We start from the raw sequence: 144,179 nt of genomic DNA on the forward strand, positions 1-144,179 counted from the left end.
GCTGGGAAAGTGAGTGAATGTGTCTAGCAGAAGCGAAGAAGACGATGTCGTCCGCATACACAAACTCTGACGTCACCCTGAATTGGTATATCTCGCACAACTGCAGCACACTCTCGCGGGGAGTACTGCACATTGTCTTCTTCATCTACTAATACTACAATTAGACTGATATTCGCGCTTTGAGCTGTGTGGTGGTAATGACAGAAAGATGTGTGCTGCATGCCTTGGCATAGACAAAGTTTTGGCGGAAACAGGGCACTAGCGCAGTACACGTTCGCGCTGGCAACACTGCTGCAGAATCGCGGCACTCGAGCATAGGCCACCCGCGTACAATTGGTAAAATCACTGTCGATGAAAAATTTAAGGATGCGTATACCTGGCCCCCTGGGTCACTGCACACCTCAATCATGCTTTCAGGTGCATGGCGGTGGGTTCCACCTGCAAAAGACTGCATTTATGCACTATATTCTGTACTTAGCAGTGACCAAAAGCCAGTACGGCTTTGTAGGGGGCCATTCAGTCCTGCATACTGAGAATGGGGAGCGCTGTATTCAAGACAAAATGTGGTGTTGTCTGTCCCTTTGTCTTGAATATAGCGCTCTCCAGTCTCAGGACGGCAAGGCAATTTTTACTCTGCCGCCACGGTGGCTCAGTTGTTATGGTGCTCGGCTCCTGACCCGAAAACGCCGGTTCGATCCGGGCCGCGGCGGTGCAATTTTGATGGAGGCCAAATTCTAGAGGTCCGTGTACTCTGCGAGGTTAGTGCATGTTAAAGAACCCCAAGTAGTTGAAATTCGGGAGCCCTTCACTACAGCGTTTCTTATAGTCCAATTTGCTCTGGGACATTGAACCGCCATAAACCCAAAAAAATGTTTACTCTTTTGCTGGCATCCTCAGTCTCGTAGTTTTTGGCGAAAGCTGATGTACGCAAAATTAATTATTGTCGACTGTGTGTCCCTTAACATGCGCGTATTGCATGCTCTTAAAGAGTGCAACATTCTTCACGCATGTCGATGCTTCAACTCAGTCTTAAAAGGAAACGCAAAAAATTGCTTTCTTGTATTGTTCAGCGGTAGCAGCGTGCCACTTGTATAAGTGCCTCGTGCGAGTTTTTTTGTTGTCAGCGTTGCTATCAAAGAAGGCATTTTCTCCAATGCTAAATCCTGTTTCTCTTATTTCACATTCATGTACGGCATCCTAAGATTCTTGGTTTTATTTTACAAGCAATCGACCTCTTATCTGAGCCGCACATTTAGTTTCAGTATCTTGTGTGTATATAATAAAAATTAAAATAGTTAATGTGCTACTATCATATAGTAGCACTAACGAATGTGAATGAGCGCGCAGGCGACTCGCAAGGATTAAAATAAATTTTGTAATTCAGCACAGAATATGACCTGTACAACTATCCTGCCCAGCAGATCAATGAAAGGCTGTGGGCGCTGAAAACCGTAAGCAGCTACTTACCATGACTACGCAAGGAACCCAAACATGATTCCGCGCTCTTTTCAGCTGTCGACGAGGACTGTCAATCATCTCGCTCGAGCACCTCGTGGTGCCTCTTAAAGCATCAGGAAGAGCTACAGGCAGATGCAACCGCGCGCCCAACTTCCTATGGCGTGCTAAAGACGTACATGAATGTTGCCAACTTATCCTCAAAGTTTTACTCGTCATGTCTTTGTCGAAAATGCACGGAAATTGTGAATAGGTGATCACATTTAGTTACAATAATGAAGTACTGTTATACAGTAAATTATCACTACAACTCTCTTGACAATATTAGGTTAGATTCAGTGTAGTCTTTAGTTTAAATATACACATCCAACTTCAACTGTCATGTACGACAATGTCACAGTGTACAGATATAGCAAGCTCTCTAGATACCCATTGAGCGCTGATGTTTTGTGCAGCTCTGGGAAAACAAAATGTCGCGGCATTTAATTTTTTTTCATTAGTCCACCTTTCCAATAAGCTCTAGCCTCTCTTCCTGAGACTGAACTTTAAATCAACGTTTTATAAAAGTGGGTTGCATTAGAAATGGATAAAAAGAAGGCAACAATGCCATATACCGACAATATTCAGTGTTTTTAGACCTGTATAGCAGTGCCAAATATACGCTTTAAGGATGCACACATTAAACGCAGGATTCTTCCGGGACGCGCTTGGGTCTACCAGCTGCTTGGCTGCGTCAATTTGTGCATCGCTGCGTTTCTCTTCGTCCTGGTGTGGCGAGACAAAAGAAGACGAAAAGTCTGGACTTTCCAGCTGCAACGGCCACCAGAACCGGTGAAGACCGGTGGCAGCTCAGATGTCTGAGATGTGGATCCCCTGCGTCAAGAATCAAACCCAGATCAGTACGGGCGGCCGGGTGTGAAGACAGAAATACTATGACCCCAGTGAAAGACTGAAGAAGAGCAGTGCAGTGCTGCAGAGGCGAACCCTAGGTCGATATTGAACATAAAAACTTCTTGTCTGTAATTCATTGCTCAAGTCATCGGCTCAAAACCGACAGCATAAATGGGCAACTCTGAACGCATCAATCCGTGAAATCGTTTTCATTTCGCGACAAAGAAAACGTAAGATACGAAAAATTCTATACAAACACAGCATAACTGAGCCCGCCTTTCCTAAGGCAACAGTGAAGAAGATATATTTTATAACAGTCATAGAGACAACAATATACACGCGCACCTGTATAATTGTAACAGGGGTACTTTGTTACAAACAGAAACAAAATGAGACACGAACAAACCGTTCATGCATTACAATTATGTATAGCGCAACGACTTGGACACATCGAACACCACATAATGTACCTAGGCGTTGCAAAAGGTTTGGAAAAATATTTATTTTTGAGAGGTATTATATATGCGGCCCAGAAAAAGAAATCATTAAGCATAATAGGCAATGTGTGTGAAAGGCTTGATTTTTGACCATATTCCCTGCTCGTATATGGAATCCTCCAGAGCACATGATGGTTATGAGAATGAAAGAGATGTTCTCTGCAAATCCGCGGTATTTATTACGGGATCTTGAGCGTTTCATTATTATACGCACACTTAAGAGTAGCCTTTGTGATTTGCTTGTTATAAAATGGTGGCTGTGTGCGTTCTGCAAAAAAAATGGCTATATATGCTTTCTTCACCAGAACCATGAGCTTAAAAAAGTTATGTTCAGCCGTGTTTTCTCAGACCAGTGTGCAGTATTTGAGGCATGAATCAAATAAGAAATTGTAAAGGAGCGCTTTTATATCGAAGGAAAAGAGATCGTAGAATTTAATATGCTAACGGCTTTTCGCGCTTCTGGACGAACTAATTTATCACGTTCTCTCCAGGACAGGTATGCCGAAAATATTGCCCCCACAGATTTAAATAATTTCTGTCTTGAAATTCGAAAGCGACTTACCGTAACGTTGTCTCCAATCATAAAAACTGTCGCACCAGTAATAAACTGCACATTTTCGTTTAGATTGGTTCAGTAGGAGGCAGTTCTGCAGGGACCATTCATGAATCGCACAGTATGCTGAGCATGCATCATGAAGTATGCGTGTCGTTCCCGCGCCAGAGTTGAATAGAGTACAGTTGTCTGCATAGACAACAAAATCACACGCGCATGTAGTCAGAGGAAAGATATAGGTCAAATATTACTGCAGTTTGGCACACCGGTTTTAATCTGGTGAGAAATTTATGCTTATTAATTTCTAGAACGAATTATTGTCCCCCTATTTAATTGATAGGGGGAAAAGAATTGATATCATAAGCAGATAAGAAGCACTTTAGAAACAGTATGTTTCTGATTTATTCAGTAGCAATTCCTTCGTTACGCAGTGAAATGCTTTGCTGAAATGTGAATAGATTCCCAGGGTCAATAGATTATTTTCCGAAATTTCTACTACCATTCCCTAGTCGGCGAGCACTCCGTATTTTGACGAGAGCTTTTTTTCTTAACGAACTAGCATTGCGTTAAACAGTTGTATTTACGGGAAAAGTTACCTAGCTCTTACGTCAAACATTCTTCAAGGCATTTAGGAGACAAAGGCAGGATTGATATTGGTCGGTAGTTATTTGGGTTCTTATTTCCAGCTCTATCATTCACTTTGACTATTTGCATGCTATGTGGAACGACAATTTTCGATAAGGGGATTTTAAAGATTTCCTACGCCTCCTCGCGGTGGGCGTCTTGGAGACATTATTGGCCCAAAGCACCGTTTCACAGGTGAACGAAAAAATTATTATTCTATGTGCAAGTTATGTTTCCCATAAAACCTGACCCCCTGCTACGACTGTATCAGCGCTAAAAAGTCCAATCTGTTCTATTAACACTCTCTGGCCACGCTTACGTCCCCCAGTAACTACTGCAGTGGTCTGCATTCTGTTGGCCTTTTAGCCCCTTGCAAACAAGCGAGTGCGACGTCATGATTTGGTTATGAACATTTATTCAAAACATTTTACCGCGACAGTGTTAAGGCTCCCGTTCTGCCGAATATCCGGCGTTGGCGTCGATGGTGCCTTTGGCGTAGTCGGTGTAGTCGGCGTTCACAGAGAAGCAACCTACGCTAGCTACCTAGACCACGTAAACCTCGAAGCCTCATCACGACCTGTCCACCGGATTGTGAGCAAACAGACAAGAGTGGCAGGCGGCAGTTAAATAATGATTAGTCGCTCGGCAAGAGCAGCCTTTGCCACACAGGCCCCACCGGTGGCAGCACATGCCATTGCAAGGGAATGCCAGATTGCCTGACGGCTGCACCACTGCGCCAGGAGTTGTAAGAATCACTCCCTGCGATCTAAGGACGTAAAGTCTTAAATGAACTATTCAAGGTATATTGGGAATAACCAACCCATTATTTAAACAAGGTGACTAACATATAGTTTTTGATTACAGTTGAATAGCTTTAACATGCACATGCTGTAATTTACTTGAGCATGTAATTGAAAAGCATATTGCCGTTTTTATAAAAAGTCACTCAGTTTTTTCAGCCGCGCAACACAGTTTCAGACATGGCTTCACCATGACTCAGTTCGTAGGAACAGTGCATGATTTTGTCTCAGCTGAAAAGAAACGCAAAAAAAGAAATTTTTTTGGACTTCGCGAAAACTATCGATAAGATTTCTCACTCCAAACATATGGTTAAATTTCGAATACTGGGAAAAACAAGCAACTCTCTAATTCGAAAGAATCATACGTAAGGGCCCGTGAGGAGTGTGTTGTTTGTAATGAAAAAGCCTTCGAATATATCACCTGTCTTTTTTTGTTCCACAAGGTTCTGTTTCGGGCCCCTTTTGTTCCTATTTTCATGAATGATATTGTACATAAACGTAATGAAAAAATTAGGCTTAGTGTGACGATTTCATATTGTACCATGTAGTGAATTCCAAAACTCGTCAGCTAAAACCAAATACAGAACTATATCGTCTGATTCAAAGGTGCAAAGCATTGCAGATGACTGTGAGCTACCTGAAACGTGGGCTCTCTGTAGCACACAAGAAGCAATGCCTCATGTTTGACTACACCATGAGTAGAACACTATTGACACGTCCTTCTGAATGTAAGCGTCTTAGTGTGCATATGAATGAAAACGTTCACGGGTACCGCAACGTTTTTACAAGATCCAACAACGTGGTTGTAAAATAATTGCACTACCTCAAGAGGACGCTTCAGAATGGCTCCAGTAGCACGAGCGTACTGGCATTTGAAGCATTTACACAGCCCATCCTTGATTACGCCAATGTCATCTGGGACGCATACAGTGTTAAGATTCAAAGTTGAAAGGGGTAGAGAAGAACGCCGTTTGCCTTATTTTAACAATTATGGGAAAGCATCTATTTCTGACATCATTTTAAAAGGAGGATAAAGTCGAATTTCTGAAAAAAAACTAGAACTTGTCGCGTAAGCTTTCTGTTTAAAATAATTAAAGGCTAAAATATTTTTGACAGTTCAGAGTGCATCACTTTTTCGTCCGGCTAAGCTACAAGAAGCCGGAACGCTTTCACTCTGCTCCCTTTTCATTCCAGAATAAATGCTTTTAAATGCTCTTTCTTTCCTCGCTCAGGAGTTCATTGGAACAGAAAAATTGGTCATACATATTCGAACAAAACGAACATGAAAAATTCTTATCTCTGGTTCCGGTGTAACCCTTTGGTTTTTCGATAGTCTTGGCTTGCATAGCTTCTGCATTACGTTTCTTATCGCTTGGTCTAGAAAATAGTGCATTGTGAATTTTTGCATTTTTCAAATTTTTGTACATTTGTCATTGTCATGGCATTTTACACCCTGCAACAGCCCTTCTGATGGGTTAGCAGTATTCCAAATCATTAGACAAATAAATGAATTAACGCAATCGCGTCATCGTTCTAAGGCGAAGCTTTTCAATTCAATTCAATTTAATTTCACTTATTTCCCAGAAAATTCGGGCTGGCGGCCTGGACTAAAAGCTGAACGTATACAGCTTGACGAGGCCCACGCAGCCGTTACAAAGAAGAGGGGCAGACTCAGTTCAACATTGTTGCATGCACGCAAAAATAGGAGCAGATTCAGTTGGAAATCTTTACATACACAAAATAAAAAAGCGAACACATATTCAGGTTACAGTTTTCACAAAAACAAGAGTCAAAAGCACAAAATCATCATTATTTAAAATACGGAAGTGCAAAAAAACAAATTTGCAAAAACAAACAAGGGAGCAGCGGTACTTCGGCGAGAAGGAGAAGTCAGGAATTATTTCTGAAGGAAGAAATCCCACAATGCTTTCTTAGTAGTGTTATTGATATCTTTATATATATTTAAAATTATTGGAAGATTGTGCTGCAATGCTTGGAACAGTAGTAAATGCGAAAATGGAGAATTATCCTAGTGTCTGTGTTGCGAGTATGAACTGTGTGGTCGTTCTGTTTCAATAACTCAGTGCCTTCTATCATTGACCTAAAGAGTAGCGACCGATGAAATGAAAGCAATACAAGGAATCCATACATACTTTGAATTCTTAACACACTGAACGTTTCAAAAGCCTGCCGTGTGTGGCTTAGGTTTTCAAGATTGGCAATGTGATGTATGGCTTTCATTTGAAGAAGGTAATTTTTTCTAGGTTGGTTTTAGTAGTTGTCAACCAGACTGATGAGCAATAACTTATATGTGATACAAATAGTGCATTATATATTTCAAGTTTTATTTTAGCTGGAAGGAATGCACGGCAACGAGCAATTGCACATGTCACCAACGAGATGTTTTTTGTAAACTTCTCTACATGCGAATTTCATGTAAGGTGTGAAGAAAATCTTACTCATAGTATGGTGTGTTCGCGTACAATTTCAATTTCTTCACCACCACAAGTGATGTTTTTTCTAGGCGAAATTTTTTGTTTCTTGCACAAAAGTAACATAACTTTCGTTTTAGCATCAGACCATTTAACATCAGACCATTCATGCATCAGAAATGAGATGATTCTTCTCAAAGATTCGATTAAAACGATAGTGCAATTAAATATTTGTTAATTGTCCTCTCCATTATTTTTTCAGCTTCACTAGAGCTTCAGCGGAACATCTTTAGTTTGGTGCCTGTCGAAGCACACTCTCGGGTGGAGGCCAGGCATCCTCTCATATGTCTAAAAAAATTGTGTCTCCCTTCTGCCGCCTTTTGCCGCTCTGTTATTGCAGCCAGCGCAATAATTTTCGAAGGAGGCATGTAGTTGTCTTCGTCACTAAACTCATCTTCGAGTTCTACTGACTTATTAGACAACTTTGCGGAGAATACGCCGTCCAGAATGAAAGTCATACCGCGGTTTTATTTAGCGCGAATTCATGCTCTCAAATAACATGATTAAAACATAAATATTCATCACCATGCTGCCGTTGTCCCTCGGGACGAAAGCCGAATAGACGACTTGGAGGCTAGAACTCCAACCAGATGGTGCCATTTTTTCTTCACAAATAGGAGGCAAAAACGTTGTATCGGGGTGCCAAGAACGGCAACTGATTGGACGGACATATTTCCGTTATCTGGTGATGCCCCAGAGAATATCGGAAAGGGCTGAATAATTCCGAACCACTATATGTTCCATTAGTCCTAAATCCGGCATCCGTCGTTGTCCATTACATGAAATTCGGATGATGTCAGAAAACCAGTGTACGAGTCCACAACAAATGTATGCCAATATATGTAGTCACGAATGAAGAAACGTACCATATGAAAGTCTTGAATCATGACTGATAGTTACTTTGCAAAGAAGGGGGACTCAGAACTTGATAACTAATGTACTGTGCGGTGTATAGATGTCATAACTGCGATGTACGAGGTCAAAACACATGTAAGCGGACAAGTGTAGTGAAAAATGATAAAAGCAATCTATGAAAGTCATGACTCACTATTAATAGTCATTATTTAATGTAGAATGACTCTTTTCCTAATGAGGAATTTAATTATGAGCCCTCCACTAACCCGTGCCTCATAGCGTTAATGCCATTTGGACAGCTTAACCATTTAATTTAGAGTATTTAGTTTGGATACATGCATACCTAGGATTCCATCCTTTCAAAGTTCACGACTTCATGAGGCCAATAAAAACTTGCACATTGGTTTATTCGCGACATTTTCTTTATAACTCGGTGTGCCAAATGTGACGATTCATTTGACCTCTATAATGATCTTTTTACACTTTCTGATATTATTACTCAAATCCATTATCCTTGCAGCATCAGATAGAGTTATATTATGAGACCAATGCAAGAAATTTAGGGCCTTGAAGCGAACAAAGTGAGCCAAACAAACAGCATGCTGAATTTTTACTTCCACAGTTCCTGGAGGTGACCTTGCTCCATACGCCATTCTCAGAAACGGTATTTGGGTTTCACGAAGTTGTATGCTTCCCCAATGTGACCTTAAACATCGGTGTCCCATTAGTTTCTCTAAGAGCGTCGGATGTGGCGACTAGTTATGGTGGCTGGATAAAACCGTGGTGATATTTACACATTAGATTTCTAATATAAAGTGTAGAACTTACTCTTTCAGTACAGCGCTTTGTGTCAGTCAAACGGTGCGATATTTAAACGATCCACTACATGAGCACAAATGTTCCCAAAAAAGCGCTGTCAGTAGCTGTCTATCCATGCAGGGCCGCGACCACACAGCTCAGTCATTTCTTCGCTCTTCAGTCATCGTACCCGCGAAATCATCGAAGCCAGCACCATAAACCCCCTACGGCATATTTTTTTTTCTAAGAAATCGCGCGAAAGTGGCCGTTTATTTCACATGTGCTGCATGTCGACAAATCAAAATCTTTTTGGACGAGCCCTACTCGACTTAAACAGGATACAGAGTGCCAGAAAACACGTCATAACATGCGCAGCGATGACAGTCTGCTTATAACGAGCTATGCTTGCACAAGTCTGTTGCGGGTTAACCAGAAAAGCAATGCCTGAGTGAGTGGCCCACTTACCGCCATTTGTGACAAAGAAATTCGACAAATCTGCGTATTCTTTACGCTTGTTTGCAAGTTTTCATTTACATTTGAACATTTCTGCTGTCGACATGTATTGTAGCCTTTCTTCATTTTATTCTATAGAAACATACTTTTTCTCGTGATCATCGCTGAGCAGGTTTCTGGAAAAACAGATAATGGTTTTTGGTCCTCAGAGTGATTTCGAAAAAGGCCTCTTCTTGCTCCTATTGCACAAAACAGGAACCGCCGCGGTGGCTTAGTGGTTATAGCACTCGGCTGCTGACCCGATAGACGAGGGTTCCATCCCGGCCGCGGCACTCGAATTTTAATGGAGGCGAAACCCTAGATGCCCGTGTACTGTGCGATGTTACTGAACTGTAAATAACCGCAAGTGGTCGAAATTTCCCCAGGCCTTCACTGCGGCGCCCTCATAGCATGAGACTCTTTGGGACGATAGACCACCCTAAACCATACCAAAACATTGCGCAAAACAAAGATAGTAATTGCTTATATTGGTCTGCTTATTTAAATGCACGTAAAAGAAGCTAAGCTGTGCATGAACAATGCCCTCTCAACAAGTCGCGCATTTATGTCTTCTAAAACGGCATATAACCAAAAACTGAGCTGCCTATCTGATTCTGGTTAGCAGAAGCGTCTGCTTGCGTCGCGAGCTGAGCCTTTCGTTATGAAAATGAAGTATCGTCACGAAAGAGATATAAAACACTGTAGAAATTGCTGAACAGCGAAGTAAAGACACTTTCCAACGGCAAGAAGAAAATTGCAGTTCGAGCAAACGTATACATAGCGCTCACACATGAGCTAGTTGGTACCGCATTTTCAAAAACAACAAAACGAACCGACAGAAGCCGAAGGAAGAAATTGCAACCACAATTTTTTCTGCATATTGTGTGCTAGCGCTGTACAGAAAAAGAAAGTCGTAAACTATATTTTAAATAGCTAATATCAATGTATAAAGCACTTTTCTATCCAGCCGCCTTGCCTAATCGCCACAACTTGCGCTCTAAAAGAAAATATTTTGGCAACGATTTTTAGGAGACATTGGGGAAGCATCCATTTGTTTGTAGCCCGAACAGGATTTTTAGACAAGCCGTATGGTGCAAGATCACCTCCAGGAAGTGTGAAGTTAAAATTCAGTATGCTGTATTTTTGGCTCGCTTTGCTCGCTTCAAGGTCCTGCGATTCTTGCATTCGTCTCATAATATAAGCGTATCGAATGCTCCAAGAATATAGAATTTTAATATTAGCGCGAGAAAATTTAGCAAGATTAATTATAGAGGTCAGATGAATTATCGCACTTGGCACACCGCATTATAAATGAAATGTCGCGAAAAAATTCATGTGCAACTTTTTATTGGTGTCATAAAGTCGTGAACATTGAACGGATGCGGTCCTAGATATGCATGTAACCAAATCAACTAATCTAAATTGCAGGACTAAGCTGTCAAAATGACATTCGCGGTTTGAGGGACGCGTTAGTGGAGGGCTCAGAATTAAATTGCTCATTAAGAGCTGAGTCATGCTATATTGAAGAATGACTATGAATACACAAGTCCACTTACATGTGTTTTGACCTCGTACACCACAGTTCGGACATCTATAGACCTTAAATTACGCTACATATCAAGTGATGAGTCAGGCTTCTTTCCAACATTACTATAACTCATGAGTCAAGACTTTCATACGATACGGTTCTTCATTCTTGACTACATATATTGCCAGACATGAGCTGTGAACTCGTCACCTGCGCTCTGACATCATCCTAATTTCATGCCATGGACGGCCACGGGTGCCGCATTTTTGGCTAATGGGATATATAGTGGTTTGGAATTAACCCTTTCCAATAATCTATGGGGCATACCCGATAGCGGAAATATGTGCGTCCGATCAGTTGCCACTCATGGCCAGTCACAACTTTTTTGCCTCGTATTTGTGAAGAAAAAATGGCGCACCATCTGGTTGGACTTGTAGCCTCCAAATCGGCTATTCTGCTCTTCTCCCGATGGATAACGGCAGTATGAAGACGCATATTTATGTTTTAATCATGCCAATTTGAGAGCATGAAGTGGCGCTAAACAAACCGCGGCATGACTTCCATTCTGGCCGGCGTATTCTCCGAAAAGTAGTCTAATCAGTCAGTAGAACTCGAAGATGAATTCAGTGACAAAGACAACTATATTCGTCCTTCGACAATTATTGCACTGTCTGCAGTGACAGAGCGAGAAAAGGTGGCCGAATGGAGACACAATTTTTTTACAAAACATGTGAGAGGAAGCCTGGCCTCCACCCAACAGAGTGCTTCGAGAGGTACCGCACTCAAAAGATTTGCCGCTGAAGCCCTAGCGAAGGTGCAAAAAAAATTAGAAGGGACAAGTAAACTCCGCCTTAAAAAGATGGCGTGATTGCGTTTCTTTATTATTATTTGGATACTGGTAACCACTCAGAAGGGCTGTTGCAGGTTGGAAAATGCAATGACAATAAGAAATATACACAAATCTTAAGAATACAAAAATTGACAATACACAAAATTCTAAGCCAAACGACGAGAAACGTAATGCAGAAGCTATGCAAGCCACGACTACAGAAAATTAGATGGGTTACGCCGGAACCAGAGATAAGGATTTTTTAGTTTCGTTTTTTTTTCGAATATGTATGGTCACCTTGCTTGCTCCAATCAGCTCCTGAGCGAGGAAAGAAAGAGCATTTAAAAGCATTGATTCTGGCATGAAATTGGAGCAGAGTGAGTGCGTGGCGTCTTGTTGTAGCATAGCGGAAAAAAAAGTGGTGCACTCTGAACTGCCAAAATGAATTAGCCTTTAATTACCTTAAACAGGAAGCTTAAGTGTCCAATTGTATCTGTTTCTGATATTCGACTTAATCCTGCTTTTAAAATGAAGTCAGAAGAACATGCTTTCTCACATTTGTTAAAAATAAGCCTAAAGACGTTCTTATGCACGCTGTCCACTTTGTGAACGTTAACACCTGTGCATGGCTCCCAGATGACATAGCGTAATCAAGGATGGGCTGAGTAAATGTTTGAAATGGCAGTATCTTCGTGCTGCTGGAGGCATTCCAATGCGTCCTCTTGAGGTAGTGTAGTTATTTTACAACCGCGTTGTTGGATCTTGGAAAAACGTGGTTGCCCAATGAAGATTTTCAAAGATATGCAGGCTAATGCACTTACATTCAGAAACACGTGTCAATTGTTTTCCCTTTGCGTTGTAGTCAAACATGATGCATATTTTTGTTGTTTGTTGGAGAGTACACTTCTTGGAATTTCGCAGACTTCTACCATATTTTGAACCGCTGCATATAGACTGCCTTGTTCAGTATTTAATTTCAATTATAGTTTCGGCAAGTACATTGAAAGTTCATGCATCCCTTAGCCCAAAGTCTTAGGCCGTATGGTTTGAGTTTGAGGCGTGCGTATAGTGCAGTACGTACTTACCTCCGACGATCACGTATTAAAAACTGAGGGATAGCTCTCCTTATCCTACGAAGATTTTGGACTTAGCAATTGCAACACGCCCTTCGCGGCATAGCTAAAAAAGCAAACGAGAGAGCCTGAAAACGTTTCAACCAAGCTGTACATGGCGCGCAAAAGCGCAGCTTCCCCACAAAGAGGAAAGGTGTATATTCTGAAGCATTTTATAACAAAAGGCTAGACACATAAACTAGAAGAATTGATACGTGCAAGGAAGAAACTAGGTCTCTCTAGCACGAGCCCCATGTTGACAGTCTTCTACACAACAAAAAAATGGAACAGAGTCCAGGGGAAATGACCCCAAGATTAAACGTAGTTCATATGGTGAATTGAGCACACTCGCTACAAAAGTACTATCACTGCTTTCGCCTGCTTCCTGCAAGAACGCGCTAAAGACTGAGTTGTAGCTCCCTGCCGACGTTCCCTGAAATGCCTTGAGAGCTCCCGCACTGCGACCACATGAGGAATGCCCGCTTTGACCAGAAGGCCACGCAAGGCGCACATGGTAGACAGGTCCTCTGCCTAATTCCACACAAAGCTAAAGCCATTGGCATGCAGGTAAGCACGAGGCTGTTCGATCGTGACCTGCGTCCCCATCGCCGACGTATTGTACCGCGAAAAAACGCCCCCGTACTGATTACTGAAAGGTGTAGAGCTGTGCGAGGCGTCTGCGACACCAAAAAATCAGTCGTCTTTTATACGGAAGTTTGTTATTGATTAAATAATCAGGCTGCCCCGTGAGAGAAAAGCCAGGCAAAGGAATTGTTTATATTGATATCAGCTCTTTTCGAATAAGGGTGTTTTATTTTGAAGCGAAAGCTGCACTGGCCACGAACTCGCAGTTTCGCGGTGCTCGCAGTACCACCGTGGTCGCACCGTACCACGTAACCAACCACCTGACGAACCACAGGACCAGACAGGGCACCAACTCCTCGCAATCAAAATTAACCAAGGCTAACCAAGCTATGCATTAGCTATCGCTACGTATATTCTGGCATAGCCGTGCTAAGCCGCTGCCAATTTTTTATGATGCGCTCGCCAGTACAAAGCTCAGCCTAAAGTCAAGAATATTGCTCAACGATGAGAACATCAGAATAGACAGAAAGAGCTTTGACGAATAAGAGAAATTTATTGTAGGCTTTAAGTATTGGTGTTTTGCACAGTGCGGTCAAGTTTTCGTGCATATTCAATTACCGAACATAGGGTAGCACTTTTGTGTAGGTCTATCGGAGTTTATCAGCAGTGTTTTCGTTTCATTCCCGCCACAGCCTAAAGGCGCCAAATTGGTCACAGAACATATAACCTGCCCAGTACCCCAGCGTCTCTGTGCCTCTGAAATCATGGAACTATTCGCAGAACCTTCATGCTTTATGACAGCAGATCTGTCTGCCAGATTCGGTAACGTTTCGCTAGACATTTAGACTCAGTGTGCAGCAGTGGTTGCTCAGTTCGCTACAGATCCTTGCTCAGAACTACAGCGTCGAAGGGTCGCTTCCAACCTCCGAAACCCTTCTCCAGTTCCGCGGCCACTGTGAGACATAGTCTGTCCATGTTAGGAGCGGCCATTACTTGCACTCCGAGAGGTCTTCCGTTGGGCGTCATCCCTATGGGAATGGCTGTGCTTGGACAACCGGCGATGTTGGCAAGAGCCGTGAGCGAACTCTGGCCTGGCCTCAGGACATGTTCGTTGTGAAATGGCGCCGGTCCTAAAGCCGCCGGGTAGATTAGCACTGCATCATCACGCAGAGTGGAGAGAAGGTGCTCTTTGAAATTCCGCACCATGGTCAGGTAGTAGCGTGTAGAATCGGAGTCAGTCTTGAACATGGAGTGGCGCTCCAATAACGTGACCAGGACAGCAGGAAAGGTGTGCGTGGAGCTAGAAAACGAATGAAATTTTGTTCAGAAAGCGCCGATACTGAGCAAAGCAATTTATTTTTTTCTTGCTTGAGTGATTTTCCCATTACATTGTAATAGAATGGCCGAGACCACGACTCTGCGGCACTTCTTTGGTCGCTATCTGAAATGGCTCTCACATTGATTATTATTCACCTTAGAGTATAGTGCTGTGAGTACGTTAAAAATTACGATTAACAAAATAAGATTCAGCGTGATATTTCTCATTGTTCCGGGTCTCCGTTGTGCCTCAAAAGTTTAGATATTTTTACGAGTTAAAACATCTGTGTCTACTGTATAAGTTGTGTTGAGATGTGTGTCCTCAAGATGGCACACCGGAAGTAGTTTTCAGTAGGTTCCCTCACGAAACTACCTACTTCTGTCGTCAATTAAGCCATGGGTTTACGGATTCCAGGCATGTTATCCGAAGAGTCATGTAGATGGTATTTCATGGCAACTTATTTTGCCACCTGCAAAGATCCCTTTGCTGCCAGACACTGCGGCTCATTTCGATGAATTATATCCGTAGTAGTTATACTTTCTTTTCACTTGCGCTTTTGATTCCATTGCGGAAAAGTCTCATAATTTAAAAAAAAATTGTCTTTACTGCCACAAACCAGTGCCGAATGGCCATTAATGAATCATTACACGATGATGCTCTTCTCTATTAGCATTGTATCTCTTGTTTTTCTGATGAAGAAAGTGGCCGTTTTTGTTGGTAGTGAATTTTATATGCCATTCCGCTTACTATTTAAAATTCTTGGTTAAGTGCATGCTGAAAGTCAACAAATTGAAGTGAAAATTAGCGCTACAGGTTTGGGCACAACTCTGGATAGTCCTATGCACTTCTTTGGGAAAATAAGTTTTTTGGGCCGAGAACAAATATCTTCCAACAAATAATTTAATTTCACTAAAGTAAGTAACTGGCTCACCTCATATTAAATACAATGGCTACTTAACTTTATTTCTCGAAAATTGCCGTTTTCTCTAGATTTTAGCTATTTACACGCGAGCGAGTGGCTTAATACACTAGGTAAACAACGCACAAGCTGTCCAACCAAACAGTTATACAATTCTAGCCATCTAAGTTTGTTAACCTAAAAACGAGCCAACGGTTACTGTGTTAAAATGCGTGCTGTCGATGCAGGAAAGTGCTTCCAGCCGCGTGATGTATTGAGAAAAGACGACATCGAAAATGAATTAGTGTGGGATACCTGCAAAGTTTTGTGATAGTGGCCGGGGCACGTGGACTGGATACGTAAGGTGGCGCTGAGATCAACTCGCGTGCTAAGTAGGATGACGGAAAACATGAATAAAGAAACATAGGTGAATAAGGACTTTTGTCTTGGGCTAATGGGTGCCTAGCATAGCACTCGTCCTTTATTCTGTATTCCCACTTTTACTCGTCCTTTTCGCAGTGTAGTTTCCGTCATTTAAACATGGGTGAAGTGTTCTTTCCCAGAAACCTGGGTTAGGCAAATTTAGGTCCCATTTGACTAATGTTGATCCTCGACTTGGACACATCAAACTGTATGGCGGTGTCAGAAGTGAAATGTCGATTTCCACATCCCAAGGCTGCACTTGGAGCAGTGACATGGAGAGCTTTAGTCTAATTTTACTACATGGGGTTCTTTAGGTTACACCTACCTCAGCACATTGGACAGCGTTTAATGCACGTACGTCACAAGGCGCCCGACATGCAAACTGGTCCTCAGCATTAAAAAAAGTCGCACCTGCTAAAGGGCTGCGATTGGATTTTGGTTGTCTGATTTCGTCCACGCGACGTGCTTACACCGCCAGCACGACAACGCTTCATATATGGCTCTGAACGGACAGTATTAGCTTTTCTTTCGCGTGACCGCTAGAGACGTAATATGTAAACCTGTATTAAAATTCGCTCAGGGGAGCCCGCATCTTCGTTAATTACCAAAATATGATGACAGGAACGGTTTAATAGGCACCTGAAGGCACGGTTGCCTTTCAACTTTCCACACTTTGTGAAAATTGGAGTAGAAACGGTTGCTCTATGATAGCCGGGTACACTCTCGCTGGGATTTCATCCAAAACTGTGCAGTGTGTCGAACTACAGGCGTGCATAATAAGTGAACCCTATCATTGAGATAAAGTACGAGAGCACTAGAAGTACGCCATGAACTTCTCAGAACAGTTTAATAATAAACAGTTCGAAAGATACACGGTTCAGCTGCAGTCGTCGCGTCAAAATTAGTCTTGCATACTGCGCATCATGACTATATACGGCACGCACGGACGCTTAATAGACATCACCATGACTTCTTTTACTTCAAAAGAAAAGATGATTACGGTTAGCAACGTCAAAAACATTTCGTCCTTATGCTCTTCTGTAGATCTGGTCGAACTGTTGATGTCTTCAGCATCCCTTCTGCATACAAACATAAACAGATGCGCTCAAAAACCTATTTAAAACGTGTTGTGCAAAACTGGCACTTACTTTCCGCAAAAAATCTTGATGAACTCTAGCCAAGGGTTGATAGGACGGCCGTCGTCGTCGGTGAAGAAGCGCGAGATGGGCTCGCACTTGCTCGCGGTGAACAGAGCGCCCCACATCTTGCTGGTCAATGAAGCCTCCTCGAGCCGGATGCGCTCCACGGGGCTGCCAAACTCTCTCCCCAGATAAGAGCATACCTGGGAGGATTGAGAAAAATTGTTGGCGGTTCCACCCACGGTCCTGCCAATTTCGAGCAACAGCTGGTCCATGCCGTTGTTATGCAATCGTTTCGTTTCCTTTCCATGCGGCTGCTATGCATGAGTATATGACGATTGTTTCTGTTTTCAGGGAGTTACAACGACTGCTTGATGTTTTGAGAAATGGGTTGGTATGGACATGACAATGTATTCCTACAGAGCATTGCAGGGCTGCGTATCGAGAGCATCAATTTTCGCTAGACACAACGCACGCTTGGGGTTCTGCTCTTGTGCACACGCGCAGCGTTCAGAGCAGGACGCCCCGACTCAGCTCCATCGCCAAATCGCTGCTGGAGGCTTCATAACATCTGCGACGCCTGCTTTCTGCTCCAATGCAAAGATATTTTCACAAGAGTCGTTTCAAAGCATTTCACGGCATCTCGCTTCCACCCCGCCCGCAGAAGCGGATAGAGCGAGGGGCGGGCAATGCGCAGGAGGAGGTCGAGTCTTCGAAGACACTGAGGCCTCACCGAGCCCCCTGAGCATGGAGGCGGGCTAACGTCACTTTACCAGCAAGAGCTGCAATGAAAGCCCAGCACTGCACCCGTGACCGATGTTCCGGAGGACATTCCACGCATAACTTCACCCCCGCGCTTTAACGCTTATCGGTGCGTAGGCATTTTATTGCGACAGTTGTTTCGTATACTGACAACCTCTTGGTCTAAGTCTTACTGCCGTTTTCGCGCTACGCCCTTTCTAAGCTCGCCGTTCGTATGATCGCATTTAGAATACGGCAGTACTGGAAACATTTTTCTCCTCGCGACAACGTTGGATTTCCTTGGTGTGTGAGTTGCATCGTCATTGCTGACTACGACATGCGTTCAGCGACGATGACGCGCAAGCAGCTCAAGGTTATCGCCGTAGCATTTCGGAGAACAACATAGTAGCTTGGAATTACAAATGTATCCTCGAATTTATTTACTTACAAATGTCATTAGGGCTCAAACATAATTGATGAAGAACTTCTTTAGAGTGCACAAATACTCGCCTGACCTTCAGACAATTGTACCCAAATGAAGTAAACAAGGTTGCCCTTATGTTATTGATTAAACACCTCGCGAAAGCGTACGTTTTAGGGTTGCTGCTGCAGAAAAACTCATATTGAGACTAGCTTCGTCTACTGCAGGAATTTTCCTCCAGCTCATCCGCCCACCAGACCCTCTTGCGCCCCTTGCTACACTTTCCTTCTCTCAGTATCTACTTCATCAGCACAGTGTGACGCGGCTTTCAGCAAAACACAATTTTTTCTTGATGTATTTACGTCAGGTGTTTTGAGAATATTGCAAATAACGTTATGACTGTAATCACGAAATATCAATGAAGTATGTGCAGACAAGTTTTTATTAGATGCATTTTTTTCCGAATGGCGTGAAAAAGCTGCAGAGGAAAGGGAATAGGGACAAAGGTTGGTTGTGAACTCATTGCTGTAAGAGTGGCGTGCTCCACGTGAAAACATTGTTAGATTCATCACAAATTTTTGATGTTTTGCAGTGCTGTGTCAGTTTAAAATATCAAGAGTGTGAAGAATGTCGTATAAAGCAAGAGAAAATTCATATATGTGAAAAAAAAATTTTACATGCATTATTGCCCTAACACTTCAACGAAACAAACAGGCATAAAATAGATAAAACAAATAGGCATAAAATAAATAAAACAAAAACAAACAGGCATAAAGTAGATAAAACAGTGCGGAAGAAATCTCTGTCACAAGGTTAGTATCTAAGCAAGAATCAGAAACGAAGCAAAACGCCCATTCTTCGAGAGTTTCCCGGAATGCACAGTTGTCGTGCTTCAGAAAACAATTCTGTATAGTGTTTCCCGGTTGATTTTAGCGGCGAAAAATCAGGACAGCACCAAACACGCGGGATACAAGCAGATATGACATATTGAAAATTCATTGTTTTCATGCTTCTCAATATCAGCTACAATAACATTTATTGACATCTTTCCCCGGCCCTCTATACTCTCTCCCTATGGACACGCTCCTCTCTGAGGTTTTGATCCTCGGCGCTTTGCCAGATAGTTTTATAACTGTAAAGGCAACGCGAGCGCTTTCACGCTTTTTGAGCGACACGGACCTTGTCTCGCGTTTGTGATGTCAGAATGTGTGCCTTGTTTCTTTAATTTTTTGTCTTTTTTAAAGTAGTTTTTCATCTGCCTCCTCCCATCATCATCGTCCCCCATCGTGACCTTCTTTTATCTCCTCTTCCCGTCCCCCAGAGCAGAATAGCAGGCCAGATATTTATTTTTCAGGCCAACCGCTCTGCCTCTCTCTCGCTCTCTCTCTCCCTGTCTTATAATGTAGTCTAATTTTCCTTTCCACTGCCTCCTGCTCTATTCGAAATTTAATTTCTTGCTTTTTCTTGAGCTTGCTAGTTTCAGCATCATATAACTCCAGATATAAGTATATTTTCTTATTGCTCAGCTACTCGTCCATCCCTGACAGTAGCTGCCAAATGTAGGTCACCTCGACTTTACACTCTTAGCTCTGTCGTTCTCGTGGACAGAATCTCCGGTTAACTGCTCTAAGGAGATCTATTCCTTTATAATTTTAAACTGTCGGTGCTTACCGCAATATGGTACTGCTTTCCGAGACTGTAGAGCACTACTTAAGTTTCCTTCATTGTCTATCTTAGACACGCCAGCGCCATTCTGCTTTCCTTTTTTAGCTTGCAAAATCATGTTCTGGAGTTAATCCACTCAGTTTCTTCGCGAAGCACTGATATCTGCAAATATATTATAACTGAGGTGTTTTGCACTAGATTTTATCCCGAACAATTCAGAGTCCAAATGTTTAACTGTCTCATGTAAATATAAGACCATAAGACCCAATCTTGTAAACAGAGTACGTGTTTCCCTGCATGACACAATTCCTTACTTAATTTTGTCACCTTCATTCTCGAGAATTATGGTCGATGTGCAGCTGCTATTGATGTATTCCATCATCATTACATACGCCTGTCTACATCCCAGCCACGAGGTGTCTACATGACTACTGATCATTGCGGTTAATCAAATGCTAACGGCACTTTATGAATTCTGTATAGAGAGGTTTGTTACAGTCTGCACATTTCGTTAGCACTTTTTTATGGTGCAGATATGGTCCTTTGCCGAGTACCCGTGGAGTCAGCCTGGTCCTTCATGACTAGAGCACCGAAATATGCAGGATCGCCCACTCATACTGAGAGCACGTGGCCGCATGGTTTAGAGGGCCACTGCGTGCGACACAGTCGCTCACCGCCGCAATGTGTCTTAGGAGAAGGACCTGGGCATTGAGATCAGCCATTTAACTCCCGTGTGTGGCCGTGTTGGACGCAGCGGCCCCCTAAAGAGCACGGCCCTGAGCTAGGAAGTTCGCATTAAGAGTGGACGGCCCTTTGCAATGCAAAGTTCCTCGGGCCAAAACCAGTCTTTCACGACATTCTTCCGGAGCGAGGGTCGCATGTGATAGACACGACCACAACATCACGCTTCGGCGTCACCGTGCAGTAGCTCCAGAATTTTTAATCGGCGTGTGCGACATCAGTGGTCCGGAGCACGTTTCTGCTTGTACATCGCGTCGTGTACATCATGCCGTACACAGAGTTGTGCAATACCGGTTTCATTTGGTTTTCAGTCGAAGCGGAATTTTCGGTGCAAGTTAGGTCCCCAAAAATATATAATTGGTTCCAGATAGTATTCGGTTTTCCGAGGTCGGCACCTTGGGTCTTCTGTATAAGGAACAGGACTCTGGTCTGTACCACGCCGAGTAGCGGATAAGGAACTACGCCGTCTTGTGAACAAATGCACGCCTAGGACTCACTAAAGAATCCATGTTTCCCTTAGCTCAGTATGAGGTGGTAGTCTGTACTACGTCATTGTAATTCTCCAGGAAAACTCGAGTCAATTTATTAAGCTGGTCATGTGCTTGCCGAGCTGTTACCGTCCCCAAGAAGCCTTCTAACCAAGCGTCATCGCGTTGTGTCCGAGTTGTCGTTCATGAAGACAAGCCGTGGGAAATATCATATGTATGGGACAGGGCAATGCCAAAAAGGTAAACTCAGAAAAATTATATTAATATCATTAGTCCAAGGTGACCAAATGATCAGTTAAGTTTTCACTAAATCGTGAAGGAACCGATTGGGCAATAAATATAATACGCCAAAAAGACCAATCACATAGCAATTAGCTACGAAAACCACAATGCTACGCAAAAGATAAATAAACAGTATTTCGGTACAGTTGTAAGCTTCTTACCAGTACTACTAGCTCGAAACTTCTGACAGCACTGAACTTATTTCGTGCCCTGGTGTTATTAAAAGTAGGGAAGTGTGATCAGCGGAGCACTCACCTTACGTACAGCTTCTCTGATGTCTGGGTGTATTCGGCTGAAGAATTTGCAGCCTTCGTCGTCCGCGTAGAAGATCCTCAACTTGCTCAGGTCGACCTGAGAATAGATGCATGCTTGGGATGAAAACGAATTTGGCTATCTTAGCTTTTTGGTCGGCAGTCTTAAGTTGCAAAGGGTGCAACTTCTGTTCTTCCACAAATATATTTCAATGCACGGGTATACATCAGACATCAACTTGTGAGCTTCACTTCGTGCTTCATGAAAAAAAAGCTAACAGTCACTGAAACCTGGCTCCGATTAAGTATACGTTTTAATCGGCAGACTAATTTTCTACTAAAGGTAACACTTCTTGTGTCTTTTCAAATGTGCCTTCAGGATGCCAACAACATAATGTGGTACACTACTCAACGGATGAGTTAAACATTTGGCCAGAGATGTCATTGAACCAAAATCTCAGGTGGAGGCGGCGGCGACTTAGCAGAGGTGCTTCCCACACTCGAACTACTACACGGCCTTCTTAACATGAACCTCGTCCGAGACTGTGGTTCAAGGTCCGCCTTATTTGGAGAAGCTGTGGTGCGTGCGTGCGTGCGCGTGCGTGTGTGTGTGTGTGTGTGTGTGTGTGTGTGTGTGTGTGTGTGTGTGTGTGTGTGTGTGTGTGTGTGTGTGTGTGTGTGTGTGTGCGTGCGTGCGTGCGTGCGTGCGTGCGTGCGTGTGTGTGTGTGTGTGTGTGTGTGTGTGTGTGTGTGTGTGTGTGTGTGTGTGTGTGTGTGTGTGTGTGTGTGTGTGTGTGTGTGTGTGTGTGTGTGTGTGTGTGTGTGTGTGTGTGTGTGTGTGTGTGTGTGTGTGTGTGTGTGTGTGTGTGTGTGTGTGTGTGTGTGTGTGTGTGTGTGTGTGTGTGTGTGTGTGTGTGTGTGTGTGTGTGTGTGTGTGTGTGTGTGTGTGTGTGTGTGTGTGTGTGTGTGTGTGTGTGTGTGTGTGTGTGTGTGTGTGTGTGTGTGTGTGTGTGTGTGTGTGTGTGTGTGTGTGTGTGTGTGTGTGTGTGTGTGTGTGTGTGTGTGTGTGTGTGTGTGTGTGTGTGTGTGTGTGTGTGTGTGTGTGTGTGTGTGTGTGTGTGTGTGTGTGTGTGTGTGTGTGTGTCCTCTCTAAATTTTCAGGAACCCTCCCGGCCGTGAATGTACTCTCTCCGGAACATTCTGGTTTATTGCACCTCCGAACACCAGGCAAATTCCATGGACTTGATCGCGATGACGAAAAAAGACGCACGTTTCGCCAGCTCAACTTGGCAAGCACTCGGCACGCGCAGAGTTTTCATGAGTGGAGGCCATGCATCCCACTCTATATTGCAAGGGCTTAAATTAAAAGTATATGCCATTCTCGACGAGAGCTTCTCTGGAAAAGGTGAGAAAACTACAGAGAAGGAGCATCCTAACTCTGCCAGTCGGCTAGTAGTTTGGCCGCAGAACAGCCGCCTAGGAAAAAGGTGCTGATGGGTTGCTTCGCTCAGCCGTTGGTATGCTGACGGCGTCTATGGAAGCTTCGTAAACCACACCTATTATCGTGATGAAAGAAATTAGACTAAAATAGATATTAGCAGCTGAGAGCGCGTAGGCGCCGCGGTGTTGAGATATCTTTTCAACACCCATGCACCTGGAAAAATTGTAATCAAACACGCATATCGGCTTGACACTTTAACGCTGAAAACGTGCAGTTACGGTAGAACGAAATTCCTCAAGTAACGAGCATTACGGATACGTCACGTTTTCAAAGAAAGAATATTGCAACAGTGGACTGTGTTCCGCTGCCTAGGAACAGAGAGCCTGTATCAGCTCTGCAGTTTTCGCTCCATTATTTTAAGAAACTCGCGCCGTATATCACACTGATGCGAAAGAGAAGCCCAGAATAGTGCAGTTACGAAGGTCACATTGATATCAGTCAGATTATTCAGAAGCTGCAATATGTTCGGAATGTGGATCAGTTGCTGAAGCCTATGTTATGAAATAGCAACCGAGAGCTCCACCACAGAAACTCAAGCACGTGATTTCCATATGCCGTTTGCAAACCCAGAGTCTGTTATGATATTGAGCGTTGTGCTAAAAGTGTTGTGCTATATACTCAGTTTAATTAAAAAAAGGCGAAGAGATATGAAGTGGTAATACTGTTTTTTCCAGCTGCAGGCGCAGCCGGGCCTCTGAGGAAAGCATGACCTTCAGCATGGCCATGAGGTCACCGGCGTAGCGCGTCATTGGACCGGCCGAATGCAGCTTCAGGAACTCATCGTTGTAGACTCCTCGATGGCCCCTGCAAGGCACGGCACCTGCGCACGTAACATTGTTACCGTCTTTAAGGATAGCACAGAGAGCGGATAACTTCCTCGTTGTAGTTTGTCGCCATGGACGGCTAACATAAACATCCAGAAACAATGTTCACGCTCGAAGCATGCATAAAAATTATTTTTTTAAATAATTTCAAATATTTAATTTTATTATATCCGTAACCCTATTAAATAATCGCTCTACGAAGACAAACACTAATTACGTAGCTGTAAAAGTACTTTTTTCACTGCATTTGTGTTCAGTTTCTACCTATACAAATAACCCTGGTCTCTCGGCCCCCTCCCCTTCAATCCGCTTTTTTTTCTCTCAAGTTCCGCTCTGTTCAGTAATGCGCCCCAAGTGGGTAACTGCCGTAACTAAATAAATAAAAAATCAAGAAATAAAAGGCAATAGTTACAGCTTACTGATGCACATTAGAATCATACTTTGTAACGCAGCAGCAAATGATTCACATTCAGCGTGGAATATTTTTGTCAAGTTAGGCTGGCGCGAAAACCAATGCTTTGGCAGCCCAATGAACAACTCTTCACTTCTTATTAAAGTAATTTCAACAGAATTAATTATTTGCGCTAGGTGATTGCAGCTGGAAAAAAAATCATTACATTGCTACATTTTTGAGAATAAACAAATTATTTTATTGCAATTTGACAGAAAAATAAATAGATTAGTGAAATTTGAATATACTGCCTTAATTATTTTCATATCTGGAACAGCTAACAGGACAGGAATGTGAGAAACGCGTTAGGTTAATCAGTAGTACCATCATGAATATGCAGTAGTTGCCTGAAAAAGCGTGCGTGGGCCACTAAGTTCTTCAAAAAATATTTAAATAAAAACGCATCGCTTAGCTCCATCGCAGCTCATTCGTCAGCGGCGCCTGCCATCCCATATGCAATCTATAGGCTTTGTTTCTGTTGGCGGCCGGCGCTGGCGATCACAGCCTTTTACGCTAGAGCTTAGCTAGAAGAACTGACTGACACGTACGCTCACAGCGCCATCTCAGTGCAGGCGGACCGCACTGCGCCGGAAAAAATATGGCCTTAGCAGGCCTTTCCGGTTTCCTACCTCACAAATCCCTTTAAGTTTTGCGCCCTTGTACATTGTGACTTTGTTACAAAGGCGCCAGATCTTACCGTAGAAAGTTAGACATCTGTGCTGTTTTCGTCAAAATAAGCTTGATGTGATATTAAGGTGCATATTTCTCTGCTAATATAATAGAAACTGAACGTATTTTATATATAAACGAGCTGGACCCAAGATTCGAAAGCACATCTGATCAGCCATGCACTTAGCATATCCGGCCACAGTAATGTTTACCAAGACTATCTTTAGAAAAATTACATTGCTGTACCAGAGCCATTCAAGACATTTGCGCGGCAAATTGGGTCGTTCAGATTTCAGCGCTTTATTGAGCCCTGCCGTAGCCGTGTGTTCCAAAGTACGAAAACAAAATTACATGATTGCACCTCGACTACGACACCTCTTTCTTGTTTTCTTCTTTCACTCCCTCCTTTATCCCTTCTCTAACGGCGCTGTTCTCGTGTCCGCCGAGATGTGAGACAGATAATGCGCCATTTCCTTTCCTCAACGATCAAAAAATTTCATTTCACTTTTCTGCTTATGTGCGGAAATGCGAATGCCTTGCACTGTCCTCTCTCTCCCTCCGTTTTTCTTTTTTTTCTGCCATTTTGTGTTTCTTCTTGCTTTTTACGCGACACTCTTTAGAGCATCTTCGGTCGAAAAGCCGTCGACGTCGTAGCAGTAGTAGTTGTACTTGTCGGCACCACGCGTCGAAAATATTCCTTTCCTTACGGCGCGGTTCGAGTGTCCACCGAGATATGTGAGACAAACGTCATTTCCTTTCCTTAAAACCAGTTTTCACTTAATTTTCCTTATCTTACGGCGTGGAACATCCTCAGGCACCTACACGATCCCGGAAAGTCGGAAACGCAAGGAAACGTAAATCAAAGCTAGACATGATTTCGAAGGGAGGGATAACCAGCTACTCGAAAAATCCAGACATACGTAGGCCATAGAGAAGCCGAAAGACCACCAAATTACACGAGAAAACCAAACATAGAGCTAGATGCCCCCACCACGGAAACCGAGGCTCGAACAGAGACAATCAGCCTAATACCGAAATCTGCTCCGGGACCCGAGGGGATCACAAACACGATAGTCAGAAACCTTGACGACGCATCAATCTCGGCGTTAACAGAATACATGAACAAGGTATGGGATAGTGGGAGCCTTCCGTAAGCATGGAAGAAGGCAAACGTAGAACTCATACCTAAACAGGCAAAGCACCCAGATTATAAAAACTAAGACCGAATTCGTTAACCTCGTGCATGGGCAAGCTTATGGAACACGTAGTACAGACGAGACTAACCAAGCACATGAATTGAGAGGACCTCTGGCCACACGAAATGGTAGGTTTCGGACCAGGCCTCTGCACATAAGATAATGTGCTCCGACTTAAACACGACATCCTCGATCAAAGCACCAAGGGCACAAATTCCATCCTGGGCCAAGGACATAACCAAAACCTTTGGTAACGTAAAATACGACGCAGTACTCGGTGGACTTCAAGAAATCGGAGTAGGTGAGAAAAAATACAACTACATCAAACAGTTTCCATCAAACAGAAATAATCATGAATTTCCAGCACATTGAATCTCCCACAACCAAACTAGGGAGCCATGGCGCCCCTCAGGGCTCCATCCTAACCTCGTTTCCGTTCATCATAGCAATGAGAGCACTCCCCTAATATTAAATCGAATTCAAGACCTAAAGTACAGCATGTATGCTGATGGCATAAATGTTTGGTGGATCAATAAGGGCAGCGACGCGGACACAGAACAGAAGTCTCAAACTGTCGCAGACGTGATGTTTAAATACGTGGCAGACAGAGGTCTATTCTGCTCCCCGTAAAAATCGGAATTTTTCATCCACCATGGAGAAAAAAGAAAGACGTAGACATAAGAATTGTAGTAGAAAAGACTCTCGCCCCGACAGTAGACGGAATAAGAATGCTCGGAATGTTCATTCAAGGCAATGAACAAAACACCATTAGAAAATTAGAAAACTACGCGGCACAACTCAGGGGCATATTCAGAACAGTCTCGCTCAGAGGCCATGATCTCTAAGAGCGCAGCCTTCTAAAGTTGACCCGGGCTTGCATCATTAGTCGCATTTGCTACGCCACGCTCTGTCTAAACATTAAAAAATGCTGCGCGACAGAATCTACGTCATAATTAGGAAATGCGTAAAGCGAGCACTAGGACTACCCATATACACTTCAACGGAAAATCTGTAATGAACTGGAATCTACAAGATATGCAAGAGCTAACTTAGGCGGTAAGTATCGCGCAACCAGAAAGGCTGAGCCAGACAAAAGTGGGGAGAACCATCCTCGTGGATAGGCCTCGAACCAGAAAGAGGTCGATACGAAAAAACAGACATTCCCCTAGAGACGAGGAAGAATTTATTGATCCCACCTCTACGAAAAACATGCACCCGATACACAACAAAAAACGCAGAGAACACAGAGGAAAAACCATCGCCAAAAATAATTAAAACAAGACAGCCGAGGAAGTAGCCTATGTCGACGCGTCAGGCGGAAAACATGGAGCGGCAGTATCGGCAGTGGCAGATGGAGACGGTACACACAAAACTACGGAATTATCACGCACGCGAGACTTAGTTACGGCTGAAGAAGTTGCAATAGCGCTCGCTTGCATCGGCACACGAGCATACGTAATGATTGGTGCCAATAAAACAGCCCCTTGGAATACTGCAAAAGGTAGAATTTCGGAAGAAGCCAGGCGCATACTCGCAACAAACGCAATTGACAAAGAATATCTATCATATAGGTACCTGCGCACAAATCTCTTCCTGGCAACGACGCTGCACATGCGTTCGCTCGCGATCTCTACTACAGAGCAGGCGTAGAACAGCCCAGATGCAAGGGAATGAAAGATTGCATCATTACATACCATGAATTTACCGAACACTACAATTTACATAGAAGGATATTTCCACCCCATGATCGGTCTCTCTCCAGTTATGAGGCGCGTATTTGGAGGTGGCTACAAGCAAAAAAATACATCAGCCCAGTCTGGGTCTACTAGACACAAACCGGTGAAGAAAAATAATATAAATATAAAAATTACGTTGTAAGGAGCACTCTTCATCACATAATTTAGGAATGTGGCATTTCCCGAGGCGCCTGCTTAAACATCGCCAGCAGAGAAGCCTGGAAAATTTCGCTGCGGAGCGAGGACCCCGCCATCCAGCAGCAAGCCACCCGCCTGGCGGCTGAGGCCGTGAAGAAGCAATGCTAGAGGGGCATCTGACGGGTTTGATAACGCATTCCCATAAAATATGGTCTTGGGTGGCGTGCGTCTAGTCGCCGCAGTGCGGGCATGCCGGGTCATATTCACCGTTTGTGGTTCGACTTAATAGGTGAGGGCTAAGAATGGGCTTTGTTTGTAGCCGGCTGAGTCTCGTGGCATGCGCCCTGTCCATATAGGTGACGGGCGGTATACGTGCAACTTAACTCGCGATAAAAGTTTGTAATCTCCGCGTACGAGCTAGGTGCCTCGGCGGGGGCGTCCGCTCCCGATAGGTCTCCCGGCTCCCGGTTGGTTAAACCTCGGGCTAGACGGTCGACCCCTCGTTTCCGGAGTTACCCGCGTGAGCCGGAACCCACACGAGATTGATGTGATTGATAATTTGGTTGCGCAGAATTCACAGTGCGAGCGCGCTTACCGAGTTAGAGTCGCTTAGACTCTTAGGGTCGCTTAGAAGAGTTATGGTGCAGGGATCCGCGATGGCCAGTGTGATAAGTGATTATCTGTCTTGCCTATAGAGCTAGCGTGAAAGGTTGTGGCGTTAACAAGTGCTGACTTTGGAGTGGCCATACATGCCACGTATGTTTGACCTTTTAAGTGTTTAGCTGCATCCACGTACACTGCTCGTGGTTCGTTCTGTTCGTGTTTCTCAGGGGCCTGCGCCCTTGCTTTCTTTACGAGTGTAAATTACTGTTAAAGGCGAAGCTTAACTGTCCTTCAATTTTTTACATGTTTAATTTTTAATTCTTTTATTTTTCAGTTTTCCTTTCTATCCTTCAGTTGGTGTTTGAAATTTGAAGTTTATTCATTGTTAAACAGGTAACAAATGCGTAATAAAGCAAGAGCCAAAGGCGTAGTTTGACAGGGGCTCCTGCCCTATCGAGCAGTAACGGCAGACAAGGCGCAGTTTCAAACAAAACTTGCAAGCATATACCATACATCTTGAACAGACAGCGAACGTTGAAACTGAACAGAACATAAAACTGTAAAAACTTTAAGAAGCATATAATATACATCAAACATACGTAGCGCACGTTTAAACAGAAATTTAAATTGTATTATTTTAACAAAGCAGCGTTAGGAGAAATTTTAAAGTTAATTATTTATTATTTCATTCTCCAGCAGGAATCTTCTGAGTGACTTCTTTGAAATGCGTAACCTGAAATCAATCCAGTTTCCTAGGTTATTTAAATATAGGGGGACTTGGTAGTTTAAATATTGCCTGCCTTAGTTTGTACGTATGCGTGGTGTTCTAAGCGTTTCTTTTAGTAAGCAATATCGACTTGGTGTCTTGGGCTCGACGTTACCATATAGCTTATTTTTTTATGTATTGTGCAAGCTTCTAATAGTATATCTGACTAGGTTTAAGGTTTTCATATTTTAAGGACAGGGGTTTAGGTGGTAAATCTTGAGGTCTGCCCCTGTAGCTTTCAAACATTCTTAAAATTTTTCTCTGTATTGTGGGTAACCGGGCATAATATTTTTACTCGTAGTGCCACATACTAGGCTACAATATGATAGTCGGGAATAAAATGAAGTGCAGTACAATGTTTTCTTCAACCAGAGAGGTATCAAGTAAGTTAACCTACAAAGGCACCCAACAAACATACTTAATTCTGCACTTAACTTCTCCACATGTGTGTTCCAAAATAGATCGGTCTCAAACCACACGCCCAAAAATTTCAGCGCCGCTATTTGTTCTGTTTTAATATTATTAAATAATATAGTAGTGGTTGTTTCAACAGCTTTGTTAACTGGAGCAAAAATTATTTACTTGGTTTTATTTATATTTAGTTTTACCCTATTTGTGTGCAACCATGCTGAAAGTTTCTTCAAATATTCATCAACTGTACATTTTAGATTTCGAAGCGAAGTAGACGCAAAGAATACATTAGCATCATCTGCGTACATATCAAGACGAGGGGAAGCAGGTATATCAGACAAGTCATTTATATAAAGATTAAATAAAATTGGACCTTGTATAGACCCTTGTGAGGCACATCTGATTACTTTTACTTTGGGCAATACATCATTGTTGCATTTTACATAATGATGCCTATTACTGAGATAATTCCGCATCAAATCTAGTGCACCATCACGTATTCCATAATTACTAAGTTTGGTTAATAATATTTCTTGGCTAACGGAATCAAAAGCTTTAGGTAGGTCAAGAAATAGTCCAAGTGTGGACAACTTATTTTCAGTATTGTGGAGTATTTCATGTTTGGCACTTAGTAAAGCTTCCTCGGTACATTTGTTTTTGCGGAAACCGTATTGATTATCATATATAATGTTATACTTCTCAATGAAACTAGCTAGAAGCTTGCTTATAACAATCTCAAACACTTTGGACAAAACTGGGAGAGCAGAAATTGGCCTGTAGTTATTTATAGCGGCCTCACCTGTTCCTTAGCTAACAGGGCACACATGGGCAATCTGAAGCTCCTCAGGAAAGATACGTTTCCAACATGCGGTTAATAATGTAGGTTAAAACGTCGGCTCAAAATGTCAGCTACATGATTAAATGGATGTGCCGTAATATCACCAAAGCCAGCCGCAGTTTGGTTTTTCAGATTTTTAATTATGTGTTCTATTTCTGTTTCTGTCACCAGAGCCATGACTATCGTGTTCGAAATGCTAGGTTTTTCCAGTCGTAGCACACTGTCTGGCACATGATACTGTGATGGGGTATATGTTCCAGAACTTATGAAATTCCTATTTAGTTCTGCTGCTGCAAAATATTGTTTCATACTTTTATTAGCTGAGGGAATAGTGGTATTACGATTACGAGTAGGTTTATGTCTAAGAGTGTTAACTTCTTGCCAAATTTTTCTAGGGTTAATGCGAATCCGGACAATTTTTCGTAGTTTTCAAACCTCTGCTACTTCAGTTCAAAATTAGGTTGATTTCGAAATTTCTTGAATTCGAAAATTTATTACATTATGTTGCTTAAGAACTATTGTGTAATGAACTTTTGCATTTTTGTTTTATTTACCATACAACTCATGACTGACAGTTCGCGCGGACAACTTCCATCTACAACTTCCGTCCAAGCCACTCATGAGCCAAGAAACGCTTTCCCCTTAAAACCCCATACCTGGCGTTGCCATGTGTCCAAATGTACCACAGTATGCAGATGGCAAACGAATGCTGCCGCCGATGTCGGTCCCGATTCCCAGTATCGCACCGCCTGCAGAGAGCAGGCTAGCCACGCCACCTGCAGAGAAGTGTAAAGCCAGTAAAGAATCGAGCATACGTATCCGGAGGCGACTTCGTGGCATTCATTGTTGCTTCCACTCGTACCGATTTTGCCCACAAATTCTAGTAAACCGCGACCGAGAGAATATTGTTTATTATGGGACAGCATAGACACCTCGTTCAAGCGCAAACGTGCCGCCTGTAGGTGCCGCGACACTTTTGGAAACTTATGAAAACGAAGAAATGCTATTGGAATTAGAATAGAACAAGAAAAAAATTTGAATCTAATTGCTGTTGGGATTCAGGTAGCGTGTCTGGGCCGGAGAAGAGACGAGGACGATCGCAGGAAGAAAACTTGGAAAACTTTATACAAAGACTGTTAACATACTGTACATGTAAGGGCAACTGAGAGTGCCTCTCAGTAAAGGAAGCTTCTTAGCGGTCGGGAGTCTCTCCCAGCAAAGGGTATCTCTCAAGGGGGGGGGGGGGGCTCTTCTCTGGTACCAAGCCAGCAGCTCGTTAAATACTCTTCGTATTCCCCAGATCCCTAGCTGGGGAATACAGTTCGAAGAATGATGTCCGATCAAACGATGGAACTGATGGTACCACCCACAGCAGGGCGGTCCTGATGTTCTCTCGCAGCTCGATCAATGGAAAGGGAACAGGAACAAGCCACGTTGTCGTCCAAACGACCTCCAGGCGGGGGCGCACCTGGGTCCGGACTGCGCCCATGTGGAAAAGGAAAGCGCCTGCGTGACACAGGAACGCGGGCTGTCTCCCAGCAGGGGTTGAAAGATCTTGTACTGATGACCGGAACACGCAACCCCTGTAGAAGGCGCAGCTCTCGGGCAATTGTTCAACCCCAGCGTGACTGAAGAGGACAACACATCTTGTACTTCTTCGTCTGATGACCGGAACGTAGAACCTCTGTCGAACCCGAGCAGCACAGGCAATTGGCCGTTTATTGGAAGAGGGTATTTTTACACTGGTCCTTTGTAGAACCATTAATTGCCAGTACATCTCTAATATTGGGCGGATTACTTGTGCTGCTTGGGAAGGCGAAGCTCTCGGGCAATTGTTCAACCCCAACATGACTGAAGAGGACCACACTGATCTTGTACTTCGTCGTCTGATGACCTGTTCGAACACGTGGGGACGCCCTTGTCGTCGCTGCTTCCGACATTCCTGCAGCCACGTTTCTTACAGAGGGCTCATTCACCTTCGCGTTGGTTTTCAAGGGATCATCCCCATGTCCAAATTCACCGAACTCAACAGCAGGAAGAGAACGCGAGCCCAACAGCACCCCCGCCGCCATATATCGCGCCCGGAAGATGAACTGCTAGCAATGTAGCTAGGCTGACTGGGCGTGCCAGGAGCCACATGCTCACTGGGAGTCTTCGAATGGCCTTCAGTGCCGAATCTCGGCATCGCTTCCCCTCGTCAGATGGCCGTTTTGGGAAATTTTCTGCAATGCTAGCCAAAAGCGATCACAGACGCCAAACCACACCTGACAAAAGCAAGCGCCTTCAGGACCCACTCATCCCGCCAGACCAAAACTGAGGGCCAACGCTGCAATTAGCAAAAACTTCAACTAAAACCTGAAAAGATCGAATGTTTTGCCTGATTGAACACATGGTGTCTCCCGACGAGGAGTTTAGACATGGCACCTGTCCAAGGCGTGTGCTCCCGCTCGAGGTGCACTTGGAAGGGAAAAAAAATTGCTAAATGAAATCAGGTTGGTGCTTAGAGGGCACGCGGTACAGGAATAGGTGACTTGTTTTGGCCGACGTGGCGTTCAATTTTGCCCGCCCCAATAGCTCAAAGTCAAGGTACGTTACACCACTCGCTCTTACTTATCCTTGGCCGAAATAAGGAAAACGTACTCCAAGGTATGTTACCTGATTATGAACAACATTACTGCAAAGAAAGTGGGAGATATACGCTCTCCAGTAGGAAGAGAATGTGAAATAAATCTCCAAAACTATAAACTTGGGGGATATCCCCTTTTGGTGAAATCTTTACCAGCTAAAATGCTCGGCTTAGCTCGTCGGCATTTGTGTGGAGCTTGCCTTTCTTGTAGCGAACCTTGAAGCTGTGGTGCTGGAGTGCGGGGCTCCACCTCAGTAGACGACCATTTTTGGGCGACATATTGTGCAACCAAGTCAAACGGCAATGGTCCGTTTCTAATGTGAAACGGGACCCGGAGACGTACCATGCCAGTTTGTCTATAGCCCAAATGAGGCATGCGCATTCTTTTTCAGACGTGTTATACGCCTCTTCCCGCGTGCTGAGCTTGCGGCTCAAGTAAAGGACCGGCCGTGTTTGCCTGCCATCGCTTTCCTGGCAAAAAATAGCGTCTCAACCGCGGTTAGGCATCACATTGTGTGATAAAGGGTTTCGAGAAAGCTGGCGCTGCCAGTATTGGGCGCTCGCTTAGGGCCGTTTTCAGACTCTGAATCGCCTTCTCTTTCTTTTGGTCCCAATAAACAGTGGTAGGCTCACTTTTTCTCAGCGCGTTGGTCAGGGGCTGGCTAAATCAGAGTAGTCTTTTACATAATGCTGATAATAGCCTGCTAGGTCAAGGAAAAGCCTGAGTTCCGATTTTGTGTTTGGGCGATGGTACTCGACCACGGCAGCCACTTTAATTTCTGCAGGTCTGCGTTGGCCTCGTCCAACCACGTGCCCAAGATAGTTCACTTAGGCGCACCCCAGGTGGCATTTTCCCGCCCTTACCGTTAAACCAGCCTAAAGCAGTCGGCTCAACACAATACGCAGGTGTTCAATGTGCTCCTCCCAGTTTTGTGAAAAAACGGCCCGTCGTCAATCTGCAAGTCCCCGCAGCACCTGGACAATTAACTTTGAAAAACAGTACGGGGCATTTTTCAAGCCGAAGCTCAACATTACAGGGCGAAACGTGCCCGCGGGGGACACGAATGCTACGTACCTGATGGCGAGCTCAGTGAGTGGCACCTGCCAGTAACCGCGAACTAAATCCAGTGTGGATAAATATTCTGATTTAGCGACTGTTTCAACCCTGTTCTCGATGTTCGGAATGGGGTGGGACTGGTCCACTGTAATTGAATTCAGCCTCCGGTAGTACACGCAAGGTCTGGGATCTTTGCCTGGAACCTCTACAATAATAATTGGTGACGTATAGTCACTTTCGCAGGGCACTATGACGCCAAGTTCGCACATACGGCGGATCCCCGTCTCAATTATTTTCTTTTGTCTTGGAGAGACACGGTACGGTTTGCTTCTGATCGGCTGTTCGCTGAACTGCTGAATGTCGTGTTTTATGAGGGTTGTTTTTCCTCGCTTGTTTGAAAACACCGCCTCAAAGGCACGGAAGACGTTTTTCATGCTTCCTCGTTGACTTTCCGTCAAACGTGGCTCTCTGTTGATTGAATTTAGCAGCTCATTCACTGCTTGCTCGTCCTCGTATGTGTGCAATCTCTTCCTCTGGCATGTTCAGCGCAATGTTCACCATGGCCTGACGCTGTACATAAGGCTTCGTCAAATTACTGTGGATTATCCGATTGTGTTTGTCCTTAACTTTTTCCTCATAGTTGGTGTCCAAAAGCATGGACATCGCCTTAGCTGGCCCTTCTTACTGCACCTCAAGCTTGTTCCTTTCTGACGGACGCAGCAACATCACCTGGACGAAAGATTGAAAGGTGCGCTTGCGCGCAGATTTATCGTAGTACACTTTACACAGCGACTGCGCTGCTCTGACATTTGCTTCCTTGAGGTCTCTGGTTTTCGCAAGCCTTTCCAGTAGCTTTAGAGCGTATTCCACTAACAGGGATCCTCTCAGTAACCCTCCCATGACTCCCTTAGCATGCGCAACGGGGTCCTCAAGTAACACCCGTAGGCTAGTTCAGCGGGGCTAAATCCTGTGCTTTCGTGGAGGACGGATCTCATTGGAAAGAGTGCTGCTGTAATGCAGCCTTCCCAATCGCCCTTATGCTCAAAACACAAAGGCCTAAGTATCCGCTTCAGCACTGACTGCATGCGCTCGACTGTATATGACTGAATGTGGTGAATGGAACTGCAGATTATTTTAATCGCACACCGTTCAAAGAACGTTGCTGTTAAGCAGCGTGTGAACACGCTCCCATTCTCGCTTTTTATCTCTGCAGAGAACCCCACGCGAGGGAAAATTGACCAAAGGGCGTCTACAACACATGCGCAACTTAGCTCCTTCAAGGGAATGGCCACGGGAAATTTGGTTGCCACGCACAGTGAGGTCAGAATGTAGCGACAACCAGAGTTGGACGCTGGCAGCAGGCCGACAGTGTCTATTACAAGACGCCGAAAGAGTTCTGTAATGAGGGGAACTAGTGTCCTGGGCGCTTTTTTTTATTCGTCGAATTGCCGACCCGCTGGCAGGTGTCGCAAGATCTAACCAGCTGTTCCACATCTTTCCAGCAGTCAGGCCAGTAATATTCGAGGACTAATCTAGCTTTTGTTTTCTGTATGCCCAGGTGGCGCGCCTATGCATTTCCGTGTGCGAGCTCTAGAAGCTGCCGCCGGTACTGCTCAGGCACCAGGAGTTGCTCATATGCGCGTCCCTTTGAGTCGCCGTATTTCCGGTACTGAAGTCCTGATTTCTCATGAAAGCTGATGTTCTTTCTGGCGACTCCCTCGCTCACCTTATTGCTTAGAGCTCTTAAAGATGGGTCGCTTTTCTGCTCTGCAATGAGTGCTTTCCTATCAACCTTAGTCAACTCCTTCCAACAAGTCGAAGCAGGCGTTAATGTCGTACCCTTCGCGTTGGTTCCTGTTGCCCCGTTCTCTACGGAATCGGCAGTTCCTTGAATTTCATGAGCTACCGCTGGTTCGCGAATACCTTCTTGGTCATGCTCATGCGGATTAGATGGATCAGTTTTCCTGCAAGGATCCCCCGGCTAGTCGGGAGGGTGGTTCGGTGCCTGCTCATTTATCGGAGCGCAGTCGAGTTTCTTTGCGAGCTTTCGCGCTCGAGAACGTGTTAGCGCCATGCAAGCGAAGCCCGAGGTGAGAGAGACCTTTCTATTTCAGCAGCTGCTCGGATTAGTTCGAAAACAGGTAGGGCAAGTGTGTCGGCAACTTTGCGCTAACTGCCGCTTCTGTGTCTAGCCTGCCAAAAGTCCCCTCTAGGGTCACCTTCGCTATAGGCAAGCATGCACTTTGTTCTTCGGCGACCTGCTTAATCCAGGAGCATTCGCCGGTGTAGTGCCTGGAGGAAACACAGGACGGGTGAGCAACATCCATGGTAGCCGCTGAATCCCGCAGTGCACTGAATTCCTTTCCATTTATCACCACGTCCCGCGTGTATGGCTCCAGCAATTTAAGGTTTTCCTCCGGCTCTCGCATGCACGCGAATGCCATCTTTTGCTGTTTGCAGTTCAATGACATGTGTCCCTTCTTGTTGCAGTTATAGCAGACAATGTGCTTTCGCGCTTCAAACGTGCGAGCTCCAGGTGCCTGCTGTTTCGGCGAATCGGCAGATTTGGGTGGCTCAATCTTTTTTCGCTACCTCTTCCTTTTGATCCCGCAACTTCTGCCCGGTGATCCCGGCATGCTGGCGGCACCCTTTGGTAGGGGATACTCTATAGAAAGGTTTCTCCCTTTCGTAACCTGTTACCGTACCCTGCCTTGCCTCGGAGGTTTCGGCGAACGTAATACTCGTATGCGAGCTGTGCCGCTTTGTCTAGGTCTATATCTATTACCCTACCTTGCAGCCATATCCTTAGATCTTCTGGAATCGCGCTATAGTACTGCTGTAGTGCGATGCACTCCAGTATCTTGTCATGACTTCCGTGCACATCAGCGGCCTTAAGCCACTCGTCTAACGTTACTTTAAGCCGGTACGCGAAGTCAGTATGCGGCTCTCCGCCTTTCTTTGCCTGCCTGAATCGCTGCTTAAAGGCTTTAGCAGAAAGCCGGCACTTTCTAAGCAGTGCGCTCTTTACCATCTCGTAGTCATCACACTCTACCCGTGAAAGGCGAGCCACCACTTCGGCCGCCTCACACGTAAGGAGAGGAAGTAACTTCTCTGACCAAGCGCTCTTGTCGATGTGCACCTTCCCGCATGCACGTTCGAAATTTACCAAAAACAGTACAATATCGCCTCCCACGCATTATGGTGAGACGAGCTCCTGCAATCTCTGCCTCCCTTGCTCCTCTACCGAAGCTACAGGGCTAAGACGCGCCATATTCCCTCCGTTCGACGCGATTTCGAGCTCCTTCATTTTTTGAGCATGTTTTCTCGCTTTTTCCTCTGCCTCACGGACCTCCCGTCTCTCTTGAGCCAACCGAAGCTGTTCCTTTTCTTTCTGCTCGAACAACTCCCATCTTTTCTGCTCTTCTTTGCGTCCAACAATCGTTTCCCAAGCCTCGTCGACCTCCTCAGTAGTCACCTCCTCCTGCCGCATAACCTCGAGAATTTATTTTTTCTTTTCACAGAACGGAGCAAAACCGGCAGCTCCTGGCAAATTTCGAGCAGCTCCTGCACTTTTAACTTCACCATCGTGAGTTCCACCATGCGTTAGCAAGACCAATAAAACAAAAGCCCTAGCTTCAAGTGCACAAAGCAGTTTCCCTAAATCAATTTCCCAGACAACAGGAATCCGCACCTACCATCTGCCTGTGCTAGTACGGTCTGGCGAAATGAACGGAAAACATTGGGCATTCACCCTGCCAAGGTATAGCTGACGCCCGTCAGTCCCGTAGCTGCCGAGGTCCGTTGGAGCCGGTAACTTCACGTGGACGTCCCACAGCTGCCATTCAGTTGTTTGGATTCAGGTAGCGTGACTGGGCCGGAGAAGAGACGAGGAGGATCGGAGGGAGAAAACTCGAAAAAATTATACAAAGACTATTTACATACTGTAAAAGTAAGGGCAACAGAGAGTGCCTCTCAGTAAAGGGAGCTTCTTAGCGGTCGGGAGTTTCTCCCAGCAAAGGGTATCTCTACAGATGGGGGCTCTCTTCTGGTACCAAACCAGCAGCTCGTTAAATACTCCTCGTATTCCCCAGATCCCTAGCTGGGGAGCACAGTTAGAAGAAACCCAAGCAGCACAGGTCATCGGCCCAATATTGCAACAGGATGGTCCCATCCTGGTCCTTTGTAGGGCCAACTTTGCCTATGCAGTTCCAATGTTGGCCCAAGTACTTGTGCTGCTTGGGAAGATGTCCAATCACACAATGGCACTGATGGTACCACCCACGGCAGGGCGGTCCTGATGTTTTCTCGCAGCTCGGTGGAGGGAAAGGAAACAGGATCCGCACCTGGGTCCGGACTGCGCCCAAGTGGAACAGGAAGGCGCCTGCGTGACACAGGAATGCGGGCTGTCTCCCAGCAGGGGTTGAAAGACCTTGTACTGATGACCGGAACGCGGAACCTCTGTCGAAGGCGCAGCTCTCGGGCAATTGTTCAACCCAGTGTAACTGAATAGGACAACACTTATCTTGTACTTCGTCGTCTTATGACCTGTTCGAACACGTAGGGACGCCATTGTCGTCGCTGCTTCAGACATTCCTGCAGCCACGTTTCTTCCAGAGGGCTCGTTCACCTTCGCGGTGGTTTTCAGGGAATCCTCCCCATGTCCAAATTCGCCGAGCTCAACAGCAGGAATGGAGCGCGAGCACAACATTGCAAAGCGGAGTTCCGCTGGTTTGATCAAGAAAAGATCCGATATCAGTTGGCTTCCTCTTTTATATATACCAGGTGTCCTAGCTAAAAGTAACCAAGCTGCTAAAAACACTCAGTGTCCTAGCCGTGTGAGACCAACTGACGGTTGTTTAGAGTCGCGTGATCTAGTCTGCTGTATTTTTTCGTTCTTCAAAGTTACTAACTACTTAAGTTTAATTACCTAACTTATTAGTTATTTAATTGAGGAAAAAAGTGCCAATGTAAAAGTTGTAGATCGTCACAAAAAGCACTAGAAGCGCTGTTTCCTTCAAGGTACGATTGACGTAGCCTTACTTATTGGCCTTAAAAGAAAGCAATCACGTGACTAGCTGCTAGGTCACATCTCTTCCTCAATGGGCACGCAAAGGCTCCTCGGGAAAAGCACTTCAGTAAAAATGTATTTCGTTCTATTAGACGCGTCTTGGCATGTTAATATGGCACCATCGTCACGTAGACGTTTTTGTTTATTGTGCGAGCTAGGGTTTAAGGCCGAAAAAAAACAACTTCACGTTAACGGTATCTTGGTGCAAACGTTGCAGTCAACGGTTTTTCAAAGTGATCTACAGTTTTTCCAGAGACACTTTGTTCCCCATGGTAATATTTGAAAAGTTTGCTAATTATGCTCAACTATTCAGTTAACTTTCAAGAACGAAAAAATACAGCAGGCTAGGCCATGCAACTTTAAATAACCCTAAGTTCGTCTCACGCGGCTAGGACACTCTGTTTTTTTAAAGCTTGATTACTTTTAGCTGGGACACCTATATACTGTAAAGCAGAACTGCACATTGTGACAAATAAGGAGTTGAAGGTGCGCTTCAGCAGCATTGTTATCACCGCGTATGTCTGTGCTCGACCTAACTGACATTAGACTGCCTTCGCTGCTGCTTCCCGTCGTCCCGGTTCCTTTAAATAAATCCCCGTAAAGCATTTGGTGGACGTGCCGGGTGACAGCTCTGGAACACCGCGGCCAAACTCTTCCGACACGTTCGATGCCTGAGGAATTTCAACATAGAGCCGTGCAAGTGGGTCTTGCTGTTTTCTGTGCCGGCTCCCTTCGCCGACGCAATGCGGTCATCTTCAGCGAGAACGTTGAGCATGCAGTGGTAGCTTGCCTCGCATCTTACTGACCAGTAAACCTTTATGACAAATAGCACGATGAAACCAAACTGATCAACGTTCTTTTTATCTTACCAGTGTTGCTAACCTGTCGTATCGAAACCACGAGGTGGACATCACCACTTGGTCTGACTTCAAGACGATCTTCTCAGAAGGGCTTGGTCGTCCGGCGGTCAGGAAGCTTCGCGCAGAACAACGCTTGCACAAACGATCGCTGCAGGTCGGCGAGAGCTGTACGAGCTACATCGAAGATGCCGACTCATGCAAACATGTAACTCAAGCAAACGTGTAACCATCCACATATCGTAAGCGAACTAAATAAGACGCATCTTGAAGGGTAGAGACGACGACGTCTTCCAGATGCTGTTAACGCGCGACTTGCGCACCATTGCTGAAGTTGTCACTCTCTGCCAGAGCTTCGAGGAGCAACGAAAGCTGAGGATACACATTGGTAAGCACCCCAGGCAGGTTCAGTTCCTTGCTGAAGTGACGCTTGCTGCTGACACCTCCTTAAGACTTTGTACGCGAAGGACTAGCGCCTCAGCTCTCACTTCTACCGAGCCCTCCAGGACCACAAGTATAGTAGGCTCCAGCTGTGCGACAATAATTTTAAGGGAATGTTGTTGAGGCTTTCCCGCTCATTCATCCGCCGCTACCTGTCGACGCTCCGCTGACATACGACGACGACCCCGCCAGACCTCGGCAGCCTAGCAATCCTTCACCTCCAGTTCCTGTACGAGCACCAGTACCTTATCTTCGACCGGCTCTACGAGTCAGCAATCTTTGGCTCACCACCGACAACCGACCTATTTACTAACACTCGCGGATTGCGTGGTCACGTGGCACGTCATTGCCGTCGTCGTCTCTAAGTTTCAGCACCACACCCTGAATCTCCTTATTACTGGCCTTCCACGAGTGACTCCGCACCTGCTGAACCGTCAACAAGTCGCCCTCTTTTCCCTGGCCGTCCGGCCCTATCTAGCCGCCGTTCACCTTCGCCGCGACGCTGATCCATTTCTCCTATGCGACGTCACCCCAATGCTACACAAAAGGAAAACTAGGCGCGCAGTTGTTTAGGCGAGACCCATGCCCCTCCTGAACTTTCAAAAGCCTCATCTATCACCTGCTAATCTGTTCTTCATTGCTGTATGGTACGCATGTGTAGTATTTTACCAACGTGAAAGGCCGATCACTACCCTGCCCGAGACCACACGTGCACATATAAAAGCACGGCCTCTTCGATATCAGGCCACTCTGACGAAGTCTAGACCGTGGTCGAAACGTTGGTATTAAAAATGTTCTTTTGTTGCACCGTGTGTCAGTGCACCTACTTTCATGTCTCATCGGATCCATACTAGTTCAAATTCGCGCATTTGTATTATATATATATATATATATATATATATATATATATATATATATATATATATATATATATATATATATATATATATATATATATATATATATATAGTGGGCTTGGCGACACCGGTTACAGAAGGATGCTGATCCCGATTCTTTTTGCCCAGATCGCCTGCAGGCGCACTTCGCCGTGGGATCAACGGACCCACCGTTCGAAAGGACTCCTGACGAACATGCGCCGACTGACCTGGTCATCATGCCATCGCCACGGCTCACCCAAGAAATAACGCCCTACGGCATCAAGCCTGTCAGCGTATCAGCTCGGTGACATCATCGAATAGCGACCACTTCAGGCATAAATACTGGACGCTCTTGCAAGATTCTTTCAGTGGGCTTGGTGACACCGGTTACAGAATGATGCTGATCTCGATTCTTTTTGCCCAGATCGCCTGCCGGGCGCACTTCGTCGTGGGATCAACGGACCCTCCGTTCGAAATGACTCCTGAAGAGCATGCGCCGACTGACCTGGTCTTCATGCCATCGCCACGGCTCACCCAAGAAATAACGCCCTACGTGCATCAAGCCTGTCAGCGTATCAGCTCGGTGACATCATCGGATAGCGACCACTTCAGGCATAAATACTGGGCGCTCTTGCAGCATTCCTTCAGTGGGCTTGGTGACACCGGTTACTGAAGGATGCTGATCCCGATTCTTTTTGCCCAGGTTGGTGACAAGTATCTAACTTCTTCTATTAGAGATGATACAGTCATATTTACGGTGTTGCCAAGCCCACAGTGTTCGTTAGGTCTATTATGTGACTGTTTACATGTGATCAGGTTATTGCTACTAACATCCGGAGACATAGAGCTAAATCCTGGTCCTACTTCTGATTCAGAGTCTGAGACACAGTTAAACAACCAATTACTTAAGAAAATTTTGAAAGAGCAAACAAAGACTAGTAAGACTCTGGCTTCGCTGACTAATAATCTGAAACAGGTAGAATCGACAGTCGAGAATATTCAAACCAGGATTACCAAAATTGAGAAAGAACTATGCCGAATTGAGAATTGTGAGCAAAGGTTGGAGAAAGTGGACGAAGCTTGCAATAACACGAACAAACTAGTTCTTGAGTTAACCAAAAAGGTAGATGATCTCCAAAACAGAAGTCGTCGCAACAATATCGTAATATATGGAGTAAAGGAAGATCCAGAGGAGGACTCAGAAGAACTAGAGCGGAAAGTTAACGAAGAAATTTTTAAAAAGATTCTAGGCGTTGAAGTAAACTCTATAGAGCGTATTCACCGAATTGGCCTAAAACATGCACAGCGAAATTGTCCGATCATTTTGCGATTTTTTAACTACGTAGACAAAACAAAGGTTATGTCATCCTGCTTCGCATTAAAGGACACAAAAATAGCTATATCGGAAGATTTTTCAAAAAATATTCGGGATATTCGTGCAAAATTATGGCGTTCAGCGGCTGAAGAAAAGAGCAATGATTCTAAGGTTTCCTTTCGTTTCGATAAGCTCAAAGTTGATGACAGGCTATACGTATGGGACGCAACGCGCAATCGCAGAATAGAGTTGTCCATATCATCTGCGCCTGCCCAACCCGAAACTTCCTCTCATCGACCCACACGTGCGAACACGCGTAAGCTAGATAAAAAATGACGGGAATCCGTCAAGACGCTACGGCTTGTTTCGTTGAACGCACGCAGTGTACTGAATAAGATCCAGAGCCTTGAAGATATAATTCTGATCTATCAACCACACGTCCTAGTGGTAACTGAAACCTGGCTGCATTCCGATGTGCAAAATTCAGAAATAATGCCTCCTTCGTACACGCTTATCCGTAAGGACAGAGGATCAAGGGGTGGCGGAGTTGCAATTGCAATAAAGAACATTAAATTCACACGCTTAAACGGCATCAATGATCATGAAAGCATATGGTGCAAAATGAAGTTTTTTGGAAAAACTATATTACTAGGAGGGGTCTATCGGCTTCCGAATGGTGCTCAGGAATACTTGGATTCCTTATATGATTATTTGCTGCAAAATACAAATTCGCGTTGCAACATCCTTATAACAGGAGATTTTAACCTTCTAGGAATTAACTGGTGCAGCCTTTCGCATGACGGCGAAGATTCCAAAAATGCTGAGTCATTACTACTAACTGCATTTACGTTTTCGTTAACCGAGTTGGTTTTGGATTCTACAAGAATTTCCAGCTCTGCTGTACTTGACCTTTCGTTTGGAAGTAGCTCGCTTCCAGACTGCTCAGTCAGTGCCAAGGACGGTATATCTGATCATCAGTTACTTGTTCTTGAGTGTCCTATTTCGGGCTTGCGATCGTATGTTAAACCTTCTGACACATTTGTAAGAGACTATACGCATGCTGATGATGACGGCATTATTAGTTGTGTTGAATCTTTATTCCCTTCCTTTAATGAGACAAGTGACGTTAGTGTGCTGTGGTCAAAGTTTAAAGACATAGTCATGCACTGTGAAAGCCCCTACGTGCCTTTGAAGAAAAAGCGCATCAACAGGGAGTACCCGTAGATGGATCATAATCTGATACATCGAAAACGCAAAATAAAACGCTCTCGAAAATGTGGTGACAGGAAACAACTTGCAAATCTAGTATGCACTTTCAAAAATAAAGTGCGCACTGCAAGAGATCGGTTCTTTTCTTCCACATTGACTTCTTTCATGTCGGAGCAACCAAGGAAATTTTGGCAATATTTATCTAAAGATAAAAGCGGCCTCACAGAGATCAGAACATTTGGCACAGGCATTGACGATCCTTTGACCATTGCTAATGAATTTAACGCCTTTTTTCAATCGGTGTTTACCATAAACGCATCGCACGCGTACTTGCAACCTTACACGTTTCGTAATCCGATGCCCGAAGTAGATTTAAGCAAAAACGACATCCTTAGTATTTTACGTAATCTAGACATAAAAAAGTCATCAGGTACGGACAAAATATCTAATGTTTTCCTCAACAGATACGTAATCTGGGTAGCAGAGTACTTATATGTAGGATATAAAACATGTTTAGAATCATGTGTGATACCAGATGACTGGCGCTTTGCAAGGATAGTTACGATTCACAAATCTGGATCCCCTCTAGAACTAAATAATTACAGACCAGTTTCCTTGACATCCACAACTTGTAAACTGCTAGAACATATTTTATTTAAAGCGAATGTAATACATTTATAGAATAACCATTTACTTCATGCAAATCAACATGGATTTAGGGTTGGTTTATCCACAATAACACAGTTAGCTGAGATAACGGATGATTTTATAAATGAGCTGAATATGAGGGGTCAAATCGATGCAGTGTTTTTGGACTTTTCCAAAGCGTTCGATGTAGTTCCGCATGCCGATTTAGTAACTAAACTGCTCTCAATGGGCATTTAACGCAATATCATCCGTGGGATAGAATCTTATTTGTCCTCAAGAAAACAATACGTTGCTGTTAAAGACTGCGTTTCTGGCACACTGGAAGTGAACTCAGGGGTGCCACAAGGGTCAGTTCTCAGTCCCTTGTTGTTCTTAGTTTATATCAATGACATCTATTTATCTCTTCAATCGCCTGTAAAGATCCGGTTGTTTGCGGACGATTGCGTTATTTATACTAGTGTAAATCATCACTGCGACCAAGTAAGACTTAATGACGCGTTGCACTCAATTAGCGTATGGTGTGAAACATGGGGACTGAAGCTAAACACTTTGAAGACGGCAGCTATTACATTTACCAACAAGAAAGAACCCTTAGATTTTGCTTATATTATTAATAATTCTTATATTCATAAAACCCAGCGAGTGAAGTATTTACGTGTTACATTCACAAGCAATTTAAGTTGGGAACCCCATATAGAAAACGTTTGCAGCAACGCGCTAAAAAAGCTGGCATTTTTGAAACGGAAATTGCGCCGTACTTCATCGACCGTTAAGTTAACAGCATACAAACCTCTTGTCAGACCAAAATTAGAATATGCGGATTAAATCTGGAGCCCTCATCAAAAATATTTAATCAAGAAAATAGAAAGAGTGCAAAATTTAGTTTTGCGGTTTATATACTCCACATACTCGCGTTTTTCAAGCGTGTCCGTTCTTCGTGACAGGGCGAAATTGAAAAAACTAGTTCATCGCAGAATTGTATCTCGCATCAAATTTTTATATCAGCTGTACCATGGTCACTACAAAGTAGCGCGTGAATGTTATTTACCCGAGCCCCCCATGCGCTCTGCTCGTACAAACCACAACAAAACAATTAAGCAACCATTTAGTAACCTTAACATCCATCAATATTCTCTTTTTCCACACGCAATTTCACTATGGAATAAATTACCTGAAGAAGTAGTTAACGCTAATATAACAGAATCGTTCGTTCAGCTTTCAAATAACCTTTTCTTTGACCTCTAAAATTGCCGCAATGAAAGCAGCTTCTTTTGCGTTACGATTTTTCATTGTTATTTTGTTTACGTATTGCACTGTTGTACGTTCATGTTTATTTCTGTTATAATGATGTAAGTACATGTTTTGTTGTGTTCTTAATTGCTAATTGGCAGTGGTAATTTATGTTGTTGTATGTACCCACTCCTGCTTGGGCCCGCACAGGGCCTGCAGTATTTGTAAATGAATAATATATATATATATATATATATATATATATATATATATATATATATATATATACTTATGAAGGGAGCCAACAGTCACCAAAACCAAGGTGCATAGGGGAATCTTTTTTTATGTGTTTAGCTTATCAGAGGGATATTATAGTACTTAGATTAATAATTCGCTTAAAGAATATTACTTATAAAGCAGCAGAAAAAACAACCATGCCGCCGGTAGGATCCGAACCCACGATCTCCGAATATAGCATCCGGTGCTCGTACCAACTGAGCTACGGCAGCGGCTGTCCGATCTGCTGCTCACGCGGGTATTTATGTTCATTGGGTGTAAGCGAACCTTGAGAGTGTTCACTAGCGCCACCCTCGACCATAGCGGCGGACGTAGTAAGTCCTGTAAAACCGCGAGCGTGACGTGGAACGTCATCTAACGGCGAGGGCGAAAACTGTGCGAGATCCCTCTTAAGCTACCTATGGCATCAAGACTGCCAGAACCGAGACCCTCGTTAAGCTATTAGAAGATAAGTTAAATGATATGAGGGGCCCGCTTCACTAACTTATGAAGGGAGCCAACAGTCACCGAAACCAAGGTCCATAGAGGAATGTTTTTCTTTTTTTATGTGTTTTCCTTATCAGTGTGATATTATAGTACTTGGATTAATAATTCGCTTAAAGGGAATTACTTATAAAGCAGCAGAAAAAACAACCATGCCGCCGGTGGAATCCGAACCCACGACCTCCGAATATCGCGTCCGGTGCTCTTACCAACTTAGCTACGGCGACGGCTGTCCAATCTGCTGCTCTCGTGGGTATTTATGTTCATAGGGTGTAAGCGAACCTTGAGAGTGTTCACCAGCGCCATCCTCGACCATTCCCCTAACAAAAAAACATTCCCTTATGCACCTTGGTTTCGGTGACTGTTGGCTCCCTTCATAAGTTTGTCAAACGGGCCCCTCATTTTACTTTAACATATCTGCTAATAGCTTAACGAGGGTCTCGGTTCTGGCAGTCTTGATGCCATAGGTAGCTTAAGAGGGCTCTCTCACAGTTTCCGTCCTCGCCGTTAGATGACGTTCCACGTCACGCTCGCGGGAATACAGGACGTGCTACGTCCGCCGCTATGGTCGAGGGTGGCCCTGGTGAACACTCTCAAGGTTCGCTTACACCCAATGAACATAAACACCCACGAGAGCAGCAGATTGGACTGCCGTCGCCCTAGCTCAGTTGGTAAGAGCACCGGACGCGATATTCAGAGGTCGTGGGTTCGGATCCCACCGGCGGCATGATTGTTTTTTCTGCTGCTTTATAAGTAATATTCTTTAAGCGATTTATTAATCTAAGTACTATAATATCCCACTGATAAGCTAAACACAAAAAAAGAAAAACATTCCCCTATGCACCTTGGTTTCGGTGACTGTTGGCTCCATTCATGAGTTTGTCAAACGGGCCCCTGATTAGAGTTTTAGCTGAGCGGGTTTGTGCGCCCGCTACGCTCAGCGAGCTAGCGGGAGCGCTACAGCGCATGCGCGAAACGCTCAGGCGGGAGCGCGCGAGCGGAAGGGCTCCTCGGCCCCGCTCCCGCGCGAGCCAAGCGGAGACCGGAGCGACGCGGCGAGCGGGCCTCGCGCAAAGCCTTCTGGGCTCGCGCTAACTGAACCAAACGTACACATTCAACATGACGGCCGCCAGCACGAGTTTTTCAGACTCATGTGTAGCCCCTTCCGCAGAACGCACGGACCCCGTGTCGATTCGAAAACCTCGAAGGAGGTTTAGAATCAGCGAGGATCTGTGCCTCTCGCTGGAGGTGGTGTCACTAAATCCTTTTCAAAACCCGCTTATGTGGCACGGGGTTCAGAAGTACGTAGCGGCCGCCGTGGTACGCAAGGTGACTCTACGCGCCGTGCGGGACAGAGTCGACCTGCTCATTGGATATTTCAAGCAGCAAGACCGAGCAAACCTGAGAATGTAAGTGGTTTTGTTTTAATCTTGATGTGTTTTGAGGTATAGCTTTGTGTTGCGTGGGAGTAATATGTGCGTTACTTAATTGTCTAGGTTACTCGCAGCCGACTTTGTCGTTTCGGCGCACGAGGCGGCTACGGCGCCCGTGTATTTTGGCTTTTCCTTTAATCTGTGTTTTCTCTCTCTGTTTACTTCTATTCGCATGCGGCAGTGGTAGTGATCCTGTTTATTGTAGTGGACAGGTTCGTGCGCATTGCTCTTCTTACTGCACTTAGTACTACTTCTACTATGTGACCTGCGTGAACACATAACCAAGCTGGCACTTCTCGTATTTCCTTACCAGATCCGGTAATGAAGAAGACTACAATGAGTTGGAACACCTTCTCCAGGAAGTCTCCGATATGGCGCGCGAATTTGCGCATACGCCGAAAATTGTGGCAAGGAAGGGCAACGCCTCGGTACCTGTGAAGCGCAAAGCACTCTCAGCAACGATATCGGCCGCTTCTGAGATGCGGTTGGCAAAGGCAGTAAGGGACTCTGCTTTGTCTGTTGCGGAGCACAGCCAGAACGGCGACAGTCAGACGAATGGCAAGTGTAGTTTTACTCTCGCATATTTCTACGCGAATCCTCGAGTGCAACGTTCTGCATGTTGAGATGTTGTTTGGCATACAATAGATGTTTGTAGGACTGCAATGATTTTTAAGTGCATACAAACACGGAACAGATTTCGATGTGGTCTAAATGTGCTTGCTAAAGGTGTATGTGTACATAATGTACCACATTTACAAATTGTGAAATGGCTTTATTCCTTACTATCCCAGTTTATTACCTAAGCATCTCTGTTATTTGACGCACAAATTTGCTTTCGGCACTGCGCTTTTTTTTTTGCAGTGTGTGGGTTAGCAGCTTCAGAGCTGCTCATGACCTTGTGCGAATCTGAGCAGCGGCCACCACCCTCCCCACAGAGCCCGTTGTCCCCACAAAGTGGTCGGCAGGACAACACAGGTGGTAAAAACGGAGCTGCTGTCTTTATGGACACCAGTGTTGCGTCTCGAACGAGCAATACATGAGAACCACAATAAAAGTAGCTGTGCCGGCGAGGTGGGACAACAGGTAAGACAGCTCTTACACAGTGCTCTCAAGCAGCTTGCGGGCAGTAGGTAGGAATCTCAAGTAATTCTGCATATATTACCCTTGCAGGAGGCGCATTCGACTCTGAGGGAGCTGTGTGTTGTATGCTTGGAAACCTATGTCCTACACCTTAAAACACTGAAACTTTTTCTTGCATGTGTAATGATTTTCTATGTAGACGTAATGCAACAAAAAAATGCACACTAAACAGCTGCTGCAGATTTGGTCAGGCAAAATTGTAATGTGCACCTTGTCATACTCGTTTTATTTGTCGAAACTTCAACTAGGAAAAGAAGCCAACACACACACACACAAAAGTAGTACACAAAAGTTGAGGCACAGTTACAAGTCATACCATTTGTGCATTAATTGGTGTGAAGTGGATGCCGAGAAAGACTACAAGTGATTTTTACGCGCACAAGATAGGCACAATAAATCACCGAAAAAAAGTCAGCACTTCATTACTCGAATATATAACATTCGCTGAAGAAAGAAAATAAAGTTGTCGTCTGAAATAAGCACTGAAAAAAGTCAGAGTATTTGTCACATAAGAATTGTTGTCCATACCCTATGCATAAGCATCCACACAGCACTTTGAGAAAGGTTGTACACACCCAGTCAAAAGTGTACAGGCCTAGGGGTGGTGTGCACATGTATGTATGCAGCTTTTTTGTTTTTGATGTGTTTACAGTTCTATGTTGTACATGCATCCTTTAGTTGGAGAAGGTGAGTACATTACAAGTCACAGAGGACTTTGGGCACTAAATTATGGTGTGTGACCTTATGCTGGTGTGTTTTCAAACATTACTAAGATTTTCCTTTTGTTATCCCGACAGGTGTCCGAGGGCTACACGCAATGGGATTGAAGCTCCTGGCCCGCCGTGGAAACTACGAATATGAGCTGAGGAGAGAAGAGGTCGCGCTAGCAAGACAGCGGCTAGCCCTCGACGAGAGGAAAGTGGTTCTTGAAGAAGAGAGGCACCGCCTTGATGTACACCGCCGGGCGGAGGAACACAGTCGCCTGCTTGCCCGCCTGGACCGGCTTGAGCACCTTTTGCAAGAAAAGAGTACCTCAGGGGCTTGAATAATAAATAGCAAGAAAGAGTGGGTGGTCATGCCATTTTTCGTGCAACTATCAAGAGCACCTGCAATATGTGCAGGCCATCATTCACAGTAAGAATATTCATTTACTGCTTGCAAGTGGCAGTGATGTGGTTGTGGTTTGTGGGGTTTAACGTCCCAAAGCAACTGAAGCTATGATGAATGCCGTTTTAGAGAGCTGCAAAAAATTTCGAACACCTGGGGTTCTTTAACTTGCACTGACATCGCACAGTACACAGGCCTCTAGCTTGTAGTCACGCATAAGTACACTGGTGAAAACAATGTGACCTCTTCAGTCCTGTTTTTACAACTACAGTTAGCGACGACTTAAGAACGAAGCGGCTTTTCCCCTTAAAAGACACGCTTCAAGCAATGGCTTCGGCCGATTCTCATGAGTCTGCTAGCACGGCAATACACGGAGAGGGAGTTGAAAGGGGATAGTCCCCTCCTAGCATTGTGATGCTAGCACGTTCATGAGAATCGGCCCACGCCATTGGCCATTGGCATTGGCCCACGCCATTTCCCTTTTTCAGGGAAAAGCCACTTCGTCCTTGAGTTGTATCCGACTATAGCTCGAGGGGCCCAGTGCAGCAGCGGGAACCTTGTAAACAAAAGTATAACAGACAAATACCACCCAATTTGTATGCTGAAGTGTGGCATTAGCGAGGGGCTAGGTACACTTCAAGTGATGGGGGGTCGACGCCAAAGTACTGTGACACGTGGGCACAGTACAAACATGTGTGGCAGTTGGCAAGGGGGGCACTACCTTTGAAGATCCTTGGCACATTTTGGCGGTAGATCTTTCGGTTCTTTTTGAAGTCACAAAAGGCAAACAGTCCAACAATCTTCCCGAACCCCCACTCAACTGCCTGTCTCACGGTGTTCATGGCTTTGTTGAAAGCTATCTGTTGTGGTGTAACATGGGCACCGCCATAAGGCTTCATCAGGAGGGGCCTGAGTGGGTACGCCGGGTCTCCATATATGCATTAGCTTTGACCTTTGACCAGGCTCGTCAACTTTGTGTGCACATCGCTCTTCCCGAAGTTACCTGGAAGGGTATAAAAATAAACCATACCTCAAAATTAGCACAGAAAAACCGATCTCCAAGCTGCGGGCTTAGGAGCAGCTTGTTGCACACTGTATGCTTAATAGGGCTTTTATCGCCGACGTTTTCACACTCACCGGCGTCATGTTTGCTGCCTTGATACGATCCGTCTAACTGGCAGATGATCCCATTCGGCCACATGATTGCCTGGTATTTGAGAGCATGGACGCGTTTGTGCCCACTGAAATAAATGTTTTGATCTTTCGACGGCCGGCAAATTGGCCGCGCCATACCGTCGATTAATCCCCAACAATTTCTCAGCGGGGCTCCTTTGGGGTGATTGGCCTGAAAACAGTAGGGGCGATTGTGTCAGGAACTACCATTTGGGCGATTTTGCTGCGTTTTGCTCCTTACCTGCGAGAGCCTCTCCAATGTGTCAGTGTTCAGCAAAGAATGGTTGTTGACATCATCCAGGAGATGGGAGTTCTCTTCGAGGTGCTGAAGAATGGTGTTTGTCACAGGCGATAGAGTCGAACTGTGCTGCCAGAAAACGCCTTCGAGGTCGCGGAGGCGGTTCGGATACGCAAGCCGACGTAAGGTGATGCAAAGGTCCTTATCCCCGGGCACTGTCACCCTTTGCGGAGTTGTCAGCGCATCGGGAATTAACAATGCCCTCTGCAGCCTACGTATATCGTCTTTTTCAAATCTAAACGCAGTCCGAAAGACCCCACTGTCAACCGTATCGATGTTGATGAGCCCGTACACGGAAAGCGGGTCACGGCGATTTTGTCCAAACACTTCTAAACATAACAAGTCCTCTATTTCTGACCACTTCAACTGTGAGAGTAGGAGCGGGTCTTGCAGAATGCTTCTCGGCATCGCGAACAGGTGGTGTCGGATAACCTACTAACGAAACTCTGGGAAAACTCGAACGCGATGCTCGAAGGCGCACCCAACGATCACACACACTCACGACAACGCGCTCCGAGGAATGGCTTGCGTGGTCTTGACTTGGCTCTCGCAATGGCGAACTTCTCTAATTTTCGTATTACGAAAACATTGCTGCTAAAACCAATCCACTGCTGTTGCCAAAATCATACAGTAAACGTAATCAACTATTACTATTTTATTCCCTCGTAAATGAGGCAGTCTTGCTTATAACCATTTTCTGGTAGGTCCAATTACGATCACTAGGTGGCGCAACAAGACTCCTCGCTTGAGCGGACGGGGAACACGCGGCGCTAAAACACTATTCTTGCGCTACGCTCCACTGGGGCTCCGCTCGGAACTGCGAGCGGAGGGGACAGTAAACCCGCTCTGCTAAAACTCTCTATTTCTTTTAACTTATCTGCTAATAGCTTAACGAGGGTCTCGGTTCTGCCAGTCTTGATGCCATAGGTAGCTTAAGAGGGCTGTCGCACAGTTTCCGCCCTCGCCGTTAGATGACGTTCCACGTCACGCTCGCGGGAATACAGGACGTGCTACGTCCGCCGCTATGGTCGAGGGTGGCCCTGGTGAACACTCTCAAGGTTCGCTTACACCCAATGAACATAAATACCCAGGAGAGCAGCAGATTGGAAAGCCGTCGCCGTAGCTCAGTTGGTAAGAGCACCGGATGCGATATTCGGAGATCGTGGGTTCGGATCCCACCGGCGGCATGGTTGTTTTTTCTGCTGCTTTATAAGTTACTTTCTTTAAGCGAATTATTATTTTAAGTACTATAATATCCCACTGATAAGCTAAACACATAAAAGAAAGAAACACATTCCCCTATGCACCTTGGTTTCGGCGATTGTTGGCTCCCTTCATAAGTTTGTCAAACGGGCCCCTCGTATATATATATATATATATATATATATATATATAAGAAGCGGAAATTGAAAGTTGTATAACATTTATACACTCTAGCGAACAGGAATTGTCCCTTTGCATTTCAACAGAAAAGTATACCAACCTTTGAAATCATTTATTGGCATTTCGGGCTTGAAACCGCCTCAACAAAATGCTGTTATATATACACATCATCATCATGTCTTAATACGCCCATCGCAGGACGAAGCCTCGCCCATATCTCTCCAATTGCCACTGCCGGGTTGTTGTTTCTGTTGTCTTCATACTGCCTTTTCCCAGCTCCGGCAACCCAATCCCTGCAAACTTCATCTCAGCCGCCCACCTAACCTTTTCTCGCCCCCTGCTACGCTTGCCTTCTCTGCGAATCTAGTCCGCTACCCTTAAAGGGACTATGCAATGAACAAAAAGTCGCAGATAAATGTTTTCAATGCTTAGAAATGATGCTAAGAAGCATTCACACCAAATATGAATCTTCGGAACTGAGCCGGCAATTAATTATGAATTTTTAAAAACTGTTTTTTTTAAATTCGCGGGCCGATTGGTGTGCTGGTAGACACCGATTTTGAAACTAAAATCCTGAAAAAAGACGTCACTGTACAGATGAAGTCGCCAAGCCCAAAACACGCTCTCATTCGCCGGAGCCACTGCAGCCACAACGTCACGGGCACACTTCCGGTAGCCGTGAAAATCGTCTGCTCGTGCCGCCGCGCGACCTTCTCGGGCAAGCGCGAGCCAGGGCATTGCCTTCTCGCCTATGGTTTCAATTTTCCTCTGCCGGCTCCTTCTGTCGGGAGTTCCGGAGCCACTCGCAGTGGCTCGCCGAGTCGCTACTGTCGTCGCTGGCGTTAAGCCGGTACGGCGTGAACGCATAGGGCTCGATGCCTATCGCGGCCGTAAGAGCGAGCAGTCGCACCTCGAGGTCCGGGTCCATTACTGCTAACTACATCAGACGACAAGCAAAGAAACCCGACGCACGCCGAAATCATGCCGCCGACGGTGCTGCTGGGGTGCTAAGAGCGACAACCGGAATTTGCAAAAGGAACGTCAAGGAATGACGTATTCATGGGCGGGACCCAGTCCCAGAGCTGTTTTCTTTATTTCTGACTGGTGCCCCGCGTGTACGATATGAGACGGGAGAGCAGGAGCGTAATTGTTAATCGTCTATATGTTCGATGTTATCGAAGCTAGCTTAAACATTCTTGCGGTAGGGTGGCGAGTGATGAAATGCCTATCTCTCGTCTGCTTTAAGTAATCTCAATTATTTATTGCATAGTCTCTTTAAGGACCATCAGTCATCTTGTCTTCGCATTACGTACCCTCCGCAAATCCATTTCTTCCTCTTGCCTTTGACTAAGGAGACATCAACATGCGTTTCTTCCCTTGACCCACTATGCCTTCTTCCTGTATCTTAGCGTTACACATACCATTTTCCTTTCAATAGCTCACTGTGTCATTCTTAACTTCAGCTCGACCCTTTGTGTTTTCTCTCACGCTTCAGCCCAGTATGTGAGTGCCGCAAAGGTACCGCGCTTATCTGCATTCTTCTATAGGAATATTGGTGAACTGGCATTCGTGATCTGAGGAAACCTTGCCAGATGCGCTCCGCCCATTCTTGTCGTAGTTACTCCCCCTCGTTATTAGGACCTGTGGTCATTACCTGCCCTAAGGTGACATATTCCTATATCACTTCCAGCCCCCCGCTCCCCCTCCCCCCAATTATAAACTTCTCTTCTCTCCAGAAAGTGTTAAAGATTATTTTAGTTTTCTCTACTTAATTTTTAGGAACTCCGCTCTTGTTTACTTGTCGAACTTATTGACCATGCGTTGAAGTTCATCTCCTGAGTCACTTAACAAGGCAATGTCATAAGCGAATGGCAGATTACTAAGGTATTGCCTATTAACTCTTATCCTCAACTGCTCCCTTTCCAGACCTCTGAATACCTCGTGTAAAAAGGCTGTGATTACCATTGGCGTTGTCGTATCTGCTTGCCTGATACCCTTCTGGATTGAAATTTTATTGCTGTATATAACAAGGAATATGGTAGCGATTGCAGCCGTCGCCAGCCGCGCTTTTGTAGCGACTCCTGCATCCCTGGGTGGTTTAGGCTGTGCCGGTTCGTGAGCCCTTAAAACGCGTATTTTTGGTGGCTGCAATGGGATGGCGCTCACCCGCGCCCAGAAACAAGCGGCTGATGCGGCTTGCTTGAGGCGCTCCAGCGAGGCGTACGCCATATAGTGCCGGAGACTTCAATCAAGCTCGTGGACTCCATTCCCGCACCCGTCGGGCCAGCCTCGCAGTCTGACTGTGGGGTGCAAGGCACGGGTGCGTCTGTGGTCTGCTCGCTGGGGTTGCCGTAGTTAACAACCTTCGATGGCAGAGCTTCTTGGGAGTCTTACAAAATCCAGCTGGACGCCATCTCACCTGCGAATAGGTGGAGCGAGAACACGAACACAGCCTTGCTTAACGCCAAGCTGCGGGGCCGAGCGGTGGAGCTGATGTCAAATATGCCACGCGCAGAACTTGGCCGGTACGATGTCATAGCGAGCCGCCTCGGCGACCGTTCCGGGTCGGGGCAACCCGGCTCCAAACTAGCGCCTGCGAGCTCACCGGCAGGAGCCCGGGGATAGTTACCAGGGCCATGCCGCAGCTGTCCAGCGGTTGGCGTCGCATTCGCTGCCGGGTGCGCCACTGACCATTGCGGCCCTGGTCGACACAGAAGCCTTTATAGATGCCACGCGGTTCACACAGGGGACCCCATAATCTACAGAGCGCGCCGTTGCGGTGCGGGTCCCTCGGACTCCACTTACGGCACGCATACCATCAAGCGTGGGGAGCATTGAAACGCACGAGTATGGAAGTCATCCAGCCCTGGCAGGGTGTTCCCAGGTGTTGCCTGATTTCTCTGCGGAGAACGAGGCCACCGCCTTCGAGACTGTCCTGGCACCTCTGTCTCAGTACCAGATCACGAGCGCCTGAAGATCAAAGGTTTCCTCGACGGTTCCCAAGGCGTGGGAGTGCTATTTTTTGCGCTTGTGCCCTCGTCCTGACGGCCGCTCTCGTCTCTTTCACGTCCCCGTGTTGCGCCTTACGTGTTTGTAGACGTTGCTATACACGATCAGCACGTGAATGCCCTAGTTTACTCGGGGGGTGCTGTGAATGTGTTAGACAAGTCGTTCGTAGTCAGCGTGCCTCACTTGCTTCCGTCGACCCCTGAAACGCGGCTTGTAACTTTCAAAGGCACCGTGGTCAATCAACTCGGCTTTGTCGTCTTGAATGTGCATGCTTTCGGCACTACCTTCTTAACCGAGTTCGTGGTCGCCGAATGCCCAATTTGGCCGGTGGTCTTCGGGTGCAGCTGGTGCCAGAAAGCGAGGGTCGTTGTCAACTTTGCGACCCCGCGACAACAGGCGTACCGACCGCCCTGTAGCCAAGGCCGGATTCGTCGGGTTTTTCACGCCAGTGCGGGCCTATGCCTCATGCTGATGTAGGTGGCCAAGCGTGCCTCCGCCTTTCTGCGTGGTGTAATCCCTAAATTTCGAACGTCTGGTCCCGCCGTCACCGCACAATGTCCACTGCTGGAGCGGCACCTTGGGCACAGGGTAAGCTTTGGCGGCGAGATAAAAGGTGAAGTGCTCTTTGAACACGTCAGATGTGCAGCGCCAGCCCACGAAACAAGCTAACCTTGGAGCCTTCTATCAATGACGAAAGGAAAAGCTTACGTGATCGTATTTAACTTTGGTGGTCACCTTCTCGTGTTGCGTCAAGGGTCACTCCTTGGCAAGACACACGTTCTGGGCTCGGGCTCACTGGTTGCCTCTGTGAAGCCTGCGGTTCCGGCGCCATCCCCCTCTCCCCCCACACCAGAAGTCCTACCGTGGGAGTCCTTCAATTATGGTGCAGCAACACCATGGTTGTCGCGGTCTCCGTGCCTATGAACTCGGTTGTACTTCCTGGAAACACCACTGCATCGAAACTGGTCGTGTCGCACTGGCTGAAGGGCGCGTTATCCATATCCAGCAACACTTGGCCGAGATGCTCGACCAAGGTATTATTTCCAGTTCACGTAGCCCCTGGACTTTCCCGTCGTAGTTGTGTGGAGGAAGGACGGGACAATCCACTTCTGCGTGGGTTACCACAAACTGAACGCCGTCACCAATCTCGAAGTATGTCCGCGATCTTGCCTTGACGACGCTCTCGACCGATTGACGGGGTCCCAATACTTCACCACCCTGGTGCTCATTTCGGGCTTCTGCAAAGTACCACTCTTTTCCAAAGATGCGGAAAAAATTAGCAGTGGCTTAGCTCGGCTATGCCAGGACATACGTAGCGAAAGCTAAGGCATAGCTTGGTTAGCCTTGGTTATTCTTGATTGCAAATCCATGTTATTCTGGTTGTCTGGCTAGTTGTCACGTGGTTTGTAACGTGGTTGGTCATGTGACCAGTCAGGTGGTTGGTCACGTGGTGCGGTGCGAGCACGGTGGGAATGCGAGCACGGCGAAACTGCGAGCTCGTGGCCAGTGTGGCTTTCGCTACAAAAACATTTTTTTGACCTCCGATTGCCTTTACGAGTTTACCCGAATATCCTTCAGCCTCTCCAATGCCCCAGACACGTTCCAGCCGCTTATGGACCGCGTGTTGGACCACATTAAGTGGAACATGTCGCTGGTGTACATAGACGGCGTGGTTGTCTGCGGGCCAATTTTTCAGAGAATCAGCGGGGTCTCAAGCTTGTTCTCGAGGCATTGGACTCTCCTTGGACTTTGCGAGGCGTGAATGTAGCTGCAATCCGTTGCTTTAAACTCGACGAAAAGGAGCACGAAGTTGAGGCCAATTTGATCGCACCGGAGGATTGCAGGCGAGGGGTAGTCCACGGGATCTCTACGAGATTCACGGAAGAACTGTTGTTCAAAGCACTGAGCAGGATTCCGAAGAATCAGAGTGCGTCGGATTGGCAAGACTTCCACTATTATTATCACCTTTCTGGAAGTTGACGTTCCAAGATTTGTCAGGATTGAAGGCATGCTCATGCCCTACCGGTTGTTCAAAAAGAGATAAGAGGTCTGCTTCAGGTGTGGAGAACTTGGTAATCGCTCCGATGTGTGCGATAGTGAAAACCCAAATTGTCGTGGCTGTGGGGTGGTGTCGCTGCCCGAAGATCATCAGTGCGCTCCCAAGTGTCGCCTGTGTGAAAAAGACCATATGACGGGTGATAAGCACTGCAGGGAGCTCATCCGTACGCCATACGTGATAAAGAAGAAACAGTGGGAAGCGAAGTTAGTCGCCGAAGAGGAGGCCAAGAAGCAGCAGCAAGATCCGTTTCAGTCGTAGAGACGGGCACAGTGGGTCCCACGAGTGCCCAGGAGCCACCCGAGGGACCGTTCCGTTTCGTTTCCTCGCCTGCAGCCGCCTCCGTCCAAGACGATGCTCTCGATGCTCTCGATCGAAGCAGCAGCAGCAGCGGCAGCTCCAGCAGCAGCAGCAGCGGCGGCGGCCGCAGCAGAAGAAGAACCAGCAGGCGCCGTCAAAAGTGGATTGTGCAAGTAGTGTCTCTCAGGACTAAGATAAAGTCAAGGCTCTTAAAGACCACAACCGATTATTACAACCGCAAGTTAAGGCGCTCCAATAATAGGTTAGGGCAACAGGCAGGATTTCGCAGCCGATGAATGCTGAAACGCCGCCGGTGGAGCTGCCGAGAAATAAACAGAAGAGCTCTCTAGGGAAGGTCCTCCAGCAACAAAGAAGAAAAGAGGTTCCGAGGAGGATCTCGAAACCCGCATGCAAGGATTAGAAAGACGACTGAATAGAAAGTAAGAGGATGATCATATTTTTCAACAGCAAGCTATGATCGCTTTTGGAGCACGTGAGGGCGGCTATGGAACAGATGCGCGCCGATATGGCAAACAGAGACGGGAGAATTCAGTGGGTATATCACGAAATTAATAACCTTCAAAATGACTCTGCGTCCCCGTAGACATACCATTTGGCAGTGGAACTGTAGAGATTTCGGTCGCAAACGGGCGGTACTCCAGACTTTTCTGATGAGCTGTGACGAACCCGAAGTAATCGCGTTGCAGGAGGGCGGTAAGCACGTCAAGCTGGCGAGTTACAAATCGTAGGTAGGACGAGGTGACAACACGCGAGTAGCCACTCTCGTCAAAAGGAATATAACGGTGTTGCAGTATGATACCGGGACAATACATCTTGACCACAGTTTGATTGAAATAATTCCGCAGAAAGGAAAACTCGATATTCTCTTCATTCTTAATACATATAACCCGCCACGCCAAAAAAATTTCTTGTGACTTTGATGAGCTTTTCGCAAAAGCTCCCGTGATCTCGAAGGGAGGGCCTCTTTTGATATTCAGGGGCTTTAACGCGCATCAACCGGCATGGGGGTATAAGTACACGCCAGTAAAAGGGCGCGAACTATGAACTAGTGTTCAGCACAATGGCCTAGTGCTTCTGACGGATCCCCTCAGACCTACACGGCAGGGCAACAGTGTTTCGACAGACACGTCCCCGGACTTAACTCTAACCGGAAGCTGCTCCTCCGCCACGTGGTGCAACACGGACGAAAACTTGGGTAGCGACCATAATATTATCCAAATTGTAGTCGACAACGAGCCAGCGGTTGTCCGCACCAAGAAGGTGGCGTTGGTGAACTGGGAGGCTTTTTAAAATGGCCGCACGGGGCAGGAGGAAGGCATCAGTGACATTGATGATTGGAGTAAAAACGTCCTTCAGTCGGTCCGCGAGGAAACAGGCCAGGTAGAGGTTGACAAGGACCTCGAGGGAGTAGATCGTCACATGGTCAGTCTCTGGCGCAAGGAGAAGGATCTTGAAACGCGAATCGCGCAGAAGAGGAGGAACAGGATTTTTCGAAGGCAATTGGCCGGGCTTAACAAGGAAACCAAAGAGTACGCACTCGTTTTAACAAGGCGAAACTGGAACAACATTTGCGACAAGCTGGACTGGAACATCGGGAAGGCAGGTACATGGCACTTGCTTCGGCATCTTCAAGATCCGGACAAGTCCAAACTCGAGGCCAGGCAACAACTTCACCGGCTGCTACATACATTTAACGGGACCACGGATACTCTCATATCCCAAGTCTTGGACCGGTACTTGAGCTGCGCGAACGGTAAATCTAAACCGCTACCAGACTGCGTAGATTACGGGGGGAAAGAAAACCCGGACCTAGATAAATCGATAGCAGTTGCCGAGTTCTGGACAGAAATACACAGACCGAGAACCAGGAATGCCGCGGGTCCAGACAAAGTCACGAACCGAATTCTAGGAAATTTCGACGACAAATCGATCCGACATCTCGCAGCCTTCATGCAGGAGTGTTAGGAAGCCGGTACTGCTGGCGGCATGGAAACACGCGAACCTTGTGTTCCTCCCGAAGCCGGAAAAACAGCCGGGTTTCGAGCACTTGCGTCTCATTTCGGTCACGTTGTGCGTTGGCAAACGGATGGAACATGTGATTCGGACCCGGATTAACCGATTTTTGAGGAAAAAATTATATAACCAAATACCATGATTGGATTTATATCGCATTTGTCTGCATGCGATGTCATGCTGCAGCTAAATGAACAGATAATATACAATTCAACACTAGACACCAGGGTGATAGTTCGTCTAGACGTGTCGAAAGCCTTCGACAACGTAAAGCACTCGGCCATTCTGGAGAGTCTGGCTGCGTTAGACTTGGGTGTTCGCACCTACAACTACGTACACGATTTTCTTACAGACAGAACGGCATTTATAAGCATGGGGGTAACACAATGACGGGTATTCGACTGGGCAACAAGGGCACCTTGCAGGGAGCAGTGTTGTCCCCGCCCCCGTTTAATATCGCCATGCTTGGCCTTCCCGCACAACTGGGCGAAATTCTGGGGCTGAATCATACGTTTTACGAAGATGAACTGATTCTGTGGATCTGCAGGCGCAGTCACAGCCAAATTTAACTGAGACTTTAAAGAGCTGTGGATGTAACAGAAAAATACTTAGAACCGATCGGGCTCAGGTACTCGGCAGAGAAGTCGGAAGTGCTATTTATTGCGCCCTAGAGGTCGCCACGGCGTCGGCACGTAAAGCAGGATGGACCGTATAACGCGGGCTCAACCTCAGGGTCAACGGTAACGTAATTCCAGTGCTTGAAAACACTATGGATCTAGGGTTACGAATTCAGGAGAACGACAGGAAATAGGAAACGATTCAGAGACTTGAGGCTGGCACCAGTTTTACTTGCTGACTCCTAAAACGAATCGCTAACAAACATGCGGGTATGAAAGATGCTAACCTGCTTAGGCTAGTCCAATCTTTTATAATAAGCAGGATAGTCTACGTGGTGCCTTATTTGCGGCTTTACCAGGAGGAAAAGGACAAACTGGACATTCTGGCAGCACGAGTGTTGGCCGACAGTACACCACCGGCAGAACAGGTAGCGCTCATTTGGACACCCGCGCGCACCAAGGGTTGAGGTGAAACGATAAAGCGCATGCTCTAGCCCGAGGATTAGCTACCTTCAGAGATCCCAGTGGCGTCTTGTGCACAACCGCGTCCCCCTCGTGCGATGAGGAGCTCCTACAGTTCGATGGCGATCTTAATACATATCAGGAAATCCTAAACATTACAAATTAGGCAGAGCGGTACTTCCGAATGCAAGTAAGCAGCTAACCAAAAACGAAGAGGTTGCGTGGCGAAAGCTGCAAACCGGTGTACTTCCTAACCATCAGCTTTATAGCAAGTGGAACCCAGAGATTTTCACCCCAGGTGCAAACGTTGCGAGGGCATAGCGGACATGATCCATATTATATGGACATATCCGAGCTTTGAACAACTTGATAGAACGGATGAGGCATGAAAGGCAATGCTTCACAACGAAGACGAAACTATACAACGTGAAGTCATCCGTCTCGCCCTTGCCGCTGCTGAGATCCAAGAGATCCCGGTCGACGGCTGAGGGGGAGGACATGGCTGGAACCGAGCGGCGTCTCCAATACCCATCAATCTTTTGGCGGGCGCAAATAAATGTTATCTCTCTCTCTCTCTGTCTCTCTCTCGAGGCATTCACCGCCGCGGGGCATCGTTTCAAACCTCAAATTGCTTCTTCAGCCTCCCCGACGTGACATTCGTCTCGGCCCTGACAAGCTGCTGGTGCTCATGGCTTATGAGGCTCTAGTCACTCCCAAGGAACTTAAATTTTCCTTGGATTTGCGTTCTACTTCCGCCGCTTTATTTCGGACTTCGCCAAACGGACATAGCCGTTAACCGTCCTGCTAAAAAGAACGCATCGTGGAACTGGACCCCGGCCCAACAACGAGCGTTCGTTGGTATAAAGCATGTCCTCCGCTCGCCCACTACTTTGGGCCACTACGATTAGTGTCCGTCCGCCATCTTACTCACGTTGCGCCAAACAAAATTGACTCGGAGCTGTCCTTTTGCAAGAAGACCAGTCTGGCGACCAGAGTGTCCTGGCTTACGCTGGCCGGCAACTCTCGGATGTTAAGTGGCGCTCGCACTCGTCGGATCTCGAGTGCCTCGCCGTTGTCTCGCCGGTTGTGAAGTTCCGTCTATACCTATAAGGTCACCACTTTACAATAGTCAGAGACAACAGCGATCTGACTTCGTTTCAGCCCTCCTCACATTTGAATGCGACGTTCGCGCGCCGGTATCTCCTGTTGCAATACAATTTCACCATTGTGCATCACCGCGGCTCCGAAAATCAGCACGTATTTGACGGACTTGCGGCCTTCGCTGGCCGATCCCGACCTGGCCGCTTTAGTGCACTGCCTCAGCGCCTGTGCTGCGAGGTGCAACTGAAAGCTCCGCTACGCCTAAGGACTCACGGACGGCCTCTTGTACCATGTAGAACGGCTCTTTGGTCGGTCCTCCATGTGGTTGCCGGTGGTCCCGGCCAATCTGCGGCTTCATGGCTTGCGCGGTTTGCATGGCGCTCCCACGTCAGGCCACTTGGGTCACGACAAGACTTTTGGGCGCGTCTCGGAACGCTTGCGTTAGCCTAATATGGGTCGTGACGTCCGAGAACACTTGGCGTCATGCCAGACGTGCCAGTACCGGAAGCCCTTTACCGCAAATCACAAGCCGCCCCTATAGCCTGTTCAGACGCCCACTTCGCCTTTCGAACAGGTCGGGCTAGACCACATGGGCCTGTTTCTCAAGACGCGTGCCAGCAAATTAGCTGCCATCGACCACTTCTCAATGTGGATTGAAGCCCTACCCGTGCCGTACATCTTATCCTGTGACGCAGTCTTGTATGTGAAGCGGCACCTCGTTTTCTAGCATGGTACGCTGGGACGACTCATTAAGGACCATTCAAGCTGCTTTTATGTAGCAGAATTTGCGACAGAACTCCGCTCTTTTGCCATTCGGCCCTCTACCACGTCTGTCAACCACCTCTCTGCAACGGACTCGTGGAACGTTTCAACCGTACTTTGACCGATATAATAGTGGCCTACACAGGTCCTCCCACAGCAACTGAGAAGAACCGCTTTGTTTCTGCAGCAACTTTTGCCCTCAACACTACACCACGCGACACAACGCGGGTGACGCCGTTCTCGGTCGTCTATTGCAGAACTCGCTCTATTCCCCTCGACCTTCTCCTCCATTCCCCTTTTCTTCGCCCGTGACCAGCTGGAGAGAGGGTTCTACCTCAACACGGCTGCCCTGAAGTATATCCTTGAGGCCCTGCCGTTTAACTACAGCCTCGTTGTCATGGTAAGTGATTTTTCGTCTTTAATAGCGTTGTACGATAAAGACGTGAGCAGGCTTGTTTAGAGCTCTGGAACATTATGCTGCGGCATAGAGCAAAATATTCGCGCTACTATATTAAGGCCGCGTTCCTAGTATATTGGTCGCTTTATATTACTATGTGCCAGTGCTTGAACGCCGGCGCATAGACCTGTATTATGTTTAATCATTTTTGACCGGATTTGCAAGGTGAGTGCCTGTTTTTGACTGCCAGTAATTAAGTACTAAAGTTGAAGCCTTATACTTCATGCAAACTGTAGAAAGTTCGTAATTTTTTTTATTGCAGCTGATGTATATATAACTGCCAGGCAGGTCACTAGAGTTCAGCTGCTCGTTTTCATCTAAATTCAGTGTTTTTACTACATAAAAATTTTAAGCTTGCTTGTAAATATTGCTGTGAACCTTCATATGAGCAACAAGGAAGTGGTATTGAGGGAGTCCTAAATTCTTATAATTTTTGGACCACTGCTTTGCTTTCACTCTTTCTTGTCTAATTGTCCTCAATGTGTCTCAGTTTTTGGTTATTTTAAGCCCATTGTATTGACACGACATAAGGACACCTTTACTGTTTTAGGTACATTTGCGCTTAAAAACGCACTGTTCGAACACGTTCCGTCCTTATAGCTAGTATGGTTTTCAAATCTTTGTTAGGGAGGCCATTTATTTTGTTAATCTTTTGGATAGTTGTGGCGTGCCACTCAATTTGATCGTGGCTCTCATGAGTAAATATGTAAAGTCGTGCCTCTGTAATGTGGACACTTTGGTTCCCGAGCATAATTTTTGCTAAATGATTCATCTATAATAACAAATAATCAAGGAAAAAATTTGATACAAAGCTCGTGGCTAAGCTCTGCTTCTGCACATAGTGGTGGGCAGTGAAGTGGAAGCTAGACTAAGTGTTGGTATCTCAATTTACATTAGCTTGATCGCCGTTATCTTTAAAAATGAGTCATTTATCGACATGTTTCAGCCTTGCATTTCTTTGAATTATTTCATTAAAGAATTGGGTTGAGCATGACTTTTCTATGTAAAATTTCTCGGTTGAGGAGGGAAGACCACCCCCACATGAATTGACCCCAAGGGTAGTGTGGTCATAATGTGCCTGGGAGTGAAATGTGGCAGTATCTTTGCTCTTCTACAAGTGTTAGTAATTTCAATGACCTTTCGTTTTTAATTTCGCGGGAGCACGCACTTATACCACGCCTCCTCTCCTATCAAGGCGAAGTTTTTCTTCATTTGCCAGCACCTTGAAGCGAAATCCTCGTTACTGCTGTGGAGTCTGTTCTATTTCCAGCCTTCTGGGTGTTCCTTGTGGAAACTCTGAAGAAGGTACACTGTCTAAAGAGCTTTCTTGTGCGTGATTTATAATCTTGCTGAGAATAAGCCTTTCTTCGAAGGTCTTGAGGACATTAATTTTTAAAAATCAGCTCATTTTTACTTCACAGCTGCCTCTTCTATTCGCCAGTAGCTGTTGTACATATCTAGTTTGTTATTGTTTGAAACACTGCTAGTGGAACACAAACTGTGCTGCTATATCTTACCAATGTTGGCATGTTATATGATACATTTGGCCTGAGGGTAGCAGAAGGAAAACAATATAACAAAAGCCAAATGGCTCAGCTTTTATGCCATCTATAAGGGCCTGTGTAGCACCCATGGACGTCCTAACAATCGCGGTTGTCAGGGCACGAGTTTCTGCACCTTCAAGACATCTGGAGTGCTAGCGATGCACAACAAGCCGCAGAAGTGAATTCCTTGGGCTCTAAACTTTTGACAAACGCCGGACTTGCATTATGTGGCAGCTTGGAAAGACAAACGACAAACAGGAGCAGCAACATGGCATTGGCCCTAGGAGTCATCGCACCACTGTTTTGCTCTTCCCCACCTGAGCTAGTCATAGTTTTAACTTTTTGCATCTAGCTCGAAAAAAAGTTAAAACTATGACTCAATAAAAAACAGGCCAATTCCAAGGTAAAGCTGCGGCGCATTACGACCTGCTCTGAAGCGTTGTACACCGTTTCATGGTCAGTTTATTGCAGGCCGCAGTAGCGATCAGCGTTGAATTTGCAATTAGAGCCGGCAATTGGCCCGCCGGACATAAAATGGAAACTTATGCTCCTGTCTAAGTGCCCGTACGCAACATGGTGTTACGACGGGGCAATGAGTATAATGAATCTATCAAGGCTCAGCAGAATTAAGAAATTGAGTAAATGCTCGTTAGCATCCTTATCAGTACACATTATTACTTTCCACTATTACATTCTGTACAATATTTGTAGCTTTCCTTCGAAGCCGAATAGCAGCGCTTTGGTACCAAATAGTGAGTAATAGCTCCGTTATCATACTTCAATAAAAGCAACATCAAGCCCTACCAGAATTTTACATCGATTAGAACATATGCCCGTTAGGATCAGGAGACAAAATATGCTCGTCTCTTCAGGTAAGACATGGGGAGTTTTGATCGTATGTTGTGCAAATGACGATGCAATGTCTGTAAACAACGGACCGGGTAGAGCAAATTCGACGATACGACCATACTGCATCCAATAGGTCCTTGCTGCGCTGTTGAAGCTAGAGACCTCCTTATAAAATCAGGAGAGTGCGTTAAGCTTGTTCCTCCACGCATCTTCTTCATGTGTGCTCGCGGCGTATGCAGATAAGATTACAAAAAGGTATAAAGGGAAGCTGCCTATGTATTCATGTTTACGAGGGGTAAACTCAAGCATTTTGCGGTGTAACGCAGTTTGTCACACGCGCCATTTAGTTCAAATTATGGGAAAAAAGACGCAAACGTAACTTCAGTCTAGTGGCGCGGGCTCCCTTTAGAACAGAAACCATTTCTGTCAAGAAACTGACATCCTTCTCTAACCCTATCAGTGGGAAAATATTCACTGGAACTAAAAAAAGGTAAATTTATCGCTCATCGATTTTTCTCTAAGTTATATTGACAAAGCGAAAGCAGTATTCCTAATAAATGATCACTCAATGTACTGGAAAACCGGGTAACAATGAATTCACTCCTAATCGAAGGTTCCCGCTTCAATGCCAGCCGCCATGCTGGAAACGTTATTTCAGTGTAGTCAAGAGTGCAGCAGCAATTGTAACGAGACCGTACGCTAAGGCTCGATATAAAGTAATGTTTTTGCGCATGCGCGCTATAAAGCGCACTTTACCGTGACCCCGGATGCCCATTTATACTGGTCTTACATTCCGGGACGACAGAACGCTAGCTCGGCATTCAGCGCAGCTTTGGTGATGCTGCGAGAAACTATTGAGATAGCGCAGCACATGTGAGAGCGGTCAGCAGAAGAGCGGCCGAGCGTTCGTGGATGCACATACCGGAGCTGCCTCCGGCCGTCCGCCGCGTGTCGTGCGGGTTGTTGGTGCGCCCGTGCAGCTGGTTGAACGACTCGGTCCAGAGGCACAGCTCGGGTGTGTTAGTCGTCGCCACCGGGATGGCGCCTGCTTCACGCATCAATCGCACGCTATCAGCGTCGTAGTCAGCGCGCTGACCACGCCAGGCTGGAAGTCCTGCGTCCGTCACCAGCCCTGCACGAGACACGGCCCAAGGTATGAACAGCTCGTCTAGTTCGCAGTTTCCTTTTGTCGCATATCTGCCGGTTGCTGCTCACCGAGTACACCCATAGAGGCAATCAAATGTTTTGAGAAAATGACGCGCTGAAACATGTAGAACGGTGAATTTTCCGCTGTGCCGATTGCTATGTGGAAATATAACAGCGCAAGAACTTGGCATATATAGAAAACCTGCCACTTCTGCAGCTTCCTACGAAAAGAGGCTTGTGGCGTCGACACCTCACGAGAAAGCTCTAACAACCTTATTTCAAACAATAAAAGACTTTGCTGTTGATTCACATAAAATACACAAAGCCCCGCCAATATTCGCGTAGCGATTGCGGACGAAGAGTTGATGAGCGTTTCACATTGATATGTATTGGCATGAACGAGGAAAACGACCTGAACGCAGAGCTTAAGTGATCTTAAACACTAGAGTGTTATGGTGCGTAGGAAACTTCGGCCAGAAAATGTGAAGCTTCACCGGGCCTGGGCCATGCCCAAGCTTGTAGCTGTGGGCCCAGCACGGGCTCGGGCTTGTACATAGAGGAGCTGTGTACGCCTTTTGATTATTAATGCCTGTGTTAGTACACCTGGGTCGTTCTTGCAGTGATGAGTATGAAATAGGGTTATATAAATATGTGGGATGAAATAGGGCAAAAAAATTACTCAGCGGTTGTTTACTTGTTTTTGATGTCTGCTGCAGCTGAAATATTCCTCACGCCAGAAAAATTGAATATACAAATTTTTTCCCACATCTTTCTCCGAACGCCTTTTAATTAAACAAATCCAGCCACTTAATTCCTTTTACATGTTTATACTGATTTTTTTCTAGACACGCAATGAAACAAAGCTTACTTGTGGAAAGCTTAATAGTGTCGCTCACAGTGCTAAGCCCAAGTAATACCTACGCGCATGCCTGGCCACGTTGTCGCATGCAGGGAAGGTTACAAAAGAAGAAAAACAGGGTATTCAAGAATGCTTGCGTACTATTTGAACGAAATCATTAGTGCGTCATCATTAGCGTTACACCTAGACGCAGATTGTGCAGTGACGAATGAAGCAAAGACGCACCTCCGAACGCAGATTTTAGAAACGCTGAGCCCACAACGGTCTGAGTCACTCGGTACGAATACCCATCGCGAGAATCCTTCAACCCGACTGGTATGTATGCTGTATATGCAACGAGAAATCGTATGGAACCACTATCAATGATTTAGAACTGTTACGTTACTATTCTAACACAAAATTGGTTCTTCAGGGAGAGAATTGGAGCAGTAAATGTCTAACATCTCGGTTGACATGGTTCTTGAGGGAGAGAATTGGCGCAGTAAATGTCTAACATCTCGGTTGACACATCAACGGCGCCTACAGACAATCTTTCATTCTTTGAGTGAACAACTTTTATTTCCATCAGAAAAGACGTTGTTCCCCACCCCCGGCACACAGGCCTGGGAGACGGGGAGTTGCGCGTCCGCGGTTAGAGGCTGGCTGGCATTCCTTGACTGGTGGAGGTCTGTTCTGCCAGGTGGTTTGCGGTGCTCTGGAGCTCAGGGTACAGGGTTCTTAGTAAATCTCCCAGGCTTCTCTACTATCAATATTTTTGCCCACTGACGGAGAATTGGGGCACATTTAAATTATGTGGCCGACTGGTTTATGAAAATATTAGTTTGTAGACGCCTGCACGCAATGGCTTCTCTATTATTTAATTTTGGGCATGGTGGGCCTACCAGCCTACGTCCCAATTTCTAATGGTCAATAATTTACGCGTGATTCTGCAGGCGCACCTCTTCCTCCCCCCCCCCCCTTTTCGGGAGGCTGTACCCAGAACTGCTACCGCAACTGCTACTGCTCCCGGAAGTACAGAACTCGGCCTTGCTCGTGAGCAACCTCGTTACCGGCGACGGCGGCGTGTCAGAGTGCCCCAATTAACTGAATTTTTCAATCCAGTGGTTGTTGGCTAATGATCATAGCCGCTTCCGGCGAGATCCTGTATCATGCAAAATTTTGAATGGCAACCTTACTGTCCCTTGCTACAAATTTTGTAGCCATAGGTACATTACGGTAGCATTTCAAACTTTCAGCGTGGCAGCGCCGCCACGCTGTCACGTGGTTGGTGACGTGGTTCGGAGCAGCTGCCGGCTGCGCGGCGCCGTGGATGATCACGTGGTTCCTAACGTGATTGGTCACGTGACCAAGTTCCACTCGGCAATCTTTAGCTATCACGTCACTCCAGGTTTTACCAAATTTAAACCACCACCATTTTTTGCCTTTGTTTCAACGCACTCGAGCGCTATAGGAACTTCCTCCGCAATCTCGATGCTGCGCCGCCGGATGGATGCAGCGGGGACCGCAGGCCCTCGGCCGTTGACAATCTAAGCTACTGCCGCTCCTGTCCTGCCACCCGCCGCATCAACATACGCTACGTCCGCTTCCTCCACATTAGCAAAACTCGGCTCTTGAGCCTCGCCTCTTCTGGCCAAGCGTTCTACGTTAAACTACGGGTGCATATTTTTTGGAAAAGGGGGATCACCAAGGTGTTCCTTCGTTTCCTCCGATTTCAACTTTCACCTTTAGGGATTTATTCCAACTATTGCTAGCATTACCATGCCTGTTTGTGTTGTGCTGAGTCTCAAAATTTGAGAGGGGCGCACCGCCTGCACTGGTTCTATCCACGTGTTATTTATCCTAAGCCAAGCAGTCGCTCCGTCCAGGTACCCATGGAGAGCCCTAGTGCCTGTGGAATGCATTTCCGAATGAGGGTATCTATTTTCTCTCTCTGGCTTTTATATCTAAGCAGGGTGTCGTGTAACTAAATATAATAATTACGTACGCTTCTATTAGCCTAAGCAAGTTCCTCTCCTTCAAACCCCTACCTATACAGTAATGCTTCAACTTGGTAAGGACCTCCCGGTTGTATCCTTCGGATTAGATGATTGAACTCAAGTTCCTTACTTTATGCATCTTCTGCACCTGCATGTCGGCCAACTTAAATTTAATATGCCCGTGTTCTTTCCGCCCGAGGTACGTCGGGGTATATACAAAAATTTCGTACTTTTGTAGCGAACACACGAGCCCCGTTTCGGCTGCATACTCGACAATGATGTCGGTTGCAGCCTGTCACCGCTCTTCCGTGTGCGGATCACTCCCTCTGTTGACCCAGAGTTTGGTGTTATTCGCCTACATGCTGAAGTATATGCCCTGTAGCTCTGCAGGCAGGACGTGATCCTCCACTAAAATACGACATCATAGACTCGCGCTCCTAAGACGCGAGAGAAATTTTGGGCATAGACCTCACCAAAGAGTTTGGCAATGTAAAACATCAGGCGATCCTCAACGGGCTGAACAAGCTAGAAGTGGGGAAGAGCACTTACGAATATGTCGAGTACTTCCTATCGTGCAGGAAAGCATGTATTATATTCCAGAGCTCAGAGTCACCCGCGATGTAGCTCGGAAGCAGGGGAATGCCGCAAGGCTCGGTCTGTGCGCCGTTTCTCTTCAAGGTGGCAACGAGAGGCCTCCCGAGCCTACAAGGCGGAGGTAGATTCTGGGAAGGCATACAATTGAAGGAGCGTATGTCGTCGGTTCAATTCCCTGCCGCAAGCTAGCCTTCAATTTGACTAGCACATGTAAGCTATATGCAACGAGAAATCCTAAGACACCACCCGGAACGCTCTATGAAAAACTGTTTCTCAGAACTTTGGTGTGAATGTAGTCGGGAAAAGTAATGTGGCTAGTGATGCTTTGTAATTTAAAAAGATTGCTGTGGTTCGACCGGGCTGAACCTAAAAGACGAGCGAAAAGCTTGGCTACGCCTGGTGTTTGTCAGACAGCCACTTGTTACGTTGTCCCTCTCCGCTCTGAGCACGTGATTCGGCGAGCGGTGTCACAGGCGTTACTCAAGACGAGGGAGGAAGCGCAGCTGTGGCGCGGCGACGAGCGAGGCACGTGATCTGGCGCTACAGGCATCCCTCCACCCCTCGCCTTGGTTCAAGGTCATTGTCAAGCGGTTTTGACCTTCATCTTTGCACGCGGGGAGCAGAGCTTTTCGCTCTAAAAAGGCCCAGTTCCCAGTCGGGTGGTGGGCGCAGTACAGCGGCCTTCATTCTACAGCGTTCTACCTCCTGACGCACTGCTCTTTCTTCTTTGATCTTTAGAGCTGAGATTCTCATTGCTTGATGTGACATCATGCGAACAACTAGCAATGATGCCGGATATTTCTCCACAGTAACTACCGCCGGCTTTGCGTTCCCTCCTCTAGTGGGTTCAGCCGGACGCGCTTCGCTCTGTAGTCGCAGTTACCTTGCTCCCTACAACCCACATTATCATCCGCACTGGCACCCTTCAAGCAACACGTCTACTCTGACGCGTCAGCCGCAGCCCAGAAATGTGCGCGAATATACATCGCCTGGCGGCTCGCATCCCGCAACCATTCGAATTGTGTGGGTCCAACATGTCCTGCTCAATTTACAAAGATCTGAAATTCTGCTACCCGCTTTCCGACACTAGCCACATCAATCCCTAATTCCTCTGTACAGATGATGCTACCTTCCTCACTACAAAGAAACACCTCCGGCGCCGCACGCGTGCTCTCGTCCCTCCGTGTGCGGTAACCCTCCACCGCGGTCTTACCCGTGCAGAGGAGGTTGTGTTCCGGAGGATCCGGGTCAGATTTGCCCTCACTCCCGCCAGAACTCGGACGTGGCCTCAATTTCGACACCTATATCCGCGCCTACGGTGTCCAATCTGCAACTCGCAAGACAGTGAGCATGACATTCAGCATTTGTTCTGGGTTTGCCCGGCGCTGAAGCCAACCAGACTTCGCAACCTGGCAGCCGCGGGCCTCCAGCCAGACAACCCGTCCTCATGTATTGCTTGGACGCAGGTGCATATCACGGCTCCCGCCTCGCCTTCATTAGATCGGCCCACTTTTTCTCCTTTATTTAACACCCATCCACCCACTCTTCATTTCTTTTCGTTTTCTCTTCTACCCAACTCCCATAATGCCCAGAGGCAATATACAACGCTACCAAAAAAAGTGCAGCCGGCGAGATCGTGTTTATTTAAAAAAGAAAAGAGAGGTGATTGGTCTGGCTTCAAAGACATTTTAATACTTCCGCCTCACGGGACTTAAAAACTTACGAACGGCATTGAGACTATTTACCTGCTTTGACGGCGACAGCATAAATTTTTAATTTATCTTGTTTCCTTCCTTTCTAATGAAATATCTACGCATTAGCATACACGCAACGCATTCCCCGAAAAGCAACGCGGTTTTGTGGCACATGGATTGCGTGCTCGCCTCGCATTCTGAATGGTCTTGTTTTTTTGTCCCGCACATTTCTTCATTGGCGATTTCGTCATTGGGTGTCTTGTGGACCGCTTTTCTTGGGCGCCGACAGCGACGCCGGTTTTCGTTGCCAATTGGGCTATATAAGTTTTTCTCCTTAGAAATGACTAGTTAAGAATCCAGCAATAAAGCAAAAGTTTACTGCGCGTGTATGCAACTCTTTAATTTGGCTCTTCCAACTTCAGCGCTATTGGCAGACCAAACCACTGATCAAGAATCCGACCGGGCGAATGTTCCTTCTACTCTTTTTTAATTCGCCAAAAATTTTGATGCGAAGGCACTAGTCCTGTTACGAGAAAATCTGGCGGCGCGGGGGTGTGCGTACTTGCACTTGCTACAGAAAATTCAAGCGATGGCAAGAAAACAGTATGAGATCTTCAAGCACCCGTATGACGCACACAGCAAGCCGAGCAGCGCCGCGTCAAACAATCCTATACTCGTCGTTTGTTTCTATACCGGCTGCTGCCTCACCACCATGTGGCGCCAGTTTTCCCGACTTTCGTACCAAAATTGTCACCGAACCGTTTGTCGTCAATCGTTCCAGGTGATTTCATGCGATTTCTCGTTGCCAATGGCTTGCTCGCGCTAGTCAAGTTAGAGTGTATCTTGTGACAAGGTCCCGAACCGACGTAATGTGTACAGTGTAATTTATGCCTTCCGAGACATTAGTATCAAAATTGTGATGCACCCGTTCGTCGTAGACCGTTCCAAGTGGTGCCATGCGCGCTTATGTAGGTGCACATGGATGCCGGTGTACCCGGGGACAGTAATAATGTTTGCGCATTCGCACAAATACGCACTATAAAGTGTCTGGGCCGATTTTATTTATGGCGATAGCGTGAAGGTTTCTATTCTGCAGAAAATCCGGCCGCGTCGCCTGCGACGTAGTGATAAAAAAATGGCCTAGCTTAGCTAAGGTTAAGCCTAGGATGCGAAGCATTCTCGGTGGCTCGCTGAAGCTTACGCATTTCATTCCGCCGAGCTTCCCTGTCTGTAGGCGGCATCTCGCTGTATGACTGCCTCGGCGTGAGGAGCGGGGCTGTTTTATACAATGCCGCGACGACAATCGCCCCCTAGCGGGAGGAGCGGGAGTTAGCCTTGGTGGTCGAATGCGCGAGTTGAGCCCCGTTTCTTCACAGCTGGCGTGACGTCAGACCACGTGCTCGGCTGCAGCGCCCCTAGCGGGAGGAGCGGGAGTTAGCCTTGGTGGTCGCGGCCGCGCGGCGACCGCGCGAGTTGAGCCCCGTCTCTCCTCAGCTGGCGTGTCGTCAGACCACGTGCTCGGCTGCAGCGCCCCTAGCGGGAGGAGCGGGCGTTAGCCTTGGTGGTAGCGGCCGCGCGGCGACCGCGCGAGTTGCGCCCCGTCTCTCCTCAGCTGTCGTGACGTCAGACCACGTGCTCGGCTGCAGCGCCCCTAGTGGGAGGAGCGGGAGTTAGCCTTGGTGGTCGCGGCCGCGCCATGCTGGGCTGTGGTTGAGCTAAGTAGTGTCCCTATTATGCTTCGCATAAAAAATCTGCCGCAGTAAGGTAGCCATCCACCTAGGGTAGCCACCCTGCGGCCCACCTAGGGCCGAGATTCTGCTCGGCCTCGTGAAATGCACCATGTAGAAAAATGAGCCAGTTACGTAACCTTTTGGCATAATAACAACTTGCCCACTGAATTGTGAGCGAACTACCCACTGTGGCAAGTGATAGTCAAATTAATGTCTGGTCGCGATAGGCCACGTGGGAAGAGCAACATTGCTCTCACAAGCTCCACCGATGGCAGCACCTGACAGCGCAGGGCAGTCGTGCAGCGTTTAACAGCTTCAAGCAATTCAGGCATTGGGTCTGATTAGACGCATTGCTTCTAAAACAGGCGGAGCCCGCTCTCATGTTGCACGATAGTTGGTGCCGGCGGTTGCGCAACCGCGCCTCGTTTACCAAGCCCAATTCCAGCATTTGACGGGGGCTCAAAGGGGTCGCCTAGAAGCTGTTAACCGAGAGGCAGTGGGGGTCATCACTTTCCTTCCCCGCATTACCCCGATCGTGGCGCTCCAAGAACATGCGTAGCTGAATGCAATAGATTAGCTGGTGCAGCAACGACGCGATTCTCGGCGCCTAAAGTCAAGCCTTACACACAGAACGTGTGCACTCAAGGCATATGCTTCATCGCACTCCATTCTACAGCCGCCCCTGCCAGTTCTTCCTCCATGGCGTTTTGTTCAGCTAAGCGAGAACAAACCAACTGTTCTACGTCGGCCATCATCTACCCGCGCGACAACGTCGTTTCGTGACCGAATTCCACAGCAAGACGCCAATCTGCCGCACGGCACAATCGTTATGTACGTTGAAGCAAGCACCCAGGCCTGCGAAGCAACAACGGCATTTTACTGTCCTTGCACTCCTGCCCTGAACAAAACGTCAAAGTTTCGTCTCTCAGAACTACCTTTCTCCTTCTGTGCGGAGATGCTTGCGGTTCAAGAGGCACTTTGCTCTGTGGCCGCCGTTCCCATGCTACCTACGGCCTGCATTGCTATTCGCAGCGACGCCCTTCACGTAACAAGCGTACTACGACGCGTCAGTTGCACCCCAGAAATCTGCCAAGACATCCATCGTCTAGCAGCACGCATCCCACAGCAAATCAGAATTGAGTGGATCCCGCGTGACCTCCTGAGCGCACAAAGCCGCGCAGATTCTGCGACCACCCTTTCGACCCCAACCTCGTCTTTGCCTCGAGTCCTCACTCTGGATGACACCACCCTCCTCGGAAAAGTCACAGTAAGGTATTACAACCTATTATTACACGTACTGATGTCTATCGCTACTCCTTTTTTCCCGATGCTGTAGAAATTTGGAATCAACTACCAAGTGACGTTGTGGACCAAACAGATGTAGAAAAATTTGTGATAGGTGTGAACGCGTTCCTGGAAGATTGCTGTGCAAATCTGTAATTCTGTGCATTTGAGTGTTTCTTTTTTTTAGCGAAGAGAATTGCACTTGTGTCTGTATATGTTTCCCTCCCTGTAATGACCCTCATGCAGAGGGTTAACAGTATGAATAAAATAAAACAAGAAAGGAACACCTCCGGCGCCGCACACGTGCTCTAATACCTCCGTGTGCAGTTAGCCTCCCCCGTGGTCTTACCCGTGAAGAAGAGGTTGCGCTTCGAAGGATACGGGTCGGGGTTGCCCTAACTCCAGCGTTGACACGCAAGCGGCTGCATTTCAAAGATTTATATCCCCGCCCCTGGTGTCTAGTCTGCAAGATCAGAGACTGTGAGGCGGATATCCACCAAAAGTTGTGGGCTTGCCCGGCGCTGAAGCCGACGAGAATTCGGCACCTGGCGGGGGTGGGTCTCTCACCGGACAATCCGGATTCCTGTATTGCCTGGACGCAGGGTCCATATTGTCGTTCACTACTTGATTTCATTAGATCAGCCCATCTTTTTTGATTTATTTAAGCATCTTACTCATCTCTCATTTCATCACCTTTATGCTCCGAGGCAATAAACATCGCTTTAAAAAAAAAGACTGCTGAACCACTGCACCGGCAGTGGTAGAACGGCTCCTAGAGATCTGTGTAGACTATGACCAATTCGGCCTTACCACAATAACGCTGTTTCGTCACACACTTAAGGCGGAGTTCAAGTATGTCCTGTAATGTTTTCCTCTTGTGATTTAAGCGCATTTGCTAGATATATCTTTATTTGTATAGCAGGAGGCAATCTCCACACAGTGAGCAATTTACCTCCTGAACTCCTGAGGGAACTGGGCGACCTCGGCTACGCATCGAGCTTAATGGGCCGGGAAAGGCCTCAGTAGAAGAATAATGCAGACGGCCCGGACCAGGCGCGTCTTCCGATGAGTGGTAAAGAAAAGGCGTCTTTGCACGTAGATTCAGCAATAAAATCGCTGTCTTCATCATCAATCTCGTGAATAACGAAATTAAATTTTAAAAATTTTCAGTGAGTGTTGTTAGCATGCCTTTTTTGTATTGGAAACTGCAATACCACCGTATGCCCAGATTAGTACATCTAGGAGAACGTTTGAACACGCCAGTGTTACAGGCAAAGATAATGACAGTTAATGTTTCACTGTTCGCTAGCCAAATAAGAAGAATGCTGTACTTCACAGCTGCCACACAAAAGAGATGAGGCCACTTGCATACTTGATTGCATGGATTGAGTTAGAAATAGCTTAGCACAGTCAGTGGTCGTTTAGGTTAGTGAGAGAGAAAGACGAACGGGAAGGCACGGAGGTGAACAAAGCTGCGCACGGTATGCTACCCTAGACGTGGGAAGGGGAACGGAGGGAGAGATAGCAAGGGGAGAGAAAAAAGGGAGATGATCAATTTTCCACATGTGCGTTGGCCAATACTTGCAGAATACACAGGACACACACTGATAGTTCACAGCCTTGCACTCAGTCCTGAGTTCTTTAAGAACTTGATAAGTGCATCCAAAACTACCCTCTGCGATGATGGCTTACTACAATGACCAAGAATCTTGGCTTCAATAAGGGTTCGAGGGTCGAAGCGGCGGAATGTTGCGGCCAAGTGGGCCCGCTCACGCTGAAGCCGAGGGCAGTTACAAAGAAGGCGTTGTATTATTTCGTCACACCCACAGATCTCACATGCAGGAGAGTCTGCATTGCGATTAAGTGGGAGTAGCCATTTGTAAACGCCACTCTTAGCCCTAGGCGACAAAACAGCGTAGCATTGCCGCGGAGGAGGCCGAACGGAGGATTGAGTTGAAGTAAGGGGTCTAGGCGGCGCAGACGGCATGCGGAGTTTCCAGAAGAACACCATGGCGCTAAAATCTAATTTCGGCCAAGCCCTCGCAGATGTCTTGCTGCGTCGGCTCATGTCAATGGTATCTGGACAATGTTGGCACCGCCATGAACAGATCAAGCTGCAGCGTCAGCTGCGCAGTTTAAGAGAATGCCACAGCTTATGTTAGAATCCTAATAAACACCATGTGTGGAGTGAAATAGACTTAAGTGGGAGGACGAAATTTGCATGTGCGTGTAATGAAAATGCGGCAACTGCTCGCGAAGGACACGGTAAATTACAAGTCCATGGGAGTCTCCGTTTTCCTGTGGATGTTTGGATGCAGATAGGCTGATGGTAACGACGAGGCTGTAGGAAAATACAATACGAATGCTTTGAATCAACAGCAATATAAATTTTGGACTACACACTTTTCGTTCATCCTGTGCCATTTAGATTTGGTGCCTACAATACACGCCATCCTTTATAAGCAACTGCACTTTGACAGTTGACAACTAGTGCAAGATTGTTTTGGTTTATGGCTTATGAGGGTTTAACGTTCCAAACTGACGCAGGGTATGAGGGGCGCCGTGTGAAGGGCTCCGAAAATTTCGACCACCTGGGTTCCTTCAACGTGCCCTGACAATGCACACTTCAAGGTCCTCTAATTTTGCCTCTTTCGAAATTCAACTGCCGCGGCAGGGATCGAACCCGCGTCTTTCGGTTCATCAGCCGAGTGCGCATAACCACTGATCCCCCACAGCGATTAATTGAAGCAGTATTATGAAAGACATCATTTCGTTTTTGTTTGGTGCCGTTCTTTGATATTAGCTGCTGCTTCTGGTGACGTATAAGGTGGGAATGACGCAACACTTTTGGTGAAAAAAAAAACGTCTGTGATGCCGCTCACTTTCATAAAAGCAGCAGACGCCCATGATGCAGTTGCGAGCTTCTGGTGATGCAATTGAATCATAGAGCATGGAAATGCGTTTTACATGCCTGGCGAGCGTACTCGGAGCCACGTGTCTTTAAAGAGGCAAATTGTGCGATGGCTGTGTGATGAACAGGCAAAGCATGGTCGCTGTGACACTGCCGGTCTTGGGATGCCGCTTGAGTAGAATAGTCCGCAGAAGCGTCGCGTACAGACTAGTCGCGAGGCCTACTGAACGCTTTCTTTGGCACCTCCTGTTGCTTTGCTCAGAATTGACGTCATGACAAAATAAAAGAAAAGCTGTATCGAACGTTACAATACATAGCCCCGGCTGTATGATTTGCGGGGCGGTGAAACTCCGGCTGGTCGCACAGTGCGACGTGGGGATTGCTGTTCGATTGGAGACTCTTGGGAGGGCTGCCTCTCTATGCTGATGATGTGATTGTGATGTTTGGTTAGCCTGAAAAAACTAAGATGGCGTAGCTGTGTTGTGCGGTAGAGGAGTCATGCATCTTCTTTTGTTTGATTCCTGTTGAGTGATTCCGTAGCTTCAACCTTTGCGAGTGCTATGCACCATAGCTCACCTTGCACCATGACTGAACACTTGGTGACGAAAGGGACGCCCAGCAGCTGCTTGGTGCGCTCCAGTTCCTGCGGTGAACTGCGTTGCACCAGCTCGTCAGCGGCGCGAGCTTCCTTGAGGGCCGCGTCAAAGCGCTCGTCCACGACGGCGTTCACCAGGGGCTCCACATCCCGAATGCGCCGCCAATAGGCGCGGATCACCGCTTCGCTGCTCACCTGCGCCGGTCGAGCAGAGGCACAAGAACTCAACGTTAACACGAAAACCTCCCCATGATAGCTGTAGATATTCTCCACGAGTGCGCTCCATATACGGGATAGGTGATATTTCTGTGCTATCTACGTGATATTTCAAATGTGTGATATTACCAAGATAACAGCAGACTTGAGACATGCGAACTGTATACGACCAGTGCATAAGAATTAATTACTTTTTTTATTTACTGCTCCAGGTTCCAAAGTGGTTTCAGTTTTTTGTACTTCGGGAAACTATTCAGGCTCATTTCGCGTCAAAATGCACGGCTTATGCACTGGAGCACCATAAAAATACGATTGCTTTCCGCTTTTCGCATTGGCGCATTCACTGCGAACGCTGATCACCGGCAAGCCGCATCAGAAAACACCGCGTCATGGCGCTACTGTTGCTGAAATGTGCGAAATATCTGCTCAGCGATGCGAGGTGAGGATTGGCTCGCTTAGATAGCTAATTGTTAGCGTTGTGTTAATGGTTCGCCAAAAGTTTAGAGGAACATTTAGAGGAACCCCAGACCAGGGCAATTTTTTCATTAACGACGAAGGGTCCGAGAAAGCTGTACCGCTCTAATTTGTAGCCGTATGTCTGCGCTTGGGTGGATACCGATGAGTAATTACTCCTGTTATTACGCAGACAAATGGCATGTTTGAGCGTTTTAACCGCACCCTCGATGACATGCCGGCTATGTATTTTGCTTCCGGTCACTGTAACTGGGACCGCGTTCTACCTTTCTTCACCTATGCTTATAACTCCGCTGCTCAATCCACCACCGGATTCTCTCATACTTTATCCTCTACGGCCGTGAGCCTTCTTGTAGCATGGACACCATTCTGCCATACCGTGGTGATGCTTCTAAATTTACGACTCTTTACCAAGCCGCAACTTGTGCCAAATAATGCCGCCAGCTTGCACTGTCCTTCACTTCACACGTGCAGCAGCAGCAGCAGAACAGGACCCGTGATCACTTGCATTCCTTCCCGCTTACTTCCCTGACTCTTTGTTCTAGCTACGGCTGCCCCACCTCAAGTCCCGGACTCTCCTCCAAACTTCTTAGCAGGTATCAGGGCCCCTACCGCATTCTTAAGGCGATATCCCCGTCAGTTATCTCATCGAACCCCTTACGCCGTCCATTGACCACCGTCGCCGAGGCCGCGAAATTATACAGTTTGCCTCAAACCATACTACGACCCCATCGTCGTCACATCGCCCTAGGCCGTCTGTATGGTGAATTTTCGCCCGGGGGAAGCTGTGGCACAGGCCTTCGACTCCGAAACCTTCACTGGCAGGCGCTTAAGGAAGAAGACGACAAGCGCTGCACGCTCCGATGCTCGTGCGTGCTCTGGATTGATCGCTGCTGCTGCTCTGAATATGAACTGTATTCGTTGTTGCTGGCGACGCAGCGCCTTGTCAGACGTCCTTCATTACACTGCCTTATTATGTTCAGTGTGATTGTGTAGTAATTATCATCCTGCCTGCTAAAAATATATCATGAATAAAAGCACAGCTCACAGATAATTCTGCTTGTTGCCTATCGTCCTCTAATGTCTCCATCGTGCATACTTCAACAAGTGTGCAGCTGAGCTTTGGAACAATCTTCTTCCAAGGCGTAAACATTTTTTATACAGAGGAGCATGATGAAGATGTACAGAAGCTCTGTACCATGCTGCCACTACTCGGATATCGCAGGGATACTCCAGCTGACTGTTAACAATGGTTAGCAATACAAGGATGACACCCGCTTATGGCAGGTCTCGCTCTGGAGAAACATTCTAAAGGCGCCTTTGACTGCAAGGAAGGGCGGTATTGATGTTCAGCGGTGTTATAAACGTAGCCGCTATATAGATATCGCATGGCACTTAAGCCACCCGCTTACAGTCGTAAGCAGCACCGCGGCGAAGTCCGCTTTTCTAAACGTTCTGAATTCACTTTTGGATTGTAGGGAATAAGGTGTGACTGGTGTACAGGGGGCGTATAATGTGCCGCCGCTAATAAATATGACACTGACACTCAAGCTGGCCGCTAACAATTGTAAGCAGCAGAGCTGCAATATCAGCTTGCCTCACTTCTCTCCACCGCCAACCTTCTGAAGATGGCGTTGGATGAAAGTGCATGATAGTAAATTTACTCCCTTTTCATTCTCTCCGCCTGTCAAATCGTGCAATCTCGACCTAGTGTTTAAATGTTCGCTTACTTATTCTATTTGAGTAAATGATAGCTCTTTCAGTGCGCAGATAGCGAATCTGCACATCCGTTTGCATGCGCAGGATGTGGGGTACTTCCAGCTGTGCAGGGTAACAGCTGTCGACTGTTTGTAGTAGTTGAGAGCATTCCAGGTTAAAAAAGCGAAGGACATTTAGTGCAGATGCAACTCTATGATATAGCAGTGTTCCCAAAATACCACATGAACTTGCCGTTCCGCGGCCATCTAGGTGGGTGTAATTGGATACTGAGGGCGACAGAAAAACCCATTATTTCTGCTCTGTGGCTATGCTGATGACTACATGAGAAGGACCATCCATTCGCCAAGAGCAACCGGGCTTTCAGGCGTTGTCCAGCCCAAGGAAGCGCCGGATATTACCTTGATGAAAAAGGAGTCTATTCGAGAAGCGGGTGTCTATGCTAGACGCTCCGATTCCAGTAACGACGTGGCGCAACCCTTAAAACCGGAGCAAACACACACAAAAAAGCAGCCTTTCTTTATGCCCGCAGTGGCAGCGAACTTTTTGCCAGGATACAGCCGAGTACGACGTCCGAGGGGCCCACGTTCTTTCTATGAACGTAAACAATGACCTTGTAAGTACGATGAATTCGTTAGAGTAAGTATTCTTGCCTGGCTTTGTCTAAAACATTTTCCGCAAAGACTACGCGGCAGGATATGCAGGCGAAAAATTAGGTTTAAATACATGTTTGAGGGAACACCAAAGTGACGGTCTTGAAGAAGAGAAATGTGGCTTTAGACGCTCAGACAGAGCACCAACAATACAAAGGCTATACCATTGCTAAAGATTCCGCGTATAGTTCGAAAAGAAAAATCTGAATACAAGCGACGACCGACGCAGTAAACAGGGCGCCGTGTAACCTGCGTTATAGATATACACGTGCCCTGTGCGCAATCTTTTTTCTCCGCAAGCAAAGTCCCAGAAATTTTCTTTTCATTGTGAACAGGCCACGCCTTAGTCAGTCTAAATAAATTTTTCTGGCTGGAAAGGCTTGCCTTGACCTATAGATATGCTGAAATCTGTTCGGAAGCAAAATGTTTATTTCTTGCTGAGAGCTTTCTTTTTAAGAGTGAAGCTCTTGTTTTCGGCCAACGTATTCAAATTTGTCCCACCAGCAACGAAAAGAACTCTATGACACAAATATGTCATCAGTGAAATATTTGTGTTCGGTCCAGTAATAGATAAGCAATCTGGTCAATAATCGTGGTCCGCGTCATGATATCATAGGACCTTGCCTGATTCTGTACATTCAGTGTGGCGTGTTTGCACGGCTCCATGCCAAACGTTACTTCATTCTGTGCGTCCGCCTCGCATACCGTACCATTGAATTAGACCCAAAGTGCCGATAAGTCATCTTCGTCATCAACCTTACTAAGCCCACTGAGGACAGAGGCCTTTATCATACCTCTGCAAGTAACCCTGTCCGGAAGCAGCTGCAGCGACTATATTCCCGCAAAATTGTTAGTATCATCTATCTAGGTAACGTTATGCCGCCCCTGCTACGGTTGCCTTCACTTGGTATTCAGTAAATTACCCTTGCCCACCATCGTTCATCTAGCCCAACGATTACATGTCCTCCTCAAGCCCATTTCTTCTCCTTGATTTTTAATAGGACGCCATTAACCCGCGTTTGTTCCTTCACTCCTCTGCGTGATTCCTATCTCAATATTACACATATAATTGCCCTTTCCATAGCTCGCTGCATTGTCCATAATTTAAGTTGATCTCCTTTCGTTAGCTTTAACGTTTCTGATCTACAAAGAAGTGAAGGCAAAAAACACAGCTGCTATTTGTAAACTGCCATTTACGATCAGAGAGTGTGTCAGATGCGCTCCACGCCATTCCGATTCTTTTAGTGGTTTCTCTATCGGGATCCGGATCTGCACATATATTCCCTAACCACTTCCAACGCCTCTCTACCACTTGTAAATTGCCTTTTTCTTCAGAAACTTAAAAAGGCAATCTCTTAATTAGTCGCAAAAACTTATTCTCCTATAAATCTTATCCCAAAAGGTTCCTAATCCAGGCATCTGAATACCACCTATAAACAGGCGATGAATATCCTCGGCGAGATGTCGTCGAGAGTGTCCTCCTGCCTGACACCCTTCCTTAATGAATTTTAGTGCTAATTTTTCGAGGACTGTGATGGGTCTGCAGCTGTTTAGATATCTGCCAGTATTTTAGCATAAGGCTCATCTACAACCAGAATCCACAATGCCTGCATGACTACCTAGGTTTCAACTGAGCGAAATGCTCTCTCATCATCTGTGAAGCCGATATATAGGGTCTTTGCTATTTTCTGCACAATTCTCTATTACCTGATTTATAGTGAATGATCTATCGGCCAGGAGCCTTTATGAACGCCTGCCTGATCATCTGGTAGACTGAAGTCTCAGGTTGTGCGGACTCTATTAACAGATTACCTTTCTAAATAACTTATAAGCAATGAACAGTAAGCTGTCAGTGTGATATGTCGAGTCTTCGACGTCTTCTTTCTTAAAAATTAAGATGATGCTAGCGCTCTTCCAAATTTTCGGTTTCCTCAAGGCTATAGGTCTTTGCGTTTACATGGTGGCGAGTTTTTATAGTCATATCTTCCCATCGTCTATTAACAGATATACTGTTACCAGATCCTGACTAGCTCCTTTCATTCTTTGCAGTGCTGCTAAGGCTTTCTTTACTTCATTCTTGATTAATGGCGGGATGTCCAAGTTCTGTGTCCTGCTGCCGCTCTCATTAACGCCCCGATCATATCGGTCACTGAAGAGGTTTGAATAGAACCCTTCGGCTGCTTTAACAACCATATCCATATTACACATGACATTACCCTCTTTCTATCTTAACAAATACACCATATATTTGCCTATTCCTAATTTCCTTTTCCCGTCTTTTAGGCTCCCTCTGCTTCATAGAACACGCTTGATTCTCGCCACGTTGAACGCCATGATGTCGGCTACCTTGACCATATTGATTCGCTTAGATCGCTCTGCAAGTTTTGTAGCGACAGCTACATTACGGTAGCATTTGGAACCTTGAGCGTGGTGACGCCATGGCGGTAGCGGGGCCGCCACCCTGTGGCTGTGCCGCCACCCCGTCGCAACGCCGCCACCCCGTGGCTGCGCCGCCACGCTGTCACGTGGTTGGTCACGTGGGGCGGAGCAGCTGCTGGCGGCGCGGTGCCGTGGCTGATCACGTGACGTGATGCGGCGAAACCAATCTGCCACAGCTGCGCGCATGCGCTGCGCCAAGTGGGACGAAGAGGAAGAAGGAACGCCCAGCGAAACGGTGCGGCGAAAGACTGACCTTGCAATTCAACTGAACAAGTCCCACTAGGCGAGCTGTAGCTATCCCGTCACCCCAGGTTTAGCCAGAGCTAAAACACCGCCAATTCTTTTTTTTCTGTTTGGATCTGCATCAAAACCTCGCCAATGCCCCACCGTGGGTATGTGCCATCGTTTTTGAGGTAACAACAACAACGACTGGCATTGCATAACGACTGAGCGAGTTCCACTCGGGCAGCTGTAGCTATCGCGTCATTCTAGGTTTAACCAGAGCTAAACTACTGCAAATTTTTATTCTGTCCGAAGCGTTAGAGGCTTTCATGTCTTAGCGTTTTGGTAATCAGATCTTTCGTCTCCTGAGAAAACTTGCCCGTATCCTGTCTCACCAGCCTGCCGCCTACTTCTACTGCGCACTCGGTAATGGTACTCGTGAGATTGTCAGTAACGTCTTTACCAATAAGGCCGTCGTCGTCACTTAAACCCGAATATCTGTTCCATGATCACATACTGAATTCCTCTTTTTTCCCTCTACCGCTAACTCGTTGATGGGCTTCCGCCTGACTACTTTCTCGCATTTCCTCTTCATGTCTAAGGTAATTGGAGACCATACCATCCTGTGTTCGCCACCCCGCACCTTTCCGAGGACCTCCATATTTTGTACGGTGCAAGGCTGAGTGCATAATATGAAATTTATTACATTTCTGATCTCACCATTCAGACGCTTCGGCGTCCGCTTGATTTTCTCACCTTTTTCGAACAAGGTGTTCATAATCCGTAAATTATTTCAGTCTGCGAACTCTACTAATGACTCCCCCTCCCTGCCATTCATAGAAGTTATGCCATAGTCACCCACTGCCAGGTCTTCAGTCTGTTTCTTGCTTACCTCTCGTGTCTTCATTGAAGCTGTCGACGATCCGGTATCATGGCTTGATGCAAGCGCGTAGGCCTGCACCAGCTTGAGTTTGTTCCTTTTATTAAGGTTAATTGTTTTAACGAGCACCCTATGGCTAACACAACAGCATTACTGTATGTTGCCATCTATATGCTGATTAATGAGGAGTCCCACACCTAGTTCTTGTACCGCTGCTAATCTACGATCGCGTTGTACGTGCTCGCACTTTACCACTATATGCGCTTCATCCTTCTATCCTCACTAAGCCCTGTGAAATCTTATTTAATATCAACGAGATCTTCGAAAAGCCGTCCAGCCTTATTGGATGTTTCCCGCCATAAACTTTGTCAGGTTCATTTGCCAATGGCAGCCTTAATGGAGTCCGAGGTTCTTGGCGCCCTCTGCTGCGTCTCAGGTCTGACAGCCGCATTGGTCAGTTGCTCCGTAGCCGCTGTGCATTGAGGGCCGATAGTTGGTTTTCGTATTCTGATAGGAGGTTCTAACCGACAACGACAGTGTGGGGACCAAATCGATTTCTGTTGAGGGAGTGCGTTATTGGTCCTGGCCACCGAGATAAGGCCCCACTCAAGGGCTGATCGTGTAATTCTACCACCACTCAGTTTTTTGTCCGTTTAAGAATTGCGTGGCACTGAGGTTCCAACTCCAGTTCTCTTGCATGCGGGGCAGAATTCTCTGTCTCTTTAACACCACTCTTTTAGGAAGAAATGCTCCGAAGAGTGCCTGTGGCCAAGTTGTCCTTCCCGTGCCCCCTGTAAGCAATTCCGTACCACCCGGTACCTTCTGGCTTTCCAGAGGGTACAAGATCTGCCCCGGTACGGTGCTCAGCCCTTCCGGGAATAATTGATGGGAAGAGGGCCTTTGGCAGACCACACACCCCTGCCTCATAATAATTTGTTGAGGGACGAAAATCCGCCTTCTGGGGTGAAGCCCACTTTTGGCTTCTGCTTAGAAAACGTGCTGTGAAAGACATTTTTCAAGCATTTAACCACAGAGAAGCGGTAGCCTGCATTCATTGGAAAATGGTAGGCAAACGGCAGCACTGGGAATTGACAGATATCATCTTGCGATGTACGCCGTACTCCTCTCAATTCTGTGAACTCTTAGAGATACGCATCCTTAAATAAGGACTAAATAGCCGAGCAGCGGCTCAGTGGTTACGGTGCTCGACTGCTGACCTGAAAGACGCGGGTTAGATCCCGGCCACGGCGGCCGCATTTCGGTAGAGGCGAAATGCTAGAGGCCCGTGTCTTGTTCGATGTCAGTGCATGCTTAATGACAGCAAGTGGTAGAGATTTCTGGAGCCCTTCCACTACGGCATCTTTCAGATTTAGGGTTGGAGCGTTAAACCTTTTAAAAAAAAATAATAATTAATAAATGAGAATGTAGCCTTACCTGATCAATAAATAAATAAACAGCAATTTTTCTGTGCATGTTGTTTTGTGCCATACCTACTGCGTCTGGTCAGTTATGCTGTAACCATGGGATACAGGTACCAAGTCACCCAACGAAACGTCCTGTGGAGCCTCTAGCAAATCAAGCCCTACCAAAACTATCCGCGAAGCGCGCGGACATGCACCTGTTAGACAATTAGGTGCTCTTCTGAGAAAAGCCTTAGAACAGGCGACTCACATAAGTGATCTTTCACATAATGAAACGACGTTGTGGCGACTGTCCTCAGAGAAGAATGCCCTTTTTTAACAGGCTAAGTAGATGTTCGACTATGATGCGATAATTGGTAGGCAATTGCAGGTGTGCGACGATACCAAGTAAAAGACGCGACCTTTTACATGTTGTCAGGAACGGGAAGTATCTTTACTGCAACAAGCTTCGTTGGGTCAGCAGAGGGTCAGCAGCAATTAGGGGTGTGAATCTATAAATTGCTTCAAAATGTCTGCATGATGGGCGGCATGTTCTTCAAATGTTCTAATACAGGCAGTGCAGTCGTTTATGTAAACGAGGGAATGCTCGAATTTTATTCGGTTAATCAATGATCAACGGAACACGTCAACAGAATGGTGATCAAAGGAACGTACAATATACAGTTGTATTGGTCAACCGCTGTTTGGGAGGTGAACCGCGCTTTTAAAATATTAAAAATACCGGTAGAAAACATCAAAGAATCCAAAACGCTACTGATATATCTCCTCTATATCTTCTGGCCCCATGGAGGTATCGTAAAAAGAATGTACTACGTCCATGAACGAATAACTTGCTTCCAGTTAAAGCCTGTAAGGCGTCTTCTATGATTGGGAACGGGTAAACGACGTCCTATTAATGTGTTTAGCCGTTGGTATCAACAAATATCCATCCCGTTCTATAATTCTTTGTGAAAAGATATACTATGAAGCCCTGGAAAGTTCGAATGGGCACAGAATGTTAGCGTCAACGAAGTACTTGACCGTACTTTTGTTGAGCTGACGATGTGCTGATGACAACCTTCGGAGATGCTGTCAGACTGACTTCTGCTGCGCCATCATAATGGAATATACACTGCGTAGGAGCCTACGTCCATGTGTGATTCTCAGAGGAGATGCTATTATTTAGCAAAAAAAATATACGTGAGACAAGTGGGGCGTTGCATTCGTTATAGATTAAGACAACATAAAACTTGCATGAAAAATTATGAGGACCGCAACCAAATGCCTAATTCCTCAGAATGCACACAAAACAGGAAACATAAGTGCAGACCGTTGTTCGATAAGTGCATTACTTACAGAACAAGCAAATACAGTGGCATGAATGAATTTATGAACCCTAAAGGGTCATCGCACTGGGTGACCTCTGCTTTTGCGCGCCTTTCTTGCATTATCGAATTCAGAACAAGCGTGCATGGAAGGGCCTCTAAACTGCAAATAACATAAAGTGTCTTTCTTAGTTCCACACTGCAAATTTGTTTCATCTGTAACGCATCAAACAACGTATACTCCCATGCAATAATGAAACTATTAAGCATAGTTGAAACCAGAGCCGTGTGTTTCCATTTGTGCCTGCGCCCTTGTCTGTTTAAAATGTGTAAAACGCATAAAATAAGCCTTCTTGTGCGAGCTATTGAACGTGCCTATAACCAAATGTCGAGTAACTAAGGACAGCTACCCCACACATGGTCAACTCTCAGCGGTAAGACGAGGTGCTGCGTTTTTCTTGTAGCCGATTGCGGCAATGTTTAGCGTGCCTTGTTGCTCTTGGCTGGTGATGTCGAATCTAACCCAGGCCCCAACACTATCGAGGATGTGCTCGCTCTACTAAAAATACATCCGCCGGTCAAACCACGCTCATTTCCGATATCTGGGTTTCTGGCCTTCGGATTAAAAAAGCCCCTTTTCGTGCCGCCCTACGTTTGTCGGCGACATTTTGGTGGAGGTGCTGGGTATTGTTCCATGAACGCTCACCCCGAGGGCAACTCTGACGCTGACCAGCGACGCTTGGACACAACACCCGTCCACAAAGCCAGCCGCCGCCTGCGAGGCCTGCAACCTGAGTGTCAGCCACTGACGAGGCCGGTGCGTACCATGGCGTCTACTACAGGCAGTCCGACAGGCCAGCCTTCCGGCACTGTCCCGCCCGTTGTAGTTCTCACCCCTCGCTCACCACCATCCTTCCACGGCGATCGGTTTGAGGACGTCGAGGACTGGTTGTCCAGCTTTGACCGTGTGGCCACTTTTAACCAGTGGGACGACGACCGAAAACTACGAAACGTCTATTTCTCGTTCCAAGACTCTGCGAAGACATGGTTCGAGAACCATGAGGCATCCTTTACGAACTGGGAAGCGTTCCGCCGTCAGTTGCTGGCTACCTCCAGCACAAACGCACGCAAGGAAAATGGCGAACTCACCCTTCGCACCAGGTCACAGCCGGCAAACGAAAGCGTCGCTATGTTTATTGAAGACATGACACGTCTTTTCAATCGGGCTGACCCTGCCATGCCAGAGGCTACCAAGGTGCGCCACCTCATGCGTGGTGTGAAGGAGCAGCTCTTCGCTGGCCTCATACGCGACCCACCAAGAACCGTCGCTGACTTCGCTAAAGAAGCCACAGGCATGGAACGTTCCTTACAAGAACGCAGTGCGCAGTACGGTCGTCCGGGAAGTGTTGCGGCCAGCAACTATTGTGCGTCCCTGCCAGTCGCCGGGGACGAGGCTCTTCGGGAGCTTGTGCGGAGTGTAGTTCGCGAAGAACTGCGCAACCTCCGCTTAGATGCTCCACCTGCCAGTGTTGCAGCTGTAGCCGATGCCGTCCGCGAGGAAATTCGGTGAGCAGTCCAGCCACCACCGGCACCACAGCCGGAGCCGTACACCAGCAGCTACAAATAAGCCCTACGGACACCGCAGCCGGAGCCGTACATCATGAGCTACAGTGAAGCTCTGCGGAGACCTGCGCCAGTTCCACATGCGTTCCGCCCTGCTGCCGAACAAACGCAGGGGTACTTTTCCTCCGCCGAGCTGCGTGACCCGCGCCCTGTTCGAAAAGCTGACGTGTGGCGCACACCCAACAACCGGCCACTATGCTACCACTGCGGGGAGCCCGGTCATATCCTCCGCAACTGCCCCTACCGGCGGATGGGATTAAGGGGATTTCAACCGAGCGCACCTCGACCGCGCTATGGTGAGAGACCGCGAGACATTGAGCAGTACCTGGCCGATAATGTGCTGCCCTCAACGCCTCCACGACGCCACTCTAGGTCGCCGTCTTCAAGACGAGTTCCTCCACCCAGTCATGCACCATCATCTGGCCAATTCGGAGGCACGTCTCCCCGCCGGGAAAACTGAAGATGGCGTCCTCTGGGGGTAGGACCGCCGCTGCCGCAGACAGTGAACAGCCTCCATCCGACGATTTTATGCGACGACCCCACCCGCCGACCTTAAAGACGATCCCACCGCCGACCTCACCGACGACCTCAGCGACGACCCCATCGACGACGGCACCAAAAACCTCGCCGACAAATTGTCAGTCAATTGTTTCCGCCGCCGAAATTCTTGTTGCCGCCGATGGCTATGACGTACCTGCACTCGTCGATACCGGAGCCGACTTTTCTGTCATGAGTAGTAACCTACCCGCAACCCTCAGAAAGGTTCTAACACCTTGGCATGGGCCGCAGATACGCACAGCTGGTTGCCATATGGTAACGCCGGTTGGCGTCTGCACCAGCCGTATAAAGATCCGCGGTGCAACTTTCACTGGCTCCTTCGCCGTGCTACGAGAGTGCTCTGAAGAACTGATTCTCGGCATGGACTTCCTTAAAGAGTATGGGGCGGTCATCAACCTGCACGAGCAATTGGTATCGTTTTCGACACAGCGAGCCGTTGATACCGACCCCGAGCCGCACAGAGCACCATTACGCATCTCTGATGACCACACAACGATACCGCCGAGAGCAAGCAAGTTTGTCACAGTCCAGTGTGATACCAGCACCGGTACTCGGGGCATTCCCGAAGCGAATATGTCGCTGCTACTGTCTCGGCAAGTTTGCGTTGCTCGCGCCCTTGTCGACCTTGTTCACGCACGTACCACGCTCTAAGTGACCAACTTTAGTTGTGAACCCCAACATTTGACGAAAAACACGGGGATTGCCCATTTTGAAGAACTTGGCGAGCATGCCGGCCAAAGTGCCTTATCAACAACGGCCCCCGAAATAGCTGAACAGGACACTGCAACAGCCATTAGGACCGACGTGAACCCTGACCTTCTGGCCAATCAGAAACGCCGCGTGGAAAGCCTTATTGACTCTTTCCGCGACCCTAAATTACAGACTGATGCTATCTTCTGGACTATGCAAAAGCGTTCGACAAGGTTCCCGACAAACGCTTACTACTAAAACTTCCATATTTGATCCTCCCCTCAAATATCTTTAAATGGATAGAAAAATTCTTGCCTAACCGCTCACAGTACGTCACCGTTAACAACCCCAACTCTAATCCTATCCCAGTAAAGTCAGGTGTCAGCAAGGGTCTGTCCTCGGCCCGCTTCTGTTTCTAATTTATATTAACAATTTACCAACGCATTTATCTAATAATATTCGCATGCTCGCCGATGATTGTGCAATTTATCGCAAGGTTAATAACGCTTCTGACCAGATATCTCTTCAACACGACCTTAACCGCATTCAAGAATGGTGTGCAAAATGGTTAATAGAACTTAACCCTCAAAAATCAAAAACCCTTTCCTTCACGCGTCGCCACGACCCACTTTATTTCGCATACGTCATAGCTAACGTCCCTGTAGACCAGGTTCAATCATACAAGTACTTAGGCATTACCTTGTGTAGCGACTTGTCCTGGAGCACACACGCTACGAACATCATTTCATCCGCTAATAAAACACTTGGATTTTTAAGACGTCATCTCCGCCAAGCCCCTAAACATGTGAAGTTATTAGCGTACAAATCCCTTGTCAGACAAAAATTAGAATATGCCTCACCTATTTGGATCCAGCACCAAGCTTGCCTTATAAATACACTCGAATCAGTCCAAAACAGAACAGCCCGATTCATTCATACATCACATTCTTACGACATCAGTGTGTAAGCGTTGAAAGATGAATCCGACCTAATGCCCTTACCATCTCGTCGCCTCATTGCCAGCCTTTGCTTGTTTCATAATTTTTTCTATAGTTCACTCGGCCACGCACCCTATATCGTCCCTCTAGCCCGCATATCTCATCGCACTCGTCATCCTTTTCAAGTTTCCCGACCTCGTGCCCGAACTACCACCTTTGCCGCATCATTTTTTTGCCGTACTGCAGCAGACTGGAAGTACCTACCCACCGACATCGCAGCCATCACGTGCTCATCCAACTTAGCCAATAATGTTATCAATCATGTTTCGTTGTGTAAACAGTTGCTTACCAAAATATATGTACCCACCCCTTATGTAATAGCCCTCGTGGGTCTTTAAGGTAATAAAATGAAATGAAATGAAAAGGGTTAGACAACAGAGAAACAGACAGAAGGAGAGGAGAGTTCCAGTAACGAGAATGAGATATGAGGACTGGAAAACGCGACCGCCTATTTACCCCGGTTAAGGAAGCACGGGGTGCAGCCGAGGGGATGCGGGGCTTAAGTGATATGAATTGCTTCCACCCAGGAGCCATAAAAAGCCTAAATACTCAGCGTTGACTCAGTCACCATGATCCTCTTTTCCCCATACACTGCCAAAGAACGGGCGTGGCTACACGAGCCCGCACATGTGTGGGTGCGTGACACCGTCGCGCACGAAATATCTGCTGCCAACTTATGGCCATACGAGGCTCAATAAAAAACAACACCAAGGCCGAGCATGCGATCTAGCTCTCAGCGAACAACAGCTTGATAAGCGAAATGAAGGAAGATTCCCCATTCTAGCCTTTCAGTATATTGCATCGAAAATTTGCAGTGCTTGTTCGTTTTTCAAATCTGCCGCCACACCACCTTATCGCTTTCTTTGCGACGCAAGCCGCGACTAGCTTTATCTCCATTGATCGTAGCCAGGCAGAGCTGATTCTACGTTGTTCCGGAACGTTCTAGTAACTTTGCACGCTTTACCTCGAAAGTTCGCTATCAGCTTTAAATTGAGCACGGCCGACAGCGGCGGGCATTCCGTTCGACGACCGCCAAGCACGCTTGTCGCTTCGCCGCCGCCGAGTGATTCAGTCCATTTTGGGTGCAAGTCAGCCCAATAAACAGTTTTCTTTTAGAAGACCCTTTTGTCTGTCTTCATCGCTGCTTCGACTGCCGTCACCACTACGTGACATCTGGTGGAGGAGCGGGGTAGCCTTCCATGTTCCGGACGCCCCCTTCAAGTCGCGAAGCCAGCCCTCAGCGCTTCGCACCCAAAGACGAGCCAGCAGCTCAGCGAGCCAGCCGACGTCTCCAGGGAGAGGAGCCTGAGTTCGGGAAACTGCCGGACCGCACCAGACAGCGAAAAGACGCTGCTACGAGCGCCGCAACCTCGCCGAAGATGTCGACAGCGATCATACTACAGCAGCCGCGGTTGCCGCCAACTTTCAATGGATCCCTAGGCGAAGACCCTGAATTATGGTTGGATCAATTTGAGCGCGTGGCGTCATTCAACAAGTGGAATAATGCGGCAAAAATTGCACACGTTTTCTTCTCATTGGATGGCTCCGCACTCACGTGGTACGAAAACTACAAGTCGTCCCTTACGACATGGGAGCTATTCAAGAGAGAACTATTGACGGTATTCACAAGTGTCGTGAGGAAAGAAAGAGCCGGACGACTCCTCAAGTCCAGGATTCAGCTTCCGAACGACCCCGTACGCGGTTACGTAGAAGAAATGAAGCGCCTATTTCGCCGCGCCGACCACGGGATGACCGAGGAAAAGAAAGTGGAGTGTTTAATGCCCGGCGTAAAAGAACAACTCTTTGCCAGCCTCGTCCGCCAGCCGCCAAAAACAGTCAAGGAATTTATGCAAGAAGCCTGCACGATTGAGAACACCCTCGACGTCCGAGCTCGGCAGTACAGCCGCCCTTCCTCTGCCTGTGCAATCCTTTCGGACACGCCGGCCACCACCAGCGACAGCTTGCGGGAAGTTATCCGCGAAATCGTCCGAGAGGAGCTACGCCGATTACTGCCATCCTCCCCACAGCCACAAGCAGCGACTCTGATGGATGTGGTACGGGAAAAAGTGCAACAGGCACTTGGCACCCCGACGGCCACAGAACCCCAGGCCATGACGTACGCCACTGCAGTAAGGACTGCTCAGCCCCAACGACAACCCTACGTCCTCCCAGAGATGAGCCACTTGTTCGACGAAGCCGACTCCAGCCCCCGCCGCCAGCCTATGACCGACGCTCAAGCTCCAGGAAATGCGACGCCTGGAGGACTTCCGACAACCAGCCGTTGTGCTTCCATTGCGGTGAGGCCGGCCATATTCTTCGTCATTGCCCGTACCGACGTATCGGTCTTCGAGGATTTGTTGCTAACGTCCCACGACCAAGCTTCGGACAACGTTCGCGGGAAATTGACGAGTGCCTGCGTCCAGAGGTGTACACGCCGAACCGCTTTTCGCGCTCACCATCGCCGTCAACCTCGCGCTTTACGTCGCCACGCCGCAGCTACGCATCCGCGGTACAAGGAAGGTCTTTCAACCCCGTAGGGCAAGCTAAAGAGAGCAGCCTCTGGAGGTTAGGTTGCTCACGAGCGAAACACCGAAGACCCTCCACCGACCAAGCACCACGAAAACGCTGCACCCGCGACGCCGCATGATGAGCCGACACTCGCTGCACTGACGCCGCACACAATGAGAACCCGACCACGACGCAAACTGCCTTGAAAACGACGCTGCCACAAAGAAGAGCTTCGACCACGCGCCCCACCCGCGACTCGCATACGCGACGAAGTCGTGACCCGACGCCGAGAGCACATGCAATACAAAAGCCAGGACCTCCGACTTAGTAGTGACTATCGACGGCCGGAAAGTTACCGCTCTAGTCGACACAGGAGCCGATTACTCGGTGATGAATGGAAAATTCGCTGCGCAGCTGAGAAAAGTCACAACGGCTTGAAACGGCCCACAAATTCGCACCGCAGAGGGCCACCTCATTACGCCCTAAGGACGATGCACAGCGCGAGTGACTGTCAAAGGACATACCTATCCTGCGACCCTTGTTGTGCTACCGCAATGCTCCCGCGAAGTTATCTTGGGTATGGATTTCCTTAATAAGCATCAGGCTATCATCGACCTCCGATCCAAGCAGATCACGCTTTCGACAGACAAAGCCATCGCTTCAATGAAAACTGGGGAAAATCACGTTGCCCTGAGTGTCCTGGAGGAAGAAGTGAGCGTCCCACCCCGATCAAGCGTTATTGTGACCGTAGGTGCCACGAAAGGCATTAACGCTGGAGCCATCATCGAGGGGAACATGCAGTTGCTTCTTGACCGAGGAATCAGCATCGCAAGAGGCATCGCACATTTCCGCAATAGCCAGGCCGAATTACTGATGACTAACTTCAGCAAAGAATACCGGCACATTAACAGAGGAACGACGATTGCTTTTTTCGACGAAATAACTGACGTACGAGACTCCTTCGCCCTCTCCGACAAATCCGCAGAAGATTCGCCTGACCAAGAGAACTCGCCCACTTTCGACATTAACCCAGCCCTGCACCGGAACAGACAAGACCAGATCCGCAATCTGCTTCAAAGCTACACAGAGTGTTTTTCGACAGCGCCGAAGGTGCGACAGACGCCAATTGCCTAGCATCGCATTATAACGGATCCACACGTCCGACCTCTCCGTCAAAGCCCCTACCGTGTGTCACCGCGAGAACGACAAGCCATCCGGGACCAAGTCGAAGAAATGCTTCACGACGACGTCATCCAGCCTTCAAACAGCCCATGGGCGGCACCGGTTCTTCTAGTGAGAAAGGAAGACGGCGCACTTCGATTCTGCGTGGATTACCGCCGCTTGAACAACATAACAAAGAAGGACGTCTACCCCCTCCCCCGCATCGATGACACACTGGAACGCCTCTGCAACGCCAAATATTTCTCATCTATGAACCTCAAGAGCGGCTACTGGCAAATTGAGGTCGACGAAAGACATCGCGAGAAGACAGCATTCATCACGCCGGATGGGCTGTTTGTGTTCAAGGTGATGCCATTTGGTCTCTGTTCCGCACCAGCGACGTTCCAGCGAGTAATGGATACAGTGCCGGCAGGTCCGAAGTGGCAAATTTGTCTTGTGTATTTAGATGACGTCGTTGTCTTCGCCTCGAACTTTGAAGAGCACCTCAAAAGACTTCGAACAGTACTAGACGCAATCAAGTCGTGTGGCCTAACCTTGAAAGCACAGAAATGCCACTTTGCCTACGAAGAGCTGCTGTTTCTAGGCCGCATCGTTAACAAGGAAGGCGTACGCCCAGACCCGCAGAAAACAGCTGGTATTGAACAGTTTTCACCTCCGGCCGATAAGAAAGCAGTGCGCAGATTTCTCGGACTGTGCGCATATTACCGACGATTTGTGAAAATCTTTTCCCGCATCGCCAAGCCCCTGACCCAACTGACGAAGGCAGACGTGCCGTTTAAATGGGAAGCGCAGCAAGCAGAAGCCTTCAAGGAACTTCAGCGTCGTTTACAGTCCCCACCAATCCTTGCGCATATTGATGAAAACGCCGATCCTGAAGTTCCTACCAACGCAAGCAGCGTGGGACCAGGCGCCGTCCTCGTTCAAAAAAGTGACAGGCTGGAGGAAGTCATCGCATACGCTAGCCGTTCCCTTTCGAAGGCCGAGGCTAACTATTCGACAACTGAGAAGGAATGCCTTGCCATCATCTGGGCTGCGTCGAAATTCCGCCTCGACCTCTACGGACGGCCGTTCAAGGTGGTCAGCGACCACCACGCGCTCTGCTGGCTTGCCAATTCGAAGGGCCCCACTGGCCGACTCGCTCGATGGAGTCTGCGTCTCCAGGAGTTTGACGTCACCGTCGTTTACAAGTCCGGATGCAAGCACTCTGACGCCGATTGCCTCTCACGAGCCCCTGTAGATACACCGCCGCCGGACGACGACGAGGATGCCTTCCTGGGACCCATCAGCCCAGCTCTCTTGCTCAGCAGCAACGCTCGGACCCCGACCTAAAAGGCCTCATCGAGTACCTGGAAGGCAAGGTTTCTTCACCCCCCCCCCCCCGCTTCATTCAAACGAGGACTGTCTTCCTTCTGTGTGCAGAATGAGGTCCTTGTGAAGAAGGACTTTACAGCGAGCAAAACAGCCTGCTTCCTTGCTGTACCTGCTTGTCTCCGCGAAGAAGTTCTACAGGCTTCACACGACGAGCCGACAGCTGGACATCTCGGGTTTACTCGCACTCTCCGCCGCATTCAAGACAAGTATTACTGGCCCCGACTGTCTGTCCATGTCGCACACTATGTGGAAACCTGCCGTGATTTTCAGCGACGAGAGACTCCTCCCACACGACCAGCAGGATTTCTGAACCCCATTGAACCTCCCTCAAGGCCGTTTCAGCAGATCGGCATGGACTTGCTTGGCCCTTTTCCAACGTCAACATCTGGAAATAAGTGGATTATCATAGCGACCCACTACCTGACCCGCTACGCCGAGGCGAAAGCCCTACCGAACGGAACAGCAGCAGAAGTCGCCAAATTTTTCGTGGAGTGCATTCTTCTTCGACACGGCGCCCCCGATGTGCTCATAACGGACAGAGGAACAGCATTCACGGCGGAACTAACGCAAGCCATCCTGCGCTACAGCCAAACCAGCCACCGGAGGACAACTGCATACCATCCGCAGACCAACGGACTGACCGAGCGCCTGAACAAAACCATCGCCGACATGCTCGCCATGTATGTCGCTGCCGAACACAAAACCTGTGTGTCACCCTGCCTTACATCGTCTTCGCCTACAACACCGCAGTGCAGGAGACCACCCAGATTACGCCTTTTAGGCTCGTCCATGGCAGAGAGGCCACGACCACGCTAGACGCCATGCTGCCCAACGTTACAGAAGAAGGGAACGTCCACGTTGCCGCCAATCTTCAACGCGCAGGAGCTCGAAGGCTTGTCCGATTACGGATCAAAGATCAGCAGCGGTCCGACGCCAGACGCTACAACCTACGAAGACTCAACGCGGAATACAAGCCAGGAGACCAAGTCTGGGTGTGGACGCCCATTCGCCGCCGTGGATTGAGTGAAAAGCTTTTTCGCCGCTATTTCAGCCCTTAAAAAGTTTTTCGTCGGCTAGGTGAACTGGATTATGAAGTCATCCCTGACGCAATGACTACATCGCAGCGACGCCGCGTACGACCAGAAGTTGTCCATGTAGTCCATCTGAAGCCCTGTTATGCGCGCTAAAGGCCGCTGAATTTCCATGCTCTATTTTCGCAAGATCCGTTTTTTCTCTTACTAGTCGGATAATTTGTTTTAATGCTTCCAGTCGATGCTTCTTTGAGAGGGGAGTAATGCCGCGAATATTTGCGTTCAAATCTGCCGCCACGCCACCTTAACGCTTTCTTTGCGACGAAAGACGCGACTAGATTTATCTCGATTGATCGCAGCCAGGCAGAGCTGATTCTACGTTGTTCCGGAACGTTCTAGTAAATTTGCACGCTTTATCTCGAAAGTGCGCTATCAGCTTTAAATTGAGCACGGCCGACAGCGGCGGGCATTCTGTTCGACGACCGCTGAGCACGCTTATCGCTTCGCCGCCGCCGAGTGATTCAGTTCATTTTCGGTGCAAGTCAGCCCAATAAACAGTTTTCTTTTAGAAGACCCTTTCGTCCGTCTTCATCGCTGCTTCGACGGCCGTCACCACTACGTGACAATATGATCGAACGTATGTTTCATGTACTATGTCAGAGGGTTCACCTTCCTCTTGTTCTGAAAACCGTCTTTCGTCTTATATGTTTTGTCGTTCATGGAGGCAATTTGTTTCAAACACCATGTCTGCTAAGTACCCGAGCTTGCGACGGCCGCCTCACCGCAGTCTTTTGTTAAAAATTTATTCGGTTACGCCATTACAGCGGTAGTGCTATACGGCACGTGCATTGGAAGAAATAATATCGCCGGCACAATGTCCATGCTCTCCTTTTTCTGCTCCCTGCCCCCGCGTTCTCGTCTGTAAACGCACGGTGGCGCGTGACGTACACCTACATAGCCCCCTAACCCACACGCACGCGGCATACCCTAAGTGACGCACTCACCCGTCCGTGTCTTATGGCGTCCGCTATGACCACTGCTGGGGCGAGGAGCAATGGGTCGCTCGTGGGCGGGATGCGCTGGCTACGGCGTCCGAGGTTGGCCACGAACAAGAGAAACTCAAACAAGCGGTCCACCAGGCGCATCAGGAGTCCTTCGGCGAATGGGCGCACTTTCGCCATAATGCCGGCCATGTCGACTTCTGGTGGGTGAGAACGAAGGAATTTTCAGGGGCAGAACACAACACTGCCAGTGTCCTGATTCAGGCGGGCATGAAGCTCTGGGCAGTGAACACCTGACGGGTACGTGAGGAGGAGACTGTGCAGAACATATGGAGTCGCAAGGTTCACGAATTCGAAACGGAGAACTTTCCACTCCCCAGTGAAGTGCTCGATGAACCTTGACCATCGGGCGCCAGTACTGTGTGCGTATTAAAATGGGAGCGGGCGGGTTGGAGCGGGCAGCTGTCTCGGCCGGATGTGTGGCGCCGACGTTCATGTCGTGGCGAGCGAAGCGTGTGCTTACGTTCAGCAGCCCGGCTATCAGAACATCTGTTGTACGCTGCATAGCATTTGCTATATTTTAACGCGTCAGCGTTAAGGAGCTCGCGTCGCAGAATGGCCGGTGTTGGAGTTGGCGTTGTCTGCATTGCAACACGGGAACCTCTGAATAAAAAATATTTTTGAGGTAAGGGGAATCGGCCCCAAACCTTTGAGATTGCGAGGCGAACACGCGCAGAATATGCTAAGAAGGCTCTTTAGTTCGAACTGAAAGAAGTGAACCTTGTGTATGTGTTATGGTCTTACTTCCTCAACTGTCTTTTTTTTAATGTTTTTAGATAAGAACCATTCGAAAAGTTGGGAAACATTTAAGTCACCTTACGTGCGTGAAGGCGAAAGCCTTGCTGTCGCCATAAATAGCCGTCGTGGCAGAGTGGAAGCGTCTCCGTCTCGAACGCCAAAGGGACCGGTTCGATTCCCTGCCTAGATCCCGTGTTTATTTTATATACAGCGTTGATGACGTCACTGGATGGACAGGTGAGGCGGCAGTTTCTGAGGACGCACAAATCCTGCGGCGCCCACTCATTCAAGACGACGTTTATTTCTCGCTCGTAGTGGTACAAGTATCACTGGGAGAGAGAGGGCGCAGGGAAAAAAGCCGCTTGAATGCAGCTTTAGAGGCACCCTACGCCCACATTGGTGAGGCAACGTATTGCCTCAGTTGTGCACAAAACAGCTACAAGTGAGGCAGTCGAACAAAACGTAGTCTCGGCATGAATGAAATATTTGCAGTAGCACTATTTAGGATCACAATCACAACAAAAAGCATATAAATACTAGAAACAAAAGCATCACAGTATCGAAGTGTACAGCATAAGCAGAATTCCCCCGCGTTATAGTTTTATTAACAGTTCAGAGAAAGTTCTATTTAAACGTCTAAAAGTTCTAGCTAAGAGAGACAAAGACTGACAAAGCGCAACGGAACTAGGACGAGTAGAAGAAACACGAAACACAGGAAGCGCCTGTCCTGTGTTTCGTGTGTCTTCTACTCGTCCTAGTTCCGTTGCGCTTTGTCAGTCTGTGTCGTAGCAGTATGAACCAACTAGCCCACACCAAGGTCCTCTAAGAGAGACAATTAGGCTCTAGTTGCTGGATGCAACGGACGCTGGACAGATCCAGGCCGCGAGTATAGGCCATTAAAGGCTTTCGCCTTAAAACAACCGCGGCGGACCTGCAAACTACACTTCGCAGCCGCACATTACCCACTGAACTATTTTATCGAGCCAAACTATAAGGGCGCAAGCGGCACGTTGTGGTTCGATTTCACTGTGTGGAACCACGGCAAGAAGGGCTTCCAGTTTTGGGCGTGGTCTCAAACCAAATGCTCATCCTCGAGCATCCTGCCCTTTCGAACGCCAGGTGTAGAGCGCACGCGAACTTATCATTACAAGGAAATTCAAGCAGTGAACACCCGTACCGGCGCGCGGCTAGAAGGAGACACGCCCGGCGCAGACGATGCGAGCCAGCGTAGACCAGATATGCAGCAAACTGATCCCGTGGCCAGGCACAGCCAATGGGTTTGTTACAATGGACGTGGTACTGACAAAAACATGGGCACAGCCCTTAAGATGGCGCTCGCGTCTCTTTGAGATTCAAGTGCTAACAGGACTGGTTCCGCATCCCAGGAGAGAGTTTTCCAACTGTATTTATTGATAAGCGTTGGTGTTTGTGTACTGGTGCGTGCGTGAGTAATACGCTGGCAGCGCTGAAACACGTTGTCGCGGTGTCCTCGTGCCCTCCAAACCAAAAAGTTCCCACTTGCCATCACAGTCCGGCGACGAGCATGTGTAAGAGCAATTTAATGGCAAAAGGACCTAGAGCCGCACCAGTGCTTTTGATTTTATTGTGTTCTGGCAGAACGTTTTGAGATCATCGGCCACTAGGTAAGCTGAATCAAATTCATCACGCAATTAACTTCACCATTGGAAGAAGGTGATGCACAGACCTTCTCCTGGGTGCAATGAACAGTGCAGTGGCCGAATAACGACCAATGTGAATGCGATATTAAAGCGACAACTTTAGAGTGCAGTTTGACAGAAAAACCGCCATCGTCTCATCGGAGGCGTCAAGCAAAGAAACTCGTGTTACACATGGATCTGTGGGATGCCACTGAATAGAATCATGGCATGCAGCATGAATTCAAGGTCGTCGTATGTCCCAAAACATATCACTTCAAAAAGTAGAAGATGTCCCCTCAAAGAAAATTTCAGTTTTCCAGTGGCGGTGGCCACTGGAGACCCCCCCCCCCCTCGCGACCTGATGTACACCGGTCCTCCAAGAGATAACGCACGACGAGCATTAAGTGCGCGCCGCCTTAGTTTCATATGTGAGTGCGGAACCTGCGTCGAAAAGTACAATGTTCATGTCTTCGAACTGACATGCAAACAAGACAGTAGGGCGCTGAAGGCGCCCATTAAACCTACCGCGTCATATACTTAATGCTGAGCTTAGGTGTACTCCGAATTTTGCATGCAGCAATAACTTAGACGTAGGGCAGCCGCCTCGCGTGCAATAGGGCCGGGGTTGGAATGCCAATACTGGATTAAGAAAAAAACGCATGTCGACAGACATGCACAACCATGCATGAAGTGAGGACTGATTTCGATGACAAGAACCGACAACGCAGTCCTCACCAGAAGAGGACTTCGCCACCCTGGTATAGAACTTGGCCACAACCTCCTATATGAATAAGATCTGTTGAAATACGAAGGAGGAATTTTGCTAGGAAAACTAGCCTCCCTGTATGCGCAAGGCCTTTTCAACTCGAGCGCACCAGAAGTGTACCACAATAACAGACCGATCAGCTTAGTGTCGGTAGCATATAAGGTTTTTAATATGAAATCGCTAATAGAATCAGGACCACGTTGACTCCAATCAACCATATAACTAGGCATGCTTTCATAAAGGGTGCACTACAATAGACCGTATTCAAACTGTCAATCACGTGACAGAGAAATGCTCAGAGCATAAGAAACCCTACTCATATCCTATTTATCCTATTAACTGTACCTTACTCGAACACACCAAATGCGCACAAATGTGAAGGCTAACGAAAATGGTTCAGTTTAAGTTAAAGACTGCGCGGCGAGCCGAGCTGTGGGAAGAAACATTATTGGCGTAGCGTTAAGAGTCACTAAGAGGGCAGAGTGAGCCAATGATCAAACACAAGATAATTACATCTTAGTCGAAATTGACAGAAAGAAATTGGCTCAGACAGGGCATCTAATCCGAAAGCAAGATAACTGCTGGTCTTTAAGGGAACGGACCGAATTCCAAGATAAGGGAATTGTCGCAGGGGGCGTCAGAAATTTAGGCTGGCGGATGACATTAAGAAGTTTGCGGGGATAGGGTGGCCGCAGCTGGCACATGATAGGGTTAATTGGATAGATAAGGGAGAGGCCTTTGTCCTGCAGTAGGCTTTATGGCGACCGAGTGAGAAAGCTACGGCTACTACCGAAAGCAGAAGTTTCGACAGCCGTCGCCCTAGCTCAGTTTGTAGAGCACCAGACACAAAATTCGGAGGCCGTGTCTTCGGATTCCGTCGGTGGCATGTGTTGGGTTTTTTCTTATCTTTTAAATAATTACCCTAGTAATCTTTCATTGATGAACAACACAAATTATTTAAAATATTCCTCAATGGCATTTGGTTTCGGTCACTGTTGGCTTGCGTCATGTATGTCAGAACAAGCCTCTCCATTCCCTTCCCGTGTCTGCTCAATATCTAATGAAGGTCTTGATTCTGTGAGTGTTCATGCCAATGGAAGCATAAAGGGGTTCTCGCACAGCTTCCCCCCTCACGATTCGATCACTTTCCTACGCGACGCTCGCGGTAGTATACGACGTACTACGTCTGCCGCTATGGACGAGAGTGGCGGTGAAGAACACTCCCGGGATTCAGTTACATTACGCGAATGCCCCGGAAAGAAGAATGGACAACCGTCGTTGTACCTCAGACGTGAAATTTGGAGGTCGTCGGTTCCGATCCCACCTGCGGCCTACGGTTCTCTTTTCTGCTTTCTAATGAGTTCTCTTTAAATTAATTACCCTATTTATCTCCAATTAATGAAAACCACGAATTAATTTTAACAACTCCTCTAGGCCCGATGCTAGCAGTGTCGTCAGCGTATTACAACTAGGAAACAGGCACCTCGTTTGCGAGTTCATTACGTGTAAAGTTACATATGAAATTACATACTAACCTGCTTATGGCCTCAACAGCTGTTGTCTGTAATGCTGTAATAGCGTCTCTGTGTTCCTTTGCAAGGGAAACAAGAACTGTGTCGGTCAGCGCATAGCAACAATGAAACAGGCAACCTATTTGCGAGATCGGTAACAGATATATAAATAACAAAGGGATGGATATAAAAACTTCTGGGACTGTGGCTTCGATTGCCGCGAAATCTCAATGAAACCTGGAAATCGACACATATCGACGCCCAGTGTAAAGGTTTATTTAGAAACTGAGAAAGGTCGCGAAATCGCAGCGCTGAAAATTTATTTATCAAAAGAGTTAATTATCCAGTGAGTGGAGAACCCTGTTTGTCGCAAGTGCAGAATTTAGAATGTCAGATAATTCTTCAAGGACAGTTGTTCCTTTCCATGGTTGAAGCCATGCTGGCAAGATCATAGCACTCTGTACACATTGTAAGAATTGGCCATGTAAGAAGTAAATGTGTGTCTAAAATTTCGCCAAATCATGGCAGGATTGAGATTGGTCTGAGGTTATACATCATCTTTCTGGAGCCTCCCTTGTAGAGAGGTCTATCTTAAACCATTTTCATTGAAGTCGGTATTACAACCCAGAAGATTATGCTGCTTAAAGGAGAGCTCAAAGGCCACTAATAATTGATTAAAAATTCGTGCGCATGTCTCAAACCGTAATGCCGCCATGACCTGCAGATTTTCTACGTTTAAGACAATTAGAATCAACCTCAGATCACTTTCAGTAACGTTAGAAGAGAAAGTGAGTTGCATCGCACTAGACTGCATAGGACAGTTGGTAGGTGGAGTCCGAGCTACTGAAGACACAAGCGAAAACAAACTGATAAAATCGTTTGCTGTGCTCTGTGCGCATTAACAACTATTCGAGATAAAATAAGTTAAATTATAAACTGCAGCTCCCATTGCTTTCACACTATATACCAATCTCCATCTCTCTATGCTGTTAGAAAGTCCATCGTTAAATTGAGACAGGAAGTGATTGCGCTTATTCATTAGGATCATGACAGTAAAACGGTTTATTTCTTGTACAAATTTCAGTCGCAGTTCAGGGCAGTTATGAGTGCGTTTCAATCGAACCCAGAGGAGGTATTTGTCTTTAATAGCCTGGAATTAGTGCGGGTGGCATCCAATTACTTGTAAAATTTCGTTGCTTAAGTTTCACCATGCGTCACCCTCTTATCCGCGAGACTCACCTGTGTGAGAACCAAAAGCTTCAACAAAGCTATTATACCGATCATCGGGAGCACATTCTACACAAAAGAATTACAATCATGCTTCGCAGTTCGCTCATCAACACGGCGATAATCAAGTACTGGTATCTCCTGCTGGCTGAGCATTGAGGCCAGGTGGCTGCACCAATCCGTTAGCGAGAAGCAGAACAGTGATGGTCAGCCAGCATAGCATCAACCACAGCAGACCGCGTGGTCATTTTTGAGTACTGACTATTGCGTGATCGCGCGACCAGTTGCCCCGATTAGAAGTACTCACGTTTTGGGTTGCAGATTTTAGTCTCTAGTCTCTATTTCTATCAAGTGTATAGAAAATTTGCGGCCTTGCCATTGCGGGGCGTAAAGTATCGATATTTACATCGTCCATTATTCACTCGTGTTCTTAGCGGAAGCACGATGACATTGCGGAACCAAGCTCAGTAATAGAGATTTATCCGTTACAGCACGCATGGCGGTAAACTGTGCAAATAAAGGCAGACAAGGTGAACTCAAGTGCAGCGCACCTACTTCGCCTTTGCTAAAAGCAATAATGAATTCAAAACCGTTTCAAGCATCTTTATCAAAAACAGCGTTTGCTACTCTTCCTCCTTGTGAACCAGTGCAAGGAATCCTTTGGTCACGTGGAATTGAGAAGTGCGATAATAGGTGACGGAGCATTCCCTCACTTGAACACAAAGACGTCAACAGCTGAGTAAAGAGGGAGAGTTAGAGCAGAAAAATGATCTCAGTGCTTCCTTATACTGCGGATATTAACAGGAGAACACGACAGTGCAACGAAGCCATCACGGTCCAATAAAAACTCAAGATTTGAATCCAAACCACAATTTGAAGATTTTGGGGATACTTAATTAGGGCATGAGCGAGCTCTAATGTGTCCCTCGAGTGGTTCGTCTTGTACACGTTGACATGGGCATTTCATTCTTTTTACAATTGCAATCGTTATATGGAAGAACAAACAACACATGACCTTCATGCAGACTGTTCTAAAATATGCTTCCGTGATTCTAGAAAAATACCAAGAGCTGTACACAAGAGTAATAATAATAATAATTGGTTCTTTGGGGAAAGGAAAAGGCGCAGTATCTGTCTCATATATCGGCGGACACCTGAAGTGCGCCGTAGGGAAATCGATAAAGGAGGGAGTGAAAGAAGAAAGGAAGAAACAGGTGCCGTCGTGGAGGGCTCCGGAATAATATCGACCACCTGGGGATCTTTAACGTGCACTGACATCGCACAGCACACGGGCGCCTTAGCGTTTTGCCTCCATGAAAACGCAGCCGACGCGAAACGCTAAGGCGCCCGTGTGCTGTGCGATGTCAGTGCACGTTAAAGATCCCCAGGTGGTCGAAATTATTCCGGAGCCCTCCGCTACAAAAAAGTAATTTTTCGAAATGAGTTACACGGCCAGGCAGACGCAAACAGCGAGACAAAGTGTCGCCGTAACCTGAGTAAAGAACTAAAATTTATTAGCCCTCTATTTACTGCATTTAGCGTGCATGCTATCTAAAACTTAGTCAGTGGCCCTCAAAAGCCATTATATTTTGTGGAATTTCTGTTACGCACATGTGTCCTGAGGTAAGCACGCCAACGATTTCTGCTAAAACCCTGCAGTTAAGCAATAGAGACTGCGGTACTTCCTATTCGAATCCTTTCTGGTGAAATATATTTCGGGCGAGTTGCTTACGTACTTCCATATTAACAGCGCAACGACGGCACTAAAGAAGAGGAGTACACGAGAGCGCTGTTGCGTCATTCCCTTCTCTTCTGCCATCTTTGCGCTGTTAATATGGAAATTTGTGGTATGGCGCAGCTCTTGCAAACATCACTCCGCCTTCTCAAGAATACGGAGTTGCAGGCGACGGTGATAATGTTTGTTTCTGGCCAGCGAAACCAAAGGTCACTGTGCTGGCGGCGTGGGGCGAGTGCTGTTTGTTTAAGCGATTGCTTCTGGAGTGCGTGATAAGATGTGGTGGTCAGTTCAGACTGGGCATGCGGTCAAGCGCAGCTATAAATTTAGAACAGTCCCTTGTAACTACACATTTTTTTTCAGTCGAAACACCATACACAACAGATGTGTCCCATCAGAGGGTTCACCTTCCTCTTGTTCTGAAAGCCGTCTTTCGTCTTATATGTTTTGTCGTTCATGGAGGCTAATTACCTGCTAATTACCGCAATTTTATTTTACGGTCGACATAGTTTCTTTTCATGAGTACATGTGCTAATTACGTTTGGATAAATTTCCGGCATTGTAATCGCCGTTATGTTATTTTCATCACTTTTTAAATAATCCGCTCCACCAGTCAGTAGCCCCTTCCACGGCCTATCCGGATTTTTCGCTTTCGACCACAACGGCAAGTTTTCTGCACAGCGGGAATCTTACGCTGTCACGTAACACGCTCCACGATTTGCTGAAGCAAGCCAACTTGATCCAGATCGCCGAGTGGAATACGCCATTGGATGTCGTAGCCAACTCGGCCATCGCCGCAGCTTCCTGCGTCTAAGGTCGTGTGTGGTAGCCTCTTTCGCTACCTGCAATATTCGGATTTATGCCTCGATTTATTTTATTTTTTGTTCGCACGGAAAATTAGAAGTCACTCTTTTGATGTGTGCAGCTGGTGCTCTCTAGGCTGGCATGGCAATGTAAACCATACAGAGGTTCTACTGTGATGCCGGTGTAGGTGCATGTAAATTTCTCCACAATTTTATTGCACAAGCGGGGGCTGGGAAATCTTGTCGTCCTAAATAGCGCACGTTTCAGCCTTGGCGTTTTCATTAGCAGCTACGGATGCAAGATAAAAGCGCCTCAAATCACAGCTAGCAGTACGCGCCACTTATTGGGCTTCAGACGTGTCTTTCTTTCTTCAAAGCTATACAAACACGTTTCAGCTTCCGCAGCGACCTGTTCGACAATTGTTGCGCGTACTCTCTTGCTTATTTGAATGCAGTTTGTCCTACCTGTTATTGCACCATACCGATTATGTCGCATAGAGGGTATGGCGCGTCCTGCTACGAAGGAGCATCGCAGCAATGTGAGGCTCAGTGCGAAACTTTCTTCGGCAAAATGAGTGTGAAGTACCGAACCAAACCTGGGGCTCTGGGAAGACGACATTACAGATGATGGAACTCTTCGGGTAGGTTCGTATTTACGGCTAGCCCTTATGATTTATCTTGTTCTCAGATTAATATAGGTATCTCATCAAAACGTCTTACATATTAAAATTCCCTCATATTTTTATCTGGTAACCGAGCGCGCACAAATGGCTCACAATTCACTTGCAAAGGCTTGTAGTCGCTTTATTTATTCAGGTGCGCAAACATTCAAGCCACAATTAGGCATCCTTCCTTAGCACTGATGACGCATGCAAAATGTTTTTTTATTTTTCTATTACGAAACAACGGAGACGGTTGAAATTGAGCGGACCGCACAACAGTTGGTGGCCTTGGTTTTAGGTCCCTACGCTGAGCACACCTGCCCCTACGTATGAACTTCACGTTCTGACTTTTTCAAGGTCGCGAGATGTAATTATAACTGCGGGAACTGTCGACGTGTGTTTTGCAGTGGAGCCTGTATATAACGAAAGATTGTTCATATCCAACACTCAGGGCATGCGCCTAAAAATCCCATGAAAAAAAAATGCATTGCTCGCATTTATCCAACACTCGTTCAGAGAAACATTCGATATATCGATCGGCGCGGCACGCCCCTGCAGTGGCGCTTGTTCAAACAGCGGCCTTGGTCACCTGGCGGCAGCGCTAGCGCTGTGAAACCGCATCAAGGTAATTGCATGAAGCAATGAATGTGGAATGTGCCAGAAGGTGGCCTTTGGTCTCTTGTAGTCGCTTTACACTCCTCAATTCTCTCTTGAGGAGAAGCCAATCAAACTACCGATCGCTTTCTTCAGGCATGCTTTGCTCGCTTCGCTGTTGAAGGCGTTAGGAAAACAAAGTTTACTTAAATTTTTAGTCTTGCGCTTGCCTTTATCTCTCGAACGCTCTGACACGCTCTTGCGCTGTTGACAAAATAGGGGTTCCCGGTCATATATCACTTATCTTACGTACATTCCCGATAAGCGAAACCTGTTTCGCTGAAGATGCTGATTATTGAGTTGGATAAGTCGCAAAATCTTCAGCTGGGGAGAGTGTGGAGGAATTTTCTACAAACGACGCATTCGTCTGAATGAGATAATGGCAGTGTTGTTCTACCGCTACGACTCTACCACCTTGCTATGATCGTTGACAATTCCTCGTTCTTAAGCAACTCTGATACATCGGCTTTCATCTGGCAGAAGTAGTCTAATTACGAATGTTTGCTTTTATCTTCCTACCGCTACTTTTTTCCGTGATCCAATGGTGGCTGCTGACATGTCAGAAAGAAAATGCCTTGCGGCTCACTTTCGTTCTGCAACCTCCCGTATAACATATGCTTGATCAACACAGGCACTTCTCGAGAAAGAAGGGCTAATAACTTCAGTCCCCACGTTCTTTCTCGATGCGACTTTTCAGACAGACAGGCTCTAATCCACCTCGGTACTTCCCCATAACCTAGGCTATGACAAAGGGCCTCCTCCTGTCTCTCGAGTGACGACTGTTAGCATTATGCCATGTAGGTAACGCTTTATTCCCCTCCAAACTCATGTGACGTGTTTCAAGCCGCAGCTCTGCCCGTTCCCTCAAGCGGGCAAAGAACGTTTCTTGCTCTTCGCGCTTGAACTTGCGCTCTTTCCTTACAATGTCTCCACGTTTGCGCTCACGGCATTGAAACCTTCCGGCTTCTGCCTTCATTTTTTCCTGTTGAATATCATCGCAGGCCTAATAAGCCTCCTCAGTCGTTTCGCATTCGGGAGGCATCACTTCAAAATTCGCAATCTTCCTTTTGGGGGGCCAAAAGTAGTGTCCTACCCTTCACAAATTTCAATTAACTCCTCCAACTTGAGTTTCTCCATCGTCCACAAGAGCCTCTTACTGTTAGTCCTTTGTATAATTTATCTGCCGTACAATACTATCCAGCTACTAGCATGACGCGCGCAAGCAATTCGCAACACATTCTTGTTTACGCTATCAGCGTCAGCTTTCGTTTCAAAGCGATCCGACTGCGCCTGAAACAGCGATACGAATAGCGCTTAAGAGAGCGCTTCTCTAGACTACGATAGTTCATGCTAGAGAAATCAGGCGAATTGAGGGGAAAGCATCAGGCAGTCACTGTTACGCCTGGGAATGCAGCAATGCGTCTGCGTGTGCCACCGCTGTTGAGTCTGGGCCACTGCCACCACCGCCGTTGTGACATTGTGCGGAAATGCGTTGTGACGTTGTGTGACGGAAATGCGGCCGAGGTTTCTGCCAGCAGACGCAGCTTCCACGCAACACACAGGCCAGCGGAAGAACGTTGACGGCATAGCAAACAAAACAGGCTTTACATACAATAGCTACTTGGCAGCACAAATGATCGACAGAGATTAATGTTATTTACCCCGAAATCTGTTATTGTTAACAATTATTTTTTGTTCCTCGCAGCAAGCAATGCCAGCCGTTCTGCGCCACCATCAAAGTGATGCAAGCGGGGAAAGTGCTCAGACTTTCCTGCAACCATGCATGAACAGCACAATAAAAGTGCTGAAATGGTCCAGGAGATTGCTCAGGCTATACTTTTTATAGCCAAAAGATCACGTAAAAGAAAAAAAATGCTTGGTTTAAACAACTAACGGCAGGAATAACTGCCTCATTCCTGCAAGTAAAAGAACAGCCTGCAGGTACACTGGTGCCGCCATCAGCGGCATTTCGACATCCACATACACGCGACCATCCTGAATCGGTATTTGGTCAAGTATCAAAGCCAGATCATCAGCCTGCACCACGAACCAATACTAGAGCAAGCCCAATCCAGCTGCATACCAACCATTTCAGCATCGTGTGCGACAGCTGGGACTGATAACACAGGCTTAAATCCTCAAATCAAAAATAGTTCGACATTCAGTGCAGTGCGACGCACAGATTGAGGCCCACACCTGCAGCAGGATGCTTTGCACCTGTTACCAGTGCGAGATCATCCCGGGATGGTCGTAAATACTGAACTCTTGAGCGACATACAGGAAAGCAGCCAGAGGTGATTTTAAATAAATAACAAAACTTACTGTTTGAACGCATATGATGTTGATATGCTGCCGTCGAATGAAAATCTTTTGGAGTGCAAGCCTAATTTATACAAAACGTACCTACTATGAATATTCGGCAAGTTGCAGAACGCAGTGGAGAATGTTCGCCTAAGTAATCACACAAAACGTCTCGTACTCCCTTAAAATCAGTTGCTTGGCGAGTTGGTATTTCATGCTTACATTCACTGCGCAAAGACGAACACGGACACGAGGGGAGACACTCCAAGGCGCCGACTTCAACAACGTTTATTGCTGCGCGCAGCGAATACACATAGAGTACAGCGGGCATGCACAGCAACGAAAAGGAAAGTCATGTGAGACTGGTAGCAGCACCAAATCGCAAGGCAAACACATCTTCATAGGTACAAAAAGAAAACAAAGCTAAAACCTAAAATTCAGGACGCAAAGAAGAACAAAAAACATATTACCCTAGTTATAAATTCCTAAGACACGACGCTCCTTATCACTTAACAACACCGATGGGGTGCTGACACAGTAATCTCCTTTTTCTGCAATCTCACCAGCCTCAGCTATCTCCCTGGCTGTTTTGCTGACATGCTTATGAAGGATTGTTGTTCTTTTAAAAAAGGAACCACGTTCCTTACACAGTTGGCAATCACGGCAGTGTATGCCTAGATGACGGGATGCCCCGATGGCACTATTGCTGTGTTCCATGATCCTCTCTTTGAGACATCTGCCAGTTTGGCCAATGTAGGCTCGGCCACAGGGCAAATGTGTAGAGTAGACTACGTCTTTCCCAACTCTACAAAATGGTTGCCAGTGCATAACAGTGCACGAATCGCTCCCAGTAATGGTGAAATTTACCTTCTTTCACAGTTCTGACAGCTTCTCTGGTGCGGAAAAAGTCTCGTACTCCTTAAGAACTTGTGCTGGCATGCCTTGTTTAAAGCCGGAGAAATAAATTTTGCTCACAGTCTCTGACATCTGCAATCCAGCCTTCAGTAATAGTTTCGCTCCTCATCTGGCGAAAAGTGTACAGTATACGTGCCGCAGTTATGACGTGAAGCGTACATTTATAGTATATATGTTTGCTTCATAGTTACACTGCATCTCTCCTTCAAGCTTCCAAAGGCAAGTATAACAACATCGCGGCCACTACTGTAGGGAGCATTAAACGATCCTTGTCCTAGAGAACTTGCTGTGCAATGAAGTGCATTGTTTCAGTTTCACTAAAGTGCAGTATATGCTCAATTATCCAATGGCTTGAAAGAAATTGCCCGGCTCTGGAACATACTTTGATATTTTCATACATGGGAGCAGTTGATCGCCTCTCAGGTATATATAAGAAATAAAAGTACTTGGTGTCTGCAGCATTTCTGGGTGATTTGCACGTTGCCCTCAAAATTGTGAAAAATAAAGTACTTTAAAAAGGATTGTTGCGATCCCTGTTGTTTCCCTGAGCACGTAAGTCACTGTGTTGACTGACGCTAGCTTTTGTATCAAGTTACATCAAATGATTCTGATTTTCTAGAAAGGAAGACGTGCACATGCAGTCATTACAACGCACGCGTGAGGATTAGCTTTCGCTAGAATGAGTTTAAAAGGTATTGTCAAGGAGAAGACGAAGCTCGCAGTGGCGCGGGGCGGAACGCTTGCGCTGTGCCAGCAGCCATTAAATAATCTGTTAGTTATCGGTCTTCTTGCCTCATTCTTCGGCTGGCCTCCAGGTAACATTCGGTGGAGCTTGCGTGGTGTCAATTAAATCTCATCCTCTTAATCATCGTGCTTCGAAGACCTGTGTCTGCTTCCTACCGCGTCGCCGGGCGGTGCCCATGACTGCAAGACCCGAACAGACCTCGCTGTTGCTCCCCCGCACCGTGTCTTGCATTGACCACCTGACACAACCAACTGCAGCCGACGCAATGACCCGACCTACCGACCCCACTGACCCAACCCGCCGCCCACATGTGATTAGATTGCCCCACTGCCCATGCCGTTCGACGCGTCCAAAGGCTTCGGCCGTAGGCTACTGGCGACGTGCGCCCGGAAGCTTTGCTGACCAGGGCTCATTCGCACATCTCCTACATCGCGGCGGCCACCAGTTCACCACCTTGTTCACTTCAGTTCTACCGTCTCTCAAACCATCACTATTTCGCGTGTCTCTTTGTCAGTGTCTCATTCATGATCGGGACAATCGCTCTGTGGCTCCGGTTATTGTCACGAAGACGAAGCTGGCAGTGCCGCGGTGTGGACCGCTCGTGCTAGGCAAGTAGTAGTGAAACCTTCCCCTTTCCATCGCTCACCTCGCCTCACTCTTCGGCTGGCAGCCACGTAAGAATATCAACATTTTTCAGGCACTGCTAAAATTATGCTTACAGGTCGTATGTCATTAACCGTCAGTATTATTTGATTGGCGATAAATGCCGACCCGAATTACTCATTTATTCCTGTAAGAGAATGCGCCTACTGAGCGGTGTGAGGTGCTCATATGAGACCTTCATTTATCCCATTGAAGGAACCTTCATGTGTGGTGCAGACGTAGTGTGCCCGACTCCTCACCCAAAGGACAGGGGTTTGATACCGCTTGACAAACTTTTTCTTTTCAAAGAAATTTGCATTTGTACATCACTACCCAGTCGGTAAAAGGATTTTTCAGTCACAACAACGTGGACAGACGGCACAGCTTACGGGAATCAAGTGTTGCACACTAGGTGTACTCCGACAACTGTCGTTTCATTAGTAGTTTTTTCATTGTTCCTCCTATGTAGCCATCATTAGCCTGACTACACCCTGTGCAGAACAAAGATCTCTCACACATTGCTTTAGTTAACTAAGTCCTGCGTCAAATGCAGCCCCCTTATTCCCGCAAACTTACTAATCTTTTCCATCAATTAAGACTCAGTTTTTTATCACCCGCTAACTGCCACGCTTGCCTTGTTTTCTTTACCCTTAATGGCCATCAGGTACATTGTCTTCGTATTGGATGACCTGAACTTGTTTTCTACGAGTATGTCATTAACTCGCGTTTGTTCTCTGGCCCAATCAGCCCTTTTTCTGTCCCATAACGATACACATATCGGTTTCTCTTCCAAAGCGCGCTGCATTTTCAACAATTTATGCTGAACCATTTTCATGAAAATCCACGTTTTTGACCGGCAGGTGAGTACCGGCAATATGTAGTTGTTTTACACTTTTCGCCTGAGGGCTGTTGAAAAAAAGCCATGCCTGAACGTAATTAGTTTGTTATGGTGCTAAGTGGTTTAAGCAGGTAACCAACAAGGTCCCGTATGCAACACAAATGGTGTCTCCTTAAATTCAACTCGGTACCAACTGCACGCGCCAGATTGCGGCCAAATAGGAAGCATCTGGTTTATGTTAGATGCCAAGTGGTGGGCAACTGGTCCTCGTGTAAAGCGAGATGTGAAGCAAATACCGCATATATTATTGTTTAAGCAGCACTACTTTTAATCAAATATTCTCAGGTGCTGGCTATGCACAAATCAGGCCTATATATACACAATAACACACACAGGTGCGACTGCTGTGTCAGATAATTAAAAACCTGGCGACAGACACGGACATTTTATTTCACCATTTATCGCTGATTTCGTGGTAATCGCCGTCGGACGAGCTCTGCTCATCGGCACTCTAACCGCTGTCGGACAAGCTCGCCTCATAAGCGTGTTCCCAAAGCTGGTCGTCCTCTGTACCGTACACAGCGTTTGACAGCCCCGTGGCTGAAACTCTTTGAGATGGTGTCCGCTGACAACGAACGCCACGCGTGCGGAATCCAAGCGCACACTTGTTTGAGGGACGCTCGCTTCAGCAGCCCTGTCGGAGTTCTTCCCTGGTTGCCCGCGGTCATGCACTCGGTGTAGCACCGCCGAAATTCCGCCTTTAATGGCCGGTTAACGCAACCATCTTGTGGTCGCAGCACGCTTGTCCAGCCACATAAATTACGGCCAAATCCATTCGGCAGTCTGCCAGCCGAGTCTTCACTTGGTCTATTAGATGCCATCTAAAGCTGTCGAGCACAAGAAGGGCTTTGCGGCGTAGTTTGCCTCCTGGTCGGTTTTGCCACGTGGTTTTCAGCCAGTCTATGACCAATTTATTGGAGATCCGACCTTTTTTTTCATTCGGACTACGATACCCTGGAATATCTCCTCTCTTGGCAGAGTCATTCTCTTAAAGACAAAGTATAGTGGAAGCTTCATGCCATCAGCGGTGATAAATTGTCACGCGTGAATGCGGGGATCACTAAACAAAGGAACGCAGGATCCGACGAACGTCTGCACCACAGCTCAAGATCGCTGACACCTCCGCTTCCTCTTCTTCGAGACGGCGCGTGCTTCAGGTCAGCGCTAAGCGAAAATGCGGAATGCACTGTGTCACTGGCCCCGGAAAAAAAAAAGAGCATCGTCCCGATGCGTAGCCGGTGTGCTGAAAAAAAAAGTTCACCAAGGGAAGTTCACATGTTGTGCGCCCGTAAGTCCAGCTCTAGCGCTACCGCTCGTAGTAAGGCTTGAGGCGGACAACGCGTACCACCTCAGGGTGCTGGGAGTGCCGAGTCTTCTGAAAGCCGTCAGGAACGACCTCATAGTTCAGGTCTCCAAGTGGCCTGATGAATTTTTAAGGTCCAGAATACCGGCAGAGGAGCTTCTCGCTAAGTCCGCGTCGGCGAATGGGAAACCAGACCCACACACGGTCTCCTGATGAGTACCGAGCATCACGGCGTCGGAGGTTATAGTGTTGGGCATCTCGGCCTTGTTGGTCGGGAATCCTCACCCTGGCCAGCTGACGAGCCTCTTCAGCGAGGTGCAGGAAGGTGTGAAGATCCGCATTCGGGTCGATGTCGTCCACATGCGGTAACATGGCGTCTAGCATCGTGGTCACTTCGCGGCCCTAAACGAGACGGAACGGTGGCATGTTTGTCGTTTCCTGAACGGCCGTATTGTATGCAAAGGTGACGTACGGGAGCACTTCGTCCCAAGTTTTGTCCTGAACGTCGACATACATGGAGAGCATGTCACCTAGCGTTTTGTTTAAGCGTTTCGTTAAACCGTTCGCCTGAGGGTGGTAGGATGTCGTCCTTCGGTGGTCTGTATGACTGTGGAGTAAAATCTGCTGTAGGAGGTCAGCCATGAAAGCTGTACCCCTGTCGGTGATTAGGGTCTCCGGGACACCGTGACGCAAAACGATCTGATGGGTGAAAAATTTTGCTACGTCAAGGGCTGTGGCACTTGGCAGAGCTGATGTTTCCGCGTATCGGGTCAGATAGTCAGTTGCCACGATGACCCACTTGTTTCCCGAATGAGAAAGAGAGAACGGGCCCAACATGTCCATCCCGATCTGCTGGAAAGGCCGCGATGGTGGTGCTATAGGCTTCAAGAATCCAGCAGGTTTTGTTGAGGGCACTTTGCGACGCTGACAGCCTCGGCACGTTCTGACGTAGTGTGCAACGTCCGACTGAAGGCGGGGCCAGTAATACTTCTCTTTGAATCTTGCAAGCGTGCGGGCTACACCCAAATATCCAGAACTCGGTTCATCGTGTGAACCTTGAAGTATTTCGTCCCTTAGGCTCGTCGGTATAACAATAAGGTATTGCTGATTGTTTGCGGCGAAATTTTTCTTTACGAGAGCACCATGGCGAACGCAGAGAGACGCTACTGAGCGCTTGAAAGCCTTCGGGATGGTCGGGCGGGTCCCGTTAAGAAACTCAATGAGGTCCCGAAGTTCTGGGTCGGCATATTGTTAGTCAGCAAGGCTCGTTGCACTGATCGCATTTAAGGTGATGTCGTCGTCGTAGTTGCCGTCCTCCGTTGGGGATTCGACGGGGGCACGTGAGAGGCAATCGGCATCCGAGTGTTTCCGGCCGGACTTGTACGCCACTGTCATGTCGTATTCTTGGAGGCGTAAACTCCATCTGACAAGGTGGGCTGATGGATCTTTGAGGGTCGCAAGCCAACACAAGGCATAATGGTCCGTTACTACAGTAAAACGTTTTCCATAAAGGTAGGGTCGAAATTTCGACGTCGCCCACACGATCGCTAGACACTCTTTCTCAGTTGCTGAGTAGTTAGCTTCAGCGCGAGACAAAGAGTTGCTGGCGTAAGCGATGACTCGCTCTCGACTGCTGTGGATTTGAACCAGAAAGGCACCCAGGCCTACGTTGCTTGCGTCAGTATGAAGCTCCGTATCTGCGTTTTCGTCGAAGTGAGCCAGAACTGAAGGTCCTTTCAGGTGGCGTTGAAGAGATTCAAATGCTTGTGCTTGAGGGGCATCCCACGTGAAAGGCGTGTCTGTCCTTGTCAAACGCGTCAGGGGCTCGGCGATTTGAGCGAAATCTTTCACAAAGCGACGGTAGTAGGCACATAATCATAGAAAGCGGCGGACTTCCTTTTGGTCCTGCGGTGGAGGGAAATTGGCAATAGCTTTGGTTTTGTCCGGGTCGAACTCCCTCGCAACTGACGACGTGACCCAAGAACTTAAGCTCAGGGTAAGCAAAGCGGCATTTCTCCTTTTTTAACGTTAGCCCAGAAGACGTTATGGCTTGCAGCACAACTTCAAGGCGCCGAAGGTGCTCCTCGAACGTTGGGGCGAACACAACAACGTCATCAAGGTAGACGAGGCATGACTGCCACTTCAGGTCTGCCAGAACTGTGTCCATCAGCCGTTGGAACGTCGCGGGTGCAGAGCACAAACCAAATGGCATTGCCTTAAACTCATAGAGCCCGTCCGGAGTAATAAATGCGGTTTTTTCTTGGTCCCGTTCATCGACCTCGATTTGCCAATATCCTGATTTGATGTCCATGGATGAGAAATATTTTGCATAGCAGATGCGATCGAGAGGATCGTCGATTCGAGGAAGGGGATAAACATCTTTTTAGTTACTTTGTTTACGCGACGGCAGTCCACACAAAACCGCAGTGTGCCATCTTTTTTCTTCACGAGGACGACAGGTGCCGCCCAGGGACTACGAGAGGGCTGAATGACGTCGTCTCGAAGCATCTCCTTAACTTGACGGCTGATTGCGGCGCGTTCCGTGGAAGACACGCGGTAAGGTGACTGTCTGAGAGGGTGCACGGCGTCATCTGTAATTATCTGATGTTTTGGCGAAGTGTGTTCTGCCGACGCGGGAAGAAGTCGAGAAGGTATCGCCGTAGCTCTGGAGGAGATTTTCTACTTGGCCTCTCTGCTGCGGCGAAAGTGCGGGGTTAATGTCGTACTGGAAGTCGGGAACACCGGTGTGAACTTCTGTTGACGACACCATTGCAAGACTGGGCGCTCGTCGAATGTCGGCGATACCATGAACGTGGGCCACAGTTGTCCCAAGGCTAAGATGTTGGTGCTCACTGCCAAAATTCGTATGCAGGACTTCGGTTTCTCCGTTTTCGAGGTAAACGACCCCTCTGACGACAGCAAGGCAGCGGTCGAAAAGCATAATTGGTTTGCATTCGACGACACCTTCAAGCTTTCGCAGCGTCTTCGCGCCGACAGAGACCAAAACGCTCGAAGGGGGTGGTATGGTGACGTCATCAAGGATGGAAAGAGCCGCGGGACGTTCGAAAGCACTGTGGACTGCGTTCTCGGTGCAGAACGTCACTGACTTCGATTTAAGGTCAATGACCACGCCATTTTCTGTCAAAAAATTCATTCCGAGGATTACGTCCCGGGAACACTGGTCGAGTACGACGCAGGTGGCCAAGTACGTGTCCTCTTCGATGGTTAATCGTGATGTGCACGTGCCAGCTTGGGTGATCAAACGACCCCCGGCAGTACGAAGCTGTGGGCCCATCCAAGGTGTGGTCACCTTTTTCAGAGTCGCGGCAAAAGGTCCACTGATTACCGAGTAGTCGGCGCCGGTGTCCACAAGTGCGGTGACGTCGGTACCGTCGATTTAAATGTTCAGATCAGCAGTTGTAGTCGTAGGTGTACGGGAGCGTCGCGGAGTCCGCTCACGGCTGCGGTGCGGCACCAGGCGGTTTCGTTGCGGCGAAGAATTGGTGCGGCGAGGCGTGTTATCGATTTGGTGATCGTCGGTGAGTCGTATAAGCGGTCGGTCATGTTTGTACAGCAGTGGAGGATCTTGGACATGTCGCAGGTGAGCAACCTTGCCCCCAAAGGTTGCCGCTTCTAGTTTTCCCGACGGGGACTAGAAGACCTTCCACGCGAAATGTCGGCGGAAAAACGTTGCGGAGACGAGAAACGACGTGGAGACGGCGACCGGGCATAGCAGTGTGGTGTTTCGGGTGTCGCGGCCAAGTAATCGCTTATTTCTGGAGGCCATTGACCACGCTGCGGTCGGGGCGCATCGACATGATATCCCTGCAGACCCATACGTCGGTAACGACAGTTGCGGTAGACGTGACCGGGCCCGCCGCAGTGATAGCACAGAGGGCGATAATCGGCGTACGCCAGACGTCGCTCTTCCGAGTGAGAACCTGAGAAGGGTGAGGTGGGTGTGGTTGGCGGTGAATGTGGCCAGGTGTATCCGGGCGACTTGGAGGCGGCGGTGGACGGCGAACGGCTGCGGCGTATGTCATCATCTGGGGTAATGTGTTCGGGTGAAGAGGGGCTGGCGGCGTGAGCGCCTGTTGGACCTCTTCACGAATAATGTCCGAAATGGAAGAATCTTGCGGCGACTCCGGGGCTGGAAAGAGCTTTTGAAGCTCTTCGCGTACGACTGTCTGAATGGTTTCCCGAAGGATGTCGTGACAAGAAGCATCGACACCGCTGGTAGACATCAGCGACGTCGGACGCTCGTACTGTCTGGATCTCATGTCGAGCATCTTTTCCATCGTAGTGGCTTCGGAAACAAATTCTGTGATCGTTTTGGGCGGGCTTCGAGCTAACCCAGCGAAGATCTGCTCCTTGATGCCCCTCATAAGAAAACGCAGCTTCTTCTCTTCGGGCATCTTGTGATCAGCCCGGCGGAAGAGCTTCGCCATGTCCTCGGAGTAAACGAGGACGGTCTCGTTTGGTAGTTGGACGCGTGTCTGGAGGAGCAGCTCGGAACGTTCTTTCCTGAGGACGGTGGTAAAAGCCTGCAAAAACTGAGTCTTGAAGGAGCCCCATGTAGTTATTGTGGCTTCTCTGTTCTCAAACCATATATGAGCTGCACCCTCCAGTGAAAAAAAAACACGTGCTGCAGCCTCGAGTCGTCAGCCCACCTGTTGTATTGGGCTACGCGCTCGAACTTTTCGAGCCAGTCCTCCGGGTCCTCACCTGGGAAACCTTGAAAGGTGGGTGGTTCGCTTGGCTGCTGCAGCACGACAGACGGCCAAGGGATGGCATCCGGCATGCTGACGGAGGTGTTTGTGGGCACTGATGGTCGCGCTGAGGTCAGTTTCCTAGCGGTCGGACGAGACTGCAAAGGCCCGAACTCTGGTTGCAGTCCTTGGAGCCGCCGGCTACTTTGATGGGTGGGCGTAACTTCGGCTCTCAAGCTGTCAAGCGGGCAGTAGTCCCGGCTTCTTGGAGGGGTCTTGAGCATGGGGTGCACTACCCAGCACCTCCACCAAAATGTCACGCATGAATGCGGTGATCACTAAACACAGGAACGCAGGATCCGACGAACGTCTCCACCACAGCTGAAGATCGCTGACACCTCCGCTTCCTCTTCGAGAGGGCGCGTGCTTCAGGTCAGCGCTAAGCTAAAATGCGGAATGCACTGTGTCAATATGTTTCCGAAACTGCGTTTCGCGACTTCATACTAGGCTAAGCTCGCGAAGTTTTCTTGTAATTCTGTAGTTATCAGATTTCCTAAGAATATTAGGTACTAGGAAAACTACTGCAACTACCCTGAAATTACGGAGGTCCTATATAGCAATGCCTTTGCAGAGAATCACCACTTTCGCTATTGTCATTCTATCAGCAAAAATTTCAGTAGTTTCTAAAACAGTCGTTTTGTGAGAAAAACACTTCCCATATTAAAATATCAAAATGCATTTGTGCTCTTCTGATGCTATCCTAGCAAGAACAGAAGTTGATCTTTAGATTGTAAATTATGGTGCAGATTTGTGCAACATCAAGAAGAAATGAGCACGGCCAGGGCATTTCATGTGAAGGCAAGACAGCCGTTGCTCCTAACGGCAATGGAGTGAGTTCCAAGACAGGGCATTTGTAGCAAAGGACTCAGAGGAGAAGGTGGGCTGATTGGCTTAGGAGCGTCGCGTGGACAGCCGTCGCTGGCATACGACACGATTAATTGGTGGCTTATGCAGAGAAGAGCCCTTTGTTCTGTACTGGGTATAGTGAGGGTAATGAAGATAAGAAAACAATTTTGTTTCGATTGGCCTAAGAATGGTGAGCCCAGTGGAGGAAGAAAACAGACTTGATCGTGTGAGTCGGACATCAGCCGGACAAAGGACAAAGCTGCTTTCGTGGTCATTCAGAAGGTTGCCCCAAAAGCCAACTAGGATGTTGTAGCGGAAGACTACCCACCATAAATCGCAAACGGATCACGAGTATTGTCGTCAACCTCGTGTACCATCTGCTTCCCTCTATCGTACCGCAACTAATACGCAGCGGAGGCGGGAAGCTACCAGGCATCATACCTGCCCTCTGTCGTAGCGCCTCAACAGAGAGCCTTTTGAACTTTGTGTGCTGTGTGTAAACAGCTTCAGCGGTGGGCGAGTCCCGTAAAACAGTCCTGCTCTTATAACCACCACGCACATCACTGTCATTTCATCATCATCATCATCAACGTCCACCTGACTACACCCAGTGTAGGGAAAAGGCTACTCCCATGTCTTTCCAATTAACCCTGCCCTTTACCAGCTGCGCCAACCCTGTGCCTGCAAACTTCTTAATCTCATCCCCCCACCTAACCTTCTGCCGCCCCCTGCTATGCTTGCCTTCTCTTAAACACCGGCGGTTATCTTGCCTTCGCATTACATGCCATGCCGAAGCCCATTTCTTTCTCTCGTTTTCGACTAGAACATCATTAACTCGAGTGTGTTCTCTCACCCTCTCTGCCCGCTTTCGGTCTTTTAGCGTTACACCTATCAGTTTTCTTTCCATGTCTCACTGAGTTGTCCTTAACTTAAGCTGAACCCTTTTCGTTAGCCTGCACGTTTCTCCTTCGTAGGTTAGTGCCGGTAATATACAGCTGTTGTACACTTTTCTTTTCAGGGATATGGGTTAACTGATATTCAATATCTCAGAGAACCTGCCTTATGCGCTCCACTCCATTCTCATCCCTCTAGTTATTTGCCTCTCATGGTTTGGATTCGCTGTGACTACCTGCCCTAAGTAGACGTATTCCTTTACCACTTCCAGCACCTCGATGCCAATTGTCAACTGTTGTTTCCTTTCTAGACTGTTGAACATTAGTTGGTTTTCTGCATATTAACTTTTAGACACACCGTTCTTCTCCGCCTCTCTAACCCTTGATCATTTTTTGCAGTTGACCTCCTGAGTGACTCATCAAGGCAATGTAATCAGCGAATTTACTCAAGTTGTGTTTGGACTGATCACAGCCATGACAGCAAATGAAACCATAGTGGGCGCGTTCCATTCGCGCAACGCATTTGATCTACTCCAATCAAGGGCTCATTTTAGAGCTAAGGCTGCTATGATCAAAAGTCATTAGGCTGTATGGTTGCATGTTAAGGCGCGTAGTGCACCACCCACGGGGACCTTTGACGGCCAGGTCTTAAAAGTTGAGGAAGAGTTGTCTTCACTGGAACAATAATTAGGGCCGAGCAGTTGTCACAAGTCCGTTAAGATTTAGGCTATGAAAACAAACCAGACGCCTGAGAACTTTTCAGCCAGGCTGTAGATGTTGCCCTTATGTGCATCTCCCCAGCGAAGGTGAAAGTAGTCTATTATGAAACATTTTATTAAGTGAAGGCAAGACGCCATAAGCCCGCAAAATAGAAACCTGCGAGGAGGGTATTTGACCCGTCTCGCACGTACCTCATGTTGACAGTCTTCCACGCAACAATACATATAACAAAAAGAGGCCATAAGAAATTAACAGGAGACGAAAGGTAGTTCGTATGGTGTATTGGACACAGTCGCTACAAAAACGATCTCTGCTTTCGCCCGCATTCTGAATCAAAACGCGACAGGTTGAGTTGTAACCCCCCCTCCCCACCACTTGCGACGTTAGCTTCAATTTCTTCAGAGCTCTCACTCGGCGACTACATTAGTAAGACCAACAATGATGAAACGGGCACGCAGAGCGCACATGCTCAAAAGCGCCGCCTTCTGGATTCCCCACAATACCAGTGCCACGGGCCAGGAGATAAGCACGAGGATTTTCGATCGTCACATGCGCCTCCGCCGATGTGCTGTTCTCCGGAGAAAACCCTCTTATTGCTCTTACTGAAAGCAGGTGTAGAGCTGTGTGAGGCGCCTGCGTCGCCAGAAATACGGTACGCAGTTGTACGCAAAGGTTCCTGTTGAATAAAAATTCAGTGCGGGTTCGTAAAACAAAAGCCAATCAGCGAAATTTTTCATTGTGCAATCGTTTTTCGTCTCAATACGCATGTTTTATTTTTCTCCAGTGCTTGACGCACAGAGGTCAAATTAAGATCAAGAATACTGCTCAAAGATGAGCACTCAAGAATAGAAAGATTTGACGAAGAATTTAACTGTGCGCTGTAAAGCGACATCTCAAACAACGAGCCGCAGTTTTTGGGAGCTCTACAAGACTTTACTAAGGAGTTTTTTTTTCTTTACCGCCGCCATAGTTTAAATGTATAAAGTTGGGCATAACACGCATGATCCGCGCAGCACAAAGTAGTCAGAATATAGTCCGTCCTTCGCCCCTTTTGGCCTGGCCACTGCTTCAGTGTTCATGTACCTCTTAAATCATGAAGGTCTGCTCAGAACCTTCACTCTTTGTGCCAGTAGGCCTTCTGCTAATTTCGGTAAAATTTCTTAGCACATTTCACACTAGTGTGCAGCAGTGCTTGCTCATTTCGCTACAGGACCATGCTCGTACCGACCCCATCGAAGGGCCCCTGCCAACCTTCGAAACCCTTCTCTAGTTCCGCAGCCACGGCGAGACATAACCTGTCCATGTAAGGAGCGGCGATGACTTGTACTCCCAGGAGTCTTCCATGGAATGTAATACCTATAGGAATGGCCGTGCTAGGACAACTGTCAATGTTGGCGACAGACGTGAGCGAACTGTGGCCTGGCCTCAAGACATGTTCGTTCTGAAACGGCGCCGGTCCAAAAGCAGCCGGGCAGATTAGCACTACATTATCGCGCAGAGTAGGCAAAAGGCGATCTTTGAAATCCTACGCCATAGCCAGATAGTAGCACGTCGATTCGGGGTTGGGCTTGAGCACGGAGTTGCGCTCCAGTAACGTGACCAGGAAAGCAGGAAAGATGTGCATAGACATAGAAAATGGAAACAGTTTCGTTTAGAAAGCGCAGATATCGAGCAAGGCATTTCAGTTTTCTGTCGTCTTATTCAGTTTCCTAATAAGACTGTGAGCAACTGGCCGAGACCACTACTCTGCTACGCCTATTTGTTCATCACCTGAAAGGGCTCTTCTAGCACCGATTATCACCTCACGGTGAGTGCAATAAAAATTACGGTTAACAAGATTAGACTTGATTAACCTTGTTCAATGTTTCCGGGTGTGCGTTTTGCCTGAAAATTTTGGACGCTTTATTATGCTCCACCATATTTACATATTCTTATAAGATGTCTGTGCACAACATCACACACTCGAAAAAAATCTCAGTAGATTCCCCGACGAAGTCCTTTACTTCTGGTGTTCCATTAATTTTCTGAACATTCCTTCGTACCAAGTCACTGTTTGATGGATTCTAGGCATGTTATCGGAGGCGTCCTGTAGATGGTAGCGCGTCGTGGCAACTAATTTTCCCTCCTGAAATCAGCCCTGTGCCGACAAAAGGTTTCGAGTCATTTCGAGCAATTTTATCTGTAATAGGACGCTTTCTTTCGACTTTTTTCTTTCCAAGGCGTCAAAAATTTTTAGATTAAAAAAATTACCTTTAGTGCTGCAACGCAGTGCAGAACTACCATCCATGAATCTCTATGCTGCGATGCTTCTCTTTAGCAGCATTGCATTTCTTGTTATTCCCATGGGAAAACTGCGCGTTTACATTCGCAGTGTTTTTCTTGGGCGTTCCGCTGATCATTTTTTAACTACGTGCTGAACAGTTAACAAATTTAACAGAAAAGTAGAGCTACAAGGTTTGGTTGGGTACAAGGCTGCATAGTGGTCATCATCATCAGCTGACTATGACGACGCCCACGGCAAGGCAGAGGCTTCTCCCATATCTCTGCAATTAACGTTGTTCTGAAATGGGACATTGCAGACGCCGACCACAACATAAAAACATACACAAAAATCGCTTCCGCTCCCGTGCGGGAGCCTTGTTCTCAGTAAAAACGAGGACCGGGTGCCCCAGCTTATGTATGCTTGAAAAGGGGGTGCAGGGGGCGTGCGTAAGCAGTTGTCAGATTTCCGCAGTATCGGTTCAAGGTGCAGCTCGTCTGTATCGTTGTCCGGTGCCATCTGTAGTCGCCCTATCCCCGCGAAGTTCCTTATTTAATCCGCCCGCCTAACTTTCTCACGCGCCCTGCTAAGCTTGCCTTCTCTTTGCATTTCCATAGAAAACCCAAGATTTATTGGCCGAGAGGGAGTTTCTTTCGGCAAATAATTGAATAATCTGACTGCGAGAGGTGACTGCCTGACCTGACCATATTAGATTTGCTAGTCAAGTTAATTTGTCGAAAATTGTCGTTTTGTCTAGTTTTTTTGCAATTACATATGCAGTCACGCCGAAATATAATACAAGGGAGTGTTTAGTACATTACATGTACACAAAACATATTCAATCGTACTCAGTACTAGCGATTTCACTTCCGTAAATTAAAACCAACGAAGGTTAACTATGTTAGGAATGCTTGTTGTCGATGCAGGAAAGCAATTCTAGCCGCGTGGTGTCATTGGGGCAAATGACATGGAAAATGAATTAGTGCTCTATACAGTTTTATGATGGCGGTCGGGGCATGAGAAAACGTGAGATGGCGAAGTCACGTGCTAAAGTAGACTGATGGAAATTTATAGTACTGATATATAGGCGAAATGATGTTCTTCCGTGGGAACCTGCGTTACGCAAATTTAGTTCACATTTCTCTAAACTCCTCCTGCACTTGCACTCATGAAGCTGTGCGCATAAATCTCACAAAGAAAAAAAACGAAAAAGGGCACTTAAGCTCCGCCTTCAAGGTATAAAGTGAGAGCTTAATGCCGACATATGCAGAAGGTTATACTCTACTTCACATTCGTAGATCCCTGGGAGTCCTCATACTCCGCCTGTCGCAGTAGTACAGGGGTGAAGCGAGGCGCCACTGCCTTGCGATGGCAGGTGCTCCCGGAGGCGAGACTTTTCTGACCCAGGTTGCTCTCCCCGAGCGACCAACGATTAACTGCCACCTGCAACGGTTGACACTTTGCTCACTATGCGGCTGGCTGGTTCTGGTGACACCGCACGGTCACGTCATCTAGGTGGCCCACCTGCCTCCAAGATTTCTCTCAGGGCACCACCTACCAGAGTCACGCTCATGATTTTTCGCCCACAACGTCGACATCAGATTTTGTTGACAACGCGGCCTTTAAAGCACGTTAATATTGATTTCAACATCCCAAGGTTGCACTGGCAGTGAGTGGAGAGCTTCAGGTTACTTTTGACCACATGAAGTTTTTGACGTTACACTTAGGTCAGCACACAAAAGAGCGTTCAATCCACGTACGTCGCAAGGCGCCCAACATGCAAACTGGCCCTCAAGATGAAGAAAGTCGTAGGTGGTAAGCGTCTACGAATGCATGTTCGTTGCAGGTCCCGGTTGCCTGACTTCTTCACAGGTCATGCTTAGACAGCCGGCACAACAGCACGCCAACAACCACCTAGAACGAAGTCACAGCTTCTCTGCTCTGTAATTTTTAGAGAAATCGAGTGACCGGAGTTGGTATCTTGAATAATAGCTGCCACGTGCACCCGTCTGTCAAAGAAATAGGCACCGAAAGAATGGGAAGCTTTAATAACATCCGCGCAGCGCCTTGACTTGGCGGTCTTGAGTAATTTCCAAACTAACCTGAAAAACACGTTTTAATTTTCACCTAAGCGCAACATTGCGTTCAACTCCGGACATTTGCCTTTAAACTCCATACAAACTGGAGTTCATGCGGTTAGTAAAGAAAGCCGAGTGCACTGTAACTGGGATTCAAAACTAAGCATCTCGCCGACTTTGTACCATGCACAGGCAGTGAATTGTTTTACTGAGAAAAAGTACGACAGCTTTGTTCAGCACGGTTCAGCTGTTCTTGTCACGTAGTATTGGTCGTTCCATACTGCGCATCATAAAGTTACACGGAACCCACGCCGGCTTAAAAGAAACGACTATGATTTTTTTTAACTTGCTAAAAAAAATGACCATGGCCACAGCTGTCAACAACGTTTCATCGTTATGCTCTTCTGGAGATCTACTCGGAATATCAGCATTTTGAGCAACCCTTCAACACACAAAATTACACAGTGATTTGAAATGTGCCGTGCAAACTACTACTTACTTTCCGCACAAAATCTTGATGAACTCTAGCCAAGGGTTGATTGGACGGCCGTCGTCGTCGGTGAAAAAGCGCGTGACGGGCTCGCACTTGGTCGCCGTGAACAGAGCGTCCCACATTTTGTTGGACGCAAAAGCCTCCTCGAGTCGGATGCGTTCCACGGGGCTGCAAAATTCTCTTCTGAGATAAGAGCATACCTGGGGAGATGGAGGAAAATTGTTGGCGATGCCACTCGCCGTACCTTGAATGGTGAGGGGTAGCTGTTCCATGCCATGGTTATGCGATCATTTCATTTGCTTTCAGTGCTACTGATAAGCATGAGTATAAAACGATTCATTCTCTTTTAAGGAACTGAAAACGAGTGGTTTAAGGCTTCCGAAAAGTGTTGGCATGTGCATGACCAAATATATTTGCGGAGTATTTAAAGCCATGTTGTACACAGAGCATGTAGTGAACTGAGCAATCTACATTTTGTTGGACGCAGAAGCCTCCTCGAGTCGGATGCGTTCCACGAGGCTGCCAAATTCTCTTCCGAGAAAGAAGCATACCTGGAGGGAAGGAAAAAAATTGTTGGGATGCCACTCGCAGTACTGTGGATGGTGAGGTGTAGTTGGTTTATACTACGGTTATGCGATCATTTCATTTGCTTTCAGTGCTGTCGTCCCGCTAAGCGTGAGTGTAAAACGACTCATTCTGTTTTAAGAGAGTTAGAACTAGTGGTTTAAAGTTTGCAAAAAGTGTGCATGGACATGACAATATATGATTGTGGAGTATTTACGGCCATCTGTATACAGAGCATGTAGTGAACAGAGCCCCCCACATTTTGTTGGACGCAGGAGCCTCCTCGAGTCGGATGCGTTCCACGAGGCTACCAAAATATCTTCCGAGATAGGAGCATACCTGCTGGGAAGGAAGAAAATTCCTCGGATGCCAATCGCAGTACATTGGATGGTGCGGGGTAGGTGTTATATGCCATGGTTAAGCGATCATTTCATTTTTTTTTTTAGTGCTCCCGTGCCACTAAGCGTGAGTAAAAGAGGATCCATTCTCTTTTAGGCGAGTTAGAAGGAGTGGATTAAACTTTGCGAAGTGTTGGCATGGACATGACCAAATATATTTTCGGAATATTTACGGCCATCTAGTATAAAGAGCTTGTAAGGAACCGAGCACGTCACATTTTGTTGGACGCAGAAGCTTCTTCGAGTCGGATGCATTCCACGGGGCGGCCAAATTCTCTTCCGAGAAAAGGCATAGCTGGGCGAAATAAAAGAATTTTTGAGATGCCACTCGCGGTACTGTGTATGGTGAGAAGTAACTTGTTCCTACTATGGTTATGCGATCATTTAATTTGCTTTCATTGCTACCGTGCGGCTAAGCGCGAGTATAGGACGATTCATTCTGTTTTAAGGGAGTTATAACGAGTGGTTTAAGGTCTGCGAAAAGTGTTGGCATGGACATGACAATATATATTTGCGGAGTATTTACGGCCGTCTAGTATACAGCGTTGATCCTCGTTGGATATACTGAACATCTTGCTTTCTGCTATCCTGCATACGCACAGCGTTCAGAGCCCGACCCTCCTCAGATCCATCGGTGGCCCTCACGAAACGCGACTTATCAGCCAGGTCTCTACTGGCAGCTTAAAACTGCAGAGGGTGCTTGGGCGCGGATGCACAAGAAGCTGCGCCATTCACAAGTTCCAAGACCTTTTCATAACAGGAGTTTGAAAGCATTTCACGGCATCTTATGACCACTCCACCAGCCATCTTATAACGACGAAGTTAGGACAAGGTGCAGGCAATGCGCACAGGGCGGTCGCGTAACCGCATCGCATACACTGTAGATTTACCGGTGCCGCTAAACACGGAGGTGGGTTGACGTCATTTTGCTAGCAAGAGCTCTAATGAAAGGTGAGCGCTGCAAACATGGCCGCTGCTGTAGCGAAAAGTCTGTGCATACATTCATCTTCGCCCTTTGATTTTCAACGGCTGAGTGCCGTTTTACAGCTTCAATTGTTTCATATACCGACACCCTAGCAGGCCAAGCCTGTCTGCCGTTTCCGCGCCACGCGCCTTGCCTTCTCGCCGCTGGCGTGATCGCATTACAATCACCGGAGCACTAGACCAGTGCGTCGTTTCACGACAATGTTTGATGGTGGGCGCAGATGGCAAAGGACAAGGTTAATTGGAGAGACATGGGAGAGGCCTTAGGTCCGTACGGGGCGTAGTCAGGCAGCTCCTGATGATGAAATAATATATGATTGTCATTCTTATGCGCAGACGGCTCAGGCTTAACGCATCGGCGTCTGAAAAATATTCTAGTTCTGGATAATGAGTAGAACAACAAACATAATTTCTGATTTACAGAAAGCCTGAGTAAAATTGTTATAGAAAGAAAATTTCAATAGATTGCACAAATGTTTAGGTGATGTTTATATAATTGCTCCATAAATAATTACGCTGGCTAGCGATCTCGTTTTCGGTAAAACACCTCGCGATAACTTATTAAATTTGAGGTGCAGGAAACTCATCTTAAAAATCAGACTGTTTGTCCAGTACATAAAAAAGCATCTCCCATTTACTTACAATTAGGTCTAACCGACGCCAGCCGCGGCCAGCTGATCCCAGCAAACTAGCTTCCTTATCTTATCTGCCCACCTGACCTTGTGACGCCCCTGCAACGTATTCTTTTCTTGCAATCCACTCCGTTCCCATAAGAGACCATCGGTTACCTTTGTCCTCATTAAATTCTCTGCCCTTTTGTTCTTCTGAATATGAGCTGGAATATAATCTTTTAGCGCTTGTTCGCTGGACCAATTTATCCTATTCCTGTTGCTTGCGTTCAGTTCCTAATTTTCGTTTCGAGTTATACCTGCTCCATTCCAAATTTAATATTGGATCTTTCGTCAGCTTATAGGCTTCTGGGCCATATTTGAGTGCTGGCAAGATACAAGTAATATATACATACCTTACAGGGTTGGAGACCCAAAATTTTTGGTTGGCATGTTCTTTGTTTCGAACGGTGCATATTGCCCCAGGACAATATTGATACACGCTGTGCAATTGATATATGTGCGGTAAATAATTTATTTTTGCGTTCTTTATACTCAATGATTTCTGTTTCAGTCTCTGAGAGAAAAGGTATGCTGCGACGTCAAGATCATATAAGAGCAGCAACCCCGGTCACATGGGCCCCCGACAGTTGTGACGCACGTTTTGCTGGGTCGTCTGCTCTCGTACACTTGCCGTACATAGCAGCGCATTTAGAAATCGTGCGCCGGCAAACTTGGTCGGTATTGCGATATCCCGAGATAAGCCAAACGAGCGAGGAACGACACCGAGTCCTGAAACCAATCGTCTCGCTTCGGCAGATCTGAATTGCCATACCGCGTATGCCAACGCGGTTTCTGCGTTGTATTTCGCCTTGCCACGCCGGCGCCAATGCTCGGCGGACGTCTGTGTCGGTGGCCCGTAGCTGACCCTGCCCACATTACATGACACTATGCCTTACTTTCCTATACCGACCAATACCCGTGTCTGTCTTCACCTCGCTCCACCCGCGCAGCCGCACTTCTGGACTGCTCAGGGTCCCTTTGCTGCTGGTTACGATATCTGCTGCCTGTTTAGAAAACAATCCATGTATACGCTAAAGAATTGCTTCCAGAAAAATGCACAGGATTCGAATTTTGCAGCACGGGTACGTACCTCCCCCAGGAATGCGCCCAAGACGACTACTGCAGCCCGGCGCTACTTTTGTTTACGTATCTGCATCTGTATAGTCGGTTAAAGCAATAGAGGCCCTTTGGAGTGTTTAGGACTGCTATCTCTTTGGCGTCCCTGTCTACGTGTAGTGTATTGTAGGCTTAGAGTAAGTCAAAATCGTGAAGACTTTTCCACCATTTAGCTTAGAAAATGTTGTCCACTCTAGGCAACAAGTACTATTCCATCACTGTGGCCCCAACCACTGTCATCTCAAAATCCACGCACACTCGACGAGACCGGTCACCGTTTTCAATGGTTGCCTCCGGTCTTGCCCATTAACTGGTTGCCAGTTTTCACCGGCGCCAGGACGTGGACGCTTTGCGCAACCAGCTGATACAGCGCTTCCGACATCTTATTCCTCCAGGCGTAGGGCACCGTACTGGCCTGACTAACTTTGGACATATGTTCTCTTTCAGTTGAAATGTCACCGGTGATTCCTTGCATGGGCTGAGTTAAGAAAAAAATACGTCACCACAACATTTGAGCGTCTCTTGAAGTTCTGTGCTGGCAGCTTTTAACTAGGGCGGCAGCATACGCGACAACATTGCCACCCCAGCATCGTCTAATGCCTCAATTTTCTCTCTGCCGCAGAAGGATCGGTAGTGGTGATGAATTTTTATGGCGCAAGGGCGTCTGTGGCCAAAGAGCGCCATGCCACAAAGTTTTTATTCTACACAAGGTGGGGTGTAACACACGTTCCCCGAGCGTTTCACACCAAACACGCCGAGCACCAGGCAGGGGAAAGCTTGTACCCAATGTACCACCGGTGGGTACACCGCGGCACCGGGAATCGAGCCCCCCCCCCTCTCGCATTAGATGCATATGCTCTAACGACTAGGCCACCGCTGCGGTACCGAAGGTTTGTACTGTCGACCAGTATAACCGTGCCTATGACTGGAGTAGCGCAACAAGAACGAGCGATTTATTTGAGCATCACTTTTTTTAGTCCACCAAAGACTTTTTATTCACCTGGTCGTGATGACGTGGTGTATAAATGATGCATCACAAACGGTGCACATGCCTACCCACATCCTTGACAGACTGCGAGGAGCTTCGCTAGGTACACTCCGGCGCTCTAGTCGCTAAAGGCCTGGCTAGCTCCCTCGGTACTTGAGAACAGACCGCATTTATATTATCAAAAAGCGATAAAAAATGCACAGAATGTAACATACTTGTGTATATAGTCTGCACAGATTGTGAGATAACATTTGAGTAATTGGAAACCTCACTAGTTATGCAGCCATTCAGTAACCAGTGTGTAGAACCGGCATATGTAATGGTGTTGAAATATACCAATAAAATACCTTTTGGCATAGTCTGCGCTCCAGCCATATTCCAAAGACGGATGGATGGTATATATATATATATATATATATATATATATATATATATATATATATATATATATATATATATATATATATATATATATATATATATATATATATATATATATATATATATATATATATATATCAAAAGTGATTTCTGGCAGCTCATTTGGTCAATATAATAAAAAATCACCAAAAATTGAAGAAACATAACAGAATTTAATTCACGACGTTTCGGCTGGAGGACCAGCCTTTTACGAGTGTAGTACAGCATTTGAAACAGGCAGTTTTTATACAGAATGCGCGAGGTACAAAGTTTACAAGTTTACAGCAGAGCACGAGTTCAAAACACTAGGGGGGGGGGGGGGGGAAGGGAAGAGACCAGGAAGAACATTTTTTTTAACAAAGGAAGAGAGAGAATCGGTAACAATCTAAGAAGGCGTCTCCTAACCTGAATGCAGGTGTTCCCAAGGGGCCGATTTTTTTTAATAACAAAAGAATAATAAGATTAAGATAATAAAAATATAAAAAGGGGGCGATTCTTTCCCACCACCTCAGGGCAGCCTTGGAAAGGCCCTCGAGGTGTCGCTCCTCTCAGCATTTTGGTAACAAGCGTGAAGGGCTCGACCCCTGTTACAAGGAGGAAGCTACATACCAGAGAAACTGGTAGGGGGGGAGGAGGGGGAGTAAATAGGAATGCAAACGAGGCCTCTAATAAAGAAAAAAAGTAGTGAAAAAAGGAAAGAAGAGCCATTGTACAAGGCTTGGTAATATGCATTCAGAGAAGGGTGGTGGCAACACGAGAGAATACAAAATAGGACATTTAAAAAAAGAGAAAAAGGGGGGGATTCTTTTCCACCACCTCAGGGCTGCTTTGGAAAGGGGTGAAGGGCGCATTTTGGTGACAAGCGTGAAGGGCTTGACCCCTGTACATGCAGAAGGCAACATTCCAGAGGAACTGGTAGGGGGGATGGGAGGGTGGTAAAGAGGAATGCCAACGAGGCCTCTAAAAAAAGAAGAAAAAAAAAGAAACAAAGAGGCAAAGACAAAGACAATAAGGAAAAGAAAGAAAATTAGGGGAAAAAAGGAAACAAGAGCCATTGTACGAGACCTTCAAATATCCATTCAGACAAGGGTTGTGGCAACACGAGAGAAATCAAATAATACAAGTTCCTAATCAATCCTTAGAAGAGCACTCCGTACACACGCATACAGATACAGGATACAGACAAAAGACGAGGCTAACAATAAAACCAACACCAGAAACTAACTGCAATGAGTCGGAAGTACAATCTATCGCAAGACAAATGACCATTCAGAGTAAACAATTCATCAATGTATGAAGCGAAGCCCGGCATGACAGCAAAAAAAATGAGGGGGGATAACAGCAAATGGGTGACAATATAATACAATGCGCGACAATGCAAGATTAGAATAATAATAAAAAGTGGAAAGAAAATGGAAGTAAATGTGGGACAATGCAAGTGAAAAAATGCAAGTGAAAAAAAGCAAGTGAAAAAAACTGGGGACAATGCAAGTGAAAAAAGGAAAACTCATCGGAAGCTATGCTTGTTATGCATGCTGCCGCCCGTTCTATGAGTCTGGGATAATTATTTTTGATAGTCTGGGATAATTATTATTCTAGGAGTCTGGGATAACTATTTGTTACATCTATTAGGTGTGTAAGCATGATAGCCGGCCTACTGTTTCCTTATATATATATATATATATATATATATATATATATATATATATATATATATATATATATATATATATATATATATATATATATATATATATACGGGCCCCTACGGGCCCCTCATTTCATTTAACATATATATATATATATATATATATATATATATATATATATGTGTGTATATATATATGTATATATATATATATATATATATATATATATATATATATATATATATATATATATATATATATATATATATATATATATATATATATATATATATATATATATGCTACGATGAAAAACTTCCTCGACTGCTGATATCATAAGAAAAGAGTTGAAGAACACTTGAAGAAACTTTTATTTACCAACGTTTGTGAACGGTGGACCGTTCTTCATCAGGGTAATTTAATTGTGAACACAAAGGTCCGCATTTTCGGAGCACCGAATGCACGTGGAGAGGAGAAAAATTTTCTCCTTTGAGGAAACAAACAGATCACACAAGAGACAAGCACTGAGCGACCAGACTCCTCTCTTCGACTGAGGTTATGGAGGAGGGTGGTCAAAGGAACAGATGAAAAAAATGAGAAAAAAAGAAGAAAAAGGGGAAAAAAGGAAAAAGGGGAGGTCAGAGGCAACGGGGACGGAGAGCAGTGAGTTGTCCGCAAGGAAAAAAGGGGTCCTGTTTAGACGAGCGTCTGATGAGTTAATAATATTCTCCACAACATCTGAACCATCCAAACTTTGATTTAATAAGGTTGGTGATTTCTTGAAGGCTTATGAGTGTATTTAGGCTGCATTATATCCTTTAGTGATTCTGATGCCACGCCGCACCCTCTGCTCTCATCAAGCTGGATAATATCTCGCGAGAATTATTTGCATCTTTTAGCCCAGATTTGTGTGTTCTTGATGGACTGGAAAAACTCAAGCTCGTCTGTCTCTATTGTTGAAAGTTCCATGTTGTGACGAGCCCGTTTTTCCTCCCGACTGACTGATGCCAACACCCCTTCGCAATGATCTATAGTCATTTTCAACTGGTTTAGGGATGCGTTAAGCAGTTCCTGGCTCCAAGCTAGGCTATGGGCTTTCGAGAAATTATTCTTCGACGGAGTTAGAGACACAGAAAGGACCTTGGGTACCGTATTTGTTTCGAGGTATATATTGAGGGACTTTACATGGAGCTCGTATCTGATTCGTTTGTTCATTATTTTTCCTAACTTTGAGAAATGCAGAGAGTGTATAGCATCAGCCGAGGGGGGAGCAGGCGGGTGAGTTCGGCCAGCCCGTCAATCCTATTTCACACGCTGGGCGGAGCAGCAGCGTCGCCTGAAGTCAAACCTTGGTTTCAGAGGGGCAGGGCCCGTCGCACGGTTGTTCGCAATTACAGGTGTTTGCTGACGTCCTTCAGTCGTTGGAACCGGGACCTTCGTGGGAGTCGTTGATGGACTGGCATCTCAAATCTAAGTCGCCTGGACGGAATCCAGTGCGCTTCCCTGGATTCGCAGAGATTGTTTTTTGGCCTGGACTTTGGTGCAGCGGAGTATTCCAGATGGTGGCCAGCGGCAATCAACTTGGCGGGTGGCGGTGCCGAATTCCATGGTGCTCCCCTAGGTTCGCTGGACTCGATTTTTGGTAGGGATTTTAGCGTAGCTGAAATACGAACATCGTGGTTCATATTGTGAGGGTGGTTGTGCTGATGTGGATGGTCCAGGAGCGGAGTGGTAGCTTTTCGGAATTTTGGAACCAATTCGTCCGTCATAATGTAGGTCTGACGCTGGCCGAGAACTTGCGCTGTCCGCTAGGAGCGTCCGGCGGAAGACTCGTGCATCAGGCCTCTGACCGTCACCCCTATCTCGTGCCTCAACGATGGTAGGGAAACAGCGACTTGTTAGGGCGTTCGTTCTATTCCAGTAACCGACAACCTGGGGATAGGTGGGAGGCACTGGTGCGCTGTTATCCGAGTGAGAAGTTGGTCCAGCCATGGGGTCGTGTTGTGCCGCCGGATGGTAAGCAGGAGATTTTGGATATACCAAGCTAGTATGGAGACACCCCCGAAATTTGGATGGACCCCATTTGCGGCCAGGACCATAGATGGTAGGAATGTCACCAGTGAATGGTGTAAATAGAACACAATATTAAATTTTGAGCATAGCTGGGTAATTACCGAATTAAACCTCCCAGCTCTTCTGTTGAAGTGCTGTACCTCTCGTCAGTTGCCGAGCCGTCGCCGGTGGCTTAGTGCTCGTGGAAGGACTAACGTTAAAAAAACAGTTTCAATTTGAGGTCGTTGGATCCGAATAAAGTTCATTACTTGCACATACGGCTCGATGTTGTCATTGATGTCCCCGGCTTAGAGGTCGTTTGTCCCAACATGAATTATCACTCACGTAACACTGCTGGGCATGAACTCCTTATTAAGAATAGAAAGAAGATCGCTGTAACTGCAGTCTTGAGAAACGAAAGGCTCTGTCCGAAATGTCGATTCAAAATAACACTATGGCTAAATGAAGCGTTTCACAACATTGCATTTCGCCTCTACTAGCAACCAATTACGTTTATATATATGTATATATATATATATATATATATATATATATATATATATATATATATATATATATATATATATATATATATATATATATATATATATATATATATATATATATATATATATATAAGAACACCGGACGCGATATTCGGAGGTAGTGGGTTCGGGTCCCACCGGCGGCATGGTTGCTTTTTCTGCTGATTTATAAGTAATTTTCTTTAAAAAAGGAACAATTGATTGACATTAGATATTAAAAAAAAAGAAAACCTACCCCTATGCACCTTGGTTTCGGTGACTGTTGCTTCCTTAATATGTTTGTCAAACGAGCCCCTCATTTCATTTGCTTTGTCTGCTAACAGCTTAACGGGGGTCTCGGTTCTGGCAGTCTTGATGCCATAGGTAGCATAAGAGGGCTCTCGCACAGTTTCCGCCCTCGCCGTTAGAAGACGTTCTACGTCACCCTTGCGGTATTACAGGACGTGCTACGTCCACCGTTATGGACGAGGGTAGCGCTGGTGAACACTCTCAAGGTTCGCTTACACGCAAAACATAAATACGGACGAAAGCAGCAGATTGGACAGCCGTCGCCGTAGCTCAGTTGGTAAGAGCCCCGGACGCGATATTCGGAGGTCGTGGGTTCGGATCCCACCAGCGGCATGGTTGTTTTTCCTGCTGATTTATAAGTAACTCCCTTTAAAAAAGGTACAATTGATTGACATTAGAAAATAAAAATATAGAAAACCTTCCCCCATGCACCTTGGTTTCAGTGACTGTTGCTTCCTTAATATATATATATATATATATATATATATATATATATATATATATATATATATATATATATATATATATATATATATATATATATATATATAGATTTAAGAGAAGTGGGCACTTCTACAAAGACACTTTTATTTATCAACGTTTCGACCGCGGTGCGGTCTTCTTCAGGACAGTAGTGGTCTCGCGTCAGATGGACGTTTTAAGTTTGTGAGCTCAAGAGGAGGGAGAAAGGAGTGTTACACGCAAATAGCAACAACGGTTCAAAAAACTGAAAAAAAGAAAATAAAGATGGGGGTGCGGGGAGCAGACCGGGACAATATTGGGGGAGGAAGCAAAAAAATAGAAATAAAATAAAAAAGGGGGGAAAACTAGTATAGTAAGGAAGGGTGGGGTACAAAAGGAGATGGCGAAACGAGAGAAAGGGAGAGGAAGACGGTGCGGGGGACATAGGCAGCACGGAAACAAAACACAAACAAAATGCACAAACACAAAGGGCGCCGCTGCAGATGCGTGGCCAAAGAGGAGCCGCTGCGCAAATGACACTGGCAGTGACGAACAGGCCAAACCAGGCGCCTTTTGGGGGTCTCACTAATTTCCGGTGAGCCGAGGGCTAGAACGTTAAGGAAGGAGTGGGCTATGTTAACGAGAACATGTCTAAGAACTTACTCACGGGGTCTGGGTTTCACTGAACAACCCAGACCCCGTGAGTAAGTTCTTAGACATGTGCTCGTTAACGTAGCCCACTCCTTCCTTAACGTTCTAGCCCTCGGCTCACCGGAAATTAGTGAGACCCCCAAAAGGCGCCTGGTTTGGCCTGTTCGTCACTGCCAGTGTCATTTGCGCAGCGGCTCCTCTTTGGCCACGCATCTGCAGCGGCGCCCTTTGTGTTTGTGCATTTTGTTTGTGTTTTGTTTCCGTGCTGCCCATGTCCCCCGCACCGTCTTCCTCTCCCTTTCTCTCGTTTCGCCATCTCCTTTTGTACCCCACCCTTCCTTACTATACTAGTTTTCCCCCCTTTTTTATTTTATTTCTATTTTTTTGCTTCCTCCCCCAATATTGTCCCGGTCTGCTCCCCGCACCCCCATCTTTATTTTCTTTTTTTCAGTTTTTTGAACCGTTGTTGCTATTTGCGTGTAACACTCCTTTCTCCCTCCTCTTGAGCTCACAAACTTAAAACGTCCATCTGACGCGAGACCACTACTGTCCTGAAGAAGACCGCACCGCGGTCGAAACGTTGATAAATAAAAGTGTCTTTGTAGAAGTGCCCACTTCTCTTAAATCTTTATTCTGCGGAGCCAACGCAACCTACGTTCGTAACATATATATATATATATATATATATATATATATATATATATATATATATATATATATATATATATATATATATATATATATATATATATATATATATATATATATATATATATATATATATATATATATTGTTACGAGCAATTCAAAGGAGAACCTCTAGAGACGAGACGCAAAACTGTGGGGGTCCCTAAGTGGTCCGAGCACGCGAGCGGGAGAAAAACACCTTTGTTCTCCACGGATGCAGGAGCTTTTTCTTCTTCTTCCACAGTTGCACGTATCACTGCCTCCTCTTCTGCAGCATCGCCACAATGCGGCTAGGAGAGAAATATCAGCAAAATACAGCTGCAGTGAGCTGCTGTTCAGTCAGGGACTCTGTCGTAGTAAGGCTTCATGCGAACAATGTGCACGACTTCAGCACGGTGCGACCGGTGCGATAAGCAAGCCGCTTGGACGGAAGTAACTGCATAAGTCACGTCACTGATGCAGGGCACTACTTCGTAAGGGCCGAAGTATCTGCGCAGCAACTTTTCAGAAAGGCCGCGGTGACGAACAGGTGTCCACACCAACACCAAGTCGCCAGGCGCGTAACTCACGAAGTGCCGCCTGAGGTTGTACCATGCGCCGTAAATCTCCTGTTGGCGGTTAATTCACATGCGTGCCAATTGCCGCGCTTCCTCAGCACGCTGAACGAAGTTGTCTGCGTCGAGGTCAGCGGCAGAGTCGCAGTAGGGGTCAGCGGGCAACATAGCATCCAACCGAGTGGTCACTTGCCGACCGAAGACAAGCTGAAAGGGGGTCAGTCGGGTTGTCTCCTGCAGGGCGGTGTTGTAGGCAAACGTTACGTACGGAAGAATGGCATCCCAAATTCGATGCTCGACGTCAACATACATAGAAAGCATGTCGGCTAGAGTGCGGTTTAGTCGCTCTACCAATCCGTTTGTGGGTAATAGGCCGTAGCACGTCGATGGCTGGTGTGCGTCAGAGTCATCACGGACTGGGTTGAGCGGGCTGTGAAAGCAGTTCCTCGGTCAGCAACAACAAAGGCGGGGCTCTATGACTCAGGACAATGTTGTGTACGAAGAACTGCGCCACATCAGCAGCAGTGCCTTTGACAAGAGACGTGGTCTCAGCGTACCATGTAAGGTATTCGGTGGCAACGACGATCCAACGCTTTCCAGATGAAGACTTCGAAGAAGGGCCAAGGAGGTCCATGCCCACTTGTTGAAAAGGGGTCTTCGGTGGTCCGACGGGGTGAAGAAATCCGGCTGGTTTCAACGGAGGAGACCTACGACATTGACAGTCGCGGCATGTTTTTACGTAGGCTCGCACTGATGGGAGTAACCTGGGCCAATAATACTTCTGCTTAATGCGCGCGAGTGTACGACTTACTCCGAGATGGCCGGCGGAGGGTGCATCATGACAGGCACTAAAAATCTCTGGCCGCAGCTGTGATGGTACGACAAGCAGCAACGCTTCTCGGTTGCTGGAAAAGTTGCGGTTGTAGAGAACACCAGATTGTAAAGTTAAGGTGTGGAGCCAGCGACGAAAAACAGGCGGGATGCGAGCGTCGACGCCTTCGAGGTAATCGATGAGCGCCGCCAACTCCGAGTCCGCCCGCTGAAGCTGTGCCATTTGGGTGGTACTAATAGCGCCCAGGAAATGAAAATCATCGGCGGGTTCCTCGGGAACGATTGTGATAGGCGCACGCGACAAGCAATCTGCATCCTGATGCTTATGGCCTGACTTGTAGACGACTGTTAAGTCGTATTCTTGCAAGCGTAAGCTCCATCTAGCCAAGCATCCTGAGGGGTCTTTGAGGCTCGCCAGTCAGCATAAGTAGAGTGGTGGCTTACAGCACGGAAGGTTCGCCCGTAGAGGTACGGCCGGAACTTGCTGATGGCCCATATCACGGCAAGGCACTCTTTCTCCGTCGTAGAATTATTGGTCTCGGCGCGCGTAAGTGTTCGGCTGGCATAACTGGTGACCCGCTCTGCACCGTCTTGCCACTGGATCCGTATTGCACCAAGGCCGACATTGCTGGCATCAGTGTGGATGTCCGTGGCAGCGTGTTCATCGAAATGGGCGAGTATCGGAGTACGTTGTAGACGGTTGCGAAGCTCGACAAATGCACCCTCTTGGTCGCTTCCCCACATGAAGGGCGTGTCGTCTCGAGTCAGTGAATTTAACGGTTCGGCGATTCACGAGAAATCTTGAACAAAGCGCCGATAATACGACCACAGACCCCAAAACCGGCGAAAAGCCTTCTTGTCACTTGGGCGTGAAAAACCTTAAACGGCAGCAGTCTTGTCAGGGTCCGGGTGAACACCTTGTGCGCTGACAACGTGACCAAGAAAGCGAAGTTCTTCAAAGCCAAAATTTCATTTCTCGGCTTTGATGGTGAGTTGTGCGAATTTGAGTGCTTGTAGCACAATGCACAACCGCTCCAAGTGTTGGTCAAATGTGGTCGAAAATATAACGACATCGTCCAGGTACACAGGGCAGGACTGCCACTTCAAGCCGGAGAGAACGGTGTCCATCATTGGTTGGAACGTGGCCGGTGCTGAGCACAGACCAAATGGGAGCACCTTAAACTCATACAGTTCGTCGGGCGTCACGAAAGCTGTCTTCTCCCGGTCCCTTTCATACACTTCGATCTGCCAGTACCCACTTTTAAGATCTAAGGACGATGAGTATCGGGCGTCCCGCAATCGGTCGAGCGCGTGGTCTATCCTGGGCACTGGGTAAACGTCCTTTTTGGTCACGTTATTAAGTTTTCGATAGTCAACACAGAAACGCAGAGTATTGTCCTTTTTTTTACAAGAACCACAGGCGATGCCCATTGGCTAATGGACGGCTGAATGACATCGTCCCCAATCATTTCGGCAACTTGATTTTGAAAGGCTTCTCGCACCATCGGCGAAACACGGTAGGAGCGCTGGTAGACGGGTCGCGTAGTCGCATCAGTGATGATACGGTGCTTGGCGAGCGGAGTGCGGCCGACCTTCGAACACGTAGCGAAACAGTCCGTAAAGTCTGCCAAGAGGTCCGACAGAAGATCCTTCTGAACAGATGGCAAGGCAGGATTTATTTTGACTTACTGAAGGGTGTGGTGTGGGCCAGCATTGTCTGGAGTGGATCCTCCCGCGGTGCACAAACCTGGAACCTCAGCAATGTAGTGAAGGAAGGCAATAGCCGTGCCTCTGACGAGGTGCTGATATTCGTTGGAAACGTTGGTCAGGAGGACGTTGGTACGGCTGTCACGTAGATGGACGAGACATCGGGAAACAACAAGGCCCCGCTCAAGCAGCAGTGGAGTATGGCCATCTGCCGGGCCCTCGTAGTCGTGGAATAGGTCGTTCCGCACGAGCACCAGGATACTGCACCGCGGCGGCGCCGTGACGTCATTCTCGACATTGCAAGGATCTCGGGAGTCAAAGCGGGCCACGGCCTGTTTGGTCGAGAACGTGACACGTGCGTCCGTAAAGTCAATCACAGCACCGTTCACCTGCAGAAAGTCGATCCCCAGAATCAAGTGTCTGGAAAACTCAGAGAGCACGACAAATTCACCTACGTACGTGGAGCCACAAATTCCAACCCTAGCCGTGCACTTGCCGACAGGGCAAATTAAGTGGCCACCAGCGGTACGCAAGGGGGTACCGGTCCACGCTGTCAGAACCTTTTAAGGTCTCCAGCAAAGGCACATCTCATAACGGAATAATCAGCACCGGTATAGAGCAGCGCGGTAACCTAAGTGCCACCAATTGTCACCCGCAAATCGGATGCAGCGTATCGGATACTGTTGCTGCCTCTCTCTATCCAGGTATCATCCGCTCAATGGTTCCGCGATGCAGGATCTTGACACATCTCGACGTCAGCGGCCTTGCCAGCACAGGTCGCTAGTGTTAGGTTTTCCGACGAGGACTTGGTGAGCGACGGCCAGCGGAACTACTCTGGCGGCCGGGGCTGGACGCACGAGAGCGGAGAGGCGAAGGCGAACGGGACTCGCGCCTTCCAGAGTAAACACGGTTCTGGCGCGCCCAGAGATGCTCCGCAATCTCCGGCGGTCGTTCATCGTTCTGAGGACAAGGTGCGTCAGGACGGAAACCGCGAAGACCCACTTGGTGGCACGG

General features: G+C 47.2%; 1 protein-coding gene and 1 pseudogene across 1 annotated transcript; one reads left to right on the plus strand and one right to left on the minus strand.

The window, feature by feature from the left end:
- Positions 1 to 2,402, plus strand: part of LOC144120199 (uncharacterized) — a 20,681-nt pseudogene extending 18,279 nt beyond the window's left edge.
- Positions 2,403 to 14,354: 11,952 nt separating this feature from the next.
- Positions 14,355 to 100,140, minus strand: LOC144119232 (fatty-acid amide hydrolase 2-A-like). Its single transcript, XM_077651903.1, has 8 exons — positions 99,925 to 100,140; positions 79,616 to 79,829; positions 67,768 to 67,977; positions 31,668 to 31,787; positions 24,042 to 24,199; positions 21,883 to 21,978; positions 17,299 to 17,492; positions 14,355 to 14,811 (listed from the first exon to the last, which is right to left on the minus strand). The coding sequence occupies exons 1-8, from the start codon at positions 100,111 to 100,113 to the stop codon at positions 14,388 to 14,390; spliced, it is 1,605 nt and encodes a 534-aa protein (XP_077508029.1). The 5' UTR covers positions 100,114 to 100,140; the 3' UTR covers positions 14,355 to 14,387.
- Between the last annotated feature and the right edge of the window lie 44,039 nt (positions 100,141 to 144,179).

Source organism: Amblyomma americanum, chromosome 2 (genome assembly GCF_052857255.1).
Source record: "Amblyomma americanum isolate KBUSLIRL-KWMA chromosome 2, ASM5285725v1, whole genome shotgun sequence".
Taxonomy (NCBI): Eukaryota; Metazoa; Arthropoda; class Arachnida; order Ixodida; family Ixodidae; genus Amblyomma; species Amblyomma americanum.

What these genes read in the sequence shown, in the direction of transcription:
- LOC144119232 (XM_077651903.1), bottom strand. Translation starts at nt 100,113, where the DNA reads ATGGCCGGCATTATGGCGAAAGTGCGCCCATTCGCCGAAGGACTCCTG. An exon ending in GCCTGCAGCTGGAAAAAACA is followed by an intron (nt 21,979 to 24,041) that starts GTATTACCACTT and finishes ATCTATTCTCAG; the next exon opens with GTCGACCTGAGCAAGTTGAG. An exon ending in TCAGAGAAGCTGTACGTAAG is followed by an intron (nt 17,493 to 21,882) that starts GTGAGTGCTCCG and finishes CAATCCTCCCAG; the next exon opens with GTATGCTCTTATCTGGGGAG.